The sequence below is a fragment of the Myotis daubentonii genome, chromosome 7, assembly GCF_963259705.1.
Source record: "Myotis daubentonii chromosome 7, mMyoDau2.1, whole genome shotgun sequence".
In the NCBI taxonomy this organism is placed as follows: Eukaryota; Metazoa; Chordata; class Mammalia; order Chiroptera; family Vespertilionidae; genus Myotis; species Myotis daubentonii.
In genome coordinates this window covers 51,056,300-51,200,478 of record NC_081846.1, presented here as the reverse complement: position 1 = coordinate 51,200,478, position 144,179 = coordinate 51,056,300, and the positions used below count along the sequence as shown (strand labels likewise).

The 144,179-nt window shown below is 40.1% G+C and overlaps 1 protein-coding gene and 1 long non-coding RNA gene across 4 annotated transcripts; one reads left to right on the top strand and one right to left on the bottom strand.

Annotated features, from left to right (window-relative positions):
- Positions 1 to 64,983: 64,983 nt before the first annotated feature.
- TTC21B (tetratricopeptide repeat domain 21B) lies at positions 64,984 to 135,526 on the bottom strand. Of its 3 annotated transcripts, XM_059704229.1 has the most exons (29): positions 135,411 to 135,526; positions 131,827 to 131,956; positions 131,632 to 131,742; positions 128,575 to 128,741; positions 125,874 to 125,996; positions 123,985 to 124,142; positions 123,247 to 123,331; positions 121,854 to 121,952; positions 120,358 to 120,550; positions 119,858 to 119,955; positions 119,341 to 119,541; positions 110,532 to 110,661; positions 106,162 to 106,319; positions 103,835 to 104,059; positions 100,315 to 100,553; positions 98,114 to 98,186; positions 97,395 to 97,505; positions 96,520 to 96,655; positions 94,855 to 94,961; positions 90,352 to 90,540; positions 89,154 to 89,264; positions 88,123 to 88,204; positions 84,751 to 84,901; positions 84,403 to 84,564; positions 80,948 to 81,143; positions 73,591 to 73,815; positions 69,497 to 69,617; positions 66,914 to 66,981; positions 64,984 to 65,499 (listed from the first exon to the last, which is right to left on the bottom strand). In XM_059704229.1, the coding sequence occupies exons 1-29, from the start codon at positions 135,429 to 135,431 to the stop codon at positions 65,422 to 65,424; spliced, it is 3,948 nt and encodes a 1,315-aa protein (XP_059560212.1). In that variant the 5' UTR covers positions 135,432 to 135,526; the 3' UTR covers positions 64,984 to 65,421. The 3 variants fall into 3 exon arrangements, with proteins under 3 accessions (XP_059560212.1, XP_059560213.1, XP_059560214.1); XM_059704230.1 differs by lacking the exon at positions 90,352 to 90,540; XM_059704231.1 differs by lacking the exon at positions 119,341 to 119,541.
- A 205-nt stretch (positions 135,527 to 135,731) lies between these two features.
- Positions 135,732 to 140,850, top strand: LOC132237975 (uncharacterized). The gene is made up of 4 exons (XR_009453706.1): positions 135,732 to 137,098; positions 138,514 to 138,692; positions 139,591 to 139,715; positions 140,400 to 140,850. It is a non-coding gene; the product is annotated as an uncharacterized LOC132237975 (long non-coding RNA).
- The last annotated feature ends 3,329 nt before the right edge of the window (positions 140,851 to 144,179 follow it).

The following is a 144,179-nucleotide window of genomic DNA, read 5'->3' as shown; positions in this document are numbered from 1 at the left end:
ACTGTATGTGTTAATTGCCAACATAACTAATATTTACTATAAAAATGTTTCTCAAAATAATTTTTTTCATTATCGTATAGCCGTATACATCTAGCATTCTTTGTTAATGTTTTAAAAAGTATATATTATCCTTTTCTTTTTCCTTTCAGGATTGAAATATGAAGTTTTACATTTCCTACCATGTCTACTTTAAGAATATTCTTTATACTGAAAATTAATATTTGCCTATAAAATGCCATGGACAACTAGTCTCTGATTATCATGTCTTAGCACAATGAGGATTTTATTTGTTCAAATAAATTGTATTCTTTTGAAGAAAGAGCTCCTCAGAATAACCTCTCCTTTTTCATTGTTTCCATACCAATGATATTTCACCCCATTGTTTACTTGTCCTGAAATCTGACAGCAGCAAAAGTTCTACTATACATTATACTTTTCTCTGGTCTTCAACCAAAATTTACAAAAGAAAGAGAATCTAATAGTGACTTAACAAATAGAGGTTGCTTCTTTCATGTGAACAGTCTAGAAGTAGGTGGTTGCTGCCGCCTTTGGATTAGTTACTCCACAGTATAGCCAATAACGTGCTTCTGTTTTCCTGGTCCACTGTCTTCAAGGTGTTGGTTTCCTTCCCCAAGGTTGTCAACATGGCTGCCCCCGACCACCAACACCTGCTCACGCCAGGACAGGATGGTGGGAGGGGCTGCCAGCTACTTATGTCTCTTTTTGTCAGAAAGGCAAAAGCTTTCCTAGAAGTCCCCTTAGTGAGTTCTCTTGACAGCTCAAGGCCAACGTGAATTTTAAAGGAGGCGATGAAAGCAGGAAACAAGTCTCATCATTGAAACATTGCCTGGGGATGGGTACGTTGATGGTTCAAACAAAATTATAAATTCTGTCAGTAGAAAAGATGGAATGGATATTTGGTAGGCAGCAAAAAGATTCTGTCTAAATGTTTCAGGTCATGTGAGATGTAAAATTGTTGTGTCTATTCTCTTTCTTATGTATAGGACTAGGTCCGTGGTCTGCAAACTGCGGCTCGCGAGCCACATGTGGCTTTTTGGCCCCTTGAGTGTGGCTCTTCCTAAGCCCTAGGAGTACCCTAATTAAGTTAATAACAGTGTAGCTACCTATATAGTTTAAGTTTAAAAAATTTGGCTCTCAAAAGAAATTTCAATTGTTGTACTGTTGATATTTGGCTCTGTTGACTAATGAGTTTGCCCGACCACTGGACTAGGTCATAAAAATTGCTGACACTACAAATCCTATATTATAGATATAGATCCACTATATCCTATATAATAAGGCAACATCCCCTCACTCAGTTGCACTAGTATAAAAGGTACTAAACAAAACTAGAGGGTAATATCTATATAGTCTTGGGCAGCTCAGGTTGGCAGCAACACCTGCTTTATATGAAATACTATCAACTGAGTGGCTTAAGCAACAGACATTTATTTCTCATGATTCTGGAGATGGGAAGTCCATGATCAAGGTGCCACCAAGATGAAGTCCCTCCTGCGAGCACATTTCCTGGGTTGCAGACAGCCTGCTGCCTTCTCACACTCTGCATGTGATTAAGAGAAATCGCTCTTCTTTTTCTTATAAGGACACTAATCCAACACGAAGGCCCCATTTCATGACCTCACCTAAACCTAAGTACCTCCAAAAGTCTCTACTTCCAAATACCATCACATGAAGGGGTTAGGACCTGCCCTGGCTGGCTGGAGCATTGGTTGGAACACTGTCCTATACACCAACAGATTGCTTCTTTGATTCCTGGTCAGGGTGATAACTGGAATGGTGAGCTGAGGGTTTTTCCCCAGGTGGTTTCTCACAACGCTAAAGAATGAGCTTCTCGGACCAGAAGATTTAAGCAAAAGCGTGGGAAATTTATTACAAGTAGATTCAGACTCCCCAAGGGGGAGGGGGCCCAAAGAAAGGGTTGCCAGCAAAGCAAGTCATTTTAGGAGTATATATGAACTTTCTCTGTGTCTATCTGTACATACACCTTGTTGCTGCAGGCCCTCCCTTGGTTTCCCATGCCTCCCTCTCTGTGTCCAAAAACATTTTATTTTTTTCAGCATGGTTGGTTTCTGTGATTAGGCTGGCTCAAACTGCCATGTCTGCCCCTGCCTATGTTCCACCTACCTTTGTTTCCCGCCGGACCCATTTGCCTGTGTTTCAAGCTAACTTCTCTCAAGGGCACATACCTAGGTTTTGGGTTTGATTCCTGGTTCCAGGCACACTCAGGAGGCAAACAATCATGTTTCTCTTTCACAACGATGTTTCTCTCTCTCTCTCTCTCTCTTCCTCTCTGTCTAAAAAAACAATAAAACATTTCCTCAATGAGGATAAAAAAGGGGGCATGGTAAGACTCAACATATGCATTTGGGAGGAAACAGTCATTTCATAACTTACATTATATACTATATACTAGAGGCCTGGTGCACAAAAATTTGTGCACTCGGGGGGAAGGGGGGTCCCTCAGCCTTGCCTGTGCCATCTCGCAGTCTGGGACCCCTCGGGAGATAACGCCCTGTTGGCTTAGGCCTGCTCCCGGGTGGCAGAGGGCAGGCCCAATCCCTAGGTGCAGCCCCTGGTCGGGCTCAGAGCAGGGCCAATTGGGAATTTGGGGCTCCGCCCCCTGTCATGCACAGAGCAGGGCAGATTGGGAGGTTGCGATGCCACCCTCAGTCACGCTCAGGGTAGGGCCGATTGGGGGGTTGGGGTGCAGCACCCTGTCACACACAGAGCAGGGCCGATCAGGGGGTGGGGCACCACAGCCTGTCACACACAGAGCTGCAGGGCGATCAGGGAGTTGGGGAGCTCCCCCCTATCAGGCACAAAGCAGGGCCAATCAGGGGGTTGGGGCGTCTTCCCCTGTCACGAACAGAGCAGGGCCAATAGGGAGGTTGTGGCCCCGCCCCCTGTCACACACAGAGGCGCAGGGCGATCAGGGGGTTTGGGCGCTGCCCCCTGTCACGCTGATCCCAGTGCTGGGAGGCCTCTCGGCTCCGCTGATCCCGGTGCTGGGAGACCTCGCGGCTCCGCTGATCCTGGTGCTGGGAGGCATATTACCCTTTTACTATATAGGATAGAGGCCTGGTGCATGGGTGGGGCTGGCTGGTTTGCCCTGAAGGGTGTCCTGGATCAGGGTGGGGGTCCCCACTGGGGTGCCTGGCCAGCCTGGGTGAGGGGATGACTGAAGCTCCCAACTGCTCCTTTTTTCTTTTTTCTTTTTTCTTTTTTCTGGGCCAGCTTTAGCTCTGGCTCCAGCTCTGAGGCCTCAGCTGCTGAAAGCAGGTATCTGGTTTTTTTGGGTTCTATAATCGAAACAATGTATAATTCCAGCTCTGAGATCCCAGGCCAGCTGAAAGCAGGTTTCTGGGGTTTTCTTTAGCTTCTATATTTGTTATAATGTTTCAAACTGCAAGCTCAGAGGCCGGCAAGTCAGGCGGGGAACATTGGAGTCCTCCATCATTGAAGCAAGCAAGCCTCATGTTCGCTTCCAGCTGCCTTGCTGCCGGCTGCCATCTTGGCTGGCAGTTAATTTGCATATCTCCGTGATTAGCCAATGGAAAGGGTAGCAGTTGTACGCTAATTACCATGTTTCTCTTTTATTAGATAGGAGGATTACATATATAATCGGGGGGTGTCCCAAGTCTTTGAGTACTTATTCATTTCTGTGACAAAAAAAATTGTAGACACTGAAAAATACAGAAAAAAGAAAGAAAAAAATATTCCAGCTTTTAAAGCATTTAAACAGAGAAAAAAGCTAGTAATGCAAATTCAAACTGAACTAAAATGTTACATAATCTATATGATAATACCAACCTTTTACCTGTGGTCTATTATATATTAGCAATATAACATATAATCATGCCAGCAAACAAGCTAGGTAGTTACTGACTTCACATTAAGGATGAGAAAACTGAGAACACTGAGACTTTAAGTAACTAGTTCAAAGTCACCCAAATCTTAGGCAATGAAGCTGAAGTTGGACTAGGTCTTTTTCCCCAAAGTCATGCTTGCACATAGTACGCATGTCACCACATGCTGCCTCCTTCATTTTGTGAATGAAAGCTTCCCTCATTTTATAATGTTGCCTTGTTTTACCCTTCTTTATTCCTAGCTCTCTCATTAGTGACTTAGATAAATGGGTAGATGGAAACAGGATCAGATTATTGAGAGATGATAAAGTGATGGGAGATCAGATTATTAGGAGGCAGTATTAAGAGTAAGAGGTGAATGAAAGAGTGGAAAAAGAGCAAAGAGAAAAATGTGGGATTATGCAGGGAACAAACAGGAAAGGGGAGAGAGAAGAAAGGAGTGATTACTGACTGGGTATTTCTCTGGGCTGTGGATTGAGGCGAATGGCAGTATCCCACTCCATGTCCCTGCTTTCTCTGATCTCTGGCCAGAGTGTGGTTTGGCACGGTACATCTAACATTTAGCAGGGTTCTGGGAGAGGCTCATGGTAGTGACTGAATTATGCTTTCTCTAGCTATTCTTGTGTTCTAATCCTCCCCTGAAGGTCTTTTATGGTTAATCTCAAACCACATAAATATTTAACTCTCCTTTTAGTTACATTCCAGAAGCCTGTTCTCAAATAAGCATAAGTTAATACTCTAAATATCAGTAACCACAAACTGAGATTAATCTACCCTAATGTCACCGTGTTCCTCCTCTTCAATTGAGTTTAAAGCATGGATGTACAGAAGGCCTTGCCCATCAGTTACGTGGCACAGAATCTCAGATATGGAAAGGAGCTTAAGGTCCTAACCACTCAGTCAATATCTGAATCTACCTCTCCCTGTCCACCAACAACAACTTTTTTTTTTTTTTAACAATCTACAAAGTGGTATTTTAGCTATATTTAATACTTCCAAACTAGGGAACTTACCAGTTCTGCAGTGGTCCTTTCCATCTTTGGACACCTCTGAACTTTTAAATAGTGCTTTCTTATTTTACCAGTCAGTATAACTGACATTCTGCAGTGACAAAATACCTTTATTTCTTGCTTACAATATGTGCCTATCACAAGTCAGCTTGGTTCTGCCCCATGTAGATTCCCCTCTGGGACACTGGCTGATGGAGGAGTTCCTCCCTAGGTCACTGCAGGTCTCCGGGCAGAGGAAAAGAGATGGTGGTGAATGATAGGCCGTCCCCTACAGTTTTCACTTTTCCTTAGCAACACAAGTCACATGGAATCCTACCCCAGGAAGAGAGACATCCCAGAGATAGGCAGCAAATATTTTGAATAGTAGCACAACCTACCACATATTTTTTATATGTTTTTATTGATTTGAGAGAGAAACATTGATGAGAGAGAAACTTCAATTGGCTGCCTCCCACAAGCACCCTGAGGAATGGAACCGGAGACCTTTTGGTGCATGAGATGAGGCTCAATCAACTGAGCCACACTGTCCAGGGCAACCACGTATTTCTTGAGTCAAGATCCTTTTCCTACTAACAGCCAACCTGTGCTCTTTGGTCATTGCCTTTTATCTCAATCAGTTCAACAAATGTTAGAGCACTGCAGCTGTGATTTCTTTGAGCTGTCTCCTTTCTATTCAAATCGGCTCCAATTTCTTCATCTACCTGTTCCCTATATTTATTTAATGATCTCACTTACCTTCCTCTTCAGAGCTTATTCAGCTGTCTGAGGTCACCTGGTGAGAAAATTGTTGGTTTATCCTCCAAAGTAGGGTATCCCCTGATACATTGCCCTTTGGGATGGTGGGTTTGGCTGGCACTGAGTCATACTGTCTCTAACAGCTCTTCATGTTTTTCATCAGCTCACACCCTTAAGCTTTTAACAAACTTTTATGTCATTTGGCTATTATACCTCAGAATGTGAAGATCTTTGAGCATTTCTATACAGCAGATGTCAAATCCCTGACTGTACTTTAGTTAACTTAGCAATTTGAAGAAGGCTGGGAATAGAAAAAAAAGTTATATTGGCAACATTGCCAAAATCTCCTATTGTTGCATAGGGCTGGTTCAGAATGTGGACTTTGGAAACAATAGGTCTTAGATCAAACCTGACTCCACTAAACACTACCTATGTGACCTTGGGCAAGTTACTTAACCCTGAGCTTTTATTTCCTCATCTAATGAGATGGAGATAATAACAGTTATCTTCTTCTTGTGGTTGTTGAGAGGATTAAATGACACAATAGAGAGGCTCAATGAATGTCTTCTTTGGTTACCATATCAGGCTCCCAGGATCTAGACTTATCTCTGCTGTCACTCAAGGATCAGGTCCTTTATCTTCAAGACTTCTCACTACAGCTGTGCATGCACAGTCCCTCTTCTCCCCAGGATGTTCCCCTGGCCTCCTGAAATCTCTCACTCCCAGGTTAGCATTATCCAAGCTCAACCAGTGTTTCTCAAAGTGCTATATACAAACAGGCTGCGCTAGAATCACCCAGAGGATCACTGAATCTTATTTCAGACTTACTGACAGAATATAAAACTAGTAAGACTGTATTTTAACAAGCTCCAGTGGGGTTGCTAGATAAAATACAGGATTTCCATATAAATTTGAATTTCAGATAAACAACAAATAATTTTTTGTACAACTATGTTCTGTGCAATATTTAGGACATACACTAAAAATTATTCATTATTTCTCTGAAATTTAAAGCTAACTGCATGTCCTATATTTTTAATTGATAAATCTGGTACACCTATCCCAAGGATTCTGATGCTCACTAAATTTGAGAATCACTGGTTTAAAAGATTTGGCAAAAATGTCAAATTCAATTTTGTGAGTTCTCCACCAAAGGAAAACGAAATAGGAAAAAAAAAAACAAGCCCACAGAAATTAACTATGTATGGCCTGAGTTCCCAAAACAAATATACAGAAGAGTAAGGGTATCCTTTCTCACCTTCAGAATAGATGAGCTTTTGTTAGCAGCAATAGCAGCAAAAGTAGACAATCTAGCAGCCAGAAAGGAATCCACATCCTGTTCTCTCCCAGAGGCATCTCGGTTGCATCCTCCTCTGTCTGCCCAGCTTCCCAAGTATCAGAATACTTCACCATGTAGCCATGTTTCTTCTGATATTCAGGCTGCTCTCCTTCAACTTCAGTCTTCTGATGGAGATTTCCTGACTTATGTGAAATATGGTAATGCAGAGTGTTTGCATGGTTTTTGTCCATGAACAGAGATCTTAGAGAAACCATTATCTTAGTTGATTTTTACAATAACCCATAACGTTGGTAGATGAGGTACTGAAGCTCAGAAAAGTTAAGGCAACTGAGGTATCAGTGTGGGCTGTTTTATTCCTGGACCAAGACCCTTTGACTCATCTCAGGGTATTACACTTAAATGTTGTTCACTTGCCACTTTAGGATAGTGATTGAAGCACAGTTGTGTGACGCTGACTGCCGGGGTCCAACCCCAGCAGGTCCAGGGGTCCCCAAAGGTGTGGACGGAGTCGGCGAAGAAGGAAGGACACGGAGACAGGGTTCAGTTGATCAGCAGCCTAGCCAGGATCTCCAGCCAAGTTCTGGTCCGGATCTCCAGAGAGGTTCTGCTTAGGATCTCCAGCCAGGTTCAGTCACCAGGTTCTAGTCAGGTTCTCTTGCCAATTTCCGCAGTCAGGTTCAGTCCAGGATCCCCTGCCATGCTCTCTCACCAGGCTCCGCCTCCAGGCTCCGAGGCCAGTCCCTGTCCAGGATCCTCCGGCATGCTCTCTCCAGCGAAGTTCTTCTGTCTCTAGAGAACGTTCTGTGTAGGTTCTGTGCCTAGGCTCTGTCTCTCTTGGTCCTGTCTTCCAAGCCCTGTGTCCTTAGTTCTGTGTTCTAAGTTCTGAGTCTTTCTGTCTTGTTACAACTGTATTTATACCAGTTGATTCAATCCTATCAATCTCTATTACAAAGGTTAGGGCGTTTCTTATCTCCATTCCAGGGAGAAAAGATTATGTAGTTTAAGCATGATTGTTCGTAGTTAAAGGGATTAATTACCCGCCTGGCACTTAGTTGAGGGGTTTTATTCCCTCCCTAACTTCAGGGGAAAATCCCTACCTGGGGATTCAACCTTTCTCGGAGAGGTGACCTTGGTTAAAACACAGCGCCAAGAAGGTGAGCACACATATTAAGAAAAGTATGCCATATATGCCAGGTCCCTTGAAACAGCAAGGATGGACCGGCTCCTGGGCAAATTCCCCCTTTTTTATTTTTTAAAAGCAAGCATTAAAAAGAAAAACCTCAAATGCTCTCTTATATCCATTTTAAGAGTAGGATTGGCGCTTTCTGCTATTACCTGAGTCCTGATCTATCATCCCAGGGAGAGCTTGCCAATCCTGCACTTTTCCAGGGTAGAAAGGCTGCAGTGGGGTTAAGGATAAGGCTCCTTGGGCCTACCTTCTCCCATGCCATTACATTTACCTTTCCTTCCTCAGAAAAGCATGGACATACTTCTTGTATAAAACGTTCTGTCTGACTGGGAGTAACCTTAATTCCTCTGCTAGCAAGCATATGTGTTAAAAGATCAATACAGAGTCTTATTTCTTTAGACTCAGTATGGCACATCTTCTTAATCTAAAGATCAATACAGAGTCTTCTTTCTTTGGACTCAGTATGGCACATCTTCTCAATCTAAGTTCTGTACTATCCACCTTCTTACCCTACTTATCCTCTATAGGGGGGTCTGCTGCACCCTGGTGGAGTCCTATCCGTCCCGAGTGTGGGGGTTCTCAATGGGGGGGTGGGGGGGCTTACCTAGGGGAATCCTGTTCCAGGGGTTCCCAAAGGTGTGGACGGAGTCAGCGAAGACTATCCACCCTCTTCCTACGGTGGAGTCCGATCCGTCCCGAGTGTGGGGCGCTTACCTAGGGGTCCCTGTTCGGGCGCCAGATGCCAGGGTCCAACCCCAGCAGGTCCAGGGGTCCCCAAAGGTGTGGACGGAGTCGGCGAAGAAGGAAGGACACGGAGACAGGGTTCAGTTGATCAGCAGCCTAGCCAGGATCTCCAGCCAAGTTCTGGTCCGGATCTCCAGAGAGGTTCTGCTTAGGATCTCCAGCCAGGTTCTGTACAGGTTCTCCAGCCAGGTTCAGTCACCAGGTTCTAGTCAGGTTCTCTTGCCAATTTCCGCAGTCAGGTTCAGTCCAGGATCCCCTGCCATGCTCTCTCACCAGGCTCCGCCTCCAGGCTCCGAGGCCAGTCCCTGTCCAGGATCCTCCGGCATGCTCTCTCCAGCGAAGTTCTTCTGTCTCTAGAGAACGTTCTGTGTAGGTTCTGTGCCTAGGCTCTGTCTCTCTTGGTCCTGTCTTCCAAGCCCTGTGTCCTTAGTTCTGTGTTCTAAGTTCTGAGTCTTTCTGTCTTGTTACAACTGTATTTATACCAGTTGATTCAATCCTATCAATCTCTATTACAAAGGTTAGGGCGTTTCTTATCTCCATTCCAGGGAGAAAAGATTATGTAGTTTAAGCATGATTGTTCGTAGTTAAAGGGATTAATTACCCGCCTGGCACTTAGTTGAGGGGTTTTATTCCCTCCCTAACTTCAGGGGAAAATCCCTACCTGGGGATTCAACCTTTCTCGGAGAGGTGACCTTGGTTAAAACACAGCGCCAAGAAGGTGAGCACACATATTAAGAAAAGTATGCCATATATGCCAGGTCCCTTGAAACAGCAAGGATGGACCGGCTCCTGGGCAAATTCCCCCTTTTTTATTTTTTAAAAGCAAGCATTAAAAAGAAAAACCTCAAATGCTCTCTTATATCCATTTTAAGAGTAGGATTGGCGCTTTCTGCTATTACCTGAGTCCTGATCTATCATCCCAGGGAGAGCTTGCCAATCCTGCACTTTTCCAGGGTAGAAAGGCTGCAGTGGGGTTAAGGATAAGGCTCCTTGGGCCTACCTTCTCCCATGCCATTACATTTACCTTTCCTTCCTCAGAAAAGCATGGACATACTTCTTGTATAAAACGTTCTGTCTGACTGGGAGTAACCTTAATTCCTCTGCTAGCAAGCATATGTGTTAAAAGATCAATACAGAGTCTTATTTCTTTAGACTCAGTATGGCACATCTTCTTAATCTAAAGATCAATACAGAGTCTTCTTTCTTTGGACTCAGTATGGCACATCTTCTCAATCTAAGTTCTGTACTATCCACCTTCTTACCCTACTTATCCTCTATAGGGGGGTCTGCTGCACCCTGGTGGAGTCCTATCCGTCCCGAGTGTGGGGGTTCTCAATGGGGGGGTGGGGGGGCTTACCTAGGGGAATCCTGTTCCAGGGGTTCCCAAAGGTGTGGACGGAGTCAGCGAAGACTATCCACCCTCTTCCTACGGTGGAGTCCGATCCGTCCCGAGTGTGGGGCGCTTACCTAGGGGTCCCTGTTCGGGCGCCAGATGCCAGGGTCCAACCCCAGCAGGTCCAGGGGTCCCCAAAGGTGTGGACGGAGTCGGCGAAGAAGGAAGGACACGGAGACAGGGTTCAGTTGATCAGCAGCCTAGCCAGGATCTCCAGCCAAGTTCTGGTCCGGATCTCCAGAGAGGTTCTGCTTAGGATCTCCAGCCAGGTTCTGTACAGGTTCTCCAGCCAGGTTCAGTCACCAGGTTCTAGTCAGGTTCTCTTGCCAATTTCCGCAGTCAGGTTCAGTCCAGGATCCCCTGCCATGCTCTCTCACCAGGCTCCGCCTCCAGGCTCCGAGGCCAGTCCCTGTCCAGGATCCTCCGGCATGCTCTCTCCAGCGAAGTTCTTCTGTCTCTAGAGAACGTTCTGTGTAGGTTCTGTGCCTAGGCTCTGTCTCTCTTGGTCCTGTCTTCCAAGCCCTGTGTCCTTAGTTCTGTGTTCTAAGTTCTGAGTCTTTCTGTCTTGTTACAACTGTATTTATACCAGTTGATTCAATCCTATCAATCTCTATTACAAAGGTTAGGGCGTTTCTTATCTCCATTCCAGGGAGAAAAGATTATGTAGTTTAAGCATGATTGTTCGTAGTTAAAGGGATTAATTACCCGCCTGGCACTTAGTTGAGGGGTTTTATTCCCTCCCTAACTTCAGGGGAAAATCCCTACCTGGGGATTCAACCTTTCTCGGAGAGGTGACCTTGGTTAAAACACAGCACCAAGAAGGTGAGAAAACATATTAAGAACCGTATGCCATATATGCCAGGTCCCTTGAAACAGCAAGGATGGACCGGCTCCCGGCAGCTGACCAAGTATTTTTTAACCTTTATAAGCCTTTGTTTCCTCACTTGTGAACTTTGGTTAATGAAAATACCTACGTTTTGGAGTACTGAAATTAATAAAATGATCCAAGTTTTAGCACAATGACTGCATGTTGTAAGCAATTAGGAAATATTTACCATTATTAAAACTATCCTTGGGGCTACTTCCTCTCCAGACTTCACTCTTCTCAGTGTTGTCTTTCAGTAAATAGAGCCAGAAAATGAGAAATTTAGATCCAAAACTAGCAAAAAGAGAAGTAGCGATGGCTGTGCAAGGAAGTAATAATCTATGCCATGCTTCCTCTTTTCTACATCCCCATCCCCGAATTCCCATGATTTTACATCTATGTACAGTGAAAAAAATTAGCCCTCCAAACTAGACTCAGAAGACCAGAGAGTAACTGGTTGAAATATTAGGGTCTTCAGTGAAAATCAGGGGCTAGAGCAGTGATGGCGAACCTTTTGAAGCAGGGGCTAGAGCAGTGATGGTGAACCTTTTGAGCTCGGCGTGTCAGCATTTTGAAAAACCCCAACTTAACTCTGGTGCCATGTTACATATAGAAATTTTTTGATATTTGCAACCATAGTAAAACAAAAACTTATATTTTTGATATTTATTTTATATATCTAAATGCCATTTAACAAAGAAAAATTAACCAAAAAAAATGAGTTTGCATGTCACCTCTGATACGCGTGTCATAGGTTCACCATCATTGGGCTAGAGTGAAGTACCAAGATTAATTATTTGCATCTTGTCTAACTTCCCCATTTATACTAGCCTCCATAGTAATTATGGTATCCCAATGATAGATCTTTAGGGCCACAATATTACCTACATTTATCTTCTTTTCCAACCCGGATCATCCTACATAATAAAGAGATCATATGCAAATTGGCCATCATGACCTCGCACAAGATGGCCGCCCCCATGTGGTCACAAGATGGCCGGCAGGGGAGGGCAGTTGTGGCCAAACAGGCCAGCAGGGGAGGGCAGCTGGGGGCAACTGGGACTGCAGGGGAAGGCAGTTGGGGGCAATCAGGCTGGCAGGGGAGGGCAGTTGGGGACCATCAGGCCGGCAGGGGAGCAGTTAGACATCAATCAGGCTGGCAGGGGAGTGTTTAGGGGGCGATCAGGCTGTTAGGCAGGCAAGTGGTTGGGAACCAGCCGTCCCGGATTGTGAGAGGGATGTGGGATTGGGCCTAAACCGGCAGTCAGACATCCCCTGAGGGGTTCCCAGATTGGAGAGGGTGCAGGCTGGGCTGAGGGAAACCCCCCCCCCAGTGCACGAATTTTGTGCACCGGGCCTCTAGTTAGATGATAATAGGCAATGTAATATCTTGATAACACCAGTGGATGAGACAGAGTGCCCCATATATGGGTGACCTCAATGTACTTTTTTTTCATTGCAACTATTAGAACTATTTTCTTCAGAACATACTTGGGGCAGCACTGCTGTGGGTAATGGGAAATAAATAGTGGGTCTTTCACAGGGAAAATAGAAGTTGTCTAGACCAAGTTAGGGTCACTGTACAGTACCAGAGGAGATATAAGCAGAGAAGTTATCTTTTCATGACTGTGTCAGCACTTGCATAGCTGTTGCCTTTTTTCTTAGAGGTAACACACAGCTATTCAAAAGAAAAACAAAGGACATGCTTGGGACATAGTAGAGCAAGCTCCTGCAAAAAATTTTTTTGAAAAAAATTTATGTTTCATCCTTTTGGGAAAAGTCTAAAAGTGGGAAAAAAATGAATTTTACAACTTTGTCATACCTTTGTGTTTGGTTTAGAGTTTGTGGGGATTTTGTTTGTTTATTTGTTTTTGGAACTATAGTTTTAGAAAGCTGGAGGATGGGTGGATATCATAATTTTTTTATTTTCTTTTTAAGAAACTCTAAATGTCTTAATCAAATTTAGACAAATAGTGCATAGGGATTATTTACTTTTTGCTATCCTATATAATAAAAGGCTAATGTGCAAATTGACTGAATGGTAGAATGAACAGTTACTATGATGTGCACTGACCACCAGGGTGCAGACACTCAATGCGGGAGCTGTCCCCTGGTGGTCAGTGCGCTCCCACAGGGGGAGTGCCGCTCAGCCAGAAGTCCTGAGCCGGGCTCACAGTTGGCAAGCACAGCAGCAGTGGCAGGAGCGGGGAATGGGCCTAAGCCATCAGTTGGACATCCCCCAAGGGCTCCTGGACTATGAGAGGGATCCCCCTGAGTGCACAAATCTTGTGCACTGGGCCTCTAGTTGACATATAATAGCCTTCATCTGGAGAAGGTTGACTTTTTTCCCTCTAAGATGTAGAATTTGTCAGCATGCTCCTTTATATCTAACAGGTTGGATTATAAAGCAAATAATCATAAGCCCTATCATTATTTGTTATTATTGCCAAATGTTTCATGATGCAATATAAGCCATTAAATTAACATACTTCCTGGATAGCAGATGTCCAGTAATTTTTTTTTTTTATTAAATACAGTGCATTGTGTTAAACACAGAGAAATATAAACCTCTATTTTTAAGGAGAAAAATGAAATAAATTATAGCATAGTGTAAGTAATTAGAAACAACCATAATAAAGATAGCATGTGATAAGTAGGCAAGAAAGAACAGACATGTCCTATTGATGGTGACCTTTCTCTGTTTACTGAGATTCTAACACTTTGGTGAGGCCCATTTTATTTGTTCTTATTCTGCAAACAGTTCAATCTCACAAATATTGAGTGAACAAGCATCATGTGTGAACATTCATTCAACAAATATTTTCAACTTCAACTATGTATGGTGCATGAGAGATTCGTTACAAGAAAAAGAAGAAGATATGACAAAAAAGGGGAGGAGGAAGAGGGGGAAGAAGAAGGAACTATTCCTTCTCCCAAGGAACTTTAATAATGTTCTTGGGAAGTAGACAGGTAAACATAATGGCAATAAAATTTATAGGTTTTCTCCGTGGACCTAGAGTGTGAGGGAGTCGGTCCTGGAAGAAATAACAGCATGCTGTTAGAAAGGGGGGAAATGAAGCCTGAACAGGCAAAAACTACCGCTGAAAAATACAAATGGAGACTTGAGTCATGCCCTGGGGAAAGGTAGGATGTTTATTTGACTTGAAGCATAGGTATTGGGAAATATATGGGATTTGGGTTAAAAATAATTTTGAACCTGTCTTTATCAATAATCTGTGTGACCTTGAACAAGTTATTTTGCTTTCTGAGCCCTGTCTCTACCTAGAAATTGTGATGCCTATATTTAAGTATTAATGTAAACATCTACTCAAGCCTGTTGTCAGTCTGACATAAGGAGTCTCACCAGTGTCTGGTGCCAACATTTAGCTATTAAACTCTGGCAAGTTACTGAACCTATTGGTGCCTCAGTCTCCACATCTGAAAATGAAAATGATAATAATAGCAAACCTACCTCCCATGGTTGTTGTGAGAATTAAATAAGTTAATTATGTAAAGTTACTTAAAAGTGCCTACACCTGGTAAGCCCTATAATTATTTGCCATTATTACCAAATGTTTCATGATGCAGTATAAGCCATTAAATTAGCATACTGCCTGAATAGCAGATGTCCAGTAAGTTTTCTTATTAAATACAGTGCTAAACACAGGGAGAAATATAAACCTGTATTTTTAAGGAGAAAAATAATGAAATAAATTATAGCATAGTTGTAAGTAATATTTAGAAACAACCGTAATAAAGATAGCATATGATAAATAGGCAAGAAAGAACAGATATGTCCTATTGATAGTTCAGAAGAATAAGTGGTCAGAAAGAAAAAATAAAAAGTGTAATGAAGACATGCCCTACAGGCATGGGGGGAAGGAGTGGGTGTATCCTTCTGTGTGGCAGGAGAAATAATGATCCCCGAGTCAACAATGCAAAGATAAGTAGGCTGTTGCTGGGTGGACTAATATAAGACATTCCTGGCAAAACCAACAATGTGATGTGTTCAAGGGCATAGAAACTTGAGAAGGCTATGTGTGTAGCAGAAGAAAGCAAATTATTCAAGGTAGATGGGCTATAAGGTGTGAACTTGGGGTCATCATGTGACTGATGAAGATACAAGGATGAATAAGGCATGTAAAAAATCTTTTTGGGTGGTACATGCTGGAGACTGTTTTTGTTCAAGTGTTTCCGTCCTTACCTTCCTCCCATCAGATTACTTCTCACATGACATAACTTGATATAAAGATTTTTCCAAGTTATTATGAGGCCTCAAATAGGGCTCTTTCATTAAATACCTTGTTTGTCAGCTGTCTGCTCTCACTCCCATGTCCCTGTGGGCATGGACAGTATTCCCTGTGGATTTGATGAGGAGCAGGCAGTCAATAAATTGCAGAATTGAACTGAATTGCTTTGAGACCTTAAATGCTCTAGAAGGGCTTCTTCACAACTTGGTGGCAAATTCTTTCAGGAACTGAATGTTGGGTGTGGGGAGCAAGCGCTTGTGTGTGTGTGTGTGTGTGTGTGTGTGTGTGTTTAAGGGAGAATAAGCTGGTGAAGATCCCTTTTCTCTGGTTTAACAGCATCCCCATGCTAATTTTTGTAGCCATTGAATATTTAAAAATGAGTGTGGTGTTTTTTGCTTCTTTTTTTTTTTTTTTTTTTTTTTACCTTAAATCAATGTCCATCACTGTATCTATTTTATACAGTGAATTCCTTGATTTTTTATACTTTCACTGTGGAATTATTAAAGTGAAAAACAATTGTCAAATCTACTAAACAGAGAGATTTTAAAAAGAGACTTTGACCTAGCAATTCTACTTCTAGAGCTTTATCCGACATATAAATACTTACACATGTGTTCAAAGGCATATATATGAATGTTTACTGTTTACTGAAGCATTGTGGGGGGAAAAAGGAGCAGGTAATGATTCAGCTATCCTTCAATAGAAAACTGATTAAATAAATTATGATCTATCCATATAATTAAATATTAAGCAGTCATTTGAAAGAATAATGTAGATATATATGGGCTTATTTGAAATGATTTCCAGGACATATTTTGAAATTAAAAAAAAAAATAAGTTAAAAAAATGTAAACCACAGAATAAATATAAAAAAGAAATTCCCATTGATGATACAAACAAACATTTACCCGTGTGTGCATTTATGTATTTAGTAATTATAAATGAATGCTGCTGAAGGGGTTCAGAACAGGCCCCCCCAAAATGTGCCACTTTGGCATGTTGATTATTTTGAGCTGAAGGCCATGAGACCCAGCAGATTCAGGAAAAACTTTTACCTCTCCCTTAATTACCTAAAAGAATTTAGTTAGCAGGCTGGGCCCACAAAAAGGGCTATTGCCAGAAATAACTTTTTATCTGAATGACCTATCTGAAAGGCAGGGCCAACATCTAATTACTAAACATCTGCTCTTCTTATTGTCCCATGAATTACCCTCCTCCTCTTTGAAGCCTCAGGCCCTTATCCCTTTCCTTAGCTCAGGATAGTATAGGAGCCTAAACTGCTAACGTGTCCTTGGGTTTTATTGCCTCTGTGGAGCCTCCTTGTGTATGCAATTAAATTTGTTTCCTCCTGTTAATCTGTCTTATGTTAAATTGATCATTACACCAGCCAAAGAACCTAGAAGGGTAGAAGTAAAATTTTTTCTTCCCTACACTGTGTTATGCACAAAAATCTTCTGAAAAAATAAGCAAGAAGGTACAAATAGTGATTGCTTCTGGATGGGCTAAGAATACTTTCCATTGCATATCCTTTGTAATCAGCATTTTTATTATGCGAATGTATTTTTATTACAAATTTTTTAATTAAAGAAAGAACCCTAATGAAGAGAAGCTATTTTGGGTCAATTCTATAGTGGCTTCTTGGAGACTAAGTAATATACAATCTGGACATAAATGCCCGTATTAATAAACTAATAGTTCCCAGCCCTGACTTTATTAGAAGGGCATTTTCAAACAGTTCAAGTATGTATAGGATTGTTTTAAACATCTCAAAGAAAAAATGGTAATTTACTTTAGTTTAAAGAGGAAATGTATTTTACACATTTTTAGGAAAGAGAGAGCTGTTTTCAAAAAGGAAGCAGCGCCCTAATGAACAATCCATTGCATTCCTATGTATATTTCAACTGTGTGCAAGCTAAGAAAAATTGTTCTTGTGGACTACACAGTAAAATTGCCTTAATTTTCCTATATCCAAAGGTCAAAAACACCAGAGAGCCTACCGCTCTTAACTTTAGCTCATTTGAGCAATATTTTTCTGTGCTCTGGAACACAGTTAGCTCGTAGGGAAAGAGGCCAACTTTTTAGTTTCTGCTTTTCATGGTTTTTGTCTTCCCCTGGGCTTCTCTGCAGGTCAGTCACACAGATAAGCATTATGCCCAGAATAAAACTGGCTTTGTTTATCTGGACTAATAAATGAATGGAACCAGTTATTTTCATTGGTTTGGTCTGGAAGGAAACCAAACTAACTTCCACAGACCTTAAATTGGACCTCTACCAAGCTCCTTGTCCCCGTTAGTAATAAGAGCAATGATGATGGACCCAAGTATAAAAGTAAAAATTTTTACAAAAGTAATACATATTTACAGCTGAGAAAGGAATTTTGGTGGAAACTAGGAATTGGCATTGGGGGCTTTGGGAGCTCTGAGAAGATCTGCTTCATTTCCATTTCAATTGGATTGAGGTTTGCAGTTCAAAGGAACCTTTCTTTATGTTCTAGAGGCTCCAGTTTCTCTGTAGTCAATTATTCCAATCAAGTTATTCTGCTTTAAGCTGATGAGCAGAATATTGATTCGGTATCATAGAAACTTCTGCACAAATCTCTGTTTTACTCTGGAAACTTTTACAACTCAAATTGTACTTCTAGGGTTCCTGACAAGTTAGGATATTTTATTGCACAATTTATTAATGAAGCAGTGAAGTTTTGACTTTCATTACCCACATGGAATAGATGTGTTTATCAGTGAACTTCACTCAGTTTATGAAAGCAGTTACTCCCTCTGTTCAAGCGGCATTGCTGTCCCTTTTTAAGATTCACGATTAGCCTTTTAATTATACACCCAACACTGACACTAAATACATTCCCATGGAAAATAGATAAAAGCATTTAACTAGAAGATAAGCAAGATAGTACAAATAGTGATTGCTTATCTTGCTCAAAGATAGGGACAATGTTTGGAGTTGCTTCCATGATTATTGTTTTATGATTCAAAATAATTTAGTGATAGTTAATTTGGATATATTTTGAGAATAGAATAAACTCTTTATTGGAAGGAGAAAGGGTTTGATAAGAACTTAAATCAAAGAGTACTTTTTCAGAGTATGTATTTGTAAATGAAAATCATTTCTTTTTCTGCGATTAAAAGTAATGCCCATTCGTGGAAAAACAAAATCAGACAAACCACTAAAATATAAAAACAAGGAAGGAAGGAAGGAAGGAAGGAAGGAAGGAAGGAAGGAAGGAAGGAAGGAAGGAAGGAAGGAAGGAAGGAACCAACTGCCGGGAGCCGGTCCATCCTTGCTGTTTCAAGGGACCTGGCATATATGGCATACTGTTCTTAATATGTGTGCTCACCTTCTTGGCACTATGTGTGTTAACCAAGGTCACCTCTGAGAAAGGTTGTTTCCCCAGGTAGGGATTTTCCCCTGAAGTTAGGGAGGGAATAAAACCCCTTAACTAAGTGCCAGGCGGGTAATTAATCATTTTAACTATGAACAATCATGCTTAAGCTACATAATCGTTACTCCCTGGAATGGAGATAAGAAACGCCCTAACCTTTGGAATAGAGATTGATGGGATTGAATCAACTGGTATAAATACAGATGTAACAAGACAGAAAGAGACAGAACTTAGGACAGAATTCAGAAGACAGAACCTACACGGAGTCTGGAGACAGAAGAACTTCGCTGGCGAGAGCATGCCGGAGGATCCTGGACAGGGACTGGCCTCGGAGCCTGGAGGCGGAGCCTGGCGAGAGAGCATGGCAGGGGATCCTGGACTGAACCTGACTGTGGAGATTGGCAGGAGAGCCTGACTAGAACCTGGTGACTGAACCTGGCTGGAGAACCTAGCAAGAGAACATGGAAGCAGAACCTCTCTGGAGATCGAGACCAGAACTTGGCTGGAGATCCTGGCTAGGCTACTGATCAACTGAACACTGTCACCGTGTCATTCCTTCCTCGCCGACTCCGTCCACACCTTTGGGGACCCCTGGACCTGCTGGGGCTGGACCCCAGCATCTGGCGCCCGAACAGGGACCCCTAGGTAAGCGCCCCACACTTGGGACGGATAGGACTCCACCATAGGAAAAGGGTGGATAGTCTTCGCCGACTCCGTCCACACCTTTGGGAACCCCTGGAAAAGGATTCCCCTAGGTAAGCCCCCCCACCCCCCCATTGAGAACCCCCACACTCGGGACGGATAGGACTCCACCAGGGTGCTACAGACCCCCCTATAGAGGATAAGTAGGGTAAGAAGGTGGATAGTACAGAACTTAGATTGAGAAGATGTGCCATACTGAGTCCAAAGAAAGAAGACTCTGTATTGATTCTTAGATTGAGAAGATGTGCCATACTGCGTCCAAAGAAAAAAGACTCTGTATTGATCTTTAGATTAAGAAGATGTGCCATACTGAGTCTAAAGAAATAAGACTCTGTATTGATCTTTTAACACATATGCTTGCTAGCAGAGGAATTAAGGTTACTCCCAGTCAGACGGAACATTTTATACAAGAAGTATGTCCATGCTTTTCTGAGGAAGGAAAGGTAAATGTAATGGCATGGGAGAAGGTAGGCCCAAGGAGCCTTATCCTTAACCCCACTGCAGCCTTTCCACCCCGGGAAAGTGCAGGATTGGCAAGCTCTCCCTGGGGTGATAGATCAGGACTCAGGTAATAGCGGAAAGCGCCAATCCTACTCTTAAAATGGATACAAGAGAGCATTTCAGGTTTTTCTTTTTAATGCCTGCTTTTAAAAAATAAAAAAGGGGGAATTTGCCGGGAGCCAGTCCATGCTTGCTGTTTCAAGGGACCTGGCATATATGGCATACTTTTCTTAATATGTGTGCTCACCTTCTTGGCACTATGTGTTTTAACCAAGGTCACCTCTGAGAAAGGTTGTTTCCCCAGGTAGGGATTTTCCCCTGAAGTTAGGGAGGGAATAAAACCCCTTAACTAAGTGCCAGGCGGGTAATTAATCATTTTAACTATGAACAATCATGCTTAAGCTACATAATCGTTACTCCCTGGAATGGAGATAAGAAACGCCCTAACCTTTGGAATAGAGATTGATGGGATTGAATCAACTGGTATAAATACAGATGTAACAAGACAGAAAGAGACAGAACTTAGGACAGAATTCAGAAGACAGAACCTACACGGAGTCTGGAGACAGAAGAACTTCGCTGGCGAGAGCATGCCGGAGGATCCTGGACAGGGACTGGCCTCGGAGCCTGGAGGCGGAGCCTGGCGAGAGAGCATGGCAGGGGATCCTGGACTGAACCTGACTGTGGAGATTGGCAGGAGAGCCTGACTAGAACCTGGTGACTGAACCTGGCTGGAGAACCTAGCAAGAGAACATGGAAGCAGAACCTCTCTGGAGATCGAGACCAGAACTTGGCTGGAGATCCTGGCTAGGCTACTGATCAACTGAACACTGTCACCGTGTCATTCCTTCCTCGCCGACTCCGTCCACACCTTTGGGGACCCCTGGACCTGCTGGGGCTGGACCCCGGCAACCCAAATTTCTAAGCACATAAAGAAAAACCACTATGTTAATATTTTCAAGTATGTCCTTTCATACATTTATGTGGATAGACATCAGGTACACACACACATTTTCTAGGACAAAAATGGGGTCATACCATACTCTTGGAATTAACAATATACCCCTGAGCCCTTTAAAATAAATAAAGAGAGATAATTCGATAGGTATGTAGATAGATGGATCAGTCTCCACCTCCCTGTTTATAATGCTGCAGGACTTCTATTGTAGGTATTTCACCAGTCTATTCTAATGAACATTAAAGCAATTTCAATTTAATTTTATATAATGCAAATATCCATGTGAGCTTGTTTGATTATTTCTTTTGGTTTTATTCCTAAAACTTACTCACTATAGATATTTACAATGTTTGAAATTCATTCTTAACCTATCTTCCAAAATGTTAAAACCCATAGTATAGTTTTATGATCTTACATCACAGGAAAGTTATTTAGAAAGAGTCTTTTGGTGAAAAGAAGTGGTGAAGAGGTATGAAGGACTGAGATGAAGACGATACTAGATGTATTTCTTTAAATATATATATATTATTGATTAATATATATATATTATTGATTTCAGAGAGAAAGGTAGAGGGAAATACAGAAACATCAATGATGAGAGAGAATCATTGATCGGCTGCCGCCTGCACACTCCACATTGGTGATTGAGCCCGCAGCTCTGCATATGCTCTAACTGGGAATAACACTGTGACTTCCTGGTGCATAGGTCCATGCTCAATTACTGAGCCATGCTGGCTGGGCTGGGTGTATTTCTTCAAGTAAGACAAATAATCTGTGGAAGGTAGAAAAATGAGTACAGCTCAGAGATTTAAAAAAATAATGAAAAAGGTATGTGTTACATGAAGCCAGGCACCAATTCAACAACGTTGCTGAGAGAACACTCTTGTCAGCCAATGAGTAACCCAGAAGTTTTAGCTTGAATGAGCTGGAATGTTACTGTTTTGCTCCAGAGAGAATGACAACAAGCGATCTTACCTAAATCTATCTTCAAATATAAGATTCCCAGTTTTTTCAATGGGCTGTTAAAAACACGCCCGCCTTTTCCTACTACACTTAACAAAGTCTACTGTCTTCTTTTCCCTCATCCTCAGTTTTGACCAGAACCTACTGGGTTAGATCTAGTTAACAAACGTTCTCCAGGACGAAATACATTTAGAAATAAAAGTTACTATTTTGAGAGTTTTCCGAAGTGAACTAAGATACTTCTTATGCTTCTACAAATATATATCCAGGTGTGTTTATTAAATGGTTAAAACCACAGAGGTTATTAGTTTTGCAAAATAAGCTTTGGCAAATCTTTTAAATAGGAAAATGTATCCTGCTGCATACTATTGTTCAGCCTTGCCACCTTTTCTCAGGTGCCCAACCTTACCAATTGACACCCCTCCCCCCCTTCAAGCCTTTCCTTCTCCAGTCCAGCTCTGTCCCTTCAAAACAGGACATTCAGGTAGGATCCCGGTGATCATTTTTACCTCCGTCTCTAGACTCATGAGCACACTTTAGTCTTTGACTTCATTTATTTCCTCGGGGCACTCCTAAATGGCGCTCCCTTATCTGATGCACTCCTGTGAAAAGTAATGACTAGTGGTAGTTCAGTGTGTTACTACTCCAGGTAAGAAAGCAATTAAAAGTGGCCTTTAATGCCTCAGTGGAAAGAAATCCCTTACGTAAAAGGACTTTAAGCTTCTTACAACAGGTTGTTTTCAGAGAAACCCACAATCACACCAAGTAAGGCAACAGCTCTGGGTTTGTAGTCACAGTTATAGATATAGTAAAGAGATATTGACAAATATTATCAGTGGAGCTTTAATTTTGCTTATCTTTTAATTTTATCAAAGTAATACATAGATGCATTCTTTTAAAAAGTAAAGTAACACTTTAAAGCTTTTAATAAAAAATAGTTTGCTCCACCCTAACTGGATTGGCTCAGTGGATAGAGTGTTGGCCTGCGGACTGAAGGGTCCCAGGTTAGATTCTGGTCAAGGGCATGTACCTTGATTACGGGCATATCCCCAGTAGGGGGTGTGCAGGAGGCAGCTGATTGGTGTTTCTTTCTCATTGATGTTTCTAACTCTCTATCCCTCTCCCTTCCTTTCTGTAAAAAATCAATAAAATATATTTTTTAAAAAATAGTTTGCTCCTGCTCCATTGCCTCATCTCAAAAGCAAGACTTTCAACTCTATAATTGTTTATACTAGTAGTATACATCCCCAAATTTCTCAAGTATCTGCTCAATCTATTGAATTTTTTCCCCATTAGTAGTCAACATGTATTATTCATTTTCAACATTTTTACAGGTGAACAGTTTACACATGATTGTAGTAAAGTGATTTTTAAAAAATTAGTGTAAAAACCAAGAGGACAGTTGTTTTTAGATCATATTTTTATTAGTGAAAATTTTAATTTAGAATTGTTATGAATATCAGTAAATACTATAAACCAAAAGTATTCAAAAGTTAAAGTTGACAGGCCTTCATCACCCTATTGGCTGTGTCCATAGGTTATGCATATATGCACACAAGTTCTTTGGTTGATTTTTCAATATGAGATATCATTATTGATTGACTTTTCTGTATGAAAAGTGGATAGTAAGAGATCTCATACATACCTCCCACCATACACACAAGTACATGTCTTTCTACCTATCTCCCCACTATATTTGTGACATACTTTGGTGTTAAATCAGTGTTTAATAGTTATATTACTAACTGTGCTTATCATGTTTTGTAACTTACACATCTTTCCTTGCATTAATTTTTGTTTTGTTTTTTTCCTGGCTTTAAAGTAGTCCTGTGCTGTTTTGCTTCTTTTGTCTCTGCTGTGAAACTCTTCATAAATAGGACACACTCAGCACGCCATTAGTACTATTTGTTTCATGGAGACAGTCTTCCTCGTGCTGTCTGAAGTCCTTCCCACTTCAGGCCTGCTACACAGCGGAATTTCTGGAAATTTCTTCTGCCCTTAGCTCGAGTATTCCCATTTGAAATTTACCCTTTTCTCTTTTTTATTTACTCTCTCATTTTGAAGAAACAAATGATTCAGTGGCCTATTAAGAAAGAGGGCTTAGGAGGAGACTTAGGGGGGATGGATGAGTGAAAAAGGTGAAAGGGATTAAAATGTACAAATTGCCAGTTATTAAAATAGTCATGGAGTGTTTATAAAATAGAGCATAGGGAATATAGTCAACAATATTGTAATAACTTTATATAGTATCAGGAGGGTACTAGATTTATCAGCAGGATCACTTTGTAAGGTATATAAATGCCTAATCACTATGTTGTACACCTGAAACTAATGTAATATTGTATGTCAACTGTAATTGGAAAGTAAATTAATTTTTAAAAATAATAAAGTATCTTACACACACACACACACACACACACACACAAAATGGGGACGAGAGGTAAATGTACTGAGGTATCACAAGTCAGAAAATATCTTTCCTGCATCCTCGAGTTTGACTGTGGTTTGGCAAAGTACAGAAGTCAAGGCTGGAAGTCTTTTTCCCTCAGAATGTTGAAGGCAGTGCTCCAGCTGGATCAGGGCCCGTATTGCTGTTGAGAAGTTCAATGAAATCTGCTCTCGGCTCTAAATCCTTGTCACAAGAAATGATTGTTCTCTCTGGAAAACTTTTAAGGTGTCTTCTTGACCTCTGGCTTTCTGATGATGAAACTTGTTGTGGATCTTTCTTCATTCATTGTGAAATGAATGACAGGTCCCTTTAATCTGAAAATGTGTCCTTCTACTGCAAACATATTTATTCTATTATTTCTTTGATAATCTTGTCTCCTCTATTTTTATCTCTTCCTTGTTTGTGGATCTCATTAATTGGATATGAAGCTCTGCTTTTCTTGTCCTTTCTATTCTATTTTCTATCTTTTTGTTTTTTATTTGGCTTCCTGAATTATTATTTTTTTTAAATTTGTGTTTTCATCCCACTGATTTTATTTGTATGGTTATATTCTTTTTACATTTAAAGAACTCTTTTTAAAATATTTATTTTAAATAATATTCTTTTCTTGTTTTATGGTTGCAAAAACCTACTTTTGTCTTTGAAAATATTCCCACAGCTCCAGTATGGTTTCTAATGTATGGTATAGTAGGAGTTTAGACTCTGCAGTCAGTTCAAATGCCAGTACTGACATTGACTCTAACCAATGACCTTGGGCAAGTTACTGCACTTCTGTTTATCAGTTTTCTCAGTAAAATAGACATAATAAGACTACCCAGGCATAGGATTGTTGAGAGATACAAAGAGATTAATATGTACCAAGCACTTAGAACATAAGTACTGGAAAATAGTAAGCCTATGTAATGTTATTACATCCATTTCCTCCGGGCTCCTTTTTTTTCTATTTTGCTTTGTTTTAGCCTTAATCTTTAATATTGGACACTTCTCCATTGCTTGGTGATCCTTGGCTGTGTATTCATATTTAAGAATGAGGAACTACAGAGCTGATTGGAAGCTCTTTGTATGCCTTTGGACTCTGAATGCCACGATGGAAATCTAATTCCCTTAGCCATTGTGTTTGACAGACCACATAATGATAGAGAGCAGTCAGCACTTAAGGACCATCCGCTGTTGGAATCACTTGCAACCATGTGAGACACCCCAAGTGACAACCACCTCTAAAACCATGAAGAGCCATAATAATAATAATAATAATAATAATAATAATAATAATAAATGATTGCTATTGGTTTATGCCAGTGGTCGGCAAACCTCGGCTCGCGAGCCACATGCGGCTCTTTGGCCCCTTGTGTGTGGCTCTTCCACAAAATACCACTTGCGGGCGCGCACGTACAGGGAATGTTGTGGAGTGAAAGAAGATGTAGTGTCGAGGATTGAGAAAGGTATGTTGAGATGGTTAGGACATATAGAGCGGATGAATGAAAGGAGATAGATGAAACAAGTATACAAGACGAGTGTGGATGGGAGAGTTGGAAGGGGTTGACCTCAGCAAACGTACCTCAATCAGATTGAGGACGTTTTTAGTAAAGGCCAGCTTAGGAGTACCCTGATTAAGTTAATAACAATGTACTTACCTATATGCTGGGGTCCTGCCCCAGCAGGTCCAGGGATCCCCAAAGGTGTGGACGGAGTCAGCGAAGAAGGAATGACACGGAGGCAGCGTTCAGTTGACCAGCATGGTTGGGTTCTCTCTTCTGGTTCTATCTAGGATCTCCAGTTAGGTTCTGTCGTCAGGTTCTGTTGCTAGGTTCTCCAGACTGGTTCTGTCCAGGATCTCCAGCCAGGTTCAGTCACCAGGTTTTAGTCAGGTTCTCTTGCCATGTTCTATCCAGGTTCTGTAGCCAGATTCTGTCTCTAGGTTCTTCAGCCAGGTTCTCTTGCTAGGTTCTGACTCTAGGTTCTGTGTCTAGGTACTGTGTCCTTGTTGTCTTGTTACATCTGTATTTATACCAGTTGATTCCAATCCTATCAATCTCTATTCCAAAGGTTAGGGCGTTTCTTATCTCCATTCCAGGGAGTAAAGATTATGTAGCTGAAGCATGATTGCTCATAGTTAAAGTGATTAATTACCCGCCTGGCACTTAGTTAAGAGGTTTTATTCCCTCCCTAACTTCAGGGGAAAATCCCTACCTGGGGAAACAACCTTTCTCAGAGAGGTGACCTTGGTTAAAACACATAGTGCCAAGAAGGTGAGCAAACATAATAAGAACAGTATGCCATATATGCCAGGTCCCTTGAAACAGCAAGGATGGACTGGCTCCCAGCACCTACATAGTTTAAGTTTAAAAAATTTGGCTCTCAAAAGAAATTTCAATCATTGTACTATTGATATTTGGCTCTGTTGACTAATGAGTTTGCCAACCACTGGTTTATGCCACCAAATTATGCACCAATAGACAAATAACACATAGGAAAACAGGCTCCAGAATAAGCAGAGGGCCCACCAGGATCAGATCTTGTGACTTGTAAGTTTCAATTAGTTGTCCAGAAACAGTCTCCCAATCTCTATCTCTTTAGTCTCCTAGATAACACCCTCCTTGAACATTAAAAATGTTTCTCTTTTCATTTCAAAATATATCATAGAATCATAGCTGGGGGTGATGCCCTTCTAAGGCACTGTAATCACTTGATTTCTAAGTATGAAAATAAGGCATAATGATAAACTACCTAGAACAAACAGTGTAATTCTTGCCTGGGTTAATAACACTGTTTTTCTCTTTGCCTCTCATCATGTCTCTCACTCATCTACATTCATTCCTATGCCAGAAACAGAATTCAGGAAAGAGGTTCCTCTGCAAACTCAAGAGTGCTTCAAATTAAGGTAAAAAGAAAGTGAGATGAGATGCCAGAGGAACCTTCTCAGAAGCTAATAGAATCTTTTGGAAAGAGATGCCCGCAGACATTGAAGCTTGACTCTTGAGGCAGATAATTCAGCATTAAATGTTGTGCAACATAATTGCTAGGAGTATATTTGTTTAAACTGTGGAGCAGCTATTACCCTGTGAAGAGGGATTTTGGACTTGGAACATCTTGACAGAGACCTTGAGTCTAAAACATATTTATTTCAAGTCAATAGACATTGCTTACATTTCACTGTTCATTTTATCTCCATCACTAAGAATGAGATTAGACTTCCCCTGAAGAAGTCATTGCTTCTTTTAAAGCAGAAAGTAGTCAAGGAGATCTCACAGGGGAGAAGGTAACTAAGCATCCAAATTGAAATGCTTAAATTGAAACAGCTGTAAACCATGAATTCTGCCATTTAAAATGTAACTGTCAAACTCAGCCACACTTAATTGAAAATTTTACTCTGCGTTTGTTTGAAATGTTTCGAAACTCTAAGATGAATATCCTATTAAGTTAGCACTGGAAATTTTACCTATTCTAATTTTATTCAATTACGGTAACTACGGAGAGCTGGTGTAAATTGCCTAGGAGATATTTACTGAAGCTGTGGTCATTCCCATTCAGAGGCTGACCCTTCACCCTCAGCAGTTAAGTGTTGTGTGTAAGAACATGCAGAGGATGAGAACCTATCCTATACGTGATCTATGTTCAGAGAAGAAAAGATGTGTATCTTTCAAAATCTTACCAGCCCCAGAAATAATTCATCCACTGTTTTAATAAAGCCCCTCCTTCTGAAGTTGGCCTTGGGCACAGTGGTGGCCTAGTCAGTTGTGAACATGGAACAGAACAGTGATTTCAAACTTGAACATGCCTTAGAATCACCCACAGGGCTGGATGAGCCGCACATTTCCTGGCCCCATTCCCACAGCTTTTGATTCAGTAAGTCTGGATTGTAGCCTAAGAATTTACATTTCAAACAAGTTCCCAAGTGACGCTGATGTTGCTGGTCTAGGGACCAACTGGAGTTTGAGAACCACTGAAATAGAGCCATCAAAATCATTGTGATGGGGACCCATAAATACTATGTGTTTGTGTATTATCAAACACCACACACACACACACACACACACACACACACACACAGCAGAATCAGACATTTTAGGAGGAACCACTTGCATTCTCTGATAGTTTACATGTTCCTGTGAAAAATATAATAAAGCAAAATGAAAGTTAGCACAAGCTCACCCAGAGATAATAAAACCAAAACTAGATTGTGATCATGATAATAATCACCTTCATAGTGAAGGCACTGTTGTTAATCATTCCACTTACATTACCACCTTTAGACCTTATAACAGCATTACCATGAATGTCTGCATCCCTCCCTTTACATGTGAAGAAATGGATGCTTAAAGAAGTTAAGAAATAGGAGGAGCAACCCTCCTGGTTTGCCTAGGACTGAGGAGTGTCCCAGGCTGTGGGACATTCACTGCTAACACTAGGAGAGTCCTTGGCAAACTAGGATGGTTGGTTCCCCTACACAGCAAGTGAGCCAGTTACTATGAAGGGGCCAGGCCTACTGCAGTGAAAACTTGGGAACACTCCATGCCAGCAAGCATTTCTTCATTATAGGGTGGTTGTGTGTGTGTGTGTGTGTGGGGGGGGGGGGGGGCAAATTTATTTAACTAATCACACAAATAAATGCAACTATAAATGTTATGAATCTATAAAAGAGAGGAACATGGTGCTATAAACATTCCTAAAAGAGAGACTTGACTTGGACTGGTTGTAGGGGAAGTCGTCCTGCAACAGATATACTCTTAGCCTTTTTTTATTTATATACTAGAGGCCCATTGCAAGAATTCATGCATGGATGGGGTCCGGCAGCTCTGGAGGCTCCGGTCCCAATCAGGGCTGATCGGGCCGGGCCTGTTGGAAAGAGGAGACAGCGGGAGGTTGGCCAGCTGGCCCACCCTGATCAGGGCATCAGGGCCAGACTCACTGAGGGGTGGGGCCAGCTGGGGGGAAGGGCGGGGGGGGGGCAGGGGGAGAGGCCAATCAGTGGCGGGTTCAGCTGCGGGGAGGGGCCGAGGGAGGTTGGCCGGCCGGCCCCACCCCCCGATTGGGCTGGTTCTCTAACTGCAGTGGGCGTCATAGCAACTGGTCATTCCAGTTGTTAGGGCATTCTGGTCGCTGGCTTTTTATATAGATAGATTTTTTAAAATTTTTCTTTATTGATTAAGGTATTACATATGTGTCCTTATTCCCCCATTGTTCCCCCACCCCTCTGCTCATGTCCTCACCCCCCTGGTGTCTGTGTCCGTTGGTTAGGCCTATATGCATGCATACAAGCCCTTTGGTTGATCTCTCCTCCTTCCCCTCACCCTCCCCTGCCTTCCTTCTGAGGTTTGATGGTCTGATCGATGCTTCTCTGTCTCTGGATCTGTTTTTGTCCATCAGTTTATGTTGTTCATTATATTGCACAAATGAGTGAGATCATGTGATATTTATCTTTCTCCAACTGACTTATTTCGTTTAGCATAATGCTCTCCAGGTTATAGGATGGTGTTTTTTGAGTGCCAACTTAGATTGTTACCATCCTTAGACTTGAGAGATGCTCATTCTATATGATCTGCTAAACCACCAAAATTTGAACATGATTTCATGTCTCCATGAGGTTTAAAGGGCAACACTCACATGTTTAATATCCTAATTTTATTATAGAGGAAACTGAAGCTCAGCGAGGGTAAATTGCTTGACCACGGTTCCATTTAACTTGACTTTTATAAATCACCTTGAAAGTAAAAGAAATAGATTGTTTATCTTCTAAATTAGAAATGCTTAATACTTGAACTAGGTTCAAAGAGTAAACTATCAAGAACAGGTTTCTTCAGAGAAAAAAGAAATAATATTTAAACTTGATGGCATTAAATGAAAAAAAGACATAATCTGTAATATATGTTTTCTATCTTGTCTCATAAGAGGTAATTAGGCTGTAAAAGTCAAGAAAATGAGGGGATAGGTGAAACTGAGCAGATGGATAAGGCATAGATTAAGCAAATAGTACATAGGTAGGATAAGTGGAGCACATATGTGTATGAATATAGATAGAAAGGGATGAAAGAACCAGGTGACGTTAACTGTTTATCACAAATGAGTCGTATGAGGCACCAAATAATCGTGCTACAAAAAGCATACAATGTAATGTGGTAAGCACTATAAGAGGAGCTCTTCAACCAGATGTAAAAGGGAGGGTTTCTAGCAGGGGTGACACCTAAGCTGAATTCTAAAGGCTCAGAGCAGGTAAAGGTGAGGTGGAGAGGGACAGACAACCAGTAGGTGTGGGGCAGCGGTTCTCAACCTGTGGGTCGCGACCCCTTTGGGGGTCGAACGACCCCTTTACAGGAGTCACCTAAGACCATTGGAAAACACATATATAATTACATGTTTTTGTGATTAATCACTATGCTTTAATTATGTTCAATTTGTAACAATGAGAATAGATCCTGCATATCAGATATTTACATTACGATTCATAACGGTAGCAAAATTACAGTTATGAAGTAGCAACGAAAATAATTTTATGGTTGGGGGTCACCACAACATGAGGAACTGTATTAAAGGGTCACGGCATTAAGAAGGTTGAGAACCACTGGTGTGGGGTATATAGACCCAGGGCAAGGAATCACTCTCAGTCGATTTTGTGGAAATGGTCAATGTCAAGAAGAAAGCACAAACCAGACAAGTACCCAGGGTGGAACTCAAGGGGCTCACACAGGACAGGCTTGCTGAGAAAATAAATAAAACATAGGGTGTCCCCCCAAATGTATGCACACATTTTAAATAATTACAAAGGCGGTGTTTATTAACATACATTTCATTTTCAAAATTAAGCTATTAGCTGTTAAAGTGGGTATACATTTATTTGGGACACCCTGTATGTAATCTATCACTTACTTATATTAAAAAGAGCTCAAAGCATGTATGAATATCATCAGTAATATTACATCCAGGTTGGGCCTTGTGAATATGTATAGATTTGGACTTACCAAATCAAGTCAAAATAAATTAAAGTTCCAAAATGTCATGAACATGACATCATAGATGTCTTTACTGAGGGACCTAAGGGGTTTTCTTCTACTACAAATAAAGGGACTGAAAATGGTAAAACCTTGACTAGTATTTCTCAAATAGAAAATGTTATCATAATTGCAGTCATTAGCAACACTATATTATTTAAATTAATCTGCAGTGTGCTAAATAATCGGCATACATTATCTTACTTAATATGCAACACTGTAGAATAGTTACAGTTAAATCCATTTTAACTGAAAATAAGGTTCTGAGAGTTGAGGCTTATACAGCTAACAAGTGGCAAAGTTGTTTCTGATTCCCAAACCTTACTGTAAAGTGCCTTCTGATAAAGGACTTTAATTCACATTATTCAAATTGGACTTTAATTCACATTATTCAAATCAGTAAAAAATTCAACAAAGTTTGATGGTACCAGGTGTTATTCCAAGTGATTTTCATGATAACACTTTACTTTCCTCACTAGCCATATGTAAGAGGCAAAATATCAAGTCTTAGTGCCAATGCTTCCCACAATATTCAGTAGGCAAAGGCTTTTCTTGATACTCCAAATTGCCTATTACAGCCCATCTACCACCAATGCCACATAAAGATTTATTTTAGTCTCTTCATGGTCTTTGCATTCTTCCCTATCAATATAAAGGCTAAGATGATTACTCTGCAACTTCTCTCCAGAGTAATCTATTTGTCATTAAGAGATAACACATCACATCAAAGGAATATATGCTTCTAATGGTGGAATTTTAAACATTGACAAGTATCCTTAGGAGAGCTTTTGTGTTTTTCTCCCTTTTAGAGCTGGGAAAGGAGCCAGGAATAGGGCAGCAAGATGTGTGGTAGAGAGAAGCTTGAAGGAAGGAAAATCCTCTCTTGCCATACTCCCCCACTTTATTTTTAATGACTCTACTTCTGGATCAAGAGTATTATGGAAAAATTATTAATGAGTATGGATTTTTGTTAGTGATAAAATACAAAGTTATTAATCTTAGTCTTTATGCATCTACCACATTTAGGTCTATGTGTGTTATAAACTTACCACTGTAAACATTGTGTGTGTGTGTTATAAATTTACCACTAAAACATTAAGCATCAGTGAAGGCAGTTATCTGTATCACTAGGTAAGATGGATCTGTCAAGGCAAAGGGCCTGGAGTGGGGTGGTTCCATGACCCACCAGAAGGTGGGAACTCTCATGATTGATGAAGGGTTTTAAGCTGAGTCACTTCCCATCACACAACCACATTTTTGTTGTTGTTAATTCTGAGTGGAAGGGAGGGAGGGAGGTAGAGAGAGAGAGAGATAGATACAGCACAGTTGAGTTGGTTGACTTCCAAACTCAACTTTCAAGAATGTGCCCTTCAACTAGGAATCGAACCTGCAACCCTTTGGTGTGTGGGTCAACCCTCTAACCACTGATACACACTGTCCAGGGCCACACAACCACATTAATTTAAAGGTTGAAGCCTTCAAATATGCCACCCAAAAGTGATCAGCTTCAAGGGTCGGTTCCACTCGGAATGTCAATGTTCCCGCACCTGTGTGGAGTCCAAGGAGCTGCTCTAAGTCAGGAGAAACACCTTCCTCTCCAACCTGAAGGGAGCCAGCCAAGGGTGAGCCAGGCATCCTCACTACTCTTTGTTTTCTCTCCTATTTCCCACTCAAATGTAGTGGGGAAAATTGAGAAGCACCGAAGACATTTTGTTTTCTCCTACTCTTGGTTGTAAAATTACGTGCTATGGAGGAATGGTCATGAACCTTAGGAGGGGCTTTAGAATGAAACCGAATAGTGAAACCATTTGAGCACCCCTGTGTCACACCAGCTGGTTATTCTTTCTGATATTGTCCAGAAATTAAGACATCCTTGAAAATAAAACTTTAATGCAATCTCGAGGATGAGAAATTCTGTGCTCATCCATTCATTGATTCTTTTAACAAATGTTTACTGACTGACTTAGCACTTTTATGGATTGTTGATTGTTAAAGCAGAAAATGAGAGCCCAACTCTGACAATCCAATGAGAAAACTGAAATGGAATTTGAGATTGGTTTTTGTTTTTTTCCTAATTTTTTTAGAAGCCCCTGTCCCTGATGAAGGTATAGAAAGCTTATTGTGCAATGACCAGGGAATTCCTGAGTTCTTGGACATCATTTAGAAGGGATCAAAGCCATGGTCAGTGTGGTTCCCAAATCCTTGAGTAAGGAGCTTGAACTGAAAGGTTAAGGAGCCATTCACTCTCTGAGCTTCAGTTTTCTCAGGTTTCAAATGGGCATTAAAACAAAACAAAACCTACTTCACAAAGAGTTGGAGACAACCTCCACAAAGAATCCGATCATCACATGTAAGATAGCACCTTCACAATCGCTAAGTCAGGCACCTGAACCAAGGTCTGTCAAGTTCAATTTGCAAGGGATCTGAAGTGCCGTTTGAGAGCACCAGAAAAAATGCTTCACCAGATCAAAGGAGGGAACAATTTGTTCCTCTCTGGAATCCCCCACCGTTCAGGGCTATGGGACCTGTTTTGAGAAAGGGTGTCATGGATGTAAAATCAGTTGGCATTGGGCCCGGCTTGCCTTCTTCCTGGAGTCCTGACCTAGAGAGTTCCTTTGTGTTTTTGCTGGGCAGAAAGAAAAACAGAAGTTCCTGGAGTAGTAAAGCCTTACTCTCCTTGTTTGATAAAGAACCACTGCATAGTTTCACAAGCATTAGTCACCGAGGGATCTAAATCAACAGGAAAACCTGTTGATACAAGTTTCTCATCAGGATGATTTGGACTGACCAGGGTGGCTCTGCCACCCAACGGATTATCAAAGATGTAAACTTTTAGAGGTGTTTAGGTCATGGGTAGCTTTACGTATATTGAAAATACCTACCATTTTGACAAAATTGAGGACATGATTTGTGTGCATTTGTCTACTTTATCTAATATAGAGAGACAGCAAACTTCATGAGAGTAAGAATTGTGCTGTCTCTGGCACATTTTATGTGCTCAGTAAATGAATAAATAAATGAATGTCAGCAAAAATCATGTGATTATATTAGGAAAATGTTTAATGATAAAGAATATGGGAATAATTAAACAGAATAATAAGAAGAAATAAAGCCACTCACTTGTTATTACTGAACTATTTGAAGATAAAGCCAACACACTTCAGAAGGCAGAGGCTGAGAAAACTTAAAAGAACTGGAGCAGAAGCCTTCTCTCTGGCTTACTGTTAAAACAACACTTCCTTATTGCTCAAACCAGTTTTTCTACTATTTGCAGTTAAAAGCATCATATTGATTCAACATCAATGCCTTTACTTTCACTGAAGCACATTTTTCCAATATCCAGAAATGCATTTATCTCCTACGCTAGACACTCTATGTTAGAAGATCTAGAAATCCAGATTAGTTATCAGAAGTGTCTCTCTCTCTCTCTCTCTCTCTCTCTCTCTCTCTCTCTCTCTCTCTCTCATAGTTAGGAAGCAGTTTTCAGGAGGATTTTAACTTTTTAAAAATCCTGTCGAAATTTTGCTACACAGAAACAACACCCCTCTCTAGTCACTAGGAAATGCAACGCACGGCAGAGGAAGAGCTTTCCCTCTTGGACATTGTCTGCCTTGTCTCCTTTGCTTCTGTTTGAATAAACCCTCGCTGCCTGAAAGAATTATAAGCCTCAAGTACAAGCAGTGACATTTTATAGTAGCCATATTTTTTAAATGAAAAATAAAGCTGAAATTGAGTTAATGGATATATTTCATTTAATCCAAATGCCTAACATATCTTTTCAACATCCAGTCGATATAAAATTATTAATGAGTTATTTTGCATTCTTATATTTGTACTAAGCCTTCAAAAGTCTGCGTGCATTTTACACTCACAGCACTTCTTGATTTAGACTGGCCACATTTCAAGTGCCCAGTAGACAGTGTCGTCGCGGCTGCACACAAATCTCCTTTACTTCTGTTGCAGCCTAAGGCATGCAGGGGTGGGCAAAAGTAGGTTTACAGTTGCTCTTATGGAAAAAGACATGCAGCTTATGATTATTATAATAGCTTTATTAACTCTGTGTTTTGCCCACTGCTGTAAAGCCACATAACATTTGATTAGGTAACTTGATTACCTTGTTATTACAATCATCATTAAACTCATGTCATTTCATCCCTTTATCTGATTTAATGCAATCTTTTATATGTCACAGTCTTCTTGATGTAGGTGTAGGGGAGGCCATTTCTCTTTATTCAAGGATTTCCTGATTTACCAAGTGCCACTTTTACAGCTATTGGATGGAAATACTGAAATTCATCCTAGGAACTCTTACTTTTAAACTAGGCATTGGCCAAGAGTAAACATGCATGGAGTATCTGTTTATTCCTGGTAAGCAGAATAACTAATGCAGCAAATAGATACTCAGGCAAAAGCAAAACTCTGCTAGTTGGTCTTCTGGTTAAAAAGGTGTTGTTATATGATTAGTTGAATTCTATCTTGAAAAATAGATTAACTGAGTGCGAGAAACAGTGCATCATGGTGGAAAAGAGCAAGGGCATCAGACTCGACTCGACTCTATTGCTTACTAGCTGTACCATTGGACATCTTTATTCACTTCTCTGTCCTTCAGTTTCCTCGCTTGTAGAATGACAATACATACTATGACAGACACTGTGAGTTTTACCCCAATACCCATTTTCCCCCCTTCCTTATCATAATGATTCTCCACAAGTGAGCTAGACCCTAGGATGCCTAAAATAAAGCCCATGTTTCCAGTCTCCCTTGTAACTGAGTGTCTTTATGCCATTAATTTCTGGCCAAAGGATTAAGTTAAAGACGTTTCCTTAAAAGAAGAGGAAAGATGTTCTTTCCCTGCTTTTTCTTTCCTGCAGGCTGGAATTCAGGCATCTCCTGAACCATGAGATGCAAGCTGAGCATTGAGGCTAGCACAAGAGCAAGAGCTGAGGATCCTGTGATTATGGAATCCCCAACAATTGCCCTAGATCATTTACATAGGCATTTAGAGAAGAAAGAAAAGCGTTTTTATTTTGTTTGAGCTATTGCTCTTATTTATTCTCTGTAGCATGTTGCTGAACCTAATGCATGCCTGATCCCTAGGGTTGTTTTGAGGATTAAATGGAATCGTATGTGCCAAGTAGCCTGTGCCCAGCACAGGGGATAATTCAGGAAAGTGCTTAGGAAAAAGTCTGGCACATAGTGAGTGACTAGTAGAAATGCTAGCTATTATGACATTAATAATAATAACAATTAAAGTTAACCATCTCTTTGAGCTTAGTCTCAATAAATTGCTAATGTCAGAGAAGTGATATATATATTCCAAAATATATAATATTCCTCATCTTATACTTTCATTTTAAAGATTCTCCTTGGACTCTGTTGTGTAGTGAAGGTGGCGTTGAAAGGGTTAGCTAGCTAGCTTACTTAGGCAGGCTTAGGTTAGGAGTAAAAAGGGGCCTATGGGGGAAGGAATACATAATGGAGACTTGAAGACGCCAGGGTGTTTATCTTACTTGTACAGAGAGTAGAGAAATGGAATAGGCAAATAGAAATATATCTGGCCTGTGCAATTAAAGACAGCCATAAACCAAAATGTGTCTCGGGCCTGAGTAATTAAAGTGACCATAAGGTAGGCCAAAAGTAGCCCTGACCTGAGTAGCTGGAAGAGCCATAAGATAGGGCTTTCTCTGCCAACACAACTGGAAGAGCTATGAGATAAATCAAAAGTGACTCCAACCAGCAACACAAGGGAGAGAGGAAATGGGGGACACCATGTGGGCTTTGAGCTTTGAAAACTAATTCTATGCAGCAAAATGACCAATAAGAAGGCATCAGGTTCAGACAAGGATTTGCAGCCTATTTAATGCCTCAAGACAAAGAAAGCAGTGGTCACGCTTCTCAGGGGCCCCTCTGTCTGTCTAGGAGAGACAGAGTCTTAGGCTTAGAATTTAGAATTAGGTTTTAGAGGTAGTGTCTGCTTGCAATCAAGTTTTTGTACTTTTCACCTATAACCTTTTGTCTGTGGCTTCATTCTTTGAAACCAGCGAGACAAGAACCCGAGAATTCAGGCCATTCCAGTTTAATTTTCATGTTTCAGTGTCACATTCTGGGAGGACTCTCAGACTCAGGTTAGTTCTCTTCAGGAGAGCCCCACCTGTGTCCACCCAGCTCAGTTCCAAACGGAACCAAAAATACAGTCCATCCACCTGCCAGCTAGTGATGAGGCCAAGATGGCCTTTCAAGGACCTAAATGAACCCTTGTTGGAAGGAGAGATGCCTGCTGGGTGGAGCTCACTGGCCTTTGAGAGAAGTATGGATTTGAAAGGACCTAATGATTCCTGAATAGCTACCAGGCAAACAGTGAGGCATCCTGTCCTGGGGAAATGAACCACAAGACGCACAGAGTTCCTGTGGAGTCAATGGGGTGTCAGAGGAACCAGGAAGGGGATTGACTGATGCTGACTGATGGCTCTGGGGCAAAGGAAGGGCTGTAACAGGAGCTGTCACCCAGAAGGGTGCAAATGGTAAATCTACCTTGATAGATGGTGGCCTTCACCTTGTAAATCCGATCATTTTGCCATTTGCCAAGTGTTTTAAGTGTAATTAAACCAGAGCCTGATAACAACTGGATAAGGGAGAAAATGAAATGGTTTTTTTAGTATCCAAACACATACTCCTGCCTTCAAAAATGTTTGGTGTCCAGGTAAATAATGTTAAAAATGAATCCAAGAACACCTCCTAAACTGGAGTGTTCAGAAAGGAACTGAGGAACTGAGGTTGGTAATAACAGTGGGCAAATCACCATCCAGTTGAACATTTCTGATTTCTGATGAAGCTGGAGCCTTAAATGGTCATAACTAGGTAAGAAATAACACTGGACTTAGTACCAGCATATATTTTTTGCTCTGTACAAGGGACTCAAGGCCCTGAAATTCATCCCTCACTGCTCTTGAAAAGCTCTGTACCTTAAACCAGGGATATATTTTTATAATGTTTCTACCAGGAGGGGGAGCCTTTCGATAATTCACACAAAGGCTTGGGTAGTGGAAGTCTTGCCTTGACTGGCTGAGGGACCTATGTTTGGATCTTAGCTGAGGGTCTTTCAGCACCATCATTCCTATTTACATCCTCAGTCCTACAGACTCATAGAATCATGGAATTTAGAGCCAATTAAATACCTCAGGAATTACCAATTTCAACTCATTTCGTAGATGAGAGAACTGAGCCATAGAGAGATAGTTTTGCCTAAGTTTATAATATTTAAATAACTAATGAGAATATTTATTCAACAACATTATAATATAAGCTTTTATGAGTTTGTTCATAGACCCATTTTTACTAATGCAGCACTAAAATGTTCTCTGTTATGTACTTATTGAGGTTTAAGCTATAAAAGCAATTGTGCTTAATGTTTAGATTATTAAAAATATTTGGTCCTCAGTACAAACTTTCCCATTCTAGTATTTTGCTATTGTTCTAGGTTTATAACTAAAATGCGGTGGTCACTTCCTCTGAGAAGTCTTTCCTTTCCTCTCCAGAATGGGTTGGGAAGCCCTCCCATGTGCCTGTCCATCACCTGGGGCTTTATCTCTGTTAACATTTGTGACATTATATTGTAGTTGTCATTTATTTTTTTATTTTTATTTTTTTTTTTTAAAGTTGAATCTTCTTTTTATTTTTTTTATTTTTTTTAATTAAATCTTTATTGTTCAGATTATTACATTTGTTCCTCTTTTTTTCCCCCCATAACTCCCCTCCTCCCAGTTCCCGCCCCACCCTCCGTCCTCACTCCCCACCCACTGTCTTCATCCATAGGTGCACGATTTTTGTCCAGTCTCTTCCCACATCTCCCACACCCCTTTCCCCCCCAAGAATAGTCAGTCCATTCCCTTTCTATGTCCCTGATTCTATTAAATCAACAGTTCATTCTGTTCATCAGATTATTTATTCACTTGATTCTTAGATTCACTTGTTGATAGATGCATATTTGTTGTTCATAATTTGTATCTTTACCTTTTTCTTCCTCTTCCTCTTCTTAAAGGATACCTTTCAGCATTTCATATAATCCTGGTTTGGTGGTGATGAACTCCTTTAGCTTTTCCTTATCTGTGAAGCTCTTTATCTGACCTTCCGTTCTGAATGATAGCTTTGCTGGATAAAGTAATCTTGGTTGTAGGTTCTTGGCATTCATCACTTTGAATATTTCTTGCCACTCCCTTCTGGCCTGCAAAGTTTCTGTTGAGAAATCAGCTGACAGTCGTATGGGTATTCCCTTGTAGGTAACTGAGTTTCTTTCTCTTGCTGTTTTTAAGATTCTCTCTTTATCTTTTGCTCTTGGCATTTTAATTATGATGTGTCTTGGTGTGGTCCTCTTTGGATTCCTTTTGTTTGGGGTTCTCCGCGCTTCTTGGACCTGTAAGTCCATTTCTTTCACCAGGTGGGGGAAGTTTTCTGTCATTATTTCTTCAAATAGGTTTTCAATATCTTGGTCTCTCTCATCTTCTGGCACCCCTATAATTCTGATGTTGGTACGCTTGAAGCTGTCCCAGAGGCTCCTTACATTATCCTCGCATTTTTGGATTCTTTTTTCATTTTGCTTTTCCGGTTGGATGTTTTTTGCTTCCTCGCATTTCAAATCATTGACTTGATTCTTGCGCTCCTCTGGTCTGCTGTCGGGCGTCTGTATAATATTCATTATTTCAGTCCGTGTATGCTTAATTTCTAGTTGGTTCCCCAATATAAGATCGAGGGTCTTATTAGTTTTCGTGTAGATCTCATTAAGTTTATCGGCAGCTTCTAAACAGTTCTTGAGAGACCTTAAAAGTGTGGTTCTGAACTCTATTTCTTCCATTGACAATTTTGTCCTGTTTCTTTGTCTCCGCATTTTGTTATGCTTCCTTGGTGCACCCCCTAGTGGTCTTTGTTCGCAGTCTTATAGTTGAATCTTGATTGTTGTAGCTAATTCCAGGGAGGGTTTGACCTCCAGGCCAAGTGGCTATGAGAATCAGCTGTGTCAGCAGGGAGAGAACTTCTGTCCTCTAGGGAGGTGCCAATCTAGCCTTTGCCTGAGGCTATTCGGCAAATGCCTCTGTGCAGGGCTTGGGCTGGGCGGGTCGCACAGGATCAACAGGGTGGGCCGGAGAGAGCAGTTATGGCGGCTCTCAGTCCTGTCCCCAGGGGCTCTGCCTCTCTGAGTCCCAGCACCCGCTGCAGAGCTCGGAGAGAAAGCTGCACTCGCTCTGACCGAAGCCAGACAGTCCCGCTTCTCCCGTTTGAGTCTGGGTCCCTAAAGACTCACCCGGATCTGGAGCTCAGAGTCTGCGACTCCCTCCTGATTGAAAACGCCAACCGCACCCTCCGCCGCCAGCCCGCTCCGCGCACTCCGCACCTCAGAATTTGACTTCACCACTGCGCCTCCTCTGAGTGTCCGTGTGCGTTTCTCTTTCCTCCTAGTTGTAGGACTTCCACTCAGCCAGCGTTCCTGTGGTTCTGGGTGATGTCCCTTCCGTTTTTTGGTTTCACTTTTGAAGTAGTTGTTCAAAACAGCAAACTCCGGCGTTAACCTATGCCACCATCTTAGTCGGATCGTAGTTGTCATTTATAATTTTAGTCCCCTATAACCACTAAGCTCCATGAAAATAAAGATGTATTGGGTATTTCCTTACACTATTGTATCCCCAGTACTTGAAATAGTGTTTGAACTATAAAAGTAGGTAAATATACATTTGCAGAGGAGAAGTAGAAAAACAGAAACAGAGAAAGGGGCTCATGTAGAAATAGGGATGAAAAATAAAATTAAAAAATGTGTTAAGAAATACAAGTTAGAGGTAAAAATAAGTGTAAATAATTAAATAGCTCCCTAATTTACAAAATTTTAAGATTTCTAAATATGTAGGTATGACAGAATATAACACATGTCAGCAGCATTCTCTGTGTTTGCCTTTATGTTGTCTATTTACACGTGGGGGTGTTGTAGGTGTGTGGCAGACATACTCCACAGTGCCCCCCATAATTTCTGCCCCCAAAGGTACATACCTTCATGTAATTCCCTACCCTTGCATGTGGCCAGGACCTGCTTCTAACCAATGCATATAACAACCCAGTGAAGTGTTACTCTGGTGATCGTGTTACCTTTACATAAGACTGTGTCTTGCTAGCAGGCTACTCTAGAGAATCTCCTTGCTGGCTTGGAAAAATAAGCCCAGGGAAAGCCCATGAGGCAGGGAGCTGCAGGTGCCCTGTAGGAACTAGGGGTGGCCACTAGGAGTGTAGGGCAACCCCCAACTGAAACCAAAAAAGAAACCAGGTCCTAGTCATATGTCTGCAAGGAAGTGAATTCTGCCAACAACATGAATGAACTCAGAAGCGGATCCTTCCCCAGTTTACCCTCCAGATGAGAGCACAGCTCCGCTGACACCTTGCTTACAGACTTGTGAGACCCTAAGCAAAGGAACCAACTAAGCTACACCCAGACTCTAGACTCACAGGAACTGTGAGAAAACAAATGTGCATTGTTTTAAGGCACTAAGTTTGTAGAAATTCGTTACACAACAAGAAATAACTTACATAAGGTGTTAGGTTATAATGAAGCTATAAAAGTAATTAGTCCCCCACCAAAGAAAGGAATAAAGGAAGGAAGCCTATTTAGGCTTAATTTGATGATTTAAAAATCAGTATAAAAACACCCAAATAACTTAGAATATTTCTAAAAAGCAAATATTAAATATTTATCTGATCTGGGAGGGAATGTAAGAAATTTAGGCAAATTTACATGGGTGAATTCTATGAACACATAACACTGGAAAAGTTCTTAAGAGGATAGTGATCAATATTCATCTTCAAGCAAGGCTTTTTCTTAACCCTCCCAAACATACAATGACAATGATCAAAATGACATGAATATTATGAGCTTCTATTCATTGAGTTCTTCGTATATGTCAGACAGAATTGAAAGAAACTGATATCTCTGAAGCACCTACAATTGTCTTTATATTGTACTGCAAACTATATAAATTATCTTGCATTAAATATCAATAAGCCTTTCACAACCTGCCTTTTATTAGTTTCTGTCACTTCTTTTTGCCTTAATTTTTAAAAATTTGTTCCACCCTTCCTTGACCATCTCCATGCCTACCACAATCACAAGTATCTACTATGAATAGGGCACTGTATTTGGCAATTGTTAGAGTTGAGGAAAGATTGGGTGGTCTGGGCTTTGCTCTGTGTCATGCACTGCCAATCCAATCAAATGACCATCAGAACAGCATGAGGATAACTGAATGCCTACCTGAGAAATCCTCAATATGTAGCACAGACAGAGGGTACACAAGGAGACAAACACTTAGAAGTTCAAAAAAGCATAAACTGCAGCATGCTGGACTCTGACAATCACACTCTAATCCAGTATGTCTTAAACCAGTATTAATAGAAGTTCCTTTTTCAAAGACTCACAGGTTATTTTCCTGAAAAATATGAAAAATGCTAGATTTTCTTCTAATCTCTACCTTAATTTCTTTAATAGCACTAAATAATAATGTACAGTCAACCTTGATGTCATACTGAGGCAACATTCCTGTATAATTATACTCTCAAGCCATAAATATGATTATATCACAAATTTACATGTAATGGTTAAACCCCAAAGAAAGAACCCCATTCCTTAAAAAGTACCAAAGCACCTAGCCAGTGTGGCTCAGTGGTTGAGCATCAAGTTATGAACCAGGAGATCATGGATCTATTCCCTGTCAGGGCAAATGCCCAGGTTGCAGGCTTAATCCCCAGTGCGGGGCCTGCAGGAGGCAGCTGATCGGTGATTCTCTCTCATCATTGATGTTTCTATCTCCCTCTCCCTCTCCCTTCCTCTCGAAATAATTATTTTTAAGTGCCAAAGCATTTAAGTATATTTCTGAGCAGTAACATTCAGACTAGTATCACCAACAAATGAGAGGTGACAATTTTCAATGAAGAAAACCATCAAACATGACCTAATCATCCACCATTTGTGGCAAAAATAAAATAATCCAGCCCTAGCATGTTTGGCTCAGTGGATAGGGCATTGGCCTGCAGACTGAAGTGTCCCAGGTTGATTCTGGTCAAGGGCACATCCCGGGTTGCAAGCTTGATTCCCAGTAGGGGGCGTGCAGGAGGCAGCTGATCAATGATTCTCTCTCATCATTGACATTTCTATTTCTCTCTTCCTCTCTGAAGTCAATAAAAATATATATTTTAATGTTTTAAAAATACAATAATCCATTCTCGATGCATTCTATGATATTATAAAAACAGCAGTGTGGCCAGTATGGCTTAGTGGTTGAGCATTGACCCAGGAACCAAGAGGTTAACAGTTCCATTCTTGGTCAGGGCACTTACCCAGTTCCGGACTCCATCCCCAGCAGGGGGCATGAAGGAGGCAACTGATCAATGATTCTCTTTCATTATCGATGTTTCTCTCTTTCTCTCCCTCTCCCTTCCTCTCTGAACTAAATACAAATATTTTAAAATAAATAAATAAAAACATTAAAAAACTTTGCAATATGGCAAATGCAAAAAAAGTGTGCATATTTAAATTTTTATTCCGATATAGATGTACATATAAATTAGAAGACATATGATGGCAATTAAAATTTAATGTAAATTTTAAATTTGATTTAAGTGTCCAATAGAAAGCCAATGTTCAAGCATGATACGACAATAAAGACAATATCTGCACTTCATTAAATTCAAGATCATGCTTACATTTTCCAGCTTAAAGGTCAACACTTAATCTATACTATCATAATTCATTTTGTAACTTATCTCAATTTTAAGATTAACTTGTCTGCAATTTCCCTTTAATATTCTAGCATTCAAAGTTCTCCCCAGGTTTCTGAAAATGCTGGTATTGTCTCCACCTTGATGGATAGGAGGAATTGCTTTTAAAAATAAATACATGTGAAACCTGAGTGGGCATTCAATTATACACTATGTTGGTTTAAATTGGGAAGGAATGGAGGGTAAAATACTCACAAAAAGGTGATTCTTCAATTAGTTCATTTAATATATTGTTTTTCTCATTAATGAACATGAGGAAAATAAATCTTTGGCATTCCAAGGAAGCGATTCTGAAGGGTAACCTCCATGAGATCATAGATGAAGAACTGTCCGACAACACTATAATAAAGGCAGTAATTAAGATTGTGCCCAAGACCAGCTGAAAGCCTGAGTTTCCATCAGTGGCCATGACTGAAGCTCATCGTGACTTGGACACTACCGCTGAAACCTTAAAGATGTATGCACTGAGCAAAAATGAAGATGCTGTATAATCAACTAGGATTACAGGAAAAAAAAAACACACACACAACAAAAACCCGCACATAAAGTGCTTTCAGATCATACAAGAGATGATTATCACGAGGAAAGGGAAGTGACTGTTGGATCTAAAAGGCAATCAGAGAAAAATAAAGCAAGTAAATATAGCATATCACCACCCTAACCCCTCAAAATGTAAAAATCACAAAGAAAAATGTCTAAAGGAACTATAATAAGCTCACCAAAGGAAAAGCATTTACACAATCCATTTTAGGATGTACACTTTGCTAAATGATCTGCAAAATTGGAAAAACAAACTGAATCATTGTAGAAGTGCATTATCGAAGAGTACACAGTGTCCAGAAATTCTGTTGCTTCTTTCATCAGAATCAATGTGAGGTTTGCATTAGTAAGGATGATGAAGTTATTTTAAAAAAAGAAAAAAAAGAAGAAGGAGGAGTGGGGAGAGGAAGGGAGAAGGAGAAAGCTAGAGAACTAGTATCAAACCAAGAAGAAAAGGGAGTATATCAACAGTGTTCATTTCCTGATGTTTATTGGGAGAGGGTTTATTGAAATATAATAAAGTGTCTTTTTTTCCCTTCAGCTAATATATAAAGTAAAAAATCTCCAGCACTCCTGAAAAAAGATTATTTCAACAAATGATGCACTCTTTAAATACCATTCAATAGTTGTTGTTGAAATTTGACTCATGTAAAAGCTGTAGTTATATTTTTTATGTGGCAAAAATGCCACTCTGTATTTTAGTTACTTATGCAAGGCCTTGCCACTGTTTTGTGTCATGTGTATGTGTGTCCATAATTTCAAGAACAGTGGTTTTGTTATTGCTGTTAATCCTCACCCGAGGATATTTTTTCCATTTATTTTTAGAGAGTGGAAGGGAAGGAGGGAGGGAGAGAGAGAGAGAAATATCAATGTGAGAGAGAGAGAGACATTGATTGGTTGCCTCCCATATACACCCTGACCAGAGTCCAGGTCAAACCTGCAATGCAGGTATGTGCCATTGACCAGGAATCGAACCCACAACTCTTTAGTAAGTGGGCCAATGCTCTAACTGCTGATCCACTCCAGCCAGGGTCAGCTGATATAAATTTTATTCTCCCATCAGTAACAGTGATTCCTACATTCCTACAGTAATCATGGGGAGACTATGTCAAGTGGTAGAACCTCCCTCCAGTGGGAAGTTGAGAAGGAAGTTAAACACCTTTCTCAGTAAATTCTGATATGACTTTCAGAGGTTGTAAACCTTTCCATTTCGAGAATCACTAGTCCTCCTAGTGGCTACAAACTCTGTCCATTTTTGAGAATCACTGACCTTTGAATGAAGGCAAAGAATTTATATTTTTTCTTCTATGCCAGGTTTTAGAACATGGTGTTTATATATGCTAAATTCACTAAGGGCATCCCCTAACCAACATTTGGTAGAGCTTGCACTTTGATATATATATATATATATATATATATCTCCTATCTAATAAAAGAGTAATATGTAAATTAACTGTCACTCTGCGACAAAGATGGCGATGCCCATAGTGGCTGGGGCAAGATGCTGGTGGCTGCATCCATGCCCCAGCCACGTGGATGAAGGGGAGGGGAGGGGCCTCGGGTCAGAGGCCAGGTCAAGGGATGCTGGCACCGTTGCAGGCCAGGCTGAGGGACACCACCCCCTCCCCCCGCCCCCTGTGCATGAATTTTGTGTACCGGGCCTCTAATATATATATATTATTATATATATATATACAATTTCTTATACCAATGTAATATTTATGCCTACCCACTACTTGGTTGTGATCACTAGCACAAGTTTGGGGTTAAGGGCCTAGACAAGCCATGGAATAGAATGAAGTTTCACTTGGCTTATTTGCTCAGCAATTCTAACCAAAGCTAATAAGCCATAGATCTAAGCCATATGTTGACAGTAATATTCATGGCAGTCTCTGGTCTAAGTAAATGATCTGGGCCTTTTGGTCAGATGGTTGGCTGTCAGGAAGACTAAAGGGGGAGGTCAGGCCATTGCTTGGCTGTGACTACATTCACCTGCAACAATTAGCCTCACAAGTCTTAAAGTGCTTTATGACTACCTTGTTATCCCAATGAGTAAAAAAATGTATGGCAAAATAATCTCCTTATAAACAGGCACTGTCTTCTCGCCAGTGGATGCTATGCTCAGCCCTAGCCCTCTATTCAGGATCAAGATGTTCCTTCCTCAAGATGCCAGGTGTGTTGGCTGCTGATGGCTCACAGCTAAGCCCTCTCTGAGAATTATCCTCGGCTTAAGATTATATCCCTTTCTGGGGAGAGGGAAGGGGTAGCCCATACACAATGCAGGGCCAGGACGCAGGTGAAGCAAGTGTAGAATTGGTCTTGGCACTAAATTTAAAGAGGTGCCAAAAATCTATGTAAGGAAGATAAATAATATTTTATGGCTCTTTTTAAAAAATAAAAAATGCAAAGAATCCATGATGAGCAACATATCACCCTTCAGATAAAGATAGCATCAGTAATTACCAATTCCTCCTCTTCCTGAAGCTCCAATATGGCTCTGAACAGCACAGAACTCTAACTGATCCCATCTTTATTTAAAATGTTCAGTATTTTGTTCATGGTGGATTTTTGCATTAATTTAGATTTTTAGAGTAGCATATTAAAACATTTATCTTGGTTACTGAGTTTATTGGCACCCCTAAATTGTGTCCTTGAGGTGAGTGCTCACCCTAGTTCTAGCCCAAGCTGGTGGTACCCATGCCTGGGCATTGGCCCTACAGGGGGACTATACTGAAGAGTCATCACAATAGCAGAGCCCCTGTAAGGTCACCTGAAGCTTTTCTTGTGACTTCATTACAGTTAAACCCTACTTCCCTCACTCCCTCACGACGTTATTCTCAAAAGCACCCTTGCAGTCAAGTCTCTGTCTTGGAGTCCATTTCCTCTAAAACGTCCCCATAAAAGAGAGGTGGAAATTGAAGTTCAGAGAGGTTGAATGGTTTGCCCAAGTTCTCAGAGTTCCTAAGTGGCAGAGATGAGAAGCCAGGTTAGTCTAATTTAAAGCCAGTGCCTCTCATTATAACATCCTGTAGAGCAGTGCCAGAATTTGGGACTACAGTCAAGTAAGCCAAAGGTCAAACCCAGATATCAACAGTCTCCATGCACTCTCCTGATTGAAATTCTTAATCATTGATTGGAAATCAGGCTCTCTGATTTCCAGGAAGTAAGCTTCTGATTATGTCAGACCCTGAGGCAGACAGAATAATGGCTCACCCCCAAAGCTATCTACATCCTGACCCCCAGAACCTATAAATATATTAACTTTCATAGCAAAAAAAGACTTTGCATATGTGATTAGGTTAGGGCAGTGGTTGGCAAACTCATTAGTCAACAGAGCCAAATATCGATAGTACAATGATTGAAATTTCTTTTGAGAGCCAAATTTTTTAAACTTAAACTATATAGGTAGGTACATAGTTATCTCTCTCTCTCTCTCTCTCTCTCTCTCTCTCTCTCTCTCTCTCATCGAACCTCAGATCCTTCAGTCTACAGGCCAACACTCAATCCACTGAGCCAAACCAATCTGGGCTCTTCTCCTCTCTTCTTTTTCTCTAGCAGAAGAAAAGGAGAAAGGCAGAGGGTTTTGAATCCGTACCAAAAGGAAGGAAAAAGAACTCTACTTAGACACAGAGCAGCCCAAGTAAGACACCAGAGGCTTGAAATAGTGTACAAGTTGGGGAATTATGATGTGTTCCAACCATAAAGTGAAAGAAAGGATGGAAGGAGATGAAGTTGGAGAAAGGGGTCCCAGGCTGTCCTCACATGGAAGTCATTACAAAGCTTCTCTTTCCCACACTCCCTCTTCACTCCCTTTCTCCCTTTCACCAGGTTCATCTATTTGCTTTAACATAACCCCTCAATTGAAAACAATTTAGGCCTTTGTCAGGATTTTCACCTTTATCCTGAGAACAATAGGAAACCATTTGGCAGACTTAATTAAATGAGTGGTCAGAGCAGGTTTTCTTTTTAAGTTTATTCTCGTTGCTGCATTGAGAATGGTCTGAGAAGGAATGGACAAGAAAGATTTGGACAGAGCAGTCAGGTGGTGATAGGTAAGAGATCATGGTGAACTGAAGTGGTGGTAGCAATAAGATAGGAGTATGGGACAGGTGTGGAAAGTATTTCTAAGGTAGAATTGATAGGTCTTGCTGATGGGTTGAATGATCTTTTACCCTCTCTGCATCCACCCCCTTGGGCATTTAACTTTGAAGTGTCCTCTGCCTCTGTCTCTGGACTTGACCATGTGCCTGGGTAATAGAATGAAGCAGAAGTGCAAGTATGGTGCTTCTAAGTCTACCACTCGAGAGGCCTTGCTCTTTCTTGTGTTTCTGTCATCTCCATGAGGACATTCCTGAGGTAGCCTACTGGCATGGAACAGGTACGTGGCAGAGACTTGAAGTGCCCAGTCAGCCCAGTTGAGACTCATCTAGAATCTAGACGAGTGGTCAGCAAACTCATTAGTCAACAGAAACAAATATCAACAGTACAACGATTGAAATTCCTTTTGAGAGCCATATTTTTAAACTTAAACTATATAGGTAGGTACATGGTTATTAATTTAATTAGGGTACTCCTAAGGCTTAGGAAGAGCCACACTCAAGGGGCCAAGAGCCACATGTGGCTCGTGAGCCGCAGTTTGCCGACCACGGGTAGGGATCTTGAGATGGGACCATTCCCAGGTAGGCCCAATATAATCACAGGGGTCCTTATGTTAGGGAAAGAGGGAGGCAGGAAAGTCTGAGAAGATGTGATGATAAAAGTAGAGGTTAAAGTCATGTGACCATGAACCAGAGTATAGGCAGCCTCTAGAAAGTGGAAAAGTTAGGAATAGATGTGCCCCAGAGCCCCCAGAAGGAATACAGCTCTGTTGCACCTTGATTTTAGCCCTATAAGACCTGTGTTGGACTTCTGACCTCTAGAAGTATAAGAAAACAAATTTGAAGAATAAAGTCAATAACGTTGAATAACAGGGTATTGGGCCAGGTGGGTGCTTGGAGCAGTGGGAGAACCACTCTGTAGAGTGCATGGTTTTTCTGACACTTTGATGTATATCTGAAACTGGTGCAGAATGGTATTGAATGTAAACTGTGCTTGAAAATGAATGAATGAATGAATGAATGAATTAACTAATACATAAATAAATTTGTGTTGTTTAAAGACACATTGGTTACCTAGGAAACTAATGCAGACCTCTAAGGCACAGTTTTTGCCCTGACCCCATGCCCATGGCACCACTCACAACACTCTGAGTTATAATGGATCCCTAATGAAAATCAGACAGAACCACCAGAGGAATTTAACAATGCCTTTTTCTCAGTTATAATATATATATGTGTGTGTGTGTGTGTGTGTGTGTGTGTGTGTGTGTGTTTAATTTTTTTTTTTTTTTTTACAAATTTAAAAGATCTTGGATCTGTGGAAGGATTGATGATCTGTTCTAAGTCCAGATGGTTGTGTTCTCCTGATGACAGATGGAAGTCCAAGAGAGGCGGGGCCCAGCTACATGAAATAGAAGAGAAATGATTGATACAGAAAGGCCAGCAAGATCCAGTAACTCTTCAAAGCCCACTTTTTACTTTTCTCATTCTTTAGTAATAGCCTTTGAATTATGGACATTACATTGCTATTAATATGGAACCAAGTGTTCTGTTTTTCCTCTCTTTCCTTGCTGTACTTGAAGAGTTTAGAGCTTAAGTTCCTCCTGCATTTGAACAAAAATAGACATTTTTTTTAATGTTGATTAGACATTTGGCTCTGATAGGCCCTCAAGGTTTAGTATTAAAAATAAAACTCTGAATATTTTACGGGTTTTGTTTGTTTGTTTGTTTTTTTAGATTAATTATAAGAAAGAGGACAAGATACTTTGGCTAGAAGCCAGAACAAGAGAATTTGGGCATTGAGATAATATATTGAAACAGGAGAGAGTAGGGCTTCACTCCAGTTGAGGAAGGGTTTCTGACATGGAGACAGATAAGAAGAGAGAGGAATGAGCAAGGAAGCACCCATGAAAGGAGTCACACACATTTGTGTCTTTCCACAATGCCAGGCTCATTAGGGGAAACCTCCCCAGTAAGCCGATAGAATCACAGGCAGGTTACATACAGAGAGAGGCCGCTTATGTGATAGAAGTCAGCAGAGTAAATGTCTGGCATGAAGTCCTAGTACCTGGTGGTAGTGTCAGCAGGTATAGAGGCAGGTGTGGGTCTCAAGCCAGGCAGCTACAGTGGTGGTATGCTTTTGGTGTAGGGGAAAGGGATTCAAGTGTGGCCCATGGTACAGCCAGGCTTGAGCATTGGGTAGTCAGAGTTCTGAGTTCTTTTGTTCCACCAGGGATGGAGGAAGGTCCCACTCGTATTGGTGTCCAAATGGAGTCTTTATCCAAGTGTGTAGACTTGAGGTTTTGGATATTTCTGGCTCCTCCTAAGAGTGTTCCCATTGTACCCATAATCTCAATTTTGACATCGCACTTGATATGACTGTCATGGCTGACAGTGACTCCACATTGAATTGTTGATGGTGTCCAAAAAGCCCTCTCTGCTCTTGTGTTGTTCAGTACCATGCGTATGAGTAGGTGGGTAAGGGGAAGGGGGCAAGAGGAGGTGGTTATAGCTAAGCAAATGAAACCGTCAGCAAGTTTGCAATGATATTCTTGCCCCAAGTGTGTAACAGGAATATGTAGTTCTATAGCCATTGACCTGATAGGAATGGAGTCATCACTGGGAAGCTTTAGCTTTTATCTGAATGAACATCTCCTGCCCCTGGGGCCTCAGCTGTCATTGCTTCTGATTCTTCTAGAGATTCCACTCCCATCAGCTAGCATCTTGCTTGGGGCCTCCCTGAAGAAATAATGCTTATGCTCTTCCTTAAATTTTGTTTGTCAGAGTTACTCTCACCTCACCATGCCCCAGGACATATTTGAGTTCAAAAAAGGGGGGGCGTGGAGTCCTGGACACTTAATGGGGTGGCCTAACAAGGAATCCTTTGAAGCTGGATGGAACTGGTATGATTTGTTCCCCTCCCAGGATCTCCCAGTCTGTCACATGAGCTGAGATAGTGATTTATGGCTTTCTTTTACACGACAACAAAATAATGTGTAAATATAAAAGCCATCTTGCACAGAGGAAGGAATATGAAGGCCAAAGGTCTTGTCAACTGTCAACACACTCTCTGAAATAGCTTACTAATCAACGTGGAGAGTCCCTGGGCTTTGTGGAGAAGTGCAGGCCTGGGCAGCAATCAGGTTGTTGAGACTCTAAGCAATAGAGGCCCCACTAAACTCTTAATTAACACTAAAGTAGTGTAGCCCTTGATATGTTCTGGTTTGGGTTTTTAGACATCTAGTAGAAAAAAAAACACCAGAAGAATTATCATTTTGAATAAATAATTTACTGTGTTGAGTAATTTTCTCCAGTATTTAACTGAAATTTGTGCTTTTTTATTTAGTTGTTCAGCTATGCTAGTGCCGTGAGTGCCTTTTTTATTTTATTTTTTCAATGCTGGATTAAGTAGTGGGGTACTGAGGAAAGAGAGGTGCAAAGAATCAGACAGCATGCTTGTAGGAAAGTTTGGGACTGTCTGCTCAGCAACATTCTGATCCATAGAGTTAGACCTGGGTAACCTATTTCACTGGGTGGCCTCCCTCCACGCCAGAGTTGGAGGGAAGTTGGAACTAAAGGGCTGCACGTAGTTTTCTGCATGTGGCTAACCCTGTAACAGAGGAGCAGTGAAATGTCTGTGAGGACTGGAGGCGAGCATGCCTGCCCACTGTGAGGGTTCTCCCTCGCCTGGCACAGAATAGGCCTTCAGTGAGTATTTGTTGAATGACTTGAACTAGTGAGTGGGTGGACAGATGAGTGTAGACATGCAGACAGCAGCGGAGGAAAGAAGTAGAGTCCTGTCTACATTCCAGTCCCTGGTTCCAGTTGCTTCCTGCCTCTTATCTCCAGTGCTGACCTTAGTAAGCTCCATGAGATCCGTGGAACCTTCCTATAACCCTATGTTATACGAAGGCCATCCTATGTTGGTTTTTGTTACTTGCAAATTGTAACCACTAATAACAATGGGGAACTTGGAGACTTCTTTGAGATAAACATGAAAAAATCTATAGAATTCCATTTTTATATGCATATACTACATGAGTGTTTATTTGTGCATGTGTATGTGCATGTAGTATCATCTATTTATAATAATAATCTATAATAATAAAAGGGTATTATGCTAATTAGACTTGGCATCTTCCGGACGTCATTCTGGACGTTCTTCCTGACAAAACCAGGGGCTAGAGGGAAGCCAGCCAGGGTCCCCAGTGTCTGCTGGCGGCCCAGGGGAAGCCAGCTGGGTCCTGGGTGCCTGTGGGGGGCCCGGGGGAGGGAAGCCCAGGTGCCGGAGGGAAGCTGGTGCTGGCAGTCGGGGGAAGGAAGGCCTACTCTTGCACGAATTTTCGTGCATCGGGCCTCTAGTATATGTATAAGTGAATATATCCAAATAAACTGGATAAATTAATCAAAAATAACTCCTTTCCTTATACTATATCTAAAATGAAGGGGTTAGACAAAATGATCTGAATGTTTAAGAGGTAATGCTTTTTAGGAATTCTGTCAATGATTTGTTAGTAAATCACCAGAAGGTATACCCTTGACAGAAAAGAGAGCCCAACACAGGCACTTTGGGGATTCATATGCTTTCCATGTTGTACTATCGAGGAAAACAGTTTGGCAGCTCTGTAGGGAAGTGCATTCAGAGGTGATAGCACATTATTTTAACTCCACCAGTGGGGGCAGCTCTCCAGTCTGAGGAATAGAGTGACTAAGGTAGCTGGTAACACAAATTTGCGAAGAAAAGCAAAATGTAGCTGTAAAATAGCGGTGAGGCTTTCCCCCCATGAATTGGCCCTGAAGGCAGACCCACAAGGAGGGCCATGTCAGTATGGATGGAATGTTGGTGAGAATAACATACCAAACTGAAGTGTCTAAAAGGTAACTAACCTGCAGGAGGCATCCCCAAAAGGCATCCCCAAACTTGGCTGCCCTCTTTGTGGGTGGGACCTCAATATCCCATTCCACATCAATCATGCACAATGCTGGGTATGTCCCAGGCATTCGACAAGCACTGGGTGGGTGATTAAGCCAAATTCATCATAACAACTTCAGTGTTTGCACCCTTATTAGTGCCAGGTGCTTTTCCTATATTTCTCACTGTCAACACTCCTCTTTTTAGTCCCATTTTAAATATTAAGAAACTGGGACTTGGAGAGCTTAAGGAACTTGCCCCAAATTACACTGCTAATAAGTGGCAGAGGATGCCAAAGCCAGGTTGCCTGACACCGAAGCCTGCTGTACTATACGGCCTCTCTCTTCTCAGCCACAAATGGAGGCCAGTGAGAACAGCACAAAGTATTTTACCCTCTACTCGATTTAACTACCTATGATAGAGACTCTCGATAAAGACTCTCCATAAATTTAATATTGATCTGAATCATAATGTTCTCCTGAATAGCAACAGCTGCCTAGAAAATAAGGTTAGGGGTTCATGAATGGTTCAAAAAATGACACATAAGTGTTTTTACAATGTGGAAATACATGGATTTCTAGTTGTTGGCTTCACTTTGTGTTTTCAGAGGGCAGCATATCTTCTACAGCCTTCTTCTCTCCAGCGCTCAGCTGTTCATGTGGGTTGTATTGGCCTGTATCATTGTTCTCCTTGCTCATATATGCCCTAAGGGAGGGCACTCCGGCCTCTCACTGAAGTTCACTACCAAAAAGCTAATAGCTTTGGGGGACTATCACAAGGGTTCCTTATGTTTTCAAGTTAGAGTGGAGAAAAAGAAATAGATCAGGTTCTTCCCAGATGTCTGATTTCTCGTCGGCGTGCTGCTTGCATCCCTGGTGGAATACATTTCAGCCATCCTGTGCCTAAGGAGAAAAACACCACTCCTGCCTCACGTCGCTATGGTAACTAATGCTCAGCAGGCTGTTGCAGTTGCAGTTTCATAAAAGCACATAACTGGCTTTTAGAACTTGAGGGGATCATAAGTGCCTTATGACCCAGCGAGTCAACATATCTGAAGAAAACTGAAACACTAATTTGAAAGAATATATTCACCCCTATGTTCATTGCAGCGTTATTTACAATAGCCAAGATTTGGAAGCAGCCCAAGTGCCCAAATGAGTGGATAAAAGAGCTGTGCTACATTTACGCAATGGAATACTACTCAGCCATAAAAAAGAAGGAAGTCTTACCTTTTGCAACAGCATGGATGGACCTGGAGACCATTATGCTAAGTGAAATTAGCCAGTGAGAGAAAGACAAGTACCATATGATTTCACTTACATGTGGAATCTAATGAGAAAAAGAAACTAACAAACAAAATAGAAAGAGACTCATAGATACATTAAATAGACTGACAGCTACCAAAGGGGGAGGGGTTAGGGGGCTGGGTTAAAAAGCAAGAATTAAGCAAAAAACAAAACAAAACAGAACAGACACAGACAACAGTATAGTGACTGCCAGAAGGAAAGAGGGTGGGGTAGGTGGAAGAGGGCAAAGGGAGGTCTAAATGGTTGTGGAAAAAGACTTGACTTGGGGTGGTGAGTGCACGACGCCGTTTGCAGATGATATGTTATAGAACTGTACACTTGAAACCTGTCTGCTTTTATTAACCAATGTCACCCCAATAAAGTCAATAAACGAAGAACTTGAGGGGAAAGTATGCTTTCATGTGAGAGAAAGAGAAGCACGAGTAGTTTAATTCATGTGTCAGAATTTAACACAGAGACACAGGTCACTTCCAATGTTTGACCATAGCGTGTGTAGTTCCGTTTTCCATCTGTGTCAGATCTAAGGCCTGGAGCGATGAAATATTTCTCTCATCATGTGTGGGGTGCACAAAGTTGGCAGAAAAGGAGAGACAGGGGTCGTGTCGGACCCTTTGCGAAAGGTTTTTCACTTTATAAAACCATCTCGGCTTGAGAATTTATAGAAGAATTGCCTCCTCGCATCCACAAAAGAGGCCTGAGAGATGGGTTGCTAGGCAACCTCACACCGAAGGCTGGGGCGCTTTGAAATTAACATCGCTGACCTTCCCATCTTCTGGGCAGCTCTGCTATTCAAAACCACTTTGTGAGGCCGTAGGACGCAAGAAAATAGATATAAAATGTAAATACAAAAATAAAGAATGGGGGAAATAAACCTAATACTTCCAAACAAGACCAGGATTCAAGCAATAAAGAAAAGGCAGCAGTTTGAAAAATCAGGTTGAGGGGAAAATAGTGTTAGTCGCTACAAACCAGAAACTTGTATTTTAAACAATCTAGGAAAGAAGAAAAATTTCCTATGTTTTTTTAGAAATATTTATAACTGCCATGTAAACTCAGGCAAGGGTCTGAAAATACTTAAGGGCAAACATAAAAATAAATCTGTTTATGATCATATAGATCTCCCACATATTTTTAACAAGAAGCTCAACCGTGAATCCTCAGCACATGATGTCTTCTTCCGTGCCCGTCTCCTCCTCTCTTTCCTGCCACTACATCATGAATATGACTGGTTGGCGTGGGAAGGGATGGCATTTATTTTGCAAGGAGATGAATATTTGGAAGGAAACTGCAAAACTGGCCTATGAAGCAGTGTGCACTCCTGCCAGCAATAAATTATTTAGTTTGATCTTTACAATACTTCATACCACTGGAAAACGCCTTCAGTAACATTTTAAGATAGTTTGTTCAGTTTATCAACATTATAATCAATCAAAATTGGTGCTGCTAGGGTGGGGGACAGCAAACAAATCCTGAGCTCGCTTTAGTAGGTTTGTTTGTCGTTAGGGTATTTGGATGAAGCAATTCTGAAACGAGTTTACATGGATTCCAGGATTGAAGAATTGAACAATACAGAACGTTGAGGTTGTTGGGCCTCAGGGTATCGCTGTAGAAGAGGAGACAAGTGAAAACTGGGGGAAAACAAGAAAGAACCCTATGGTGATGAATTAGAAGCAGTGTAATTTTGTGATTTCTAAAATGCATCATCATGTATTTATACATGTGTGTCATGTATCTGTGCACACAAATATGTATGTGCATAAGTGTGTATATAAGTCTGTATGTACATGCATGTTTTCTATTTGCTGAAAGGATTTAGAAGCAATAACCCTAATAGCAATGAGCACACTTGGCACTAAATTTCTAACACCATTTCTGTACTAAAGGGACCCAGGGTTCCTGGGAGAAATGGCTGATTCCAGGGCTGGGGCAGGGTATGTCGAAGTTGAACCTGGAGCACTTTGTTATGCTAGAAAGGAGAAAGTGCTAAAAACAAAAAACAAAACATGATGGGGGCAGTCATAAGGACAGCAGGAGCCAGCTTGAGGCGGCTCCTGTTGGCCAAATCTGAAACAATTTAAGCACTAAAATAATTAAGGACATTAATGAATTATGAGCCATTGGAAAAATAGGAATTCATGACCCCCTGTGATATTAAATGTTAAAGAGTAAATAAATGGAGTATATAGAAAGTAAGTAATAATAAATAAGCAAGGGTAGACTGTTGCTTATAGTAAAATGCTAAGGGGCTGGCTGGTGGTACATGTGGGTAAAATGTTGATGTTAAAATATCCTTTATAATCATCCTGGTTAGATCAGGCAAGAATTCATGCTAAGCTAGTGGCCATTTTTGAAGAGAAACAGAATATTTGTATGATCTAAAAGTGTCTCCCCAGAGGTTGGTTATTACTTGCCAGGGAGAAAATAGCAACTGTATAGTGAACAAATTGACAGAGTAATCAAAATTAATATCACCAGTGAGGGCAGATGGACACTGTGCCTCCAGATGTGATAGCGCGAGGATGCAGCCTCGCTTATATAATATTACGGCCAGGAATGCTCAGTGCAAATTGAGTCATGAGGAAATAGCAGACAAACCCCAAACGGAGACACACTCTACTAAAAATAAAAAGGTGGGGCTGGAAAACTGTCTTCTTCAAAAATAGCTGTGTTGTAAAAGACAGAGAAAGGCTGTGGAAACGCTCCAGATTAAACAAGACGGAGGAGACATGACAGGGAAATGCAATACCTGCTCCCAGGGTGGAACCTGGCTGGAGGAAAAGATGCTACAAAGGACATTATTGGCTCAATCGGCAGTACAGAGTGGTAGATTTGAAAGTATTGCAACTATGGCAAATTTCCTGAAGTCCCTAACTGAACTGTGATTGTACTATAGGATATCCCCCTTCTTGGGAACTACACACTGAAGTGCTCAGGTGTACAGAGACATGCAACTCGCTCTCAAAATGCTCAGAGAAAATATTTTACATGTAGGTGTGTGTATATACGTGTGTGAGTGCACAAATGTATATACCAAAATGTATATATTTATACACAGAGAAGGCACAAATGAGGTAAAGTATTAGCAAAACTTTAGTATGTGTCTGGGCAAATGGCATGTGGGTGCTCTTTGGACTTTTCCTGTTCATGCAACTTCTGTTAAGTGTGAAATGATTTCCAAATGAAACTTCAAAAAGAAATCAATCAGAAAAGAATTTTCTGTTTTTGTAGGGGAAAAATGTTTTATTGGAACTAGAATAATGAATGTTTGCATTTTAAGAAATCTATGAAAACAACAATAGCCAACACACACAAAAAGATATTACACTTCCTAAGGGACAGTAGTAGAGTTATGTGTTTAGCAGAGTGAAGTGACGTCAGGATCTAGATTCGGCTCCATCCCGTTTCTTCCCTGTGCCTCTTGGTGTGGTATGTTTTCAATCATTTTAACTGTGCTCTTGGGTGTTCTCCATATCCTGAATTTTCCTGATTTTCCACATCCCCCTCAAACCATCCTCTGCAGTTTGTGACTGAAGCCATTGTGAAAAAATTGGCCAGAAAATTTTCAAGAAATTATATATCAGGGAGAAGCTTTCACTCATTGACTAGAGCCCCTTCAAGTATTTAACTTAAACTGTTTGACAAGAGCATTTATAGTAACTAACTACTTAGCATTTTGGCATATTTTTTCCCCCTTTCACTGTTCCTAAGCTTAATGATTTTTTTTTTTTCAAAGAAAGTATAAACTCTATCTGGGAAACAACACCTATGACCCCAGCCCATTATAAGTGAGAATACTACAGAATACTTCACAGTGCAGCTCTTCCTGTCTCGTGTATTATTTTTAAGGTCCTTACATCATTTACCCATTAAAAATAAAACTAGCCTGCCTTTGGCAGAAACTGAAATAGTAATTACCTTCTTAAAATACCCTTCTGTTTGTTTAAAACAGAGTTTCTTTTACATTGCCAGAAGAATTTGTTTGAAGAAAGATAAAAATAACATGCACAGTATTTGAAAACAGCCTGGTTTAAAGATTGCCATGGAGTCTAAGGTTATACCACTCGGAAGGAAGACATTTCGAACCTGCTCATTACTCAGCTTTCCTCATTTATGGGATCAAATTGCTTTTTTGGGCATTGTGCCAGATTCATTTATGTGCACTGGAAGGCAGACTGTAGTGTAGAGTGAAGCATTTGTCTAGAAAACATCTGGTTCTTAAGAAGAGTATTAAAAGTGGGTAGCACTTTTTTTTGCTCATAACTGAGATTTATTATGTTACAGTAACCCCCCTTGTAATCTGGCAGGCCAACTTCCAGCAACCACAACCAGGAACCTGGAAGGTAAGTGAAAAATACCTCAGGGACCAAGGCAAATACAGGCCCCTAAATTCCATGCTTAGGAAGGAGCAGTACTGCCCTCAGGTCAAAGTCCGTTTTATTTATTATAAAACTACTGGAGCCTATTAGCATAAGAGCCCCTGAGGTTACCTTCATATATATTACCTCTTTCTGCAGTTTGTTCCTTTACTCCCTTAACAAAACTCACACATCCCTCTGAACTCTAGTTCTCCTAAATACCACCAGATCCCACCCCTTTCTTACCCAGGTTTTCCTCTCTCCTATTTCTTATACTTTCAGTTTCTTTCTTTTTCTTTTGCAACTTTTTTAAAAAATTAATTTCAGAGAGGAAAGGAGAGGGAGAGAGAGATAGAAACATCAATGATGATAGAGAATCACCATCAGCTGCCTCCTGCACAACCCCTATTGGGGATCGAGCCTGCAACCTGGGCATGTGCCCTGACTGGGAATCCAACCATGACCTTCTGGTTCATAGGTCGATGCTCAACCACTGAGCCATGCTGGCTGGGTTATACAGTCATTTTCTATTGGCTTTTCCCATAAATATTACAAGGTGCTCAAGTAGCCTCTATCTTAATAAAACAAAGAAACTTCTTAAATCTCTCTGTAACCATCACTCTGTTGCTCCCTAACCTCAGCCCTGGCTCTAACTACACATTTTTCCACACCTTCCATTCACAGGGCTCTCACTAACCTACAAGGAAATTTCAAATTAGAAGAGGGGGACCCCTGCCTCTAGGGCAGTGGTTCTCAACCTTCCTAGTGCCGCGACCCTTTAATACAGTTCCTCATGGTATGGTGACCCCCAATTGCATTGTTACAAATTGAACATAATTAAAGCATAGTGATTAATCACAAAAACAATATGTAATTATATGTGTTTTCCGATGGTCTTAGGCGACCCCCAAAGGGGTCGCGACCCACACGTTGAGAACCACTGCTCTAGGGGAAGGCAGTTGCATGTGCAATACTTGGGAGTGTTGGAATTCAGCCTCCCTCTCCTCAGTCACTGTCCAAGACACACACTGCACAACCACACATTGTGGCCCTGGTTTGTTTCCGCTGGCTTCTTATTAATTAACTTTGGTAGGATCCTCATTAAAATTGTTGCTAGAATCATGAACTAAACGTGGAGAACCGGTTTTGCTCACTCTTCACTCATTTTGACAAGGGGCCCAGCATCTCTCCTCAGCAATCTCATGTTCTCATGTTATGAGGGCTATTACCACTCCCATTACCATGTTCTGGCAGACTCTATCATCTACTTTCTGAATCTTTATCTTTGACAATTGAAATAAATGAGAGTACATTTTGTTTAAATAATTAGTAAGGTATGGGGTTTAGGAGTTGAAAGAATGCTACCTTTTATTTTCTTCTATTCATTTTTGCTCAGCAAAAAAGCTTTAAAAAGTTAGCAAAAAGCAACTTTGAAAAGCCTATTATGTAAATAAAAAAGGAAAAATAACTTGTTTTTAGTGTATAGTTTCATTGCAGTTAACTTACAAAATGGCAAAGAAATAAAAATTCTCAGATAGTTCATCATTCAGATATAACTACTATTAAAAAATTATGTTGCCCAGCTAGGGTGGCTCAGTGGTTGAGCATTGACCCATGAACCAAGAGGTCGTTGGTTTGATTCCCAGTCAGGGCACATGCCTGGGTTGTGGGCTCAAAAACTAGTAAGGAGGAGTGGTGTAGAAGGCAGCCAATATGGATGTTTCTCCCTCATCAATGTTTCTTCCTCATCTCTCTCTTCCTCTCTCCAAAATCAATAAATATATTCAAGCAAACAAACAAAAAAACCCCAATAGTCAATTGTGCTGTGAAGGCCTGGGGAGGGGGTGGGAGCAGGTGGAGAGGGTCAATGGGGGGAAAAGGGGAGACATCGGTAATGCTTTTGACAATAAAGATAAATTTTAAAAAGTATAATAAAATAGAAAACAAAAACAAAGAAACATCTGCTACTTTATCATCATGTCAACTGATGGTGGATGGCACCAACTCAATGCCAACAGGAATCCCCAATTTGGGGTGTGGTGAAGCAGGAAACTATTCAGTGCAAACAGCTTAACAGTGCTACAGCACATGGCTGTGCAAACAGCATGCCATGGAACCGCTCTGGGATCAGGCAGTGCTGGGGCCAGGCCCTCGGGCAAGGCAGCTCAGCTCTGCTCCACTCTGACGGATGGTCTGCTCTGACCTGACCTGGAGAGACGTCTTTGGCGTTTCATTCAGCTCTAGCCAGGGGCATGCAGTCTCTGGTCTTCTGGGAAGTGTGTTCCCCAAGCTGGCTTACTTTCACAGAAGTCCTTGCCCCAGTCCCTAGTTTGTCCATTCCATGCACATGAGGACTGCAAATCTTGCTTAATTGTTCCAAAGGCACTGTCCTGATTGGTCAGAATAGAGCCCCTCTGGTTGATTGGAGCTGTGCTGCTCCAATTGGGTGGGGTAACCTCAGTCCTATTGGGTGAAACAGGACTCCAGAAACTCCTTTATAAGGCCTGGCTTTCTGGCAGAACACAGTGCAGGTTCAGGGTGGAGGCAGGCAGTTTGAGAGGACCCAGTGGGAGATGGCTACCAGGCTTTGCCTTTTTTAAAGCCTAATTATCCACCATGAGCCTTAAAGGTTTTTTTTGTTTGTTCTTTCTTTCAGGGTTCACAATCAGCATTAACCCTGCTATGTAACCCTGTTTTAAGGCTATTCACTTGTGGTGTATAGACCCAAAGTAGGATACAGTTCCTATCAGTCTTAATTGGTCTTTTGGTTTCCATAATGATTCCATTACCTACTTGTTCAACCTACCTTCCTCAGCTGTCCATGCATACAACCCTTCCAGAATTCCTCTAGGTTCTTGACTTTTAGGGGAGACAGCTATTTCCTCTTAGAACCCATGCTAAGTTCAAAGTGCATTAAATTTATAACTGCTTCCTTAGTGGGATGGTAATCAGATCCCACATATATGGAAAATTCTTTGTGTCCCTCCCCTCTTCAACCTGAGTATAGGTCTCAAAGTCTCAATTAACTTGATTCCTGTAAATAGCAGCTCAGAACAATCTGAGTTCCAGCTTTCCAGGATGTGCAACCTTGGGCTCGTCATATAAAGCATGGCCATAAACCAAGCCTTAGTGAACAAGAAAAACATCAGAGATTAGTTAAGTGCTGAACACAATGTTTAAAAAGGGGGGTATGATACAAAATGATAGGATGGTTACTTCAGATTGTGGGCCTGGATATGAACATGGCCTCTGAGGAGGTGATAGACTGATACCTGAATGGAAGAATAAGCCTAGAGTGGAGACAGGCTATGGGAGAGAAGTCCAAATAGAGGTTAGGGCAAAACCATGTTTGAGACGGATGAAATGAGATTATGCATGTAAGAGTGCAATGTAATGTTTGGTGGAGGGAGTGGGGAGAAGAGAGGGAGAGAGAGGTAAGTTAGGGAGTGAGGGAGGCATGTAGAGAAGAAATGAAAGGTGTGTGGAAGGAGGGAATGACAATCCTGAACCCGTGTAGGCTGTGCTCTGTAGGGGAACTTACCCTCCTCCTCTTACCTTGGACTACATTTTCTCTTTTCTTTCTGAAGGTTCTTCTCAGTTGCAATTACTACTTGGTCCTGTTCCATTTATAATAAATACGTAGAGCTACTATTTATTCAGAGCTTAAGTGAATCAGATTCATTAGAGGTTTTATGCATGTTTTCATTTAATCCTTACAACAACCTGAGGCAGGTTATTATCCTTGTATGCTTCTCTATGGGTGATAGAGCCTAGGTAACTAGAGAAAGATGAAACATCTAGTAGTGGTAGAGCCAATATTCAAACCTAGGCTTGTCTGACTGCATATCACGTTTTCCACAGCTCCGCTGCTCTGCTGTGCACTTCGACTTCTCCTTGACAGTTTCTATGTTAGTAACACTCCATTCAGTTCATCTGGTTCCTCATTTCTTACCTATCCCTGTGACAGAACACTTAGTTTCATGTGCTGGCCAGATGTAGACATGAGAATTTTTCTTACAGACACAGTCTCTCTTACTCAGGAAAAGTATCTTAATACAGGAACTAGAGCATTGGCTTTGAAATCGTGTGTGTCAGTATGGAATCCAGGCTCTGACACTTTCTCTGTGACCTTGGGCAAATCATTTAGTTTGAGCCTCATCTTCCCCATCTGAAATCTAAGAATATTATTTCTCTGGAGAGCTGAGTGAGAATTAAAAGACAGAATTTAAGGGAAGTTTCTAGAATGGTATGTAACAATGGCAGGTGCAAAGTAAAGGGCTGCTTAAGAAACAAAAACAAACTCTTCATTTTACAGATAAGGGAAGCTGATTTGGAAATGTCTTGCTGGGAGAACAGATGTTTTACTTTCTCTATCCAATTTCCACGATTCTAGTATTCCATAGTGCAAGTTCACTGGAACTGCTAAAGCTATTCTGTTATATGAGGTCCTAAACAATGTCTATTCAGACAGAAAGATAATTTTTTCCCCTGAGTTACAGAGAAAAAGGTAATCCGCCTCAGTTCTAGAACTGCAAACAGGAACAATAATACCTTTACTATAGGGCTGTGAGGATCAAATGTAATAAGACATGTGAAAGTGTTTTAACAGATACAAAATGCTTCATAATTTTTTTTTGTGAATTTTAAAAAACTGAATTTCTTGGGTTGGCATTGGTTAATAAAATGATATAGTTTTTAGGTATACAAATCTATAAGACATCATCTATATATTGTATTGTGTATTTACCACCCCAAGTCAAATCTCCTCTTATTATTAAACTAGAGGGCTGGTGCATGAAATTCGTGCATGGTAGGCCTGGCCGGCGATCAGGGCCAATCTGTGGGAAGACTGGCGGGGGAAGGGGAGGCGGGGGACCCTGCTGGCACCGGCCTTGGCTGGCCTGGGGCCTGTGGGCTGGGGGAAGCCCCCTGGTGGTCAGTGCACATCATGGCAACCAGTCATTCTGCCATTCAGTCAATTTGCTTATTAGGCTTTTATTATATTGGACATTTTCACGAAATGGCATAAACAAAATGTAGGTGAAATAAAATGATTAGAATGTTATAAGATATAATGAATTAAAAGGACTTTGGAAAATTGGAGAATAGATCAGACACAAGAGAATTTAACTCAAAAGAAATAAACATAGGACATTTAAAGAAGAGCAGCAAGTGACTTGAAAATAATATGTTTACTAAAAATGCAAATAAAATTGAAGACTGCTTATTATATTTTTACACAACTGGAAAAGATGTAGACAACAATTTTTTAAAAAAATGCTAAGATTGCATTTACTAAGATCAGGTTAAATTTATCATCAAGGGTGAGAACTGCTCTGTCGGAGTGGTGTTGGGATAGTGGCTGAAATAACACCAGGAGGCCTAGTCTTTGCTTTACCACTTAAACTGATTTCAGGTACTGATTATTTCTTAAGATCACACTGGCAGTGAGAGCAGAAAGAATGAGCTTAATAAAGGGAAAGGGAACGCACACTCTTTATGTTTTTCCAAAATGATTTTTTTCTAGGAAAGCCACATTTTCTGCAACAGTACTCATAACATTCCAGACTGCAGGGGAAGCTCATCCTAATGAAGCAAAACTTACCGTGTCTTTTGAGTGCCAAGAGGAATACAAACCATACATTTCTAAAATATTTATTAAAATATATATATTTTCATAAGTTATTTACAAGAAAATTTGTTCAGATCTTTGAAACAAACAAGGTTACAAAAAATTTTAATGGAGAATAGTTGCATTTTAAATATAATTCCTGGAGTAAAGAAGTCATATTCTTTAGAAAAGACATAGGTTACTTAATTACCTAACTGTTAATAAAATATTCTTTATATAAATGGGTTATAATCTTTACCACAAAGACATCAAATCTGCATCTACTCATTCACCTTCTCCATCAGAAAACACCCATTTGCTATAGCATTTCTCTATATGCAATAGCAGCCTCTGCTGGAGAAAGAAAAGAATGCTTGTATTACAAAAAATCAGCTCAAACCTATTTTGAACTGGAAGAATGCAGATCCGTTTCCCACTTAACCACCAATCTAAATTAAAATAATTTTCAAGGTCTTAAAGATGTGCGAGCCTTATCAAGTATATCCTTCCTGATTTTTGGATAAGTTGGATGTGCTTCAAGAACCTGTAAAAACAGAGAGCAAAGAATAAAAACAAGACAAAAAGCACAAGAACTTGTAATTATCCAGAACTGGAGAACTACAAAACTTACATGTAATGAACATTACAGTTGAGATTTCATTATATTAATACAGCAAATATAACAGCAATTTAAAAAATGATGTGTTGAGATGTGACACGAAGATTCATTCATATTACTAGTAATTAGATGAAAACAGTAGTATATGAATACTGCATGTGGAAAATACAACAAATACAATTACTTCCTTAATAGGTCAGTTGCAGAAAACAACTATGTATCAGTAAATTAAGATATTTTTAAAATTTAACTATTATACATAATATTTAATGAACCTTTAGAGAATTATTTTTTAAAATATTTTTTATTGATTTCAGAGAGGAAGGGAGAGGGAGAGATAGAAACATCAATGATGAAAGAGAATCATTGATTGGCTGCTCCTGCACTCAAGCTCTACCAGGGACCAAGCCTGCAAACTGGGCATGTGCCCTTGACCAGAATTGAACCCAGGACCCTTCAGTCCGCAGGCCAACACTTTATCCACTGAGCCAAACCAGCTAGAGAATTATTTTTAACCAGGAGTACACATCAGATTTAGCTGGAGTGATTTCGGAACATACAAAATTCCAGAACTACTGAGTCTAGAAATAGGGAGATACTCATTAAAAAAGACCAAACTCCACAAATGATTCTAATGTATAACCTTATATTAATGTACAACCTGAAACTTAATGTGAAATACTCGTTTACAGAGAGATTCAATAATCAACAGCAATCACTGAGACCAAGTATTGACTCTAAGGATGCTGACATAGCATCTGGGATAAGGGACATTACGCAGCTCTTTTCTAAGGAGCTTTCCTGGGAGCATCTAACAAGGCTTAATGTAATGTTTTATGTGGAATATCAACAGGACAATGTTTATACAAAGAAACTGCAAATTCTAAAACTGCAACGTATTTGTCATTTCAGTATGGGATCACTTAATAGGGGATAAATCACAGAAATGTAATCAAATGACTTCTACATCACAGAAATATCTCTTATGTCTAACTTATAAGTCTGAATTCTCTATTAACCAGACTTAGACACAGTCACAGAACTTCTATTCAGAACAATAAAATGACCTGGAGAACCTATAACAATGCTCAAATATCTTCTAACTTAAAGACAATGTTTTATTTCACTTGCTTCTCATCTGGCCTCTGTCTTTAAAATGGAAATAAACATTGCATAATTTTTCTAAACTTTGAAAACTGATAACTGTCCAGAATGTATTTGATAAATCATTTAACTAAAATACTACACTCTCTACCGTATTCATATATAGCTTGAAGTTAATTAAAAGTAGGAAATTGTGCATCTAAAAAATTTTAGGAAATCTAAATTTAAGTGTTACCTGGTGACATATGTCAATTGCATCCACATATCTTTTCGCTTTTAAGTAATTAAATGCCAGTTTGTACCCTGTTAAGACAAAAACAACAACCCATAATAATATAGTACTATTTATAGAGCACACTGCTAGTATTACCCCCTTTTTTGCCTCCTTTATGTGCTTACTTATTAGAGAACCTAGAGGCTGGTGACTGCACTGAGACAGACGTGATGAGATAACAGAAAGTGGAGTGACATGAAAGGAGAACAGGTAGGAAAGAAAATGAAGTTGGAAAAAGGACCACAGTGAATACACTTTTGGGTTAGGAGACTGTCATCCCACCAGTGTGATTCTGTAACTTACAGACTACAGTAAAAACTCATCCTAGGACAGTAAATGATAACAGCAATTTAGTTTCACAATATAGATTTACTCAGCACTAAAACACCAGGCAGACTGGTTCCTACAGTCATGAAGTTTACATCCTACGTGGAAAGAAAGCACATTATTAAAACAATCATGTAAGTGAACGAATAATTTCAAAACTGAGATAGATGCTATAAAAGAAAGGTACGAGCCAAATGAGCTTTAATGAGAAACCTGGTAGGGAGAGGGTGGTGTCAGGCAACGTTTGAAATCTGAAGGAGGCATGAACTGAGACCACTTTCAGGACGAGGGAACCGTGCGTATAAAGAACATCCAGGAACCAAAGGGACCTAGAGGACGTGGCGAGAGGGCAGAGCAGGTGGGAGAGTGGCCCAGAACAGAGTAGATTAGTCAGCAGATATCCCACATTATTGATGAGTAGCAATTATCACAATTACTGATACCGAAATGTCGTTTCAAATGGCAAAAATTTAGAAGAAAGTGTTATTTAAAAAAAACATTATTTTTTAAATTTTTACTTTTTAAATTTATTTTTACTGCTGAAAGTATTACAACTATCCCCCCTTTGGCACCATTGACCCCCTCCATCCTGCACCCGCCCCACCCCCAGGCCTATACCACGCTACTCTCTGCGTCCATGCGTTATGCATATATGCATATAAATTCTTTGGTTAATCTCTCTGCACCCACCCATGCCTTTCCTCTGAGATTTATCAGCCTGCTCTCGGGCTCTAGTCAAAGTACCAAAATACAGTTTCAGAATTTCAAAATATGTTTGAAAAAAATAACTGGCTAATGTAGTCTCATATGAAAGTGTGCACACGCACACATGCAGGCACACACAGAACTGTCCTAGATGCAAACAGTAAGCTTCAGTGAGGTAAACTTGGTATCTTTACAAAGAAATCCTAAAATGGACTAATAAAGAGAGTTTGTGACATTTAAAATGGAAAGCAATTTAAGATGCCATGCCAAACACACTTTACATGGAAACTAGAGCCCAAACACCTAGATTTAACTTCTGACGTCCTGACCAGGTTTGAGACCTTAGCCAGGTCATCTGGGCTGTCCATTTCAAGCTTCCTCATCTAAAAATAGGGTAATGATTTTTCACTCTTAGGATAATTTTAAAAACAAAAAAGCTTTAAAAAATTTTAGAGCACCACAGAAATACTTGCAAAAATCTTTTTTTTCTGTGAAAATACTAAATTAGAAGTACAAAGTTTTAATGTTGAAAGAAACTTGATAGGTTACCTTGTTAAAAATTTTTAGGAAAAAAACAAAGGACTAAAAATGGCACACACACACACAAATGGAAGCTGCATTAAACCTGCTAAGCTTATAAGAATTCAACCTTCTATAATTAGGGGAAAAATGGGAGAGAGAGGGAGGAAGAGAAAGGGGGAGAAAAGAAGGGAGGGAGGGTAACACAAATGACATGAACAGCCTAGTGACTGTCAGATAACTTGAGAATGGGTGTGAAGGAAAAACATGAATGTGTTCTTCTCTAGTTGGATCTCACTTCTGGGTGCCCTTTCTGGTGACAACACTGAAGTGTGAATCCCATGGAAAGAATATGACCACATTAAGGATAGCCTGACAAATGGAAATGTGGCCTGAATTATTAAGATGGCAGGCAGTTGGAGGAGTTGGATGCAATGACAATGCTAATGAAGAAACTGAAGAATTAATTGAGAGCCTCTGAGAAGTGTTTACTGAAGAAGTCTAAAAAATACAAAGATGGCACAATGAAAGAACTAAGGACAAGTTTGAATCTTAGGAAATGATACTTAATAAATATTAGTAGCTAATAATTTATTGTGAATATAAAATTTATTCTTCAGAAGGACTGGCAAAAGGAGTAAGCTCTTAATGTGTATTTTGTTCTTAAACAAGGAAGTCTAATGCATTTAAATGATTATCTCTATATATAAAAGCCTAAGTGACCGAACGGCTGGTTGACCCATCGCTATGACACGCACTGACCACCAGGAGGCAGATGCTCAACACAGGAGCTGCCCCTGGTGATCAGTGTGCTCCCATAGCCAACCTCCCATGGCCAGCCAACCCTCCTTCCCCCACGATGGCCCTGATGGGCCCCGATCACCGGTAGACCAACAGACCCCACACGTGCACGAATTCATGTACCGGGCCTCTAGTTTACAAATAAAACCCAGGTTTCCTGCAAAAACCTAGTGTCTAATTTGTTAAACTCACCTATTGCTGGATTTGTCTGATTGCCGTGTTTCCATGCCATCTCATAGTTTAAGGCAGCATCTGTATACGTTTGCTCTTTTTCCATTATGTAGCCCATATATTCATAAGCTTTGCAGCAAGACTAAAGAAAAATGGAAGTTGTATCAATAAACTAGCTCCATACCACTAAGATTTTATGAGGTGCTTATGACCATAGAGGTCACCCATATTAACTAATTTTTTTTTAATTAAATCTTTATTGTTCAGATTATTACATTTGTTCCTCTTTTTTTTCCCCCCATAACGCCCCTCCTCCCAGCTCCCGCCCCACCCTCCGCCCTCACTCCCCACCCACTGTCCTCATCCATAGGTGCACGATTTTTGTCCAGTCTCTTCCCGCATCTCCCATACCCCTTTCCCCCCCAAGAATAGTCAGTCCATTCCCTTTCTATGTCCCTGATTCTATTATGATCACCAGATTATTTATTCACTTGATTCTTAGATTCACTTGTTGATAGATGCATATTTGTTGTTCATAATTTGTATCTTTACCTTTTTTTTTCTTCTTCCTCTTCTTAAAGGATACCTTTCAGCATTTCATATAATACTGGTTTGGTGGTGATAAACTCCTTTAGCTTTTCCCTATCTGTGAAGCTCTTTATCTGACCTTCCGTTCTGAATGATAGCTTTGCTGGATAAAGAAATCTTGGTTGTAGGTTCCTGGTATTCATCACTTTGAATATTTCTTGCCATTCCCTTCTGGCCTGCAAAGTTTCTGTTGAGAAATCAGCTGACAGTCGTATGGGTATTCCCTTGTAGGTAATTGACTTTCTTTCTCTTGCTGCTTTTAAGATTTTCTCTTTGTCTTTTGCTCTTGGCATTTTAATTATGATGTGTCTTGGTGTGGTCCTCTTTGGATTCCTTTTGTCTGGGGTTCTCTGGGCTTCCTGGACCTGTAGGTCTATTTCTTTCACCAGGTGGGGGAAGTTTTCTGTCATTATTTCTTTAAATAGGTTTTCAATATCTTGCTCTCTCTCATCTTCTGGCACCCCTATAATTCTGATGTTGGTGCGCTTGAAGCTGTCCCAGAGGCTCCTTACACTATCTTCGTATTTTCGGATTATTTTTTCATTTTGCTTTTCCAGTTGGGTGTTTTTTGCTTCTTCGCATTTCGAATCTTTGACTTGATTCTTGCGCTCCTCTGGTCTGCTGTTGGATGTCTGTATAATATTCTTTATTTCAGTCAGTGTATGCTTAATTTCTAGTTGGTTCTTTTTCACAACATTGAGGGTCTCATTAGATTTCTTGAGGATCTCACTACATTTATCGGCGGTCTCACCAGTCTTTTCGAGGGCCTTACTAAGTTTATCGGCAGCTTCTAGACAGTTCTTAAGAGACCTTAAAAGTGTGGTTCTGAACTCAATATCCTCCATTGACAGTTTTGTCCTGTTTCTTTGTCTCCGCATTTTTTTATGCTTTCTTGGTACACCCCCTAGGCAGTCTTGTTGCCTTTAAGCCTTGATTGATGTCAGCAATACCGGGGGTGATTTGACCTCCAGGCTAACTGGCTATGAGAGTCAGCTGTGTCTGCAGTGGGAGGGCTTCTGTGCTGGATCTCTAGGGCGGTGCTAATCTAGCGTTTGCCTGAGGCTATCCGGCAAATGGTTCTGTGCAGGGCTTGGGCGGGGCGGGTCCCCGGGATCTACAGGGCGGGTGGAGCGAGCAGTTATGGCTGCTCTCAGTTCCTTCCCCAGGGGCTCTGCCTCTCAGAGTCCCAGCAATGGCTGCAAACCTCGGAGAGAAAGCTGCCTTCGAGTTCCGACCAAAGCCAGACAGTCCCACTTCTCCCGTTTGAGTCTTGGTCCCCAGAGACTTGTCCGGATCTGGAGCTCAGAGTCTGAAACTCCCTCCCGATTGAAAACAACAACCGTGCCCTCCGCCGTCAGCCCGCTCCGCGCGCGCACTTCACACCTGAGTATTTCACTTCAGCACTGCGCCTCCTCTGAGTCTGGGTATGATATTCTCTTTCCTCCTAGTTGTAGAATTTCCACTCAGCCAGCCTTCCTGTGGTTCTGGATGATGACCGTTCTGTCCTTTAGTTATATCTCTGAAGTGGTTGTTCGAGGGCAGCAATCTCCGGCGTTAACCTATGCCGCCATCTTGGTTTCTCCCATATTAACTAATTTATATGGCACATAGAACAATGGTTTTCAACCTCGTCTACACAATCAAATGATCTAAAGAATTTAATAAAAGATTCTGAGGCCAAGCCCCCACCTCAAACCTGGAATCAGAATTTTTGGGTGAGAAGGGGATTTGTATTTTATTCATATACATGAAAACATTTTATTGTGAATAATTTCAACACACAAATATAGATATGACAGTGTAATGAACCCTATGAATCCACATCTTCAACAATGAACTCATAGCTAATACTGTTTCACCTCTATCCCCCACACTTGTCCTTCTGTATTATCAGATAAACACTCAGATATTGTCATTTCATCCATAAGTATTTTACTATGCTTCTTTAAAAATAAGAACTTTCTTTAAACATAACCACGAACCACGAACCACAACTTGTCACACCTAAATGTAACAACTTGACATCCCCAAATGCCCAGTCACTATTGAAATATCAATGGCCTCAATATAATTTTTGTTTGTTAGGATGAGAATCAAAATAAGGTTCACTCATTGCCATCTGACGTGACAGGATGGCCTAGTGTCATTTTGTACATTTCCTGTCCTAGATTTGGATGATCTCCATTTTTAAATTACATAATTCAAGATTTCTGAGGTCTAGCTCCTGAATCTTATGCTTCCAGTATTGACAAGCCTAACCAGCAGGGCTGAGCCTCTACAGTAGCCATCACCTTCGATGATGCAATGTACTGCTGTCAGTGTTCTGGCAAACTGGAACTCTTGGCATGAAATCAGCCATTTGATAGTTTTACTTTTTCAAAGCCTCTTAATGAGCACTCTCTTGTTTTTCAAGGCAATATAACTTAAAATTAGATGTATAAATTATAAGTTGATAAAGGCTTGATATTTTAGGTTGTTAAAGTTCCTAAGAAAATAACTGAGTAGTAGCAGGTGATCTCTTTAAAAAACAAATGATCCATTTTGTAACCTAATTTGCTTGAAGAGAATAAAACATTGATTTTCTGTGATTAAATATTTGAAATAACTGATATGAATGTGTAAAGATAAATATCTCCAAGTTTCTAAGATGAGTACAAATATGTCTCAACAAATAGTAAATTCTTAACTTTAAAAAATGTTTTATTGAATAAGACATCCTTTTTGTGTATGTGTGATTAAACACCAAAATGCACTGTTAAGAGCCTTAAATTCTAAAGATTTTAAGATTTTCAATTTCATACCTAAAGATAAGGACTGCCCTGACCGGTCTGGCTCAGTAGATGGAGCGTCGGCCTGTGGACTGAAGGGCCCCAGGTTCGATTCCAGTCAAGGGCATGTACCTTGGTTGCGGCACATCCCCAGTAGGTGGTGTGCAGGAGGCAGGTGATCCATGTTTCTCTCTCATTGATGTTTCTAACTCTCTATCCCTCTCCCTTCCTCTCTGTAAAAAATCAATAAAATATATTTTAAAAAATTTAAAAAAAGATAAGGACTTATTAAATAAATCGTATTAAATGCTGAAAAGACTTTTCCCCACAAAGTATGTTTACACAGTGGATTCTGATTCTGTGGGAAGCCATGCAGCTGCAGCACAGTCATCGAGTATTTCTTAACAGGAGGGATGGATGCCCACAATTAATTAATTCTGCGATTTTCATCAGTTCTGAGATGGCATGGGCAATCACAGGCAAATACTTGACATTCCAATACACTTTCTATAAGTAGGGCATACTACAGCTGAAAGTTAAAACTGTATAAATCTGTGTTTTTTATATTTATTTTCAAGGGCAAACGGTTTCTTTCTTATTATTAATGTTGGTTTCCTGATTGTGGTAAGAATAAACATTGAATTTTCAAAACACACACACAGGAATCCTTAGAAATGGATCAACACTCTGTAATAGCCTATTATAGAAGGCTTATACAATAAAGGTTAACAATGATTGTTTTACCCCTCAATTGAATACCTTATTATGATGCAGGCATCGCTTTAACAGTTCTTCTGCCATGTCGTATTTGGCCGACTGAATATAAATATCAGCAAGTAGCAGCCAGCTCCTCTCAAAATCCTCAGCATCGACAGGATTCCAGTTCATTTTCGCAATCCGCTTCAGCTGGTTTCTGGCTCGTGGAGTCTGTTTCAGGATCATATAAGCTGTTGCCATTCCCAAAAGTGCTGGAATATGATCCTTCTGTAAGAAAACCAAACTTTAGACCCTCAGATACACAAACATAAGTAAATGCCCTATATTTAAAAGGAAAACACATGGAAAGTAGCAAGTGCCACATAATATGGATTCTATTTCTGGCTCCACACAGATAACTGTCATAGGGTCATGAATTAACACATCAAGTAAGCTCACCCTACCACGTAGAAGTTGGGTTAGGTGCTGCTTGGTTAAGATAATTCAATAAATTTTCAGATGCCACAACCACACAATCCCAGACAATTTGGGTGACTCAGTCTTTAATGGGATTGACTGGCTGTTTTGGTTTTGCACAGATACAAAAAAATAAAATTCTATTTCAGTGGAATCCTGACTCAACATTTGCATTTTGACTCATTCATTCTTTCATCTGTAAAAAGGAATAACAATGATTTACCCGCAATGATAGTCCCTATCTATATTGACTTATTTTATTACCCCTTTTCTTTCCCTTCTCATTTTCATTTTATTCAACAGCCTCTTCTCCCAAGAAAGTTCAATCAATGAAATGTTATAAATAAGGCATGCAATTAGTCATGTGGAAATTATAGAAAATAAACTCGTTTTAAAACATGCTTTTATAGAGTTTTGATATTTTGCATGAGTTCAAAAGGAAATAAACAATGTAGTTAGTCTGGCCCCCCATTCCTTATAATAGAATTTTCAGAATTTAGAAATTTCTTCTGTTTTGTGTGGTAAAATTCTACGTGATTGCTATTATAGTGAGATGTTAGAGCAGGGGTGGGCAAACTTTTTGACTTGAGGGCCACAATGGGTTCTTAAACTGGACCAGAGGGCTGGAACAAAAGCATGGATGGAGTGTTTGTGTGAACTAATATAAATTCAAAGTAAACATCATTACATAAAAGGGTACGGTCTTTTTTTTTCAATAGTTTTATTCATTTCAAACGGGCCGGATCCAGCCCGCTGGCCGTAGTTTGCCCACGGCTGTGTTAGAGTATAGTAGATGATAAAATACAGATGCACTGAAAGACAGCAGGTTTAGGTAAGCTGTAAGAAACAGGATAGCAGAGTAGTAAAACGTTCAATGCCCAACATGACCATGGTTGGAAGTCAGAAATAACCTCGATTAAAGAAGGTGACTCATCAGAGCTTGATGAACACAGCTTTTTAAGAACATAAAATATCCCTGGCTCTAATTTTATGTCTTTCAATAATCTTCCAATATGTAACTTGTTCTCATTAAAGAGTGGCAAAAAGGTTTTATTTGAGTGTCAAATCCACCCAACTGGCAGTAAATTCTGAAGCTGTGTGTGGGATATTATCAGTTACCAAGCCTCGCCCTCACCCTCACCCCATGTGGCGTAGGGGGTAAAGAAAATAGAGGCCGACTATGAATTTGTCAGTCAGATCCTAGGACAGCTCACAAAGAGAAGGACCCTGTAAGAATGTCCAGATCTTTTCACATACTAAACATATCCCCCCACTACACATTTAAAAATAAACCCTCTGATTTTAAAATCACACACCAAGTTTGATTAGAATGAATAAATTCCTCACAGCTTGATCATAGCTGAGTGAACCCAATAATAGTTTCTAAAACTGCAAACCTGCCCTGGCCGGTGTTGCTAATGGTTACAGCATTGGCCCTTGCACCATAAGGCCTGATTCCCAGTCAAGGGCATGTACCTGAGTTTTGGGTTCACGCCCCACCCCCAGTTGGGGCAACCAGGCAATGTGTCTCTTTCACACTGTTGTTTCTGTCTCTCTCTCCTCCTCTCTCCCTCCTTTCCACTCTCTCTGAAAAGCAATGGAAAGAATATCTTCAGGTGAAGATTAACAAAAATAAAACTGCAAATCTGAGTTATAACCCTGGCCTCAGACCCAAAATGTCTCTCTGGTGCAGACATCCTAATGCATTTGGCCAGCTCCCCTCTCTCATGCTCAGCAGCAACACTTTGGATTACAAAGGACAATACAGCTATGTTATAAACAACATGCTTTTATGGTTCAAGGTGATGGAATGAAAGCCAGCGGAAGCACTGCTGTGCTTAATGTTTTTTCCTCCATTTCCTCCCACGATTCCTGTTGCATACCTCTTTTTCAATCAATCTGAATGTTGCATAGTGCTGTGAACATGCTGTTTCCCTGCCTCCCTGTCTTTGTTCCTATTTCTCCTTACCCTGCAATGCACTTTCTCCATCTCTGCCTGTGAAAATGCAATTTATGCTGCTTCTTCTTACATCATACCTTCTCTACAAAAGGGCCTCCCAACTCTCCTTATATTGTTTCCTACAGCACTTTTATTTGCAACTCTAGGACAAAATGTCATAAATTTTTTGTACCACAGTCAGTATGTTTACCTCATGGCTCCTAGATTATAAGAAACTTGAAGAAAAGGAGCTATACTTTGCTTAACTTTGTGACTCCCACTGTGCTTAGTACCATACTCACTGGCTGCTTAATCAATATTCATCATAGTTAATATTAGAGGCCCGGTGCATGACATTTGTGCACTGGGGGTGGGGGTGGGGGGTCCCCTCAACCCGGTCTGCACCCTTACACAGTCCAGGAGCCCTCGGGGGATGTCCAACTGACCGCTTAGGTCCACTTCTGCGGGGAGTGGGCCTAAGCTGCAGTTGGACATCCTTAGCGCTACTGCGGAGGCAGGCCGCTGCACTCGCCAGCCATCAGACCAGCTTGTGGCTGAGCAGCACTACCCCTGTGGGAGCGCACTGATCACCAGGGGGCAGCTTCTGCATTGAGTGTCTGCCCCCTGGTGGTCAGTGTGCATCATAGCGACTGGTCATTCTGCCATTTGGTCGATTTGCATATTACCCTTTTATTATATAGGACTAGAGGCCTGGTGCACAAAAATTTGTGCACTCAGGGGAGGGGGGGAGGGGGGGTCCCTTAGCCCGACCTGTGCTCTCTCGCAGTCTGGGACCCCTTGGGAGATAACAACCTGCTGGCTTAGGCCTGCTCCCGGGTGGCAGAGGGCAGGCCCAATCCCTAGGTGCAGCCCCTGGTCGGGCTCAGAGAAGGGCCAATTGGGGAGTTGGGGCACCGACCCCTGTCACACTCAAGGCAGGGTCGATGGGGAGGTTGCGGCGCCACCCCGTCACGCACAGAGCAGGGCCAATCAGGGGGTTGGGGCACTGCCCCCTGTCACGCAAAGAGCAGGGCCCATCAGGGGGGTTGGGGCTCCGTACCCTGTCACGCACAGAGCAGGGTCAATCAGGGGGTTGGGGAGCTCCCCTCTGTCACTCAGAGTAGGGCCGATAGGGGAGTCGGGGTACCACCCCCTGTCACACACAGAGCAGGGCGGATCAGGGGGTTGGGGCGCCGCCCTCTATCACCCACAGAGCAGGGCCAATCAGGGAGTTGGGGCGCTGCCACTGTCACACTCAGGGCAGGGCCGATGGGGAGGTTATGGCTCTACCCCATCACACACGGAGCAGGGCCTGTGGGGGAGGGGGTTGGGGCGCCACCCTCTATCACCCACAGAGCAGGGCCGATCAGGGAGTTGGGGCGCCACCATTCTCACACTCAGGGCAGGGCCGATGGGGAGGTTATGGCTCTACCCCGTCACACACAGAGCAGGGCCCGTGGGGGGAGGGGGGGGGGTTAGGGCACCGTACCCTGTCACACACAGAGCAGGGCAGATCAGGGGGTTGGGGCACTGCACGCTGTCACACACAGAGCCACAGGGAGATCAGGGGGTTGGGGAGCTCCCCCATATCAGGCACAGAGCTGGGCTGATCAGGGGGTTGGGGTGCCTTCCCCTGTCAGAAACAGAGCAGGGCGGATAGGGAGGTTGTGGCCCCGCCCCCTGTAACACACAGAGCCGCAGGGCCGATCAGGGGATTGGGGCGCCACACCCTGTCACACACAGAGCTGCAGGGCGATCAGGGGATTGGGGAGCTCCCCCCTATCAGGCACAGAACAGGGCTGATCAGGGGGTTGGGGCGCCTTCCCCTGTCACGAACAGAGCAAGGCGGATAGGGAGGTTGTGGCCCCGCCCTGTAACACACAGAGCCGCAGGGCGATCAGGGGGTTGTGGAGCTCTCCCCTATCAGGCACAGAGCAGGGCCGATCAGGGGTCTGGGGCGTCGCCCCCTGTCACACACAGAGCAGGGCCCGTGGGAGGGGGATGGGCGCCGCACCCTGTCACACACAGAGCAGGGCCGATCAGGGGGTTGGGGCGCCGCACCCTGTCACACACAGAGCCGTAGGGCGATCAGGGGGTTTGGGTGCTGCCCACTGTCACGCTGATCCCAGTGCCAGGAGGCCTCGTAGCTCCGCTGATCCCAGTGCTGGGAGGCATATTACCCTCTTACTATATAGGATAGAGGCCTGGTGCATGGGTGGGGGCCGGCTGGTTTGCCCTGAAGGGTGTCCTGGATCAGGGTGGGGGTCCCCACTGGGGTGCCTGGCCAGCCTGGATGAGGGGATGATGGCTGTTTGCAGCTGGTCACACACCCTTCAGGGTGGGGGTCCCCACTGGGGTGCCTGGCCAGCCTGGGTGAGGGGATGATGGCTGTTTGCAGCTGGTCACACACCCTTCAGGGTGGGGTCCCCACTGGGTTGCCTGGCCAGTCTGGGTGAGGGGCTGAGGGCTGTTTTCAGGCTGGCGGGTGAGTGAAGCTCCCAACTGCTCCTTTTTTTCTTTTTTCTTTTTTTATTCTGGGCCAGCTTTAGCTCTGACTCCAGCTCTGAGGCCTCTGCTGCTGAAAGCAGGTATCTGGTTTGTTTGTGTTCTATAATTGAAACACTGTATCAACTCCAGCTCTGAGATCCCAGCTCGCTGAAAGCAGGTTTCTGGGGTTTTGTTTAGCTTCTATATCTGTAACTATGTTTCAAACTGCAAGCTCAGAGTCCGGCAAGGCAGGCGGGGAACATTGGTTTCCTCCTTCACTGAAGCAAGCAAGCCTCATGTTAGTTTCAAGCTGCCTGGCTGCTGGCCGCCATCTTGGCTGGCAGTTAATTTGCATATCACCCTGATTAGCCAATGGGAAGGGTAGCGGTCGTACACTAATTACCATGTTTCTCTTTTATTAGATAGGATATGCAGCCTATGAGTTAAAAGAAAAAAGTGCAAGATAAAATTTGTTTCTTATGAAACTTCAGTTCACACACCAGTCTTTGGACAGTTCGGTCAGTAAATAGATTTGAGGAGAGTATATTACTAATCACATATGTAAGAATAAAAAGAAAATATTGTTGTCTCATCTACACAAAAACTGATTGTCTTTCTAGGAAATAGCTGTGATGTCACTTGCTGCTTTTGTATTCTTTTTCAGATCCCACAGTTTAAACTCATTACATTCAGGGATGGGAAATCTTTTTTTTTTTTTTTTGCCAAGGGCGTTTGGATATTTATAACATCATTCACAGACCGTACAAAATTATCAACTTAAAAATGAGCCTGCTATATTTATCCAAACTTTTAATTAACTCACCCGTAATGCCTTAGTAGGGCCAGACCAAATGATTTTGTGGGCCTTATGTGGCCCACGGGCCAGATGTTCCCCACCCCTGCATTGCATGCTAGGATGCTCCTTCACATTCGGTGGCTGTGACACCTTACTTGAAATGGTGCTTCATCATGTTCTTACACATTTTCTTGGTCTGACATGACAGTCCTATTTCTGGTCTCAGTTCAGTCAGCCACTGTCATCACCTGCTGCCTCACAGCCAATTCCAATGAGCACAACCCCAGGGAACATTACTGCAACGGCAGCAGAAGGCTCTGCTCCAGGATGGGGCTGCTACTGATGCTATCTCGCTGTCTGTTCCAAGGGTGGCTTAGATGGTAATACAGTGCCACCTAGGACACTTGGAACCAAATAGCAAATGGGGCTGTGGGTTCCCCCAAATCCCTTCAGGGCCTGGGAGGCAGGGGGAAAGGGTCACAGTAGGGGTCCTTGGTGGTTTATTGTTACCACAGTGACTTCTGAACCACAAGAAAACACAGCAAGACTCTGTAAATCTTATGACAGACACAAACTTACGAGTGGCCTGCAACATTATCGAGTGAAGAACATGAAACCTAATGAGTATGCTTAGAACTAGTTATTACCAACTGCTAATGGGGTGGGTGCCTAGAGTTCCTTCCTTAATATCAAGTAATTAAAGAAATACAGTACCATTTGAGGAAAGGAAAATAGAACACCAGAGAATGAGAAGGACGGTGGGTCTGAGTGGGGAAAAGTGGAAGCCTTTAATATAATAATAACAATAATAATAATGATGTAGGAATTATTTCAGTGTTGCTAGAGATCAATGTCATTATTTGCATGATACAGGTTGTCAGTATTGATCTCACTTAGCCTTACATTTGGAAAATTTTCAAATTCATGTAAGTGAAAAGGTGAGCAATGCAGGCAGCCAGGTGTTTATTTTCCCTTAGTAACTTAAGCTAGGCTACATCAACAACACAGGACTTCTTCAGGGATAAAGCTGTTCCCTTGAGAATTAATTTATGCCCTTTCGAAGAATTTCCTTTCTCCAGAATTCACCATCCTAACAGTGATAAACACATAAAAACAGTGACAGTGTCTCTCTGGAGACAAAGGTACACTGTGTCAATTTATGGCAAACTATATACCTAATTAAAAAAAATTATTGAATTTTATAGAGAGAAAGGAAGGGAGAGGGAGAGAGAGAAACATTGATGTGAGTGGAACATTGATCAACTGTCCCCCTGAATGCCCCTTTCCGGGAATTGAGCATGCAACTCGCGCATGTGCCCTGACTGGGAATCAAACCAGGGACCCCTCAACGTGCACTGGATAACACCCAATTAACTAAACCACACCGACCAGGGCTATATGCCTAATTTTTAATACTAGTAAGTAATTAATTCAATTTTCAGAAAACAAACAACTAACCAAAACCCATATTACTACACCATCATCTATATATATAAAAGTCAAGCGACCAGAATGACCAGGAGGCTGGCCAACCTCCTGCGGCCCCTCCCCCCCGCCAGCCCAGCTCCCTGATCCCCCCCTACCCTGATCAGGGGTGGGGACGGCCGACCTCCCATGGTCCCCTCTGGCCCCTGCAGGTGGACTGGACGCCCCCCATTCACAAATTCGTGCACCAGGACTCTAGTAGAAACATAAGAAGTTGAAAAAGAAGATCTACGAACCTCAGATGTTGCTATTTCGGTGAAGGTATTCAATGCTTGCTCAACATTAGATTTCTGCTTGGTAGCCATCAGGCAATAGTTCTCCAGTACTCGAAGCTGTACGTGACCCTCAGCAGTCTGAGGTTTTAGTTCTTTAAGGAGTTTTTCTGCCGTTCTTACTGCTAATTGCATAGATTCTTGCTTCTCAGTTGAATTACTGTATTCAATGAAAAATAAATCTCTTATATCTGCTACTCACAAAGTCAAATTCATTGAGAATGAAATGAGATCTAGGGTACATATGGTTTCTTCTTTTGTCATCAATTTATAAGTAATCCTTTTGAAGAATGTCACTCATTTTCTTCTAGTACAAAGCAGAGTTATAAAGTGTTTTTTAAACAAAATTAATATAAATTCAATAAAATACCATTAAACATTTATTCACTCTAATGTGAAGATAAAATTTGGACAATATCTACATGTGGTATTATCATTCCAGCTAATATAAAACTAGAATTAAGAATAAGTAGAATTATCCTATTATCAGTGGTGTACCTATTCAGAAAAAGAAAAGAGGCAGCAAAAAGTAACTAACATCACTGAAACACCTACTATGTGTTAAGCACTGGATTATGTCATTCAATCTATGTTGAATCCATTTTATATGTGAGAAAACTAAGGCCTAAACAGGTGAAATAATTTGTCAAAGGTCACACAGCTAATAAATGGTAAACCTGGTATTTGAATCTAAGTTTGTCAGACATATAAAAAGTCTATTTTATTTTCCTCACTCAGTTCCTTATCAGATGCTTAGAAACTATATATCTGTCAAAGGGTTGTAACTTGTAAGTGCAATGACAGTTTAAATATGTACTAGCATTTTTCTTATTTTTTAAACACATATCCACACCCAGCTCTCTCTCTCTCTCTCTCTCTCTCTCTCTCTCCATATGTATGTGTGTGTGTATATATATATATATATATATATATATATATATATATATATACACACACACACACACACACACACTAGGGGCCCGGTGCACGAAATTCGTGCACTGGGTGTGTATGTGGGGGAGTGTCCCTCAGCCCAGCCTGCCCCCTCTCACATACTGGGAGCCCTCAGGCATTGACCCCCTTCACCCTCCAATCGCAGGATCGGCCCCTTGCCCAGGCCTGACGCCTCTGACAGAGGCGTCAGGCCTGGGCAGGGGACCCTCATTTCCCACCATCACTGGTTCTGCCCCCAGCCCAGGCCTGATGCCTCTGGCCCAGGCGTCAGGCCTGGGCAGGGGACCCCCAGACCCCTCCAATTGCTGGCTCTGCCCCTTGCCCAGGCCTGATGCCTCGGCCAGAGGCGTAGACCCCCATCACCCTCCGATCGCCTGATCGGCCCCTTGCCCAGGCCTGACGCCTCCGCCAGAGGTATCAGGCTTGGACAGCGGACCCCCATCTCCCCCCAATCACTGGCTCTGACCCCCGCCCAGGCCTGAGGCCTCTGGCCCAGGAATCATGCCTGGGCAGGGGACCCCCATCTCCCTCTGATCGCTTGCTCAACCCCCCGCCCAAGCCTGACGCCTCTGACCCAGGCTTCAGGCCTGGGCAAGGGGACCATCATATCCCCCCAATCCCCGGCTCCGCCCCCCCAGCTCCCCGCGGTTGCAGGCTCCGCCCCTGGCCAGGCCTAACGCCTCTGGCCTGGGCGTCCGGCCCGGGCAGCGGGGACCCACAGCTGCAGTGGCCCCGCGATCGTGGGCTCCGCTTTAGGCCCAGGCAAGGGACCCCTAGCTCCTGGGACTGCCAGCTTCGACCGTGCCCAGCTCCCATCGCTGGCTCCACCCCTACTTCCTGCTATCACTGGCCAGGGCAGCAAAGGCGCCTGATTCTCCGATCATGGCTGGGGGGCAGGGCAAAGGCGGCCCCAGGACCGCCTTTGCCCTGCCCCCCAGCTCTTAGCTCCCCCCCTGGGTTTCCGATCACTGTCAGTAGCAGGGGGCTTCTTCCTGCTTTCCCTTTCGCCTCCCTGCATTGTGCCTACATATGCAAATTAACCGCCATCTTGTTGGCAGTTAACTGCCAATCTTAGTTGGCAGTTAATTTGCATATAGCCCTAATTAGCCAATGAAAACGGTAGCGCCGTACGCCAATTACCATTTTTCTCTTTTATTAGTGTAGATATATATATATATACACATTAATAAAAGAAAATTAAATTTTCAAAGCCCATTCAATAAAGACATTGGTCATTTTCTCAGGGCTTATATTTTATCTCCTCTAAAACATTTCACACTGCTGACTACCTTCTTCAAAGTTCCCCTCCCTTCACTCTGTAACATTACACATTTTTTGGTTCTCTTTCCACCACACTGATTGGCCTTTTCTGACTTCCCTTTCTCCTCCAGTCCCCTTAAATGTTAGCATGCCCAAAATTTAGTTTTCAGATTTCTCTTACTACATTCTACTTGCAGAGAGGCCATTCATGGGGTTCCAACCATCCACTCTGTGCACACGTCCTCCAAATCTGTATCTCCAGCTATGGCCTCCTTTCTGAGTTCTAGTTTTATATTTTCAACTACTTGCTGAAGAATAGCCTATAGACACCTAACAGTAGTTTACCTTAGCCCCTTCAAAACAAACATAAGACAAACATGTCTCTCCCTACTCTAAAACTTGCCATGGTCTCTAGAATCCATGCCTTCAAATCTGTCATTGAAATGTCTCAGCATTCTGGTTCTAATTTACTCCTATTCCCTTATACATCTCCCCTTGATTGCTTTGCACTGCTATGAGCTCTATGAATTCCTGTAACACTTCAGATCTGTTTCGTCAGAGATTGAATGCTTTCAGATACTGTCCTGTCTCCTAGATAAATTACATGTTTCTGAAGGTAGAAACTACCCCTATCCCTTACATATTTACATACTTATGCACCCCCCACCATACCTTGTCCAATTTAGGAGAGGACAAGCAACGAATACAGGTTCACAGAAATATAACCACTTACCAGCAGTGTACACAGTGGCTTTGAAGTCAGGTAGAACTCAGCCCAAATCTTGCCCCCACCACTTACTAACTCTACCACATTAGACAAGGTAACTCTGAGCTAATTTCACAATATGGCTGTAGGGGATAATAAGACAATGCATTTAGAGTATACCGCAACAAGGGTGTGGCACATAACCACCATCTCTTAAAGACTTACTATTATTGGGTGGACAATTTTGTGAGAGTGATCAGATTCTATAATGTGCCTGTTTTTCACAGACTAGGGGAGTGTATAAGTTTCTTCTGACTTAGGAAACCTACTAAAAGTAATTCATGCTTGCTACAGAGAACAGTTATTCTAGCTATGATTTTTTTTTTATCTAACCCTTCATTAGTGCTACCCTAGAATTTAGTTCTCTTTTGTAAGGTGTCCTTGCTTATTATCTTCAATGTGTCTCTTAAAAAAGAGTAATTTGTCAAACACTACTCACCCCAGGTCTCTATCTAGATTTTCAAACACTTCACCTCCGACAGTTTCATTATCTGGATTCAAACAGATTTCTATCATATTATAAAGGGCATTTTGGCCCCATTCACTATCTTTCCGAGCTTTATTAAAATGTCGAAGGGCATCATTTGGTTCTCCAGTATACCTGGTTAAATGTTAAAAAAAAATGACTTATTTCAATCACTGACATAAACTTTAAGTCATTTATAGTTTGGTAAATAAACATATTCTAAAATGTAGATATTTTTAAAAACAAAGAAATGCATATTTTACTTTATTCACAATGAGGAAAAAAAATTATTATGCAGGATTTATTTGCCAATAGATTTACCAAAGATACAGTCCTTTACAGTACTGATATCCTGGCTCCAATTTTGCTCTGGAGTTATGTTTCTCAGCCATTAAGAAAAATCTTGGAACATCCTCAAGTTTTCCACATCTTCTTAGGAAGTCAATTAAGCGAGATAATGTCATATAATTATCTACAAACAAAGAATATTTCAGATATAGACACATTTTATATCTTTTGTTTTAATGGTTATAATCCTACTTTATTAAAGTATAGTTTACTTTAAATGAAATACAATGTAAACAAAAGAACGCCTCTGGGGTTATAATTCCTAAAGAGACTGTGTGGACAACAGGATGATCAATCAAATGATAAAGGGTGGGTTGGTCTGATCATAGTGAGACAGGGTCTATAGGCAAATAGACAAAAATGCACATTTGCTGTAACTTACTTTTCAATCATTCCTGGACCAAAATATTCTAGAAACAGTCTCTGTATAGATAACCTAAACTCCAACTGTAAAATTTAGGAGGATTGATGTGATTGTGCAGGGCAGGTCTGTCTGTGAGACAACCTTTTCCGTTTACTACAGCACGCAAGGGGGTAAGAACAGTACATCCTGATGACAATGTTTGGGGTGGTTGTTGGTTTTTAGAATTAATATAGCAGTCCTATCATGAGACAGAGCTGCAAGAACCTAGAGGCTGGAAGATCAGTAGGGAAATTGCACTAATCTCGGTGAGAAGTGACACAGGCCTTAATTAGAGCCGTGGGCTAGGAGAAGAAAGACTGGATGTGACACTTAAGCTATCAAACAGACAGGACTGATGGGACTTGTTAATCAATTGCTGTGAGGGCAGGGGAGAACTCGGGAGGATTTGGAGATTTTTTTGAGTGAAAAAGTGTAATCTGTCAAGAGAGCAGTAATTAGATCTATAAGGAGAATTCTTAACCAGCAAGGTAAAGTCAAATTGGACAGTACATTTCTCAAGTAAGCTAAAACGCAGCCTTACTTTAAAGTATTAAATGTTCTACTGAGGGTGAGGAATAATGTACACATAAAGTAAGTAGACCATAGGTTTTAGAATCATGTCTGACAAAGCAGATCAGTGGGTGAGTTTGTAAAGTCCTGTTAGAAATCAAATAGAACACAAGATTCAAAACATAAAATATCACATAGGCCAATGGTTCTCAACCTTCTGGCCCTTTAAATACAGTTCCTCATGTTGTGACCCAACCATAAAATTATTTCCGTTGCTACTTCATAACTGTAATGTTGCTACTCTTATGAATCGTAATGTAAATATCTGATATGCAGGATGGTCTTAGGCGACCCCTGTGAAAGGGTCGTTCGACTGCCAAAGGGGTCGCGACCCACAGGTTGAGAACCGCTGACATAAGCAGTAAAAACTTACTTATTTTGCATTTTTAAATGACTTAGTATTGCACAGCCATTCACCAATCCATTCAACCAATAAACGTTTACTTTGTACCATCTGTGTGCTTTACACCACAACGTGTTTGATGGTGGGGATATCAGATGGATGTGAGATGATCCCTGCAAGCTTGGAGTTTGCAGTTTAATGGAGATGACAAATATATGCATAAATACTTTTAGCAAAATAATAGAATTATGTGATAAAGAGGCATGAGTGAAGTGATTCATTATTAGTGTGACCAACTTATCCTGATTTTCTGAGACTTTTTTAGTTTTAGCATTGAAAGCCCTGTCTTCCCAGAGACCCTTCAGTCTTAGGCAAATCAAGGTAAGTGGTCACCTACTCACCATCACATAAGATATTTTATAATGTTGGTGGTGGCAGTAGGTTGGGATTTTTATTTGGTGAAAGGTGTATATTTTGGATTATGTGTAGGGAAAGACATAGCAGAAGAATGAGGATGGAAAAATTCATTATGGGCCCTAACTGGTTTGGCTCAGTGGAGAGAGCATCGGCCTGCGGACTGAAAGGTCCCAGGTTTGATTCTAGTCAAGGGTATGTACCTTGGTTGCGGGCACATCCCCAGTAGGGGATGTGCAGGAGGCAGCTGGTTGATGTTTCTCTCTCATCAATGTTTCTAATTCTCTATCCCTCTCCCTTCCTCTCTGTAAAAAATCAATAAAATATATTTTAAAAAAATTCATTATGGGCAAAAGGAAAAAACCATGTATAGGCTTGGAGGTGTGGTTGCGTGTCACTTGGTACTTTTGCAGTACAAGGTTGTTATACTGAATTTATAAATAATTCATTTTATATGTGCTTATGAACAGTCCAAAGTAGCCAGTCTACTAAGCTAATTATGTTATTGCCATTTTGGAGAGATGCTGGGTGAGACAAAATTCATCTTCTAGATGAGTGTTTCTTCAAATCTTTCATGTGAGGGTAATATTGTCATCAATGGCTTAAAAATATTAACAAGGGGCCCAAGCCAGGTGGATCAGTTGGTTGGAGCATCATCCCATACACTGAAAATGTTGTGGGTTCAATCCCCAGTCAGCATGTATAGAAGGCAACTGATCAATGTTTTTCACATTGATATTTCTCTCTTTAAGATCAATAAAAACATATCATACACATACACACAAAGGGAGAAGTCTGTTTTTTAGACACACATGTACACACAAGGGGACAGGTCTGTTTTTTTAAAGACATCAGGTTGGATTATGGGCTCAAAGGGAAATATTGCAATAGTAGAGGCCCGGTGCATGAAATTCGTGCGCGGGGGGGGGGGGGGCGCGGGAGGGGGAAGGGGTGTCCCTCAGCCCAGCCTGCACCCTCTCCAATCTGGCACATCCCTCTCACAATCCAGGACTGCTGGCTCCCAACCGCTCGCCTGCCTACCTGCCTGAATGCCCCTAACCACTTCTGTCTGCCAGCCTGATCACCCCCTAACCCACTCCCCTGCCAACCTGATCGATGCCTAACTGCCCTCCCCTGCTTGCCCAATTGCCCCTATCTGCCCTCCCCTGCAGGCCTGGTCACCCCTAACTGCCCTCCCCTGCAGGCCCGGCCCCTCCCAACTGCCCTCCCCTGCAGGCCTGGGTCCTCCCAACTTCCCTCCCCTGCAGGCATGGGTCCCCCCCAACTGCCCTCCCCTGCAGGCCTGGGTCCCCCCCAACTGCCCTCCCTTGCAGGCCTGGTCCCTCCCAACTGCCCTCCCCTGCTGGCCATCTTGTGTCCACATGGGGGCGGCCGTCTTGTGTGTTGGAGTGATGGTCAATTACCTCTTTACTAGATAGGATGGGAACAGCTTAAAACAGAAAGAATGAAAATATTATGTGCACTATCTTAAACAGTCATTCAGAAAAGGAGAAAGGGATAAAACAGAGTCTAGAACCCAAGGCAGAAATGGCATAACAGCCAAGAGGAGAAAGGGAGTTAAGTGCATTAGCCAATACAATCAATGAATATTTACCTGGCTTGCGTTCTAAAAGCTGTTGTAAATGAAACACTGCTTGTTCATAGTCCTGCTTCCTGAACATGAGATCTGCCATCATCTATAAAAGTAAAAGTTGGATCTAAAAATATTCCCATATATCTTACAAAGCATATTCCTCCCATCAAGACTTAGCACTAGGAGGACACGTTTGAAAACAGGAGGGATGTTTACAGAAAGGAGCCCCTTACACGGATTAGCCCTGAGATCAGTGTAACAGAAGGTTATCAGGATGTGAACAGAATTCTCTGTTCACAAACTGAATTTTAGCAGAAAAATATGCTTCAAATGGTTATATTAAAAGCAGAAATTTTAGGAAATTGCACACTCTATGTGCCATCATAGAAAGATGCCTCATTGGGCTTGTTAAAATGACAAGATTAAAAACAACAACAACACCCTTAAATTCTTAATATTTCAAAGGAATTTCAAATAAGCAAGACCTATTGAGATTTTCTTATCATATGTCTTAAAGGGAGACTTCTTACATTTCTAGTCACATTTGCAGTAACCTTGAATAAACCTCACAAACTGTCCTCTAGATAGCTATTTGAAAAGCTAACAAATACCTCAGCCCCAGTAAAAATGAAAAAAAAAAAAGTTCTGTTTAAAACTCACCATCTTAAAACAATAAAGGAAGTTTTTTCTGTAACTCCAAAAGTCCCACTGCAACTTATAAATTAGTCCAGCATGTCTGAGTACTTAAAAGTCAGTCTTTAGCAAATTATGACTTTACCGCATGACTGATCACACATCCTCTTACGCATAAAGAAAATTTAACTAGGCCCAAGACAGCAAATCAGGCCTTATTTAGAAAAACAGGTTTACCGTTCTTATAAAATAAAAAAAGAATCTTAGTCTTCTTTGGTAAAATGTTAAAAATGTTATTTCTTCCAAAAGCCAACATGAGGCAGGCCTCTCGTTTAGCATTAGTTTTATGGGTAAAGGGTGACACTCCCCCGTGGATCCTAAAACAGCCGCCTTTACAGAACTGAGACTCTGGGACTAACCATGGTGGCAGCCTCGTTGTCCTGGTCACTCTGGAGAAGCAGAGCACAGTGCCGCAGGCAGGCCTCAGGGTCATCGTGTGCCAGGTATAATCGTGCCAGCTCCAACATTATCTATGGACAATCAGGGCACGAGTAGTGAGAGACTGGAATAAACAGTGCCTGAGGAAATTGTCTGCACACAGATTAACCTTTAGTTGATCAAAGTTATCGGAATAAAAATGCCAAGCATGATAGATAGGAGAACTATAGGCACACTCATCTTTCTTTTCTCTTATACCTGAGGGGGGGAAAAAAGGAAAAATGGGTGGTAACTCACTTGAAAAGTAGAGAGACACAAAACATTGTGAAAAGAACACTGACTTAAATCGGGAAATTAGATTCTGGTCCAAGATTTCCCATGATGGGGCCATGTCTCTCTTACCTCTCAGAACCTGTTTTCTCATTTGTAAAATAAAAAGCCTGATACAGACAATTCCCAAGATATGCTTTATACTGATACTAGAATTATAGCTCCTGCAGCCATCATGGAACCAGGTGCCTATTTGGTAATGCCTTAAAAAAGATTATTTTTGCCTTATATCTGAAAGAACTGTATTAACTTCAAAATGCTCAATCCTAAACTTTAAATTCTAGAATACGATTGCCTTTTGTTATACATCACTTATTTAAGTATTTAGCTATTTTTAGAGATTTCTAAGAAAAAAAATTTAATCATCTATCAACATCTGAGAAATTACACTTTTAGTTTATATGTTTTCTACATCAATATTACCTTTACATTTACTCCCAAACTGTGTCATTTGAGTTAAGAGATTCAATCTAGTTATTTCTGTATATCCAGTAATTTAAAAAGAGGTGTACAAGGGCTGTGTAGTAAGCTGAATTGAGTCATTTAGAGCCAGATATTTATTTGAGACTGAGAAATTGTTTTACAGTAATTACTAAAACAAAAATGAATATTGAACATCAAAGAGCTTACAGATTTACTTTGTCACTTATTCCATCATAATTTTTAGATTTTAATATTATTAAAGGCATAACTATTTTGAAGGATTTCTAGACACAGTATTAATTTTTAACTTGTATTTTTGTTATATTTCTTTTTAAATCTTTCTTAATAAACATACGAATTTTACATTTGGAGAAATTAGATGACATCTGGAATAAAAGGTGCTTAAACTTTTATGAAGGTTCTGACCTTATTATCTGTTTCACAATGAACAAGCGCTTCTCTATAAAACTTAATTGCTTTTTCATAATCTCGCTGAGCAACAGAATGTTTTGCAATCTCTGCACAAATTTCAGCTGCTAAATGTTTCTGTGCAGGAACTGCATCTGGTTGTTCCATCTGAACACGTTTTAGTACCCGAGCTTGTAATTCTCGAGCCTAGGAAAAAATAAGGATAAAAAGGATTTTTTAAAAAAAAGAAGTAGAAACTAACAAATTCTCAATATGAACACACAATATAAACTTTACAGAAGATTTATTAAAGCATTATTGGCCCTTGAGCTAACAAATCCTGACCCAAAGAAAATATCTTAGTTGAGGTCTTAAACATGCACTTGTTCACAAATGAGCCAGCATGCCTATACTTTTCAACTGAAGTACTAAAAATTACTGAGTCTTTCCCACTGTTATAAGGATATGTGCAGGAAGCTCACTAGGGAACAATACAACCATAAAACCAACATTTGGAAAAAATGTTCCACTTTTTGAAAGGTATTGAGGAAATGACTTAAAACATGTTATTTTTATAAAGAAAAAAAAAGCATTCTGTTATTTGTTGTAAAAACGAAGAAACAGCAAAAGTAAAACAAAAAAATCTCTGAAATAGCCCAATGTCTAAGAATGGAAAATGGCTAACCAATTTTTGGTGTATACATACATATGGTCCTACACTGTTCACAGACAACCAGAAGGAAGGCTGGGGTCTTCCTCAGGGTAAGAATGTAGAGAAGGTTGCTAAATTAGAAGAACATTAGCCTTTCCACCCACAGATCTGTTTTCTGACACACTGAGACCTTCCTTTAATAAGTGACAGAGAACTCCTGTGCTTTAAGCCTGCACAATAAAATTTAACTTTGAGCTAATCATTCACTAATGCATTCATGTGTTCATGTAACAAACAGTGAATGTTCACCATCTGCCACACATTATGCTACACACAGGGAGCCCTTTTGGAGACCCCTGTCAAAATGATGGTTGACAACTGGTGTTTAATGAAGCTGGTCTAAAGCTGAGTATGTTTTGGAATCACAGGTCCTAACATTAACTTAGGACATTATAATAAGCATTTTTCTGGAAATGAAAGAGAAAGGATTAGAGAATAGTATTAGATACAGCATTTGGTGAAGGTTAAGAGTGTTTCATGAAATTTTACTTTTATATGATGGAGTTGTAGCTACAAACACATGCTGGTAAAATCTACAGAAATGAATATTAAGTGAAAGAAGCATAACAAAATATAAGTCTGTACTTATCAATTAAAATTTTATAAAATTATAAAATTGTTAAGTGTTTTATGGCATATAGATTCTTTATTTCTGATTTACATAGATGTTTTTCACAGAGAAGATAATTTGCTAAAAAGTGATTTCCCCTAGAATTTTCCTGCAATTAAAGAATTAGAACTTCTGTTAGCTAAAGCTCAAAACCAAAACATTTGATAAATAAGTTGCACAGAATGCAAAACTCTTCTGGGTACATGAAAATGAGGTCAAAAGAGTGGTATTCTAAAAAGCAAAAATAGTGAGATGCTCTATGTTCTACTTCAAGCTCAGCGAAGATGTGGGGCAAATCAATGAACAAATGACCCAGTCAACAACATTATTTAAGATCCACATGGAAACTGTACGAAAATTGATTACAATGTAGGGCATAAAGCAAGCTTTAACAAATATCAAAGGGCTGAATCATTCAAACCGTGTCTGACCACAGCGAAATTAAACTAGAAATAATTATAAAAAAGATAACAACAAAAAATGGAACTGCCTGGAAATTGAGCACTATTATTTTTATTTTTTATACATAAACAGATTTTACTTCAAACCATATTTATAACTATATGCTGTGAAAAATAACTGCCATATATTAAGTGCTTACTATGTTATTTCCATATGCAATAGTTATCACTTTAAATTTTTTAAAATTTATCTTTATGGTTGTAAGTATTACAGATGTTCCCTTCACCCCTCCCCCATTGATCCCCTCCTTCTCATTCCTATCCCCTCCTCAGCCTTCCACCTCACTATTGTCTGTGTCCATGGATTATGTATATCCTTTATAATAAAAGGGTAATATGCAAATCAATTGAATGGTGGAATGACCAGTCACTATGACATGCACTGACCACCAGGGGGCAGACGCTTAACACAGGAGCAGATGCTTAACACCGGGGAGTGGGCCTAAGCTGTCAGTTGGACATCCCCTGAGGGCATGAAAGGGGGCAGGCCAGGCTGAGGTATCTCCCGCTCCCCAAGTGCACAAATGTCATGCACTGGGCCTCTAGTATGCATATAAGATCCTTGGTCAACCTCTTTCCACCCACCCAACCCTCTTTTCCTCTTAGAATCTTCAGTCTGTTGCATGCTTCCATGTCTCTGGATCTATTTTATTCATCAGTTTATTTTGTTCATTGGATTCCACATATAAGTGAAATCATGTGAGACTTGTCTTTCTCTAACTGGCTTGTTTTGCTTAGCAAAATATTCTCCAGGTCCTTCCATGTTTTCTCAAAGAGTAAGAGATCCTGTTTTTTTACTACTGCGTACTATTCCATTGTGTAAATGTACCACAGCTTTTTTTATCCACACATTTACTGATGGGCACTTGGGCTGTTCCCACATCTTAGTTATTGTAAATAATGCTGCTATGAGCACATGGGTGCATATATTCTTTCTTATTAGTGTTTCAGTCTTCTTAGGATATGTTCCTAGAAGTGAGATCCCTGGATAAACACTATACTTATAAATAACCCATGGGTCAAAGAAGTGATCAAAGTAGAAGTAAGGAAATATTATAAACTGAACAATAATAAACTTGTGGGGTGTATCTAAAGCAATGCTTAGAGATAAATTTATTACCTTAAATAAATAAGAAAAGAACAAAGGCTAACCCAGCCTATGGTACTACCTAATGGAGTATTTCAATAGTCTAGAAAAAGATTAGTGCACCATATCCAAAGATAGAGAAAATTATTTAGTGAGGTAAAAAAGCAAACATTTCATCAAGCCAGAAAAGGAAAAAGTTGGTTCTCTGAGAATCCTATCTAATAAAGAGGAAATATGCTAATTGACCCTCACGCTGTCACAAAGATGGCGGCACCCACAGCCAATAAGGAGGGAATATGCTAATTGACTGCCCCGTCCTCAAAGATGGTGGTGCCCACAGCCACAAGATGGCTGCAGGGGAGGGAAGTTGGGGGCGACTGGGCCAGCAGGGGAGCAGATAGGCGTCAATCAGGCTGGCAGGGGAGTGGCTAGGGGGTGATCAGGCTAGCAGGCAGAAGCGGTAGGGGCAATCAGGCAGGTGAGCAGTTGGGAACCAGCAGTCCCGGATTGTGAGAGGGATGTCCAACTGCCGGTCCAGCCGTTGGACATCCCCTAAGGGGTCCCAGATTGAAGAGGGTGCAGGCTGGGCAGAGGGACACCCCCTCCCCCAGTGCACGAATGTCGTGCACCAAGCCTCTAATATTATTATAATAAGCCCCTGGCATAACTGATCATTAATAACAGAAGGAAAATGTCCAATATCAGGACTATAAAAGAAGATATTTCTACAGTATTTCCAGATTTTCAACGGTTAAGATATAATGAACAAATATGTCAATTAATTTGACAATTTAATGAAATAAAAAATTGCTTAAAAATAGCCATCTAAACCAACATAAGCGAAATTTTAAAATGATCACTCTAAGATCCATTATAGACGTTGAATCCATTAATAAAAATCTTCCATCAAGAAGCCTTGAAGTCCCAATGGTTTTAATATCAAATTGTTCCAAATGTTAAAAAAAATAGCATCAGTCTATAGATCAATATCTTTCATGAACATAGATATACAAATCTTGAACAAAATACTAGCTAATATCTTTAAATTCCAGTAATTGTTTTAAAAAAACTACAAAAAATGACATATTTCAGGGCTATTACGGTGATTTAACATCTGAAAATCAATTTTATATATCACATTTACAGAAAAAAAATAGGAGAAAAGTCACATGAGTATCCTGATAGATGTAGAAAGTGATTTATGATAAAATTTAATTTATAAAAAATTGTTAGCAAACTAGAAATGGAAAAATCATTAAAAATATCAGCTACTTAGGGAATAGTTCAAAGGAAAAATGTGCAAAACCCCTACAGTGTAAACAACAAAATATTAAAATAAATTAAAGAAGATATAAATAAAGGAAGAAAAAAAAATTCATGTCAAATCCTACCTATCATATGACTTCACAAAAGCTTTAAACCAAACTTCCTCAGCTGTAAAACAGAATTAAAAAATCAACTTCCCTATTTGTTATAATAATTAGCAGTACTATATTTAAACTGTATAATCCACAGGCATTCAATCATTTCCAGTTTGACTTATTTTTTGTGAATGATGGGTCAAAAGAGATTGGATTACTCTTACATGTGGCATATTTCCTTCTGCATCCATCCTCCACCTACAACCACCCTCACAAACAAATGCATTTACCTGTTGTAATGAAGTGATTGCATCACCAGGTCTTTCCATTTTACTGTAAACTTTTGCTAGAAGAACTTGCAAACGTCCATCTTCCATGACAGCTGACAATTCATTTACTATGAAAGAATTGAATATATTGGGGGAATATATTAATTTTAAACAAATGCTTACATTTTTCAACCAGTTTAAAAAATGGTCTTTGGACAGAATGGTTTTGAAAAATAGTGAACAAAGTTAAAAATTTTTCAGTCAGTTAACTGAGGAATGGCCATGCTTGTTTTTTTTGTTTTTGTTTTTGTTTTGTTTTTAAAAGATACAAATAGCTTGGAAGAAACAAAATAAAGAACTGGGTAAAAACTGGAGGTTTTTCTTAAGACATATATTTAGAAATAACAATGTAATAACTTAGTTAATAATTTCAATTTTTGTTCTTAGGTATATAAAATTTCTGCTTATTGAAGTCATCTATACTAATAAAAGCCTAGGTGGCCCTCGCACCCTCACGTGACGCCCCCACATCATCACAAAATGGCTGCCACAAGATGGTCAGCAGAGGAGGGCAGTTGGGGGCAATCGGGCCAGCAGGGGAGAGCAGTTGGGGGTGACCAGGCTGGCAGGGGAGCAATTAGGCATCAATCAGGCTGGCAGGGGAGCAGTTAGAGGGCAATCAGGCTGGCAGGCAGAAGTGGTTAGGGGCAATCAGGCAGGCAGGCAGGCGAGTGGTTAGGAGCTAGCAGTCCCGGATTGTGAGAGGGATGTCCCAGATTGGAAAGGGTGCAGGTTGGGCTGAGGGACACCCCTCTGTGCATGAATTTCATGCACCAGGCCTCTAGTTAAAAGATAAGATAGAATATCTGCTGCATGCAATGAAGACGTGCTGTTTTTTAAAATAATAGATTATTTGATAGGCTATGAATCGTAACCAGTAAGAACACCAATTGTGATACCAACCAGTCTGGTTTCAAATTTAGGCTTCATCATTTATTAGCTATTTAACCTTGAACAAGTACTCAACTATTCTGTGCCTCCTTTCCATGTGTAAAAGAGAGGAAATAATAGTACCTATTTCATAGGGTTTTCGTATAATATTTAAAGTTAATAAGTACAAAGTAAGTTACCATATGCAAAGCAATTAAAATAAAGTGTGGCATGTGGTTAAGTGCAATTTAAATATTTAGTATTATTACTTTGTGATCTAACAGTAGTAAAAGAACCCTAAATAATTAACAGAAATATGTTTCTTCCACCATTTAAGAAGTACATGGTCTGTGCCAGTCTGTTTAAAGTGGTTTATTTAAATTATTTCTTTAATGTTACATTATTGATGTTTCTCTCTCTTTCTCTCTTCCTCTCTGAAATCAATAAAAATACATTTTTTAAAAACTTATAATAAAAATGTTTATTTGTTTAAACATCAGACATAGATGCAATTTAAAAGAACTTTCCTGTACATTATTTTGGGAAGTATCTTTCTGTAACACAATTAACTGTTTCATAAATCTGTTATAGATTTTTCAAATGTCTTATTTTAATAGAGTGATATTCAGATCAATGAAATAAACAACTTCACATATAAAATACTGGGAATACAAATACACATTTTATATAATACAAAAACAAAAAAGATAAGATATATCGGTGTACTTTTTTTTCAAATCAGGAATATTTTCATACCAAGTTCATGAGCTAGAGCATGTTGAAGGACTTTTTCTGCTTTGTCATACCATTTCAATTTTAATAAGAGCTCTGCCAGGTCATAGCAAAGATAATTTTGTCCATTTTTCAGTGCAGCTTCATAGTAAGTGATTGCCTAAACAAAATCCATTTTGGTTAGGAAGAAAGAGGTAATGAGAATGGCATTCAAGCATAGGTAACTTACACACAGATTTAAAACATACACATAACTGAAAACAACCAAGGAGAATCTTAGGCATGTATCTGCACTACCAGTTAACTATGCCATTTTCCTCAGAGAATCAAACATCACAGAAGGCAACTAGCATTTCTTGTATAAGTAGCTTATTAACAGAGTGCTTGGTGAAAAAAGAAATAATGGTTTCATTCCAGAAGCCAGTGAACTTTATCAAATGCAAATACTTTGCTAGCTGTTATATAAATGTTCAACAGTTACCAGGAATAGAGCAAAAATACAACTAAAGAATATCCATTTTCTCTAAGAGGCAAACAAACTAACAAAAACCAAAACCAACCCTCAAAGCACATAGCTTACCAAAATTCATTCCAGAGAAAGGACATCTATTATGCTTTGTCATATAATGAAAGAGATGTTAATAGCAACTGGTTTAGTGATTAAGAATTTAGGTGTAAGATGAGGCCTGAAGTAAACTTTAGTCCAAACAGTCTTTGCAAAATGCAGTGAACAAGAATTTGAGACAAGAGAAAGCCTTTAGCACAAATTCCAGCTCGTGGACACAAATTTGGAGTTTTACAACCATCAAGATACAAACGGTGTTTGCTGAAGGCCTATCATAGAGCAGACTTTGAAAAATTTGACTCAATAAATATATTTTAAACTATAAAGTACTTGCCTTTGAATAGTTATGAGTTTTCACAAGCGCTTTCCCAACTTTGCTTGCCAGTGTTCCATCTTTTGGGTTCTGATTTAATGCTTGTTCATATGCTACTATGGCTTCTTCAGGCTAATGTTGACAGACACAAAAAATAGGCAATAGATAAAGAGCTTGGCTGGATTCCACTAATGGCAACATTTATATAATTATGTTTTTCATTTGGAATATTTAATAAGATTAATAAAGCATGTATTTAAGTCTAGAAACCTTAATAATTTCAGAAAGGTAACAGTCACCAGTATAGGTATAACTTATCAGTATATTCCCACCCATGTTAATTGTCTCTTGCCTTCATAAATAATAATCTGAGAAGAGAAAGGTTCTTGACTTTTCATTTCTGGCAGTCATCACAAAAGCCAGATAGAGTCAGAGGACTGCTTCCCTTTGAAGAAAACACACATAGCTAATAGTTCTCTTCATCCTTCTGTTTAAAGGAGCCTCTTAACTTGCTTCTGATACCATCTCTATTTTAAATAATGATAGTGTTGAATTATTGGATCGCAATTTGAAAAGAAAAGCATGCTTTTATTATAATGGTTGTCTCCTTTCATTGTGATGACTGAATCTTGAATATTAAGTAAACACTATTTAGAAAACCAAATTCCTTTTAATTTGGGATGCTATACTAATCACAAAGATTTTTTAAAAGTCTAACTTCAGTAGCATCAGAAATTTACCTCTTGAATATTCATGTATGCATCTCCAAGGAGAAGGAAAGAATGAGGGCTAGGCATTATTTCAGCAATTTCTCTGGAAATCAGACCAACACTATTTAGTATATTGAATACAAATATCTTCTTCTAAAAGGTAAGCACATTTATTTCAATTACCCAATAACCTTCAGAGTACCTTCTACATGTCCAACAGTGTAACACTGTGAAAAACACAAACAAAAAACAAAACCACCATACCCATAACCAGACTGTTTATGCTAGGTCAATCATTTTTTTCATTAAGTCTTTGCATTTTCTGAAATGCAGGAAACAGAGTACAGGTGGATAAATTGGATCCAGAAATATATTTTGTTATGTTTAATTTTGAAATGACATGGAAGTAAAGGTACCAAAAAGGATGGAACCAGGGTGGGGGTGGGGGGGGGGGTGGAGACACACCACTTATTCTCCTAGGTATCTTGAGCTCTGGTATTCATGGGACTAACCATGTGCTCAAATGAGTTACTTTAAAAAATATCCAGTCTTCTCCTTCAGTATATCCTGTTTATTTTTTACCTGCAAAATTTAACTAGTAAAAGTCAAAATACCAAAATTACTCAAATAAGAATGTGATATTAAGTCTTTAACATATAGTATCTCATTTACTAGTAATTGGTCAAAAACTCTTATGAGAAAGAGAATTAATATTTTGATTTTATAGATGATGCTGAATTTGCCTACAGCTAAAGTGTCAGATCTTCCTGAAACAGAAACCTATGCTTTTAACTGTTATATTATACTGCATTCAAACAAATCAATTCTATTTGGAAATACTTTCACCATTAGAGATGATAGTTAGTGCTCATCTTTAGGAAATGTGATGTAGAAACTTTAGTTCATCTATCTATATTGGGGTACTGCTCCCTTTCTTTGAATCACACAGCACCTACAAAGAATCTAAACATGGGAGGAGGAATGGGGCAGGCTAGAAAGGATCAATGGGGGAGAGAGGCAGACATGTCAATACTTTCAACAATAAAGATTTAATTAAAAAAATAAAAGGACCTAAAGAGACAAGAAAAAAGAATCTGAGCAGACTTCTGAGCTATGATATATATATGTGTGTGTGTGTGTGTGTGTATAATGCATATATATTAGATGAACCAATTTGACTTGGTTTGACAACTTAATTCATCAGTATTTTACTGTTTTCCAAAGTTAAAAATGTTAATTTTTCTCTTATGTGGAGTGTGTGCATGTATTTTTATCTGTTTGTTCAGGTGGAAGAGTAAAGGCAACCTCTGTGTGTGCATGTGTGTATATGTCCACGTGTATGTGTTGTGTATCCCAATAACTCCTAAGGGCATCAGAATATAACTTTTAATTAATTTATTTTTATTGATTTTAGAGAGAGAGGGAGGGAGAGAGAAACATCAATGTGAGAGAGAAACATTGATTGTTTGCCTCCCACACATGCCCCGACTAGGGAATTGAACCCAAAACCTGAGTATGTGCTCTGACTGGGAATCAAACCTGTCATCTTTTGGCGTATGGGAGGACATTCAACAACCTGAGCTACACTGGCCAAGGCCACAATATAACTTTTAAAGTCCCTGTCCTTTCACCAAGGAACATTTGTAACCCATACCTTAGTGTAGTATAAACTAAGCCATAATTCTTTTTCTGTATCTATAATAATAAAAGCATAATATGCTAATTAGACTGGACAGCCAAATGACCTTCTGGACATCTTTCTGGATGACCTTCGGGATGAAGCTGAAGCTGCGAGGGCCAAGGCAAGCCACCTTGGCTGCGAGGGCTGAGCCTCTGGCATGAATTTCATGCATCGGATCTCTAGTCTATTAAGGAATTAAACATGACCATCTAGCCCCTGAATTGATGTTACATTACATAATTGTCTTAAATTATTAATACATATAACTGTTGTTCGTTCCCTTCCCCCAAAGAAAGATGTCTAAAAGTAACATCTGATGAGGGAGGAGAACTGAGAAACCAGAATGAGCCACAGGTTGAAGTAATCATAAGTATTATGCTTTATGTTTTTGAGAGAGTAGCTTGGCTAGAGTGACTGTGGTTGATGGTAGGAGAAGGAAGTGAGAACATGAAGGCAAGGATCTATAAGTATCCACAAAACAATTAAAAGAGAAGTAAAACAAGTTTGGGAATTAATTTTAGAAGGTAAATGCATTAAAGTAACCATTTACCTATAGCACGTGATATATAACATTTTCTCTTTTCTATGCTTCAGGTATATATCTGCCATTTTTTCTTTGACCTCTATGAAATAAGGCTGTTCAGATGTAACATTCTGAAGCATGCTTAAAGCCCGCTCAACATCTCCTTGGGCCAGAGCTAGGTCTGCATTAGCAATGGTAACACGCAATTCTTCATATGTCCCAGAAAATTCATGGGTAGCATCTTGTAACACTTTTGCTGCCTCATGCTGTAAGGATAAAATAAAAATAACATTCAAAATATTCAATAAATTATACTAGAAATGAGGATTTTCTATGAAAACAGAATGAACAAAAAATGCTAGCACAATTAGGATATTCATGAAATACTGATGGATTTTTAAAAAGCACAAAAATTTCAAACTAAATGCAGAAACCAAATTCAGGTAACACTATAAACACTGGTTAGCTGAAAAGTGTTTACATAACTGAGACAACAGCAGTTGCTACACAAGAGACACCACTACTGTAATTTAACTAGAGGCCCGGTGCACGAAATTTGTGCACAGGGGAAGGGGTGGGGGCCCTCAGCCCGGCCTGTACTCTCTCGCAATCTGGGACCCCTCAGGGGATGTCCAACTGCCTGTTTAGGCCTGATCCCAAGATAGGGCCTAAACAGGCAGTCAGACATCCCTCTTGCAATCCAGGACCGCTGGCTCCTAACTACTCACCTGCCTGCCTGATCACCCCTAACCACTCTGCCTGCCTGCCCCTAACCACTCACTTGCCTGCCTGATTGCCCCTAACTGCTTGCCTGACTTCCTGATCACCCCTAACTGCTCGCCTGCCTGTCCAATCGCCCCTAACTGCCTCTGCTTTGGCCCCTGCCGCAGCGGCTTCATTCAGAAGGACGTCTGGAATGACGTCCAGAAGGTTGTTTGGCTGTCCGGTCTAATTAGCATATTAAACTTTTATTATCCTATACTAATAAAAGAGAAAAATGGTAATTGGCGTACGACCGATACCTTTTTCATTGGCTAATCAGTGAGATATGCAAATTAACTGCCAACTAAGATGGCAGTTAACCGCCAAAAAAGATGGCGGCTAATTTGCATATTGCAGGCAGGATGGTACAGCGCCATCAGAGAGCGGGTTGGGGGTGTGAGTGCCAGCAGTCGCCCGAGACCTGATCCCGCCGGTAGACCCGGACGCGGGCCGGCGAGGCGGCTGCAGCATCCGCCCGCACTCACGCCGCCAACCCGTGAGAGCGGGTTGAGGGCGTGAGTGCCAGTGGTCGCCCGGGACCCGATCACGCAGGCCTGCGGGGCGGCTGCAGCGGTCGCCCGGGACCCAATCCGGCTGGCAAACCCGGACGCGAGCCGGTGGGGCGGCTGCGGCGTCCGCCTGCACTCACGCCCTCAACCCGCTCTCCCGCCCAGCAGGGGACCCTCATTTCCCCCCATCACTGGTTCTGCCCCCAGCCCAGGCCTGACGCCTCTGTCAGAGGCGTCAGGCCTGGGCTGGGGTCAACACCTGAGGGCTCCCAGTATGTGAGAGGGGGCAGGCTGGGCTGAGGGACACTCCCCCACACACACACACCCAGTGCACGAATTTTGTGCACCAGGCCCCTAGTTATAGATAAGCATTTACTTTGCACCCAGCATTGTATTAATCTATCTAATTCTCACAAACAACCAGTAAGGTAGTTACTATTATTACTCCTACCCTGCAGTAAGGAAACAGATTTAGAGAGTTAAGAAGTTAACAAATGATAGACCAGAATTCAAGCTCAGGCAGCCTGACTCCAAAGCCTAAATGTTAGCCATGTTCATTATTACCTCACTAAGCGATCTAGTCCGGTCACCCACTGCACCCAATGGCTCCTCATTAACTAGCAGACTCCTTTATTATCTACATCAGGACATCATTTTTCTTATACCTCAGGTGAACATATTACTTCATTTCCCAATTTGTACCTCAATGAATCTAAAATGTTATTTAAGATTCATCTCAAATGTCATTTAAGATCCATTTCAACTTTAAGTATTATAGAATATTCGGATGTCAGAAATGTTAAGATGTGAAAAAACTAGCACATCTTAGAATCAATTATTTATGCATGGCAACTGGATTTTTAATTTAAATGCATTTTATGTTCATTTACTAGTGAAAGAGAAGTTGAGACTTGGCAATTATCTAGACACTAGAGGCTTGGTGCACAGATGCATGTACTGGTGGGGTCCCTCAGCCTGGCCTGCGCCCTCTCACAATCCAGGACCCCTTGGGGGATGTCAGAGGCCCAGTGGAGGGATTAGACCCGATCCCCACAGGCCAGGATGAGGGACCCCACCGGTGCACATATCCATGCACCAGGCCTCTAGTATGCATATAAGATCTTTGGTTAATCTCTTCCCGTCCCCACTTCTCCCTCCCCTCTGAGATTCATCAATTTGTTCCATGTTTCCATGTCTGTGAGCTGAGCATCTGCCCCCTGGTGGTCAGTGTGCATCAAGGCTACTGGTCGAACACTTAGCATATTAGCCTTTTATATATATAGACTAGAGGCTCAGTGCACGAATTCATGCCTGGGTAGAGTTCATGCAATCAGGGTCAGTTGTGCCGGGCTGGCCAGGGAGAGGGTCCGCAGGTGGTTGGTGGAATGGCCCTGCCCCCAATTGGGGTAGGGGTGCCAAATGGGGGCGGGGTCAGCAGGGGGGGGGGCCGCGGGCAGTTGGCCAGCTGGCTCTGCCCCCTGGTCAAACTTCCAGTTGAACTCCCAGTTGAGGGGACAATTTGCATATTAGCCTTTTATATATAGGATAGCCTTCTTAACGTCCACGAAATATAAAAATAAATTAGCAACTGCTATAATCCAAAAACCAGGTATCAATGACATTAAGTTCTTCATTTTCTTGAATTCTCTCAGAATTACCTGCTATCTTCCATCTATCCATCCATCCATCCATCCATCCATCTGTATTATTGTTTTTTAAAGCATTTGATTTTATGGCTGTCCTATAAGTTTATCAAAGTTGTTATTTATCCACTGGTTCTTTTGTTTCCTCGAGTATTAAAATTTCAGGTTGGTACTTTCATTTTATTTCAGTAGTACTTGTGTGTACATGTGTGTGTGAAGCCTTTAGGAATTCACAGAATTATAACTATAACTGGGGTACTCATACATTATAATACTATTATACATTTTAATACATTTCATAATATGTCATATTACATTGTATTGTTATTCACATTACGTTATATTATGCTATATTATGTTATGCTATGTTGTAACATTCTGTGGTAGCCAATCTAAGCACAATGATACTTAATGTCTTCCAAGTGCAAACTATGTCTAACTTCAGGGGCTTGCAAAAAGTACATGATTTGGTGAAAAGTAGTGAGAAATAAATTTCCTATATTTTACTACTTGGTCAGGATAGCTTTTTCATTTCCTACTAACATATATATATATATTATATGCATATATATATATATCATTTTTTTAAATAAAAAGTTCAGATATGAGTCAATGAATTAAAACTTGACCTACCTGTTCTCCATTTAAGCAGTAAACCTCTACCAACTCAAGAAATATTGATAAACGATGGCTTGCATCAACTTCAGTGTTTTTGTATTTTGATTTTGAGGAAGCTTCAGTTTTCCTCACTCCTGGTAAACTCATTGCCATATGTAGAGTTTTAATGGCCTCTCCTATTTCTCCCATTTTCTTTTGTGACTGAGCTTTTATCAAATGATATAAAGGATTTTCTCTCACCTGAAAAAATAATATTCAGAAATATTTCCTTGGAGTGCTTACAACATCAACCCAAAATTTACAGTCCATCAAACATTAAAATGATAGGATCTTTGAGGACAGCCTGTGATTATATACATAAGGTATATTTCTGTCCTTTTATTAGCTTTCTGATCCAATATTGTATTAAATCAAATTCAGGAAGCCTGCCACTGCCTACCATCCCGCTGGATGAAAAACCAGGTAATTAAGTGCTTCTACTATGATAGAGGAGAAAATGCAACAAAGTACTAAGGCTAGAAAATACATTCTAAAATAATTTGAGTTTTCAGGAAAGGAGTTTCTTTATCTGGGACTTCTGGTACTAATATAAAGTCATATTTCTAGAAACAAAGTTTTCCCCTCTTTTCTTTATTTTTAAGATTAAACATTTTAGTATACATTAATCAAACATTGGTCTTAACCATTTGGTACTACTCAGAAACATGAAACAAAGCTTCTGTCTTTATTTTAGCTAGCAACAGTGTATACAGAAAAACAAAATGACAAAAATGAGTGAGGAAGAAGTCAAAGAAGATAATCCAGAAAGAGGTGAAGTAGAGCCATTTAATGCCTGGGACAGCTACACTACTCCGTAAGGCTGTGTTTCTAAGTCTCAGTTACCTACAAACTCTGTGTGAACACTCCTTATCTCTTCTCTTAGAGCAGCGGTTCTCAACCTGTGGGTCGCAACCCCTTTGGCGGTCGAACGACCCTTTCACAGGGGTCGCCTAAGACCATCCTGCATATCAGATATTTACATTACGATTCATAAGAGTAGCAACATTACAGTTATGAAGTAGCAACGAAAACAATTTTATGGTTGGGTCACAACATGAGGAACTGTATTTAAAGGGCCAGAAGGTTGAGAACCACTGTCTTAGAGCTTTTCAATGACTGGGGTAGAGTTCCAAAGCCCCACCAGTCTTGAGAACTCCTATCCTAGGAAGCAGCTGCTATCGCCTGCAAACCTTGCTTGGAACTTTAACTCTCCAGCCCATCAATGGGTTCTCACATACAGGGCTTAAGAGGCTGTGGACCCAAGTGAAAATCTGAGGAGGTTCTCCATGACTCCAGGTAGCTCGGGAAGCACCTGTACCTGGATTTCCCCTAATGCTGAGGGATATGATATGTATCACAGAATATCTTGGGTAGAAATCTAGTGTGTTTATATCCTCAAACCACATACTAAGTTTCAAAATGACTAAGCATCGTTGATGATAAATCTAGAGAAAAGCTATTAAAAATTCAGGTCCAAGGCCCTGTACACCAAAAGACTGTGGGTTCGATTCCCCATCAGGGCACAACCTAGGTTGCGGTTCGCCCTCTCGTTAATGAGCATAAGGAAGGCAACCAATAGATGTTGCTCTCTCACTCTCTCTCTCTAAAAATCAGTAAAAACATAACCTCAGGTGAGGATTTTTTTTTTAAAAAAAACAAGGTCCAAGCCCTAACCAGTTTGGCTCAGTGAATGGAGTGTCGGCCTGTGGACTGAAGGGTCCCAGATTCGATTCCAGTCAAGGACATGTACCTTGGTTGCAGGCACATCTCCAGTAGGGGGTGTGCAGGAGGCAGCTGATCGATGTTTCTCTCTCATCGATATTTCTAACTCTCTATCTCTCTCCCTTCCTCTCTGTAAAAAATCAATAAAATATATTTAAAAAACAAAAAAAAAGGTCCAAGAAGGAAACAGGCAATAAAATAAATCCTAATACATAAAAATATTTATAGTTTACAATTATTTTTAATACTTTCATTATTGCATTTAACACTCACTATAGCTGTAGGGTATTTATTATGAGTTGTATAGAAAAGAAAACAGGTTCAGAGAGATGAGTGGAAACATCAGACACTGACCCCAGGTCTTTGTTGCCCTGTCTGTATAATTTTTTAACTATACACAGTTGCTCCATTTCTTCTCCTACTGCTTATGAATCCAAAATCTTTTTAATTTAAAAATGCATTTCTTAGCAAAATATTAAAGGCTAAATTTTTTTAAAAAGTTGATATACAAACATTTGCTAAAGATTCCAGGAGGTTGATGAGGGATATGATATGTATCCACTTGAGTCTGGAATGCTTACCTTAAAGTTATAGCTCAGACAAAGTTCAAGAGACTGAGAACATAATTTAAATTTATCCTGAGACAAATAAACTTGAGCCATCAGGAGGTAAGCATCTGCATAAGAAGAATTGTGTTCCAGGCAATGCTGCAGGTTATTATAAGCTGCTTCGATGTCACCTAATGAGGGACACAAAGCACCATTCAATTCAAATGATTAAGAACTGGAGATCTTAGAAGTAAGAGGGAGAAAAGCAGTTAGTCTGTGGATAGTTCCAGTGATTAAAGTCCTCTGTTCAAGGGGCCATGATTTAATCTCTTTTTTGTAGTCCACATGAGAGAATTTACATGTAAATCAGAATACTGTCCATCTGTAAGACCACACCTTGGTCATAAGGAGCAAACCAGAGGAAGTGTGAAAAAAATCAGAGTCAAGCACCACTGTTACTGAGAGACCTATGCATATTCCTTTATTTATTTTCCTTGTTAAATTTTTTTTTTTTACAATTTCATTAAAATAAGTTCTGTAAAACATAGAAATTTAAATAGGTAGAATGCTATAATAACAAAGAGGATTTAGTCTAGTTATCATTCTAGACTAAAAGTTTTAAAAATCTAGAAATTTTATTACCGTCCATAAAATTACAAAAAGGCATGATATACTCTAGAGCAGTGGTTCTCAACCTTCCTAATGCCATGACCCTTTAATACAGTTCCTCGTGTTGTGGCGACCCCCAACCATAAAATTATTTTCATTGCTACTTCATAACTGTAATGTTGCTACTGTTATGAATCGTAATGTAAATATCTGATACGCAGGATGTATTTAGGCGACCCCTGTGAAAGGGTCGTTCGACCCCCAAAGGGGTCGCGACCCACAGGTGGAGAACCGCTGCTCTAGAGATTTAGAAACATGAGTTTTAGATTTAAAATGCCTTTAAATACCAACTGAAATATTAAAGGTATGGAAACACATCTACTGTACATCTGGGAATCTTAAGATAAAAGCAAATGATCAAGATTAAAGTGATTGGAAGAGTGGAGCCTACGCTGGGTTTGCAGATGGGGTACAAAGAGGCTCTTCCTATGAACAGTGGTCTCACGTGAGATAACATGTGCTCATCTGCATTAGCCATCTCATAAGTGGCCTTAGGTAAGTGTAGCTAGGCCAACTCCCCATTCAGCTTTGCTAGGAGAATGGGGAAAGAAGAGATCCTCAACTATTCTCTGTTCAATTACTCTCCTTAACATTACCTGACACCTCAACAGACAAGGCTATAGCCAGGGCTCCAGAATTCCTCCATATAATACGAATCCATTTAAACAGAAAACATTTTTTTCTTAGAGACAGAGAATTAATAGACAAAAATTTGGCTGAGGTAGCACAAAACTTATTAAATATAGTGTCAAAATTTGTCCATTAACCATCAAGCATAATTGTGATGCAATCCGACACTCAGAATAGATGAAAAAGGAAATGTGAAGTTTAAGCAAATGAATTTGTATGGGAATTACCATTCCCCTGTTCTTCTAGGAGGGTTAAGGAGGTAACTTGAAATAAGAGGTTATTACCAAGGGGAGAAAGTCTATGGAAAAGAATCAGGATTTGCAAAAAAAGTGACTGAATGAGGAATGAATGAATAACTGAGATAAGAATCTTGGGCAAGGGGAAGAATGTGCCACTTATTTCAGAAGTATTTAAAAATAGAGAAATGGGTCATCACTGCTGGGGGGAAAAAAAGACCATATAAACAAAGATCACACCAACATCACATTCTTATCTAAGAGTAGTCCAATTTCTCCTGAAGGAACAATGAAAGCTTTTACTGTCTGATGATCTGTTTTTGTCAGGGTCTCCTACAATAAAGAATATAGCTGGCCTTTTTCCAAGGTTCCTGAGAGGGAGACTCTAAATCTTGGAGTTTCACAAATAACAGGAATGTCTTTGTTATCTGTGGTGGACTCTGATAGTTTATGATAACAGTATGACTCAGGATGGGGGCTGCCCACCTCAGGAAGACCCACCACATGATTAGAGGGTTGGGGCTTTGAACCTTGTGATATCAACCTGACTGGGAGAAGCGGAACTGAGATTGAATTCAGTCACGAGGCCAGCCAATGATTTGATCCATACCTATGTAATGAAACCCTATGGAGACTAAATCTTCAGTAAGCTTCCATGGCTGCTAATGTACTGCAGACACTGTCAGACATCACTGTGGCAGAAAGTTAATGTGTCCCAACTCCACGGAAGAGGACAATGGGAGCATCACATTTGGGACCCACCCAGACCTCACCCTGTGCATCTCTTCCTTTTGCTGGCTCAAATGAATGCCCTTTGTTATAATAAAATTATAATTTAAAGTATAATGCTTCCCTGAGTTCTATGAGTCATTCTGGTAAATTCTCAAACCTGAAGGGTAATAGGGAGCCTGAAATTTGGACCCAGCTAGTCAGAAGTGCAGAGGGCCCTGAATTATAGAGGGCCCTGAATTACAGAGGGCTCTTTGGGTCTAAACCAGGGCATTCTGATAGAGGGTTATGGCCTTAACTTGTAAAGTTTGATCCAGATCCAGGTAGTTGGTGCAGTTGGCAAATTAGCAAGAATACTGTTATTTAGACACATGCCAGTGTAGTCAGACCCCAACTGCTCTGCCTGCCCAGCACCCCTTGTTCTCACAATATAATTGTAAGTTGCTGATATATTGTTTCTTTGTCAAGCAAGAGATAAATCCAGGGTCACAAGGAGAATTTATGAGACTGTTCTGCAGAAGGAATGAATGCCTTTAAGAAAGTTGTGACCACCTGCTGCTGCCCAAAAGTCTGGTTATACAAGGTGTCACATGAGACGGGGACTGAAGAAACACAGACTTCTCCTTTGGTTCCCTGAAACTCCCTCTCTCTCTTACTCCCTCACTGCAAAAAAGGTCCCCCGTTTTGCTTTTTGGGGAAGACAGATTTGAGAGATCTTACTCTCCTGTCCTCTCACTCTGGCCGATAAACCTTTCTCTATCTCCGAGCACCAGTGTCTCAGTGTTTGGCTTATCTGTGCATCAGACACACAAATCTGAATTCTGACAATTTTAGCAACATCAGCACCATTTTAAATGATTTCAAGCTGCTCCTTTTTAAAATGGGTTAATATACGAGACTTTTATTCCTAGAGACTTTGGCATTTAAGTATTACAATAATGAGACTTATTTATATCAAATTTCAAAATAAATAATAAATGTTTAATAAATTAATCTGAACTCTAAGTTCCAGTTTAATTAACTAGTATGTGATACCCATTGTAATTGGGAAGAAAAAATAGAAACATCATGTGATAGGGGAGGTAGGAGAAGGGAAAGCAGGGATAAATGGTAATGGAAGGAGACTTAACTTGGGGTGGACAATACACAATACAACATACAGGTGATGTACTGTAGAATTGTATACCTGAAACCTATAATTTTATTAGCCAATGCCACCCCAATAAATTCAATAAAAAAATAAATATCATGTGGCTCAAAAGAAGTCAACCAGAAGAAGGTCACTTCTCACAACTAGAGTACTTTAGAGGTGAAACAAGCTTGAGATTATCTAGGTCTTTTTTTTTTTTTAACAGTTAAAACTGTCATTCAAAAAATTTGTGAAGTCAATCTCTTAATTCTTTCCATTATGTATAAGATATAACTGTTTATGAGAATACCATTAAGTTGGTTTCTGCCCATTAGGACTTTATAAACTTAATTTACTTAGCATAGTATTCAACCAGCAAAGGTACATATACACGCACCACGTGATAGTCTATTTTTATGAATATATCGTACATATGTTTGTGTCCTAAAAAGCTAAGGCTATAATGGAGTAATGGAGGTTGGTTGTTTGGTTACCTATATATCTATCTATTAATTATTATTTTTAAAAAATCTTGATTGTTGAGAATATTACAGATGTTCCCCCTTTTTTTTCCTGGTTTTTTTTTTGGCTGTATGTAACCATGTAACCAGTCACAGAAACTAAACAGGAATTAAGAAATTCCATTAGGACCTGAAACCTAGTAAACATCACACGTTTTGTTATGCCGATGAGTCAACAACTATAGATTAAAGACTGTAAATTATCATTGAGAGGCCCCAGTACTATGTGATGGAGTTTTGTAAAGTGTTAAAACTGTATTTTCGCAACTAGTCACTTGAATCACAAAAGATTATAGTAAGTTTAAAAGAATTAAACAGTAATACAAGTTACACTATTTTATTTTGGATAAAACTGAGTTATTTGTGCACATGTAAAATGTGCATTTTATGTTACAACTCTCCATATATGTGAAATTCTTAGTTTGTTTATGTTGTTTTTAATCAACATCAGAATATAAAGTTCCTTTAAGCTTTTAAGGTAGACCTTACCTGACAAATATTTCACTTTTGCTATTAGGAAGACAGCTTGCAGGAGACCTGGCACAGTCCTTACTATAGCCTCCAGGACTGAGGTGCACCGTTTAAGAAGTGGAGAAAGAGTTTGGCCAGGACTTGCAGGCTAAACAAAACAAATTAGCAGGTCATTTTATAAGTTTATAATGGAATTTAGCTAAAAATAAGCACTTATTAATTATAATGTGAATACCGAAACCATTATACTTTCCTAAAATTTTTCTTATTCTATTTATTGTCCAATATCTTTTTTTTAATATATATTTTATTGATTTTTTACAGAGAAGGGAGAGGGATGGAGAGTTAGAAACATCGATAAGAGAGATCCATCAGCTGCCTCCTGCACGCCCCCTACTGGGGATGTGCCTGCAACCAAGGTACATGCCCTTGACCGGAATCGAACCTGGGACCCTTTAGTCCGCAGGCCGACACTCTATCCACTGAGCCAAACCAGTTCGGCAACTGTCCAATATCTTTGCTATGACTAGATGAATACCAATTTATTTTCCTGAGACCTATGAAGAGACTATATAATAATGGCTTTGTTCAGGCAAATAATTACTAATAATACAATTACTCATTCAATAACATATGAAAGGTACATATCTGTTCAAAGGCAAAATAACCAAGAGGTAGTGTTTCTTGTTGGAATTAAGAGTCAAGGCCATGTGAGTTCTAATTTTAAACCTTACCTGTGATTTATTCAATTCAATAATTCACACTACCCCTGAGAGTAATGTACGGTCAGTTTTTAGAGGATTCAGATTGTGTTTTCTGGTAGAATCAGAAGGTAGAACACACTCATGTGTACTCCACCAAATGATCATATTTTCATATTCCCTCTTTTCTGCCTAGCATGTTATAGGCCCTCAACCTTTTTTCATTTTTATTAATAATGAATATTGTAACTAAAGAAGTACTAAGCCATTTGCTTATTCTTTCAATGGCTGCCTACTCAACCAATCTTTATTCAGTGGTTATCCACTCACAACTTAGAATGTGATCTCAGAATCCAAATATCAAATATTCTCCCTGCTTTGCCCTATTACTGTTGTTTCCTTTACTTAAAGGATGGCCCTCCACATCGCCCCTTATATCCCACACATATAAATTCTTTTTTTTTTTTAAATATATTTTATTGATTTTTTACAGAGAGGAAGGGAGAGGGATAGAGAGTTAGAAACATCGATGAGAGAGAAACATCGATCAGCTGCCTCCTGCACATCTCCTACTGGGGATGTGCCCGCAACCCAGGTACATGCCCTTGACCGGAATCGAACCTGGGACCTTTCAGTCCGCAGGCCGACGCTCTATCCACTGAGCCAAACCGGTTTCGGCAACACATATAAATTCTTAACTGGAGTATGGCCTCTTAACTGACCATCACTCCTACAACAAGCGATTGTTACTGACAAAAAGTGTCCCATTTTCTCACTATGTTGAAGCACACAAAAATGTGTGCTCAAAAACATTTTCCGAATATGACCGCAGATGGTTAGAATACATTAACTTCTTGAAATTCCTATAGCACTTGTAATCTATGAAATAAAATTTAGCATTTTATATCTTATAACATTTCTACAGTAGTTTCATATTTAGTTTTGCCTCTTTTATAGGACGAAGGGTCTTTAGGTCTTGGATATCAGAGTTTTACACTTCTTCACACAGTAATGAATACAGAATAAATTTCTTAAAGCATATTTTTTCAGCACAACTGGAAATAATGAAAGTATAGGTGATATGGTGAGGTTCTGATAATGTTCTTTGCCACTTGCTAAGAATTAGTTATTGAGAATAAGCATTGTTTTCACTATAGTTTCAGAATGAATCAGAAAAAAACCCCAAGCAGGACTTTTGTGGATAATCTCTAAGATAACAACTATTTGATTTAAAAAAAAAAAAGTATATATAAAAGGGCCAAAGAAGTAGGGACAGAGCTAGAGAGACAAGTCTGCCTTTCTGATATTTCCCCATGAAAACAGCATTATAAATGCTAATTAGATTCTATCATGCTGATAGAAGTTATTATGAAAAAATAGGATGTCTGTGGACTAGGGAGCCAACTACCACTTAATTATTTCTTACTCCACCTACAGTTTACTCTCAGCACAGCTGCTAGAAATATCCTTTAAAAATGTTGAATATGGCCATGCCAGAAACCTTCTCATGGATTCCCACTGTACTCAGAACTGAAGCCAAAGAAGTTACAAACAGAATTGAAGTCAGAGTTGTTACAGCTGGTCTCCTGTGCTATGACCTCTTTCTGACAACTCCTCTCCTCCTCATCTATCCCAGCCATACTCGCCTTCTGGTGTCCCTCCGGGCCACTGAACAACTATTCCCTTTGTCTGAAACACTCTATACCAAATTTCCACATGACCCTTTCAAGTTTTTGTTCAAATTTTACCATCTTAATAAGGCCTATCCAGATCATGTTAACTAAAATCACTCCTCCCTACCCTGTTATTTTCTTCTGTGATCTTTTAAAATACTATATAACCTATTGATTCTATTAGCTGTCTTCTCCTAAGAGTATACATGCCTCAAGAGATCAAGGGTTGTAGTTTGCTTTTAAATGACTATTTCCCTAGCTCTAAACAGAGTGCTGGATGCCCTGCAAGCATTGGTTGAATGAATTCTGAATATTGCATGAGTATTGAGAAGTGCATTAGACTTCTAAGATCATGACTGGGAAGCTGAGATCAATCCCATGTGTGATTCTAGAGGGGATACTTAAAAAAATAGATTATGAAAGTGTGGAAAAGGAAGTGACAATCAATAAAAAGCAGCATGGGTTCCCCAAGGAAAGTTCATTATTCTCATCTCCTTGTTAAACAGCCCTGGTTGTCTAACAAGCCGTAGATCAGGGAAAATGCTAAGAACTACGCTTTCAGCAATGAAGATAGTGCCCATCATGATATCCCGGTGTTGCTTTGTGAGCTGAGTATAATTAAGCCATCCATCCACTTACTGTCTATAACAAATAAGCGTGAGTAATGGATCCATGCTAATGTGTAATAAACTCTCTGGTAATAAATCGGAGGGTTCCATCCTCAGTTCTACTCAGAGCTATTTAAGGCAGATGATGGGTGACAATAAGATCCATACAAAATAGATGATATTCAGGATCTAGAAGGCTATGTCATCTTGAATTATGGAATGAATCATGGAGATAAAATTTCATAGGGATAAATGTAGAGTCCTATACTGGGGTCCAAAGTTACAGTGAGTAGAGGATCTAATGACTGTTACATGATTCACAAAAAGAAACCTGGGTGGAAATCCAGAATTGGGAGGAAAAGGATCTAATCTAGGTCTTGCAGTCCAAATCCATATGTGGAATAGTGGGCATAATGAGAGGCACTGACAAAATAAAGGAATCCTCTAACTCACAGCTAGGGTTCTCAAACTTGTCATAAAAAAATAAATGACTAGCGTCAACTGCAAGGAACAACATTTCGAGGACAGGCTTAATTGGCATTCAAACCAAGGTTCCCAGCTTTGGGTTCAAGATGGTGGAGTAGGAAGATCCTCTCATTGATATCAACTATGTATAGAACAGCTATCTCTGAAAACAACCTACAGACTAGCAGAAAAGATTTTTCTACAACTACAGATAGAAAGGAAAAGCCACACTGAGACAGGTAGGGGGGGCAGAGAGACTCAGTCTAGTCAGGATCCACTCTACCCCCTACACCCTATGCAGTGACCCATGAGTTGGAGAGATATCCCTCTGAAGAACAAGGGGTCTTAGCCCCAGCCTGGCCACCTGCACCAAGAAGAGGAGCCTCCATAATATCTGGCGTTAAAAATCAACAGGGCTTACATTTGGGAAAGCCAAAGAGCTGTAGGAAACTAAGGTGGCACACTTTCCGAGTCCAAGTGAAGAGGGAACAGTTTGAAAAGCATCCGAGTCATACATGAAGGTGATATACTGACTAATTTTAAGGTGTGTGCTGAACAGACAGAGAGCTGTTGGAACTTTTTCCAGGGACAGAACATGGTGGGCACAATTTTTTCCCCTTTCTTATTTTCCTTTCCTCTAGCTGGTCTGATACCGGCAGGCACCCTTTCTGACATTCTCTATTAACTTTGTTAACATTTCATTCCACCCTGGCATTTACCTAAGGACCCACCACTGGCATCCCTCCAATGCGGCTCTTACTCTGCCACACCCAGTGGGCAGCCTCGGTTGGCACCAGCACACAGCAGTGTGCCTGCAACAGCTGAGGCTGGGCCAGAGGCCAGTCTCACCTGCCAGTGTGTCCTTAGCAGCTGTAGCCCAACCACAACAAGAAGCCACAGTAGTCCAGACAGGGAATACCTCTGGAGCATCTGGTTTTAGTGACTAGGGGCATTCCATCACTAGGCCCCACAGAACACCTTCTAAATAAGGCCACTTTTAGAAAACCAGGGGATTTAGCTGATCTACCAAATACATACGAAACAAACAGGCAAACTGAGGAGACAAAAGAATATGTTACAAACAAATAAACAAACAAACAAAAAAAGAAAAAGAACAAAACAAAAGCAAACTATCTACACTAATAAAAGAGAAAAATGGTAATTGGCGTACGGCGATACCCTTTTCATTGGCTAATCAGGGCTATATGCAAATTAACTGCCAACTAAGATTGGCAGTTAACTGCCAACAAGATGGCGGTTAATTTGCATATGTAGGCACAATGCAGGGAGGCGAAAGGGAAAGCAGGAAGAAGCCCCCTGCCACTGACAGTGATCGGAAACCCAGGGGGGAGCTAAGAGCTGGGGGGCAGGGCAAAGGCGGCCCTGGGGCTGCCTTTGCCCTGCTCCCCAGCCATGAGCGGAGAATCAGGCGCCTTTGCCGCCCTGGCCAGTGATAGCGGAAGTAGGGGTGGAGCCAGCGATGGGAGCTGGGCACGGTCGAAGCTGGCAGTCCCAGGAGCTAGGGGTCCCTTGCCTGGGCCTAAAGCGAAGCCCACGATCGCGGGGCCGCTGCAGCTGCGGGTCCCCGATGCCCGGTCCGACGCCTAGGCCAGAGGCGTTAGGCCTGGGCAGGGGTGGAGCCTGCAACCGCGGGGAGCTGGGGGTCCCCTGCCCAGGCCTGACACCTCTGCCGGAGGCCTCAAGCCTGGTCAAGGGGTCGATCCGGTGATTGGTGATCGGAGGGTGATGAGGGTCAACTCCTCTGGCTGAGGCATCAGGCCTGGGCAGGGGCCAGAGCCAGCAATCGGAGGGGTCTGGGGGTCCCCTGCCCAGGCCTGACACCTGGGCCAGAGGCATCAGGCCTGGGCTGGGGGCAGAACCAGTGATGGGGGGAAATGAGGGTCCCCTGCCCAGGCCTGACGCCTCTGGCCCAGGCGTCAGGCTGGGCAAGGGGCTGATCCTGCGATTGGAAGGTGATGGGGGTCAATGCCTGAGGGCTCCCAGTATGTGAGAGGGGGCAGGCTGGGCTAAGGGACACTCCCCCTACACACCCAGTGCATGAATTTCGTGCACCGGGTCCCTAGTCTACTAAATAAAGAGTTCAAAGTAATAGTCATAAAAATGCTCATCAAACTCTGCAGACAAGTGGAGAACTTCTATAAAGATATAAAACTGTAAAAAAGAACCAATAAAAACTGAATAATATAAATAAAATATATATTATTTATTTAATATATAAATTAAAAAATACACTAGAGGAAACAGCAGATTAGATGACAAAGAAGGATAGATCAGCAATCCGAAAGACAGGGTAGTGAAAATCACCCAACTGGAAGATATTTTAAAAAGTTAAAAGAATGAGGATAGCATAAAGGATAAGAGACCTCTGGGACAACATCAAGTATACTAACATTCCTAACATAGGAGTTCCAGAAGGAAAAGAGAGAGAAAGGGACAGAAAACCTATTTGAAGAAATAATGGCTGAAAAATTCCCTAACCTGGTGAAGGAAATAGACATCCAATTCCAAGAAGCACAGTGATGAATTCAAAGAGCTCCACACCAAAACACATCATAATTAAAATGTTAAAAGTTAAAGAGAGAATCTTAAAACAGCAAGAGAAAACAACTAGTTATGTACAAGGGAATACCCATAAGACTATCAGCTGATTTTTCAACAGAAACTTTGCAGGCCAAAAGAGAGTAGCAGGATACATTAATACGATGAAAGGGAAAACCTACAACCAATAATACTCTATCCCGGCAAGGTTATCATTCAGAATTGTGGAAGAGCTAAAGAATTTCCAGGCAAGCAAAAGCTAAAGGAGTTCATTACTACTAAACTGGCATTAAAAGAAATGTTAAAGGGAACTCTTTAAATGGAAAAGAAAAAGCCAAAAATACATACACACACATAAAAAATCTCACTAGTAAAGGCAAATATATAATAAAGGTGGTTCTTAATAGTTATAGGGGACTTAAGCCCACTTCCATCAATGGATAGATCATTTAGATAAAATCAAAAAAGAAAGGCCCTAACCGGTTTGGCTCAGGGGATAAAGCATTGGCCTGCGGACTGAAAGGTCCCAGGTTCAATTCCGGTCAAGGGCATGTACCTTGGTTGCAGGCACATCCCCAGTGGGAGGTGTGCAGGAGGCAGCTGATGGATGTTTCTCTCTCATTGATGTTTCTACCTCTCTATCCCTCTCCCTTCCTCTCTGTAAAAAATCAATAAAATATATTTTAAAAAATTGAAAAGGAAATATTGGCCTTAGGTGACAGACTAGACGGACTTAATAGGTGTGCACAAAACATTCTACCCCAAACAGAATATCGCATTCTTTTTTTTTTCTTTTGAGAGAGAGAGAAAGAGAGAGAGAGAGAGAGAGAGAGAGAGAGAGAGAGAGAGAGAGAGAAAGAAAGGGAGGAGAGACATAGAGAGAAACATCGATGTGAGAGAGACACATCAATTAGTTGTCTCCCACTTGAAGCCTGACCGAGGCCTGGGATCAAGCCTGAACCCGAAGTACATGCCCTTGACCAGAATCAAACGTGGGACCCTTCAGTCTGCTGGCTGATGCTCTATCCACTGAGCCAAACTGGCTAGACAGAATGTGTGTTCTTTTAAAGTGCACATTCTCCATGATAGAACACAAAGCTTAAGAACACTGAAATCATGTCAGGTAACTTTTCCAACCACAACAGAATAAAAATAAAAACGAATTATAAGAGAAAAACTGGAGAGAAGAGTCCAAAGTTAGTAGAAGGAAGAAAAAACAATAAAGACCACAGCAGAAGTAAATGAAATGGAAGTTGGAAGCCTCACTCTCCCTTATTTCAAACTATACTACAAAGCTGTTATGATAAAAACATGTATGATACTGGCACAAAAAGAGAAACATAGGCCAATGGAACAGAATAAAGAGCCTAGAAATAAACCCACACATATATAATCAATTAAATTTACAACAAAGGAGGCAAGAATATACCATGAGTAAACATCTTCAATAAGCACGAGGAGATATATCAGAAAAGATATTGCTACAGGAAATGGTTGACATTTTACTGCTTGTTTTCTTCTAGGATTTTCAGTTTCAAGCCTTACATTTAAGTCTTGCATCCATTATGAGTTTATGCTTGTATATGGTGTAAAAAGGTGGTCGTTTTATTTTTTTTTCACATATCTGTCCAATTTTCCCAATACTATTTATTGAATAGATGGTGTTTACCTCATTGTACATTCTTGCCTCCTTTGTCAAATATTAATGACCATATAGGTGTGGTTTATTTTTAGGGTCTCTGTTCTGTTCCATTGATCTATATGGCTGTTTTTATGCCAGAACTCTGCTGTTTTGATTACTATGGCCTTGTAGTATAGTTTGATGTCAGGTAGTATGGGCAGAGGACCTGAAAAGACAATTCTCTCAAGAGGTCATACAGATAGCCAGCCAATAGACGTATGAACAGATGCTCAATATCACTAATAATTATGGATATACAAATCAAAACCACAATGAGCTATCACCTGATACCTGAAAGAATGGCTATCATTAGTAAATCAACAACAAGTGTTGGCAAGGATGTGGAGAAAAGGGAACCCTAGTGCACTATTGGTGGGAATGCAGACTGGTGCAGCCTCTATGGAAAACAGTACGGCGTTTCCTCAAGAAATTAAAAATGGAACTGCCTTATGACCCAGTGAATATACTTCTGAGACTTTATCAGAACTCAAAACTCTTGATTTGAAAGAATATATGCTCCCTATGCTCATTGCAGCACTATTTACAATAGCCAAGATTTGCAAGGAGCCCAAGTGCCCATCAGTAGGTAGTAGGTAAAAAAAGCTGTGTTACATTTACACAATGGAATACTATTCAGTCATAAAAAAGAGAAGGAAATCTTACCCCTTACAACAGCATGGATGGACCTGGAATAAGCCAGTCAGAGAAAGACAAATACCATATGATTTCACTTATACAGACTCACAGATACAGACACGGACTCACAGATACAGATATGGACTCCTCACAGATACAGACACAGACTCACAGATATGGAGAACAAACTGATAGCTTCCGGAGGTGGTATTAGAGTGCCAGGTGAAATAGATGAGGGATTAAGGAAAAAACACACACACAAAACTCAGACACAGACATTGGTATTGTGATTACCAGACGGAAAGGGGGCTGAGGGAGGCAGAAGAGGGGAAAGGGGGGCTCAACATGACAGGAGACTTGACTTTGGGCAGTGAACACACAATACAATATGCAGATGATGTGTCAATTGTACACCTGAAACCTAGATAATTTTATTAACCAATGTGATCGCAATAAATTTAATAGTCACCCTCTATCCCCCCACAAAGTCCCCAAATTACTTACTTGCAATGGACAGTAATTCAGATATTCTGTAATGATTTCTAGCAAGAAATCAGGATTTAACTTCTCAAAATACTGTATGCCAAAAGGTAAATCTTGTAATTGTGAAAAATGAGTGTCCAAGGCATCATTTAACAAGTTAATAACTTCTTCTTGTTGTTTATTTTTCTTTATAGCAAGAATTGCTTGTAAATAAGTTAATTCCTGAAAAATCAGTAGTTTTTATAAATCACTACATTCAGTTATAAAGGCATTTCTTTCTATTTAGATTTCAAATTTACAGGAAGTGCTCTTGATATTAAATATTTATTCATACTTAAGTTTTAGCTTAGATTTTTAGAATCTTATGGGAGACTATTTAAAGTCTAATTTTTCATGGAGTTAAATTCATAAATGAAGTTACATATTAAAATTGGTGTATATTACTCCTTTAAAGCTATTACTAAATAAGACAATTTAAAATTTCATATTTTATAAATAGTAGCTGGGATCTAATATCTAATAAAATAAAATACCGTACCGCATATTTTCCAAAAGACTGCTGAATTTCACTAAGGAATTCTAGCTGCTGATCTGCTTCCTGTAATTGCCCTTCTATTAACTGACATCGGATACAACCTAAAACCAAACAGAACAGAAACAGAGTTTGCATATCTGGTTTTAGGCATGCAAACTTTAAGCTAATACCAACAACATTAATAAAACATGATTTCCCACCAATAATACATGAAAATTTTATATTAAAAAAAAAGAAAAGGTGAAAGAAAATGGGTGGCTTGGTACTCACATAAAATCTGTTATGATGGAATTCATAATATACTAGTATAGTAACTATCCCATAAAAACCTACTCTCTCAAGATATTAATTATGAAATAAAAAATTTATTTTTAAAGATATATGATTTTTTTCTGTTGGGGATAGTGGAGAATTGTTTAATTTTAGAAAATCATAAAACATTTTTAATGGCAGGTATGAAAACGCATCTCTATGAAGAACATTTATAGAAATAGCGGTCATACCAATCACTGCAGTGATACTAGTTTCTTCAAGATTTATGGCAATCTGATACCACTTCCATGCTTCCTTAACTTTTTCTTGTAAAAGCATTAGGTATCCAAGTTCTGTAGCATATTCTGATTGCTGAGGGGTTAAGCTGAAAGCTCTTTCTAGTAATGTTTGAATTTTTTCAAGAATGAGTTGATTACGTCCACACTAAAAAGAAGAAAATATTTAGTTGGACTAGAACACTTCTATTCAGTCAAAAGGATTGTTTTTCTAAACATACATATATGTTACTTATATTTTGCAGAAGCAAAATGCAAAGAAACAATGATTTAATAACCAAGAAAAATAAAACTTCTCTATTTACTATCTAGGCAGAACAGCAAGAAACAGTTTATATCCTCTGAGGACTTATATATCCTGAGTAGTGTTTTTAAAAACAGCTACCTTGAAAAGTAAACTCCTAATGATGTTGGCATACAAACATACTCTAGACCTCTTTTCAAACTATGGTACAGTTGTTTTACAAAGTAGACAATGAAGTTATTGCTTTAAGTTTGCATATACATTTTTAATGGAAAAAAAATGTAGGGCTTTCCCCCTAAAGACAAGGGTGGCACCACTGGGACTATTTTAAAAGATTATGCCTTAGAATCTTCATTTTAAAAAGCTTTAAAAATATTTCAAGAAATGGCAATGTTGCTAGAGTAAGTATGTAACACTTGAAGACAACATCTTTTACGAGTATAATACTAAACTGTTTGAATTTTTGTAAACTAATCAGGTATCTGGCAACAGGCAAATAAAAAGGATAAATATACCCTCCTTACCTTAAACTTTTGTAATAGCAGAATTTGTTTTTCTCTAAACTTCACACAATCTGACAATCTTTGTTTGTAAATGAGAAAATTCAGTTTATTTATGTCACTTAACAACACCCTTGATTTTTTCTTTCAACTTTATATTTACTAATTGTTTTACTTACTCATGTGTGCCTTTTTCCTAGCTTAATTAACTTTTTAATCCACTCATTTCAGGTATTGATTTCAAGATTCTACTGATTTTTTTAATCCATTCCTGATTACCTTTTAAATTTGTGTACTTATAATGTGAACATTTCTTTAATATTATAAAAAAAGTAAGATACCAGCCATTTCCCCTACCAAAATAGTCTATTACACACATTAAAACATTTTTCAAGTATTTTAAAAATACAAAACAAAGAACATTCCTACTCATAAATCCTATGCACTTATTTCCTTTGCCTGGAAGGCACTTCCCTCTCTTTAAAGTTCAAAAAATGCCACTTGCTCCATGAAGCCTCCATGATGGCTTTTTACAGTTGGAATCCATATCTCCTCTGGACTGCCCTTCTTAGGAATCTATCACATATTTATATACATATCATATTTTCACTCTAGGCCATATGCTCTTTGGTGCCTCAGCCTTGGTGACTTATTTTCTATTTCCAACTGTAGATAACAGAGCTATGGTACATAGTGGACCCTCTTACAGTTCTGCTGAAGGCAATGGTAATCTTATAAAAAAGTTGAGCATTCTGTGGTTCCATAGCATCCAATGCATTTTCCAAGTTTTCCAGTGTGGTTGCAGCCTAAAACAAAAGTACCCAGTATAATTTTAAAATAAACTAAGAAATAAAGAACATAATATATGACATATAGACTAATAAATACTATTATTGTTTAAAAATATATTTGCTTTTACTAATTCCTCCCTCTTCCAATAAAATCTGATATGTTGCAAGATGTATTAAAACTTCTTTTAGCCCTGACTAGTTTGGCTCAGTGGCTAGAGCATCGGCCTGTGGACTGAAGAGTCCCAGGTTCGATTCCGGTCAAGGGCATGTACCTTGGTTGCAGGCACATCCCCAGTAGGGGCTGTGAAGGAGGCAGCTGATCCATGTTTCTCTCTCGTGGATGTTTCTAACTCTCTATCCCTCTCTCTTCCTCTCTGTAAAAAATCAATAAAATATATATATTTTAAAAAAACTTTTTTTAAAAAGCTCAATAATTAATTATCAATAAAGAACAGAGTTTTAGAATGTATTTTTTTAATATTTGTTACTGAATAGGAACCTTTGGGTAGATAAAGATACCTATAATATTCAATTAACTGTACATGCCAAGCTCCCTCTAAAATAATGAATCCATGACACAAATGAGATATGAATAACAACATATTTACAAACACTAATGTTATATAAGATCAGCCCTTGGATTACATATATAGCCTGGTTTAGATTTAAAATGATCTAGAATAGAAAAATCACTAAGATACTTAGTATAAATAATTTCAATGCCCGGAATATTTACCGAATAGTTGCCTCTACTAAAATTCTTTTAATATTTACTAAAGTACCTATTAGGCACTGTCATATTAACTAATTTAACCAAACTCAACACAATCCAAATCTACTACTTTTTATAATACTATTTACTTAAGACTGGATGATGATATTCTATAATCTAGTATATAGTCAATATGCTCACTACTAGAGAAACATGTTACCTTACTGTAAGGTCCAATGGGATTTTATCCTAAGCCCATGTAACCTATCCAAACTTAAATAAAATTTAAAAATATTATAAATTATATTTTTCTATGTACTCTTCCATACCCAGTATCACCAGTTACATTAATCAAACATATTATTGCATGGGAGTTTTATACAGAAAAACCACATATACCATAATTAATGATCAAAGGAATTTTCAGTGTTAATGTTGACTACATACTGTTTTTACTTTACTAGCTGAATTAAGAAGCTCACCTCTTTGTTAAAGTGTATTTTCAAGAATCAACTAAAAACTACAGTGACATACATTCTAAAAGAGTACTTCCTGTATTATTAATACAGGAAACTTCATTAGCACAATGCAACTTACCTTCTCTATATCCCCCTCCCTACACAAATAGTAAAGAGCCAGCATTCTTAGTGCTTCTACATTTTGTTTATCTTGAAGCATTAACCTGCGGAAAAACATTTTGTCGAAATAAACTTACATATGTTCGCAACCTGGCACCCTGCTCCCTCCCACCTTTCTGCTGGGACTTCACTCCTAGTCATTTTACTCCTTCCCATTCCTTAAACATAGGACACATACTCTGGCCTCAAGGTGTTCGCACTTGCTTTTCCTTCCTGCAAAGTTTTTCCCGGATATCCGCATTGCTTATTTCCTTTGCTCAAATGCCACCTTCTCAGTGAGGCCTTCCCTGGCCATTCCCATAAAATCCACTCCCTCACCCCCACGCCCCATTTCACTTTCCAGCTGTGGCTTTATCTTTTCCCCATAGCACTTAAACTTTCGAACATACTACTACAAAATTTCTTATTTGTTCTGTTTATCATATGGTTCCTCTCATTTGAATATAAGCTTCATGAGGACACGGGTATTTGTTTGCAAAAAAAAAAAAAAGTCTGCCTTAGAACAGCTAGTCAGATATGTATGTAAACCAATCAATTAAGCTTTAAACAATGCAATATTAAACTTTTCAATTCCGTATTTTTGGAAAAATCAAATTTAAAAAACACTAAGATAAAAAATTATGTGCAGATTTTATTTTTTCTCAAAATTAAAACGAGATCCAAAGGTTGGGGTGGGTGTCACCTTTTTGTACTTTACCTCTGCACAATCTCAATCGCCTGGTCCCAATCTTGCAAGGCCAGTTGTAGTTTCATTTTCTGTACTAAAGCAGGGAGGAAACTTGGAAAGTTCACAATTACTTGGTTCACAGTCTCCAAAGCACCTAAATAATTCTGGCGCATCTCAAGGCATTGTGCCTAATGGGAGAAAAAAGAAGGAAGTGGCATCAAAACTGTGATCATATATACCAAGGTTCTCCCAACAGTTATCCTGAAGTCGGGAGAAAACTAGTGTTTAGCATTTTTTATATTTTTGTTCTCTGACCTTTCTGCAAGGAAGTGATCACTTTTATAATAAGATAAAAATAGTTTTTATCAAAACAAAAGTTTAAAACATCACAGAAGAATAAAAGTTTTAAATTCCACTTTTAAATACTTGAGAAATACAATTAATGTTAAAAATGTTTTTAGAAACACCATAAAATAATGTTTCCTTTTAGAATAAAATATTTCCTGTGTATTCACAAGCAGCAACTAAAACTAAGATATTTTGTACCTTTAAAAAATATTTTCAAGATAAAGAAGATAAGATTTTAAAGAATAAGCAAAATAACAGCAAAGAAAATCATCAACAAAATGAAAAGACAACCTACTGAATGGACGAACATATTTGCCAATGAAACATCTGATAAGGGGTTAATGTCCAAAATTTATAAAGAACCCATACAACTAAACACCAAAAAAGCAATCAAATAAAAAAATGGGCAAAGGACCTAAATACGTAGACACTTTTCCAAAGAGGACAAAGAGATGGGCAATAGACAGATGAAAAGACGCTCAACTTCACTAATCATCAGAGAAACGCAAATTAAAATTACAATGAGATATCACCTCACATCTGTCAGAATGGTTATCATCAATAAATCAACAGACAAGTGTTGGGGAGGATGTGGAGAAAAGCGAACCCTCTTGCACTGTTGGTAGGAATGCAGATTGGTGCAACCATTGTGGAAAATCGTATGGAAGTTTCTCAAAAACTTAAATACGGAACTGCCTTATGAGGCAGCAATTTCATTTCCGGATATATATCTGAAAAAACCCAAAACACTACAGTGGACCCTCGGTTCTAGAACTTAATTTGTTCCGGAAGGTTGTTTGAGAAGCAATTTGGTTGAAAACTAAATCATTTTTTCCCCATTAGAAATATTCACAGCATAACTTCCTGAGATGTTAACAACACGAGGTATAATGGTAAACTGACTCATACTCACACATTCTCTCCTTTGTTTGTCACCTGAAAGATGCCTGACTAATTCTATAAGAATCAGCATGAAAAAGTTGTTGGGTCAAGATCCGAATTGTGGAAAAACGGGAGATATTCGAGAACTAAGGTTTGACTATAATTCAAAGGAATATATGCACCTGTATGTTCACTGCAGAGTTACTTATCTATAGCCAAGATATTGAAGTAATCCAAGTGCCCATCAATAAACAAGTGGATAAAAAAGTTGTGGTTTATACATACAATGGAATATTACTTGGCCATAAAAATGAATGGAATCTGCCCAGACTGGTTTGGCTCAGTGGACAGAGTGTCGGCCTGCAACTGAAGTGTCCCGGGTATCCCCAATATCTAGAGTGATATCTCAGATATATTAGACAGGGTGTAAATGTTTGGTGAATAAATAACATAGGAACCACAACCACCAACACCAATAACAAAAAAACCAATTAAAACTGACCTAGGATTGAAGAATTTGGCAGGGAACACATTTCTCTAGTTTACTGCTCATTGTCCTATATAAACATACAATTGAGAGTTGATAAAAGTAACATGAAAATTATTTTTGATGCACTTAGTTTTGTTGGGTTTCAACTATATTATGAATAAATTTTAAAACATGATTTTTTTACCTAACTCCAACTCACCTTACCCAGCAGAGCAAAAATATCATTTCCATTTTGTAATCCCTCTTCAAAAGATCTTAGTGCTCTCTTAGTATAAGGTTCTTTTCCTCTTGTTATATCAAGCCATGCTCTCAAGATCTGTCCCTGTAAAATGAAAAATTCTAATCATACTTCCATTTCTTTGGGGGGGAAAATGGGTAAAAGAAGTAAACCTAATGTCTTTTCTTTTTGGTAATTAATAACAAAAATCACTCTATTAAATAATATTATGAACAATAAAACTGTGCAGTAAAAATGCTTTCTAACTGTTGCCGGCCTAGAGTATGGGAAAGTATTAAAAATTTCAGCCTTACTACTCTGCTCAATATTAATATGAAGAAGCTTATCAAAAAGTCCATTAACGCTAAATAATCAATATTCTTATCTGGGATTTTGCCAGCAAATTGTTATTAATAACAGTTAAATATGTAATTTGAGACATAAATAAGAATTTGTGACCTCTTTTTGAGCAATCAGACTAAATGAACTAAGATGGAAAAACAGGCTTCACATACATTAAAAATTAAGATCATGTGGCAATGTTTTCTTTAATATATGACTAGTCCAGTGAGTTTCAAATGCAAGCATATATGGTCCAAGAAATTACAAACTGAAGAAGTCATGGATGTTTACCTTCAGAAATGTTAGTGAGCCAATGGGTTGCAAGATTTATAGAGTTGAAAAGAAGACAGACATAGGTCGAATATTTTTCTTTTTAATTTCAAACAAAAATTATGAAATCTGCTCTTCTATCAGATGTATAGTCCATGGTTGGTGTGGCTAAATGGTTAGGTTAGAGCTGGGGTAGCAAACCCTTTCTCTGCCAAGGGTCATTTGAATATTTATAGCATCATTATCTGGACATACAAAGTTACCAACTTAAAAATTAGCCCTCTATATTTGGCCAAAGATTTAATTAATTCACTCCTAATGCCTTGGCAGGGCCAGGCCAAATGATTTTGCAGACCATATCCGGCCCAAGAGCTGGATGCTCCCCACCACTGGGTTAGAGCATCAGCCCCTGCACCGAAGGGTCTCAGGTTGAATTCCCGGTCAAGGGCATGTATCTGGGTTGCAGGTTCGATACCTGGCTGTGGTAACCAATCAATGTCTCTCTCACTTAGGTGTTTTTCTCTGTTTCTGTCTCTGTCTCTCTCTCTACTCCTCTCTTTCCCCCTACCCATCCTTCCACTCTTTCTAAAAATCAATGGAAAAATATCCTCTGGTGAGGATTAACACAAAAAATTATAGGTTACTTCATAAACTTATAAATCTTTAACTGAGATTATATTTAGCTCTCTGTATTTCACCTGAAAAGACAGCTAATACTACTCAAACAGTGCTATTTCTACTCACTTGATCAGTGTGCTTATTTGAATTGTTTCAACTACTATCTCTGGGTGGATAATTCCCAAGCTTTACTTGCAGTCCAGTACCTCTTTTAATATTTTCTTTTTCCAACAGCTCATCTACTATCTCTATTCCACTGTTCTCCAGAGCCTGGAATATAGCATGTCTTCAGCTAAACACATCTGTCTTTAAGATTACCTTCTTAATTCAACATAGTTTCCATTTATGTTAACTGGTCTCTGAATTGTCCGGGCTTTAAACCTGAGAGATATCTTCAGTATCTTCCCCTCTTATTTACAATCAGTTGACAAGCCTTGTGGATATTTAATAATTCTCAATTTTGTACCCCCTCTACAGTATTTTAGTATCAGCCCTCAAAGTCTTCGGCCAGAAAGCAGTACCCTTTTGGCTGCATTCTAGTTTCCCCCCAGGTCAGTCCACCCTATACAGCATGTTAAACTAATCTTCTGAATCTGTACTCTAATAACATCGCTGAAGTGATTAAGAATCATTGATGGTTTTTCAATGCCTATTGAATGAGATACAAATACTGTATCTCACTGTCAAGATCCTTCAATTTGCCCCAACCCACATCTCCACATTTTTCTTCCATCCTCTTCATCTATGTACCCCATGTTCCCATCAAATATGAAGAGTCTCACTGTACCCAGAACCGATATGTCTCCTTGTTTTTCTCATTTCCATCTATTACTTCCCACCTTGGGAGTATCTACTTCCCTTTTCCATAATCTTTGCCTATGGAAACTATCCATCTTTCAGGTTTTAGTTCAAATGCTACTGCAAGAAATTCTTTCTCATCCTAATACTTACCGATGTTATCTTTCCTCAAGTCCCTAAAATAGTACCTAGCACAAAGCAAGCAAGCAATGAATGTCAACTATCATTTTCCTGCACTCTTTAATCACACCTCCCTCAACATACTGGCTGGGTATATGACCTATGACAACTGCTGCATGATCCATTCAGGACAGTAACGCTTATGCATTCCTTGTCTTTGTATTATTAACAGTGCAAACAATGGTGCCTTGTACCTACAGAAGTTCAACAAGGAGAGTGGGAGGGAAGGAAGGAAAGGAATAAGGAAGGAAGGGAACCAGGGAGAGATCATTTCAAGAGTTAATAAACAAGCATAAAAATAAACCACCTTTGAGAACCACAACTTTACAAAATAATAAAATATTAAAGTAAAGCTATTATTTATAAAGTGAGAATAGAGTGAGCAATAACAAAGAATTAAACAGCAGTTACCGCTGAATATATAAACAATATGTTTCCGTTAATGTCACTATTTCACAATAAGAAAACCAGCTACCTCTTTACTACCATCTGACATTTTGATCATTCTGTCAATGTACTCTCTCGCTTTCTCGTGACGACCAATGTGCCATAAAAATAAGCCTGCATGGTACAAAGCTCTCGGTTCTGCTCCTTTACGTAGCTCCTTCACTTTGGCATCTGATTCCAAAATAGCTTCTCTATCTGGAATGGAAAAAGAAGACATAAATGAAAGTTAAATTCTAGACCAAGTATTTATAATAGGTCAGATGATTAACAGGGGAGAGAATTAAGTTCTCTCTATAGCAGAACTGTCAAATAGAAATAAAATGCAATCCACATATGTAACTTAAAATTTTCCAGTAGCCACATTAACGAGGCAAAAAGAAACAAGTAAAATTAGTTTGTCCAGTATATCCAAATTATTTCACCTGTAATTTGATAAGAAAACCATTGAGATTCTTTGTTTTCTTCTTACTGAATCTTTAAAATGTGGTATATATTTTTTATACATCTCTCATTAAGTTCCTAAATTTTATCCAGAAATACTTAATTTGTACTTTGATTTCATAAAATTTATGAAAAAGTATATTCATTTACTCATTGTTCTAAACCAGTGATGGCGAACCTATGACACGCGTGTCAGAGGTGACACGTGAACTCATTTTTTTGGTTGATTTTTCTTTGTTAAATGGCATTTAAATATATAAAATAAATATAAAAAATATGTCTTTGTTTTACTATGGTTGCAAATATCAAAAAATTTCTATATGTGACACAGCACCAGAGTTAAGTTAGGGTTTTTCAAAATGCTGACACGCCGAGCTCAAAAGGTTCGCCATCACTGTTCTAAACATAACTTCTAATAGCTGAATCAAGTTTAAAACTTAAAAGTAATTAGAACTCAATTAAAAATTTGGTTCCTCAAACTAAGCCCAAGTGCTGAATAGCCGCTTGTGGTTAATGATCAGGGTAATGTACAGTTCTAAAGTTTACGTCATCCCCAAGATATAAAGGCTATAAATGCAACTTTTAAAATAAGACTTGAAAAATTAGCAATGATTCTAAAATGATGTAATTATTAGAGGCAAACCAGGACTTGTATTTAAATTATCCAATTCTCGAATCCATTTCTAAAATATATCAACATGGGCGGCTACTGTCACAGGCCAGTGAAAGGTAGTATAATGGTTGTTCCTTACATAGGTTAATAACTGCCTGACTGCTCCCTTAAATAGATAGTCTACTTCTAACAACTCTAATCATTACTATCAAACCTATCATATGTGAGTATGTGCTTAGGACACAAATGTCAATTAGATCCAAATCCTGGATCAAAGCAGAGCAGGAGCAGTTATACAATAAGGAAGAAGGAAATGTCCAAGTTGAGGGCAGTGATTCTAACAGCCTCTACCTTTCTGAAAATGGCTTCCAAGGAAAGATAAGTGACCCTTCCTTTTAGTCCAATGACAGAATTTAAATTGAAGTGTGGAATCACCAAGGTACCACTTCATGACTTTCGGAAATACAATCATTTTCGGTGGGCTACAGCTTGCTTGGCAAGAAGACTCCTTCTGCCTGCCGCCCACCTCCCTTCAGAAACGTTTGTTAAAGAACCATGATACAGAGACAGAAAAGAACTCATCCGGCAGGAGCAGGAGCTGTAGTCTTCTGCCCAGATTCCCATCAGGTCCCCAACGAGGCATCAGTTAGCTGGGACACCACCTGCACAAAGTTAGCTCTTGCCCGATCGCAGCTCAAGTTCTTATTGCATCACAGCCCTTTTATGTTCAGGACTTACGTCAGAACTCAGGAAGAATGGACAGGAACAATCCAGGCCTTTCCTAGGCACTACTGACAAACCTCTGGGCCCCTCCTGGGCTCACGCCTACTCAGCATCACATATGGTGAAAAGTAGAGTCAGTACTCAAGTGTCCCTCGGCAATATTTCTGCCTCCATCTTTTTAGTGTCCCGAAAATCACACTTCCCAACAGAATCAATACTGTTGGGAATAATCAATTAAATGAAAACTTGATTCTAGGAAGAAAATATTTTGTACTATTTTTTTTAAAGGCTTATTGACTACAGCTCTCCTATGAAACCTCTGCTCCAGCTTAAAACTCCTGCTGGGGCATAAAGGGGATCCACAGAAGAGTTGAATCCTGAACCAATTCCATGTGTTTGCCCATGGATTTCTCCTGTCTGACAAATATGCTTTATCCTGAAATCCTGCCTGTCTTTCAAAGATCCAGATTAAGTTCCTATCTTTCACGAAGCTTTCCCAGGCTACTCCTATGGATTAATAGTACATACTATTTTCTATTAATTCGGGATTAATTTGTTTTATTTATCATTTTATTTAATAGCAACATTAGAATTTAATCTTGGTATTTTTAAAAAATCTTTATCGTTGAAAGTATTACCTATGTCCCCTTTCTCCCCCCATTAATCCCTTACCCTTAATATTGGTGGTTTTTACATTTTCTTTTTTCAACTAGATCATATAAGATGTTATGGATCACAACTTATATGTATAATATTAAATAAATAAATATATAAAGACAGTTCACACAATTTGAATTGCTGGTTTTGCATAAAGTTTTTCTATAATATTGTCCAAACTATTACTTAATAAAAATTTACTGAATATCTTCCAAGGATTAGCCCTCTTGGGGACATAAAAGTCTTTAAGAAGCTTAAGATATAGCAGAAGAAATACACTGTATAAAGCTATATATTTGAACATAACTGGTTATAAAGTTGGCTGTTGCAGAGCAATTTATGTACATACCTGCTTGGGGCTATTCTTTTTGTTTGTTTGCTTAACAACCGCTAATATATGTTCACCTTTATGTTAACTCAAACAACTCCTATGTACAAATGAAAATTCTTCCAAAGGATATAAGAATATGAAAGAAATGTAAGATACGTATGTCTTCTGCTTGATGAACTTACAATCTTGTCGGGATGATAAAACATACATGATATAAAAAGTACCTATAGATAATATGTAATACAGTATGATCAGACTAAATGCTATGGTAATTGAGAAAAAACAAAATAAATTGAGTAGGAAAAATTGTCCTACTATACCTGGATTAGGACTCATTTTATGGGCATATATCAGTGCAAGCAGAGAACAAAGTGATACATCTGGTTTATTTTTAAGAGTCTCAAATTCTCGAAGAGCTTCTTGAGTTTTACCTGAAAGTCAAAATTATGATGTGAAAAATTATTCTTAGTGCAAAACAAGAATTCAATGCAGCACGGTTAATAATTTGCACATACCTTCCATTAATGTACCATAGGCATGATAAAATCTGAAGACGGGGTCATTACCATACTTCTTAATTCCTTCACTGGCAACAAGCAACACGTGATGGAAATACCTCTCTTGACAATAGTAATTAATCAAAGTCTAAAAGGAAATAAGAAGTAAATGTTACAAGGAGATTCTGGTGTCCTGAGATATCGAAGCAGATAATAATCTAAAATCTTGAATAATCTAAAACTTGTTAAAGCATAGCACTCAATACTAAGAAATACAGAACACAATGAACACAAAATTATTTAAATATCTTGGTGTTTTCTAGTAATTTCAATCCTTTCTTCTAAATTGTTAAGCGAATGTTCTCTGGAACTTTTACTTTGCCTCCCTCCTGCTCTCTAGTCTCCGCCTTGGTTATATTTCTTGAAAGTCTGATCCATACTCCATCTCCAAGCCCCCCACAGCACATCTCAATAAAATGCAGTTTTCCCCCAGTGCCCCCTCCTAGAGGGGAAATGATCTCTTAGTTTCCCAACACTAAGGACACTTTTAATATCATTTTACTTGACTTCTGTCCAGCAGTTAGTATCACTAAGAATCTAACTCTCTGGAAAGGCAGTGGCATGATATTGTAAAAAGGACTTGGCTGCCCTGGCTGCCCCGGCCTGTGTGGCTCAGCATTTGAGCATCCACCCAGGAACCAATAGGCCTCTGGTTCCATTTCTGGTCAGGACACATGCCCGAGCTGCGAGCTCCATCCCCAGTAGAGGGCGTGCAGGAGGCGGACAACTGACGATGTTTCACTCTCATCAATGTTTTTCTCTCTGTATCCCTTCTCCCTTCTCTCTCTCTAAAAATAAATAAAGGGGTGGGGGGTGTGGGGGGAGGACATGGCTTAAAGACAAAAAGACCTGGTTTCAAATTTCTGGTCCATCTTATAGCTCCTGAGTTTGCTCACTTGTAAAATGCTGTTAGTTGTTTACAGGTCATTGTGAAGATCAATTAAGGTATCATACTGTAAAAACCCTATTTGGAAAAAAAAAGTTCCTCCTACCCCTATATGCTGATGAAATAAAACACCATGTGTCCAGCTAAGACCTCTCATGTAAGTTCCAGATTCATCCTTCCATTTGCCCCACTGCCCAAGCCAGATGTGGAGTCATGGAATCCTCCCTTCCCTTTTGCCCAGTCCCCCCTTCCCTTTTGCCCAGTCCCCTACGTAAGCAGTCATTAGGTTCTTCTGTTTCTGTAGCCTAATCCCCACCCTCCATTCCCCTTTCCACTACCTTGGTTCAGGTTAGGTTGTTCGGTCCAACAATTACTGACCACCCACCTACTAGTTAGTGTCAGGCACTGGGCGAGGTACTGTGAACGTGAAGATGAGTAAGACATGGCAGCTCCTGCCCAGAAATGCTTACGCTTTTCAAATGAGACTAGAATCTAAGAAAACTGAAATACGATGTACTAAATACAAGAAAAGTTGCTTTGAGGATATAGGAGAATGAGGATTGGGTGTGGGTAGCAGGGAAAAGTAAAATTAAGAGAAAGATTCTTGGAGAGGACTTCAGAGCTGATTCTTGATTTGCAAACTCCTACTCCCCCTCCACACATAAACACACTCGTCCTATGCCCCTCTCATGATTTGTGAGGAAGGTGCAGGAGTTAGCGAGGCAGAGGCACTGCAGCTATACAGTAATGAAACAGAGGGGTGGGTGGGATGCAGAGGACTAAAAGTCATTCCATAATTTAGAGAAAGGATTGGCAAACTATGGCTCATGGCCCTATCTAGCCTATGCCTGTTTTCTATGGCCGGCAAGGTAAGAATGGTTTGTACGTTTTCAAATTGTTAAGAAAAGAGAAGAAAAATACCTCATAGCATATATGAAATTCAAATTTCTGGATTCGTAAATAAGAATTTATTGGAACAAAGCTATGGTTTGCCATTCCCTGTTCTAGAACCTTAAGTAAGACAGGGGTTACTGGATGACTAAATTGGAGAGGCAGGTAGGGTCAAGAAGTGTCTTATATTAAGTTGATCCTCTAGTCCAGCGAGCCACATGCGGCTCTGTGGCCCCTTGAGTGTGGCTCTTCCACAAAATACCGACTTCTGTGCATGGGCCACGAAGTTTCAATTGCACTGTACATGCGCGCCCGTACGTGGTATTTTGTGGAAGAGCCACACTCAAGGGGACATGAGCCGCATGTGGCTTGCCAGCTGCAGTTTGCCGACCACTGCTCTAGTCTAAGTGATGAGGAACACATAACAGTTTTTAGCATGAAAAGTGTTTTTATTAAACAATTCCTTTTGGGTGGTAGTACAAAGGATACATTTCAAGTGATGACAAAAATTTAAGGGGTTGGGAGTAGGCTTCACAGGAAGATACAATAATGTAAAAATTTAGGCAAAATATCGACACTACAGCATCCCCTACCACTGCCCAACCGTCCTGCATCCACCTACCACCATCCAATGCGGCACCCATTTTATTTACCTGTTTACGGTCTAACGTCTCCTAGTCAAATGTAAAATCCGAGATTGAGAGGGTTTTATCTAATTTTATTATTGCAGGGCTTATAGCGAATAGTGCCAGACACAAGAGGCATTCAATATATCTAATGCATTAGTTTAATTAAGGTTTTCTCCAGCATTAGCCATACAATGTGTGGAGGCAGGGACTGCTCCATTCTGCTCATCACCATCTCCAGCACCTAGTGGACACACTGTGTGCGCCCTTCATCACCATCCGCTGGACGAAGGATTTGGTGCACAAAGGTACAGAGAGCACCGTCATCCTAAAAGCAACTTCTTTTCAAGTCTCATGTCTTTGTTTTCACATAATTTATTTTTTTAAGCAAATTGAATACTGTCTTTTATCTTCTTTTTTTAAAAAATTTTATTTTGTTGATTTTTTACAGAGAGGGAGGGAGAGGGATAGAGAGTTAGAAACATCCATGAGCGAGAAACATCGATCAGCTGCCTCCTGCACACCCCCTACTGGGGATGTGCCCGCAACCCAGGTACATGCCCTTGACCGGAATCGAACCTGGGACCCTTCAGTCCGCAGGCCGACGCTCTATCCACTGAGCCAAACCAGTTAGGGCTTCACATAATTTCTTCAGTGGATTGTCAGTCAACGTCTGCTGAGCCGATGAATCGGTGATACACAGAGAAGACCATCCCCCTAGAATAGAGCCTCCTCCATTTTCCAAGCTCTGCCTCTAACTGTTTCCATCTCATCTTCCCGCGCTCCTTTCGGGGAGCGGGCATAGTTGGCTGGAAGTTACTAAAATCTCACCGGTAGGCGCCGGAGGTGTCATGTGGGGGCCAAGGCTTCCGAGCAAACAGGGCACCGAAGTAAACGCGCACCCAGCAGACAGGGGGGCCAGGCAATGCGGGGAGCGGCGCGCGGGGGAGGCCGCCGGGACCTCGAGCTCCCAAAGCAGCGCTTGGGAGGTGGACCGGGCGACCGAGCGCCGGGCCGCCCGCCAGGCTGGGCGCGGGCACCGCAGGTACCAACGCCCAGCGCAGACGGCCGCGCTCTCCCCACACCCCGGCTCCCAATCCTCCCCAGATGCACCCCACGTCCAGGCTCCGCCCGCTCACCTTCAGCCCCTGCGCGTCCATGGCGCTCCCGAGGCCGGGCCGCGGGCCTCCGGGGAGAGCAGGGGTCCGCGCGCCGCCGCGAGGCCCAGACCCGGCTCGCGCTCCCGGGCCCGGGGGCGGGGCTAGAGGGGCGGGGCTAGAGGGCGGGGCGAGGCGGGGTCACGCCGCCATTGGCTGCCGTGGGGAGGGCGGTCCGCGCTGCAGGGATTGCAGGGAGGAGGCGGGACCGGGGCCGCCACCCGCGGGGACGATGCGCGTGGAGGCGGGGACGATGCGCGTGGAGGCGGGGACGATGCGCGTGGAGGCGGGGGCGCCGCGGCTGCGGGGGGAAGACCAAGGAGGCCCCACCGGAGGCGGCCCGAGGGGACAGTGGGTGGCGGGCCCGCGGACCTGAAATTAAGGGAGCAAGAAAGTAGGGAGGACGCCCAACCAACTGACCTCTAAAAATCAACAAAAAATGTTTTAAAAAAAGAAAGAAAAGGAAATAGGGGAGGAAGAAGGGAAACGGGCAAGTCGGTGTCTCATCTGTGGTCATAGGGAAGGACCCCATTTTCGGCAAGTTCGTGCCGAGGCCGGTTCCAGCGATGCGGCTACCGAAAGGCCCGAGCAGCTTAGCGGGGAAACCCTGTAAGTGTCACGGTGGCTGTACTCTGGCCACAAGGTGGCGCGGGAAAATCACAAACTTGTAACAAAGGGGATGCGCTCTTGGGCTCATCTTCACAGGCATTGCTGCAATCCCATGATTGTTGTAAGAATGAATATGGAGTTATTTTTTTACGGCCCTGATAATGAGAGGAACAATTTGTTTCGTTTTTTTTAAATGATACAATTGATTTCAAGTTGACAATAAAATTAATCTTTAGGCAGACTTTTATGTCTGTACCCATCAGGCAACTCTGTTAACTGCTCATAGATTTTTTTCACTTTTTCAGAACATTAAATTAAAATATAATGGACTAAGAGATGTTCTATTTTTCCTTATAGATGTTTTCTAAATAGCAGTTAAGACTTGAGGTGTCAGTGATCTTTTTAGTCATTTACATGAATTCCAAATTTTGATTCTAGTGTTGTCTAATTGAGTTGGTGTGATTTATAGTTGCATGAGACTGGTTTTAAATTTGTTGTGGAGTCCATGAACTTTGGTGCCAGTAGATTGGGTAAGGACAACCTGAGGGAAGGGAGTGGCTACCCTCCCAGGCTTCAAGGCTAGGCACTATCTCTCATTGGCCTCCTTTGAAAGAGTATTCCGCCCAAGGAAGCACATATTATTTTCATACGGATAGTTATTTCTGTTTCCAACATTTATAGGCACGCTAAATGTCTGTGGTAATAGCTGCTGGACTGATACTGAGAGCAGTGGATTAATCTGCACTTGGTATGCAGAAGAGAATACTGCAAACCAACGTGCTTATCAAAGAATGTAATCTTTAACTGGATGCTTTTGCTTCCAAGTGAAAAATTAATCTGGAAGAAAATGTCTCAGGAGCATGGTAAAAGGCACAAAATAATCAAGCTAGTCACTGAGATATTTATTTATTTATTTATCTATTTATTTATTTTTGTTAATCCTCACCCAAGGATGTTTTCTCCATTGATCTTCATACAGGCATGCACCCCTAACTGGGAATTGAACCCAAGACCCTTTGGTGCTCAGACCACACTCCAACCACTGAACAACACCAGCCAAAGTATGTTTATATGTATGTATTTATGGGGATTCTGATTTAATTTCAGGTAATACTTAGAACTGTATTTTTAGATATTGCCCTGGGAGGTTTCTCAAATTAGAGGAGTTTTTTTTTTTTTAATTGTTCTAAGATTATTGAAAGAGGTTATATCAGGGGTGGGCAACCCCTGGCATGTGTGCCAAACATGGCATGCCAGTAAGTTTTGCTGGCACGCGAAACCCTCTCTTATAATCTTCCATTTACAATTTTTTTCTTAATATCCACTTTTTTATTTTTCAGATAAATTCAGTGTAGCTGCATCTTAGATAAATAAATAATTTTACATAACAAGTTATCTTAAAGACCATAGACATGGATTGAAGAGAGAGGGGAAGAGCAATTTCTATGCCTTTGCCTTAACTCTCCCTGCCTTCCTAGATCCGACCAGTGTTTTGGTTTCATCCACATACGCTTGTGAATCTTTGTTCTCAGTGATGAATTTTGTTAAATCTCGTAATAGGAGTAGCCTGAAGGATGAAAGTAGTAGCTCGTGCATATCTCTGAAGGTCACGAAATATAAACCTGATGTAAAATCTCTGTCATCAGTGATGCAGCAGCAAAAGTCCCACTGATAATATCAAACGGAGTCATAAAGTTTTTTGTCGGACTATCAGTGTACATGTATACATTAAAAATAAATGTATTTTTCATCATCATATACTGTGTTTTTGTCGCTCGAATGAATTTTATTATTTCTTCAAGGTTCTTCACATACGTACACCTTAAGAGATATCAAGTAGGCATAACATGTTCTCAAAAAATTAGGGTTGGCACGCAGAAGAATTTTGAGTCAGAGATTTTGCTGGTTTTGGCACGCACTCACAAAAAGTTTGCGCACCCCTGGATTATATAATAGGTCCAGAGACTTGGGGCCCACCATACTGAGGTCATGGTTTGATTGATTTGGATGTTTAAAGGAAGGCCAAGAGAATGCCATGGAAATAGCTAGGTTTTGGTTGGGAAAGCAGAATATCATAAAGTCCTAAGACATACCTGGCTAGTTTCATACTATATTTAATGCTATTAACTGTCAAATGAGTTTTATTTCAGTGAACGTTATATATGACAAATAGAACGACCTCTGCTTATTTGAATGAAGTCCTTCCTCACTCTCCTTTTCTCTGAGAGAAATATTTCTAGGTACTCTGACCATTCTCCATAAATCCTATTATTTAGCTTTTTTACATATTTGTAAGTTCACAATCTTCTGGTTACTATATTTTGCCTGAGCATTGCACCTGTTTCAGGTTATCAGTCAGTATAACTTGATAGATATTTTCCCTAAGGTAAGGCAAAAAGGCTGCACTTACCACTGCGGTTGAACAAAGGTACAATCTGCTTGAACTTTAGAAATTTGTGTTTTCAATGACTTCCAGAGATACTGCTGAACAAGACATTTCTTCACCATCCTCGATGAAAAATGAACATTAATAATGCAGATAAGAACCAGGCCAAGCAATGCTGAAAAGAAAACAAGGTCCAGAAGCCCTAATTCCTTTTAACGAAATAAATTTAAAATGATAAGTTCAATAGTTCCACCATAACAAAGAATGAGGTGAGTATTGTATAACCCTTAAGTTCTAAAAAGGTAAGTATCAATGTATGGACTCTTATACCTTGGAAATATTTATGTATATATCTATGCATACCTATATCTACACTTACACTATGTTTATTTCTTATATAATAGAGAGGAAGTGTATGTGCTCTTATGGATGTCATACATGTTTTGTTTATTATATGTATACCCACTACTACTATAGTATACCAAAGCTGAGTTTCATTGGTAACTTTTGTGATGTTACTACTTTATATATTTTACCTATAATGACAGCTCTCTAATATAGTATACGAGAGGAAAAGGTCTTAGAAAGGTAAATAAGTTAAGAGCAATTTAAAGCAGTGCTAAAAATTAATTAACTAATTTGCTCATTTACAAATTGTCTACTGAGCACCTCCTGTGCACAAAATACTGTAAAGGATACAAAGTACTTAAGGCCAGTGTCTGATTATCAGACATTATCCGGTGTGTGTGTTCTCATGGCAGAAGTGGAGGAGAAGGGCGATGAGAGGAAGAAGCCCGCATTCTAACCACTGCACCGAGGCAGTTTACAGGCCATACAAATGGCATATGTGAGGTCCTGGTTAGCCTAGAAGGGTCTGCACTTACGCCTGCTGCTTTAGTGTAATTATTAACAGTCCTCTCCTTCATTCTCAAAAGTGTCTGGGGTTGGGTATGTACATCAAAACTCCATAGAGTTCATAGGAGATAAAATTCTCTTCCAGTAAGAAGAAACAAGGAAGCTGTCACCAGATCCTGAAGGGTGGGTTTGTTTCAGGAGGTAGAAACAGAGATGAGGAGGGTGGTCAAGGCTTATGTCTCATCATTGCTTTCTGTTTCCCCCGTAGCTTCTTAAATTATGTCCCTGCTTTCTATTTCCTTTTCCTAAAAGTCAAAATCTGCTCTAACCAGCACCTTCACTTGTATGAACTCATTCCACGCTCTCAAGAATTATTACTACCATTTCTGATGAAAATTTGGGGCAAAGAGGGATTAAGAAATTGTCCAAGGTTGCTAGTAAGTAGTTTAACTGATATTTGAACCCAGATAATCTGGCTTCAGAGTCTATGCTTTTGATCTCTATTCTAGAAAATTTCTGATGTTTTTGGGCTGCCCTACTCCTCTGATTCTTCTAACCTAGATCAGAATTTACCCTGTTATAACTATCCCTGTATTCTCCCATAGAGTAAATTTATACTTACTTCTTTTGCTGAGCTACAAGAATAATCCTAATAGTAACAGATGTTGGGAAAGCAGTTTAGTGCTATTGGTGGTTGAGAGGAATAGGATATCGTCAGATCAGTTTTACACATATTTAATTGGTGGTGATAGCTGAGTATTCAAGTGTAAATGACCAATCTTTGGAACTGCAGCACAGGCTTGGCAAAAAGGCAAATGCTGCAGTAAAAAACTAAAAGGAGATGAAAAGTTAATAAACAGTAAAGGCAAAGAACCTAAAATACAAGAGGAGGCCTAGAACAGTTTATTTAGCTTTATTGACAGCAAAGAAAAATACGATTTTTAAACATATATGTATATTTTGTTGATTTCAGAGAGGAATGGGCGGGGGGAGAGAGAAACATCAATGATGGTAGAGAATCATTGATCAGCTGCCTCCTGCATGCCCCACACTGGGGATCAAGCATGCAACCTGGGCATGTGCCCCAACTGGGAATTGAACTCTGACCTCCTGGTTCATAGGTTGACGCTCAATCACTGAGACATACCAGCCAGGCAGAAGATACAATTTAATGAAGGAGGTGGTGATGATCATTAACATCGAATTCTGAAAATCCATGAAATATGATGACAACTGAGTAAAGATAATTGGATTAGGCTAATTGTAGACTGGTGGAAATAAGAGGCGGATTTGAGAGCATTAAAGAGAGAAAGAAGGTGCTTTGGAAGAATAAAATTCAGCATCTGTTTGATATTTGAATCTGTCCGTCACAAGTTCTTTCACACAGCTTGAAAAAAAGAAGAAAAACCTGTGTATTAATGCTTGCCCATTTCCCATGAAATATATACATATTGTGGCAAGTTTAACACAGGGTAGTGAAGTCATTAATAGTTTAGTGAGCAAATTAAATTTTCTATCACAATATATTTTTTCATGAAGAATTTACACAAAATATAATTACCTATAAATTTATTTTAAGAAATTTCTGGTCCCCATACCTTCATTAAAAAAAGGTTGTGGGAAGAGGGGAGTTATGGGGGGGAAAAAGAGGAACAAATGTAATAATCTGAACAATAAAGATTTAATTAAAAAAAGAAAGGAAAAAAAAAGGTTGTTACATTCCTGGAAAACAAACAAAAAAGAAAATGAAATGCTGCAGGTAGGATTGAAGCTCTATGAACATCTTGCCTTTTTAAGTAAGCATTAAACAGGGGAGACGTAATTCATGATAACCAGTAGCAGAGTATGTACAGCTTTGCTTCATATGGGTAACAACCTTTGTTCATATATCCACCTTTTGTATTTTCTAGTCCATGTTATTGAAAGGATAATAGCCAGAATTGCATTTTGAAAACTCAAAGTGCTATGTTAATAAGATTATTCACAGCCAAATTTTCACATAAATAACATTGGGGCCTATATTTCATTGAATTTTAACTGAGATAGAAGCTGATAAGTATAGAACCCTGCTTTTAGAAGGTAATTTTTAAAAGGAATGAGATAATGGGACTGTAGGTCAAAATGCATCAGACTTGAGCAGTTATTTTGCAAGAATAAAATAAAAACAGTTTTGAAAATGCAAATCCAGACAAAAAGGATCAATCAAGAGTCAGAGAGATAATAGATACAAGAGAGGAGAATAAACCATGGAACAAAGTATCAGAGTATGTAGAAATGAATGGGGGAAAATGATCTCTGGGAAGAAATGAAGGAAAGGGAAGGGAGGGAGAAGAAGAGAGTGAAAGAAAAGACAGCAAAGAGAGGGGCAAGGAAGGGAAGGGAATAGAAAGGAAAGGAAGACATTTTTCATTGGAAGAGGAAGGAAGTTGAAGAAGTTCTTGACAATGTCCTCATGTTTCTTGGTGAAGTAAAAGCCAGTTATCTAAAAATATGAGTGTTCTGAAGGCATGATAAGGAACTTGAGCAACATTAAATTGACATTGCAGATTATCCACTTGTGATGTTAAGAATTTCTTGGTGATGCAACTTCCCCAGCAATACTTGGCTGCCTGGAATATTTTCTTCTGCCAGTGCCTTTGCTGCCACACTGGTTGAATAAATATTGATTGACAACCTCATAGACTATTTCCATGTGCCAGGAAGAAATGTATTATCAGCTGCACTTGATTGAAGTAAATTTTTGATTATGAACCTTTTAATAAATTCATAGTGATTTAGAAACATTTATTTTCTTACATAATAACATGAACTTTCTGTGCACATTGATATGATAGGCAATTACAGGACATATTTTCTGTCTTTAATATAGCTTATACAGTTCTAATGTCTGAACTATCTGGTACACACATACAAATCTCAAACTTAAGAGGATGAGTGGTTGTATAACCCAGTGGTTTCTAGATTCCATGTACTAGTAGAACACAAATAGTTAATTTGGCCAAATAAAATATTAAATAAACAACCCACTACAAATCATTGTAACCATAATTTCTAAAAGAGCTTTATAACGAAAATAATTTTAGTCTTTTTTATAAATTTATTTTTTATTTATTTATTTTTTAAATTCTTTATTTTTGTTATAGTGCTCTCTTATGGGTATTTTGAGAACAGTACCCTCTTGTGGGCATTTAGAAAACAGCACCCTAGTAAGATATTCTGCAAGGCTGAAGGGTCCACAGGCCGACGTTCTATCCACTGAGCCAAACCGGTTAGGGCAACAGTCTATCTTTAAACTTAGTTTCCCCAGTAATATCCATAATCACTATTATTTTTCTAGTCTGGTATCGAATCTAGAATCAAACATTATGCTTAGTTTTTATAGCTCATTAGGGACAAGCAGCTCCTTAGCCTTTTTTTTTTTTTTGCTTTTTATGACATTAATATTTTTGAAGATTTCAGTCACTATTTTATAGAATGCCCTCAATATGATTTCATTTATTTATTTTTTTATTTTTAAAAAAATATATTTTATTCATTTTTTACAGAGAGGAAGGGAGAGGGATAGAGAGTTAGAAACATCGATAAGCGAGAAACATCAATCAGCTGCCCCTGCACACCCCCTACTGGGGATGTGCCTGCAACCAAGGTACATGCCCTTGACCGGAATCGAACCTGGGATCCTTCAGTCCACAGGCCGATGCTCTATCCAATGAGCCAAACCAGTCAGGGCTTGATTTCATTTATGCTTAAATTCTGTTTGTGCAATTTTGACTGGATATCAAAACATTGCATGTCTTTTTCAGTATAGTTGGTTCCATAATTGGTGATGTTATTTTTGAAGATAGTGTTTGCTAGATTTTTCCACTGTAAACTTCATTATTTTTATAATTAATACAGAAGAGATACCATTGAGACTATGTAAATTTCCTTTTCCTCATTGAACTCACCCATGAGTTTTAGTATTCATTGATTACTTTTGCCTGAATCAATTGTCATTATGAAGATGGCCAACTGGTGACTTTCTAACTCCATTATTTCTACTATACTTGACAGTTAACATTTAACTGTAAGGGTTAGATTTGTCCTTTTCTCCATTTATATCAGTATATACTGGTGGATTGTTATTTCATTCAATGGGTTATAATCTATTACTATCATTATTTATTTTTATGTCAAATTGCCCATTTCGACCAGTGAGAACCCCTTCAAGCTGTTTACTATGTCTTACACTAACATCACTTCATTACATGAGCATTAGTTACTTTTTGGTACCAAAATATTATGCAAATTAATACAAAAATGAATATGTTGATCTTTAGAATTATGTTCACCAGTTCTCTTTGTATTTGTTGAGTACTGGTATGGATGTGGAGTATAAAAAAATTGGCAAGAATTCTGTTATAATTCTTATTTATATTGATTGGAAATAGGAAAGTCTTTTCAGCCATTGATACATCAGTATTATTTTCATGTTGTTTTAGGGCTACCATGTGAAAAGACAAGGTTGTTGAAGGATGAGAGAAACACTGCACATTACTGTTCCTTTTCTTGTCAAGGTCATATTCTCCCTTCTGGCTTCATAACTGAGATTGTCAAATGCAGCCACTGCCAACCCAGAGCAGCTCAACAAAGGTACTGGGGATAAATACCCAATTCACTCTTCTCCCATCGGTGCTTTCCTGATGCTGCTTCCCATTGGCCAAAGCAGTTGTGAGCTGTAGAGAAAGAGACTGATTGATGAGACTGATGCAATGCATACAATTACCCTCATACAGAGCAGCGTGGAGAAACTTGGAAAAGTGTGGCTCTGGGGGTTAAAACAAAATATTCAGCTCACACATAGCAACTTTCACTTTTTTAAAATACAAATTTAAGGGATTCTTTTTGTGCTTCAAGTCGCC

Coding starts and splice junctions, on each gene's coding strand:
- TTC21B (XM_059704229.1), bottom strand. CDS start 135,431: ATGGACGCGCAGGGGCTGAAG. Junction 88,205..89,153: donor ACAACGAGGCTGCCACCATG/GTTAGTCCCAGA, acceptor TTACTTTTATAG/ATGATGGCAGATCTCATGTT. Junction 73,816..80,947: donor CCGAAATAGCAACATCTGAG/GTTCGTAGATCT, acceptor GTTTTCTTACAG/AAGGATCATATTCCAGCACT.